The sequence below is a fragment of the Lonchura striata genome, chromosome 3 (genome assembly GCF_050655825.1).
Source record: "Lonchura striata isolate lonStrDom1 chromosome 3, ASM5065582v1, whole genome shotgun sequence".
Taxonomy (NCBI): domain Eukaryota; kingdom Metazoa; phylum Chordata; class Aves; order Passeriformes; family Estrildidae; genus Lonchura; species Lonchura striata.
This window is the reverse complement of record NC_140705.1, coordinates 55,738,975-55,860,147: the sequence shown is the minus strand read 5'-3', so window position 1 is coordinate 55,860,147 and position 121,173 is coordinate 55,738,975. Positions and strand designations below refer to the sequence as shown.

The window sequence follows — 121,173 nt, the reverse complement described above, 5'->3', positions numbered from 1 at the left end:
GCAGACATTGTGATAGAACAGCAACGCTTTACACAGACTTTCGGTTTATGATTATGCCATATTGTTTTATAATGACCTGAAATTCTATATTGGAGAAGAACACACATTGTTTAAATTATCTTGATGATACAATAACTTTATAGAACTTGCTATAGGCTCATCAGTTCAGATGCAGGTATGATTCATACTAGGCATAAGAAAATTACTCAGGAATATAAGATCACCGTTGATAATAATTATTGTTCATAAGCTCTTTAAACACAGTAAAAAGAGCATGTATTGTTTAAGGTTGCCAACACCAGGGGATTTCCACTTTTCCCAAGGGGATAGAACAGTTTTTACAGTTTCCTCATGCTCGGCTCAACACCAGCAAGCCTACATCTGCAGGTGACAGCTCAGCTGCCAAACCTGAATTGTGTCATTGCACAACCTTCCTTGTTCACCTGTACAGAGTTGAGGTATATGGCTAAGTCCTGGGGTAGTGCAGCTAGGTTAGCTCATAACCAAGAAAGACTGCTGGCCCTCCATATCTGGAAGCTCCATGAACAACTGGGACACCTCAGGAGTGGTGCAGGTCACTCTGGATAAAAGTGATTTTTTGGTGTCCTTCCCTTCTTTATGTTCCATGATATTTTAATAGTTCTGATTGTACTTGAACACCTGCTTGACCAGTAGACATGGCCTGTCAGGATTCTTATTGTAGAACATGGCTTCTTTTCTTTATTATGAGCCTGGCTTAATTAGAAACTGACTGTAATATTCTCTTCATTTGCACCCCTAGTTTCTCTCATCTGAAGCTGTGTCTGTGGAGTACTTTCCAAGGCCACACCTGTAGACCCTGATTTTTGTAGTCATCCTCTTACTCTGTTGTAAAACCTTTACATGCAGAGGCTGTATGCAAACACAGAGTACTAGCTGTAATGTAGTTACAGTATTAGATACAAATAAATCAGTTTCAGCTGCACCACACTGTAGCCAAGAGTTTCCAAAGCATATCTGGAACACAATAATAATATAATTTCAGTAGAATTTAATGAGGCTGTAACTCCAGAGACAGGTAGTGGGCACAACTGTAATCTGAGAATTTAGTTTCCTGAATCCTAAAACAGATTCATGGCCTCAGTGGATGTTCTCCTGAATGTATCTCAAATAAAAGACATGCTTGTTTTTACATTGTTTTCTCTGCTGCATTCATCATATCGCTTTCTCATCCTCATCTGTTCTTTGGCTTTTGCCCTCCTTTTATGAGTTCCTCTCATGCTCCCATATTATACTGGTTCAGAAAAGTTCACTCATAAAAATTTCAGTATTTATTTACCTTGTGCTACTTTCTTATTATAGCATCTCTGAATGTACTGTACATTCCTGATTCCAGAGTAGTACATGGTGCTGGGAACACCCGGGTGACAAACTCCATGCGTGTATCTGGGACTACACGCACACACACACACCATTTTACAGGATTCTTTTCACTTACATACCAACTACCAAACTGTTTTAGCTTTTTCTTCTCTTTGTAATAATTATTTTAAAACTAAATGAATATGATTGCAAATAATGACGGATTATTTCTTGTGTTCATTAGAATAAAGATTCCTTGTGAAATCCTAGCTCACATTATTACAATTGCTCATCTAAAGAATAACCTGAAGTTTTACTTCATGTTTCTCACCCTGATCTACAACTTAAGGTATACCACCTTGTGGCTGGCACTGCAGAAGGACTGCAACTTTAAATTATATTTGACTTTTACCTTACATTACATCTTTTATAACTTTTACCTTTTGTTGCTTTCTGTTGCTTTCTGGCAGAGGTCTGCATCAAAATGGGCATAAATCATATATATATACACATATTATTTTTTTTTAGTGTTAGATTTTTCACTTTTCATCTATTATTAATTTTTTGCTTTCTGTTAGAGCCCCTCTTACTTGTCCCCTTGAAATTCAAGTGGTTTGAAAAAGGTCTCTGATTCACCACTGGCACCACTTCAGTATGATGCCAGTGTCATTTGACTTGTATATGAATAGTCACAGCTTTCACTGGAAAAAGGAGTGTAAGAGCCAGGAAAGAAATGTGCTATCACCTCTCCCAGGCCACCTGCCTGCACTGGAGGAGGTAAGGAATTCCAGGACAAGCTGTTTTTTAAACCTAGAACGGCAAATACATTAAGAAGACATTACTTTGTAAGTGATTCCAAATGTTGGATCAGTTTGTCCTCTGAAGTCATAATATGATGCAGCCACTTTCAAAATCCATCTGCCAGTAAGACTAAGTAATTAACCTCCTCTTTCTTGCTCTCTCATGTATCATCCCTGAAATGCCCTGAGGTCTGTCCCTCCTTCCCCTCTGCTGCAAGGCCCGAGAGGTCACCTGGCACTGGGGCAGGTGCAGGTGTCCCTGCAGTTGGAGACCAAAGGGCCTGAGCTGGCCATGCTGCTGGCCTAAAATAAACCCATGGGATGCAGAAGCTGCATCTCCTGACAGGTGCCTTCATCCACGTGCATCAGCACTAGTGCTGTGGCAGCCAGTTATTTTGCAATTAATTCCCTGCCAGCCTCCTTAACCCTGTCTCTTTCATATACCTTGGTGAGCCGACGGGGATTTAAACAGTATTTGACTTGGAGGTACTACAAGGTAAATGCACAAGCCATCAAAGGCATATTTTATAATCATGGCTTGACATGATTGATTCTTTTCTTTGGCATTTGACTGGAAGAAAAAAAGATAAAAAAATTATTTTAAAAGCCTTATGATTTCAAGCATGCAGAATGTCCCAGCCTTCTATCATTGTGAATCCATTTTCCCATGTCGAAGAGGGAAAGTTTACTCAGGAGCAATAAACAGGTCCCGTGGGACTGCAGCGTGCTACTACAGTCATGCACAAAGTGAGTCGGCCAGGAAAGGGATGTCAGCCAAGAGGCTTCAGTCCCACACTTCAAAGGACAACACTCATGGGCAACAGCTTTATTTTCCTTTTCAAAATGCTCTGACGAGCACTTTGCTGCATTGCTAATGATACTGTTGAAAGACAATGTCCTGTGCACATGGAAATATAAAAGGATGATTCTTGTCTTATTGACATCTGCTATAGTATCCCAGAAAGGTGGACTGCATCACAGAACAAATTGACAATAACCATACAACCAACCTCATTACCAGGCCTAGTAGGTAGTGGATGAGAATCAAGTTAGTGGGATACTGTTTCCTGAAAAATGGGTCATTGCTTCTCCATGCCTCATTGTTTTGACCTATTTATAGTTTTTTTAAACACTCAAGCACTTAGGGAAAAGCCTTCCTGGAGAAATCTATTTGGAGTGGTTGACCTCCAGATGAGATAGGTCTTATTTAGCTGGGCAAACATCAGGAACAACCATGGAGATTAATAGTGGTTGGGAAGGGCACCTACAGGCACGACATGACAAATGTTCCAGACCAGCCCTACTGCCACCCCCAAACCAAGGTAACAGTGCACTTTTGAGCTCTTTCAGGGCATTGGCTCTGACTGGATAAGCCCTCTGAAATGCTGCCCTGCCTCTTGAGGCTTTTGCTAATCCCATCCCAAGACAGCATGTGAAAGAGTATTTTCCCACTCCATATGTAGCAGTGTGTAAGTAGGTTCAAGAGCCTGAGAGACAAAGCCAACCCTCCACTAGTATGGTGCTCAGGTTGAGGTGAATTCACTGAGGCTGGGAGGTAGGATAGGATACTAACACAAAGCCTACATTTCCTAGTTCAAAGCATTCAGTAAAGTCCTCCTGCAGTGGAGAGGGCTGCAATGGATTAGATCTTGATTGATAAAGTGTCAGCCTCATGGGTAGACAGAACCTGGAATTAGCACCCATAGGGCTGTACAGCCTCATGGGTAATCTCAGCATCTATTGTTGTGGGTGCCTACCGAAAAAACTTAGGTCTGAGGGCTTATCTTCATCACGTTTATGCAGGATTTAGCTATAGAGATATTTTCTTTATCTTTTCCCCACCAGTTGACAGGTATAAGCTGCTGCTCAAAAAATAAATATTTTATCTGTTGCTCCTTACCTTGCCACTATGACTGCAAAACCTTATTCAACTCACCAGTGCCTGCATTTTTTCATCAGAGACTTTATGATATGCCATCAGATTTTCCACTGCATTATTTTGAAATCAGACTGTGTTGTTTTCAAGAAAAACAATTTCAAATGGGAGAATTCATTACTATGAACCCATTTCTAACTTGATCAAATGTTAAAAAGCTGACAAGCTTCAGAGTGCAATTTTCTTCACTGAGTAAGGTTCCCGATTTCCTATTATTGTTGGGATTTAGAGTTTGTAGTTGCAGAAAGTTCAGTGCTGGTGTGTATTCAGCTGCTACTCTCATGGCCGTACCATGACTGCCTCTCATCTTGCCCCAACACTTCTCCTCACTTTGACTACAGACAACTTCCTTCTCAGAATCCAAAAAGGAAATAAAATCAGCAGGGGAAGGTTGAGCAGCTAAGTTAAACCCATCTCCAGACTGTTGCTATGTTCTGACTGTTTAATACCAAGGAAACTTGCTAGGAACAAATGCACACTGATGTCTCACCTGTTCAGCTGGTCTCTTTGTATCAGCCAGGAAGGTTGCTGTGCTCCCTGGGAGAAGACTGGCTCTTCTGGCAAGAGGACAAGTGACTCAGGAATGAGTCACTGGCGCAGGAGAACCTGCTGGCAGGAAGACACTGTCCTCAGTAGTGGCAAAAGTCCTCTCTGCAGCTCATTCATGGGGACCTGCAGGAAGTCAGCCTGTGCCCAGGTGCCACAGCGTGACAGTCTGATGGCACAGACCTGCTGAAGGGAAGGAAGGCCCAAGGAGATGTAGCATGGCAACAAATCCTCTCAGAGCTGGCTACAAAGGTGCCCTTCCTGCTCTTGTTTCAGCTCAGAGGGGCCAACAACTGTGCAAGACTACTGGCCTTATCCTTGAGATAATTTTTCTTATTCTGCTTTGTTTGCCACAGCAAACATCCATCACAACAAGTGGGAGACAGCTGCTGCCTGGCGTCCCTGAGCAGCCTTGTGGCTGGGCCATGGAGATGAGGTATGCTGTCGCAGCAGTCGGGGTGCCAATGCACCACCCTTGCCTCTGCTACAAGAGGCACCCCAGCACCGTCCCTTCATGAAGTGGATCAAATGGTCCTGGGCTCATTATCTGATGACCCAGACAAATATGTTTACAATGGTTGGTATTTAATAATAACCCAAGGAGCTAATGTGTACAGTTTAAAGAATAAAACATTATTCTTCAAAAGACTTTCAGACTTTGGTTGTTCCTAACATGGACTGTTCCAGGTAGGTCCTTCTCCTCTGAGGTCCACCAAGTCTTCCATCTTAACATTCTTCATGGATTTGATACTTCTCTGCTCTCTTGTCTGCCATCTATAAAATATTCAATGGCAATGATTACATTAGAAACTGGCAATAATTTGAGGAGAGCTAAAGATAAATTCTGCACAAGGATGTAAGATCAGGAATGATGAATATTTTCACTGCAGACTGGATAACTAGCAATGGCATAAACAAAATTATTTTCCTGATGTCATGTGAGGAATACTTGAGAAACTACTGGAGAAAGAAGAAGTAGTTAGGCAAGTGACAACTGCAGACGTGCTTTTCTGCTTGGGATGCTGAGGATCACACTCACATGGTTAATATATGGTCCCAAAGGAGGAAAGATTAAAGATAGCCACTCTGTTGATCAGAGATGCCATCAGCTGATCTGAGGCCACAGTAGCTCATGTGAATCCCTGTGTTCTGGCTTTGTGATACCAGCACATCCCTCTGTGTGCTGAGAGTTGTCCCTTTGGCGTGTCACGTGTCTCTGTGCTGACTGCTCCCCAGGCTGGTGGCACACATGGGCCATTCTGTAGCACTGCCTGGGGCAGGCAGGGGGACATCTCTGGTGTTGCTATGGTGTGGCAGAGTGATTCTTCACAGAAACCTCTTTGTTTTGCCTCCTAGCACTCTAAGTACTCTGCTTTCTGTCTAAGTTGATGTGACAAAAAAAAAAATGTTCTCCCTGGCAAAGAAAATTCTAATTGCAGGTGTGAAAAACTAAAATTATTGTGATATCCCCTTAGAGAGATGTCACCAGCCTCAGTGATATTTCATAAGAATTGAGTGTGACCTGCTGACCTTAGAGATCAAGGGGTTGATTTGAGCCTTTGCCAAACAAGCTTAATGGTCTTTTTCAGTGAAAGATGTGGAGGACACGGGAAATCCAGCATACACAATTTATCTTTATTTTAGGTAAAATGGATGATGGACACAGAAGCACACTAAGATGCTGAAAGTGCACTGTTTGTCTATAGCATCAAAAAATGGATGACAAAACTGGCTGATGGGAGTGATACAGCAGGCAGTCAGCAGTGCTGGTAAATCAGAACAGACTTGCACCAAGCATGGTTACCCTGAGATTAACACATGCTACAATGACCAAGATTATTCTGCCTGGTTATTAGCAAGCTAGGAAAATAATATCATAGAGTTGTAGAATAACTTAGGTTGGAAAACACCTTCAAAGTCATTGAGTCCAATCATAAATTTAGCACTACCAAGTGCACCAAACTTGAAGCTGGTACAAGAGACATTAGGTGCAGCAGCATACAAATAAGATATTACTGGATCACAGTTTTAAAGGAAGAACATATATGAAATTATATGTTTGGTAAGAAGTGGACAAGAAATCTAAATAGCTGTTACTACAGGGTCTTCCACCTGTGATAAGGCTCAGGCAGTAGTCTGTGAAAAGCTTCAGGTTAGATCTGCAAGAAAACTTAGATATCAGACAGGCACTGCTGGCTGTTAAATCTGAAATAACACCTCTGCAGAATCTGTCTATTGGCTGCTCATAGTCTTGAAAATAAATACATGAAGGTCCTAAATGCTTCCATCACTAATATCACTTGTCTCTCCATGCATACTCTATATACAACAAAGTGGTGGATAAAAGGTTTCCAACCTGCTTTCAGATGGGTTTGCACCTGTAGCTGTCACACCACAGTGCTGTGCAGAAATACCAGCCCAGAAACCTGAAGCTGTGAAAGCTTGCTGGGCTGATGCTGCCAGCAGACAGAGCAGTCAGGGCAAACGTCTGCACTGCAATGACTCCCAGGCTCGCTTAGCTGCAGTCTGCTCCAAGAACAGTGACTGGCTGTCCTGAGTGTCTGCTGGGGGGCTGAAAAGAGCTGATGAAGGGCTGGTTTCTGCAGGGCCAGGCAGCTGGGTCCCCATCTCAGGTCACCCTGAAGGGCTGTCCCTTCTTGCCTATGAGATTTGAGCTGATAAGAATTTTCTGGAAATGACTATCAGATTAGGCTGAAAGCTAAACACAGAAGCTAATTCCACCTGTTGATAAATTGCTCAATGCTGAAAGCATTCACTTATTAGGATGACCAGTATTTGAGTCCTGACTTGGTGAAAAGGATTCTTGACCTTATCCAGCCTCCCAACAATTTCTTCAGGCAGAGATTGACCATGTGCTCTGTGTCGAGGTTCACTGGGTCTCTTGTGCAAAGCACACAGCCTCCCTGGTGTAATTAAACATGTATTGTTCCTGAGAGAGAACTAAAAATTTAATGTTTGCAATATAAAGTGAATTTAAAGAAGTTCTGGGTCTGCTCCAGTACCTCCTTCAAAGTCTTAATACTGCATGTGCATATAAAAACTACTCAAGTTGAAGGTAATGTAGGCACTCCTGCCCTACATGGATAGTAGAGAAAACCTTTATCAGACTTCTGTTCCCATGTTACTCTGAATACCTTGGGCTGGGAGATGGCATGAAGGTTATTTTCAAACCCTTAATTATGGATTTCCCAACTTAATTCTTTTGCAATTTATCATATGAAGGAAAAGAAAAATGATCTTGTGACTGAGGCAGAGGGCTGGCATTCATGAGCTTGGGACTTTATTCATCTGTTCCCTGGGTTTCCTGCTTGGCCCTGGGCAAACTGCAATGTGCCCATGCCAACATTTCCTCCTCTGTAATGTACAGATAAGGGTGCCTACTTCACAGGGTTTGTTTTAAGCTAAATTGATCATAATACTCTCATGTTTTCAGGATTTTTTCCTGGAGATTTGCACTTGTATTGGAAGTACAAAGAATTATTGTAATCATTATTGCAGACAATAATGATTAATGCACTTCAGTTTGGAATGTATGCTTCTCACATGTTTGTTTACAGCTTTAGAGCACAATAAATAATTCTGTAGATACAATCTCTTAATCTTGTTCCCTAGCCCTCTGCTCACCCTGCATGAACCTGCAGTTACACTGGCAGTCCTAGACCAGAGCTTCAGGGTCTGCTTGGCCTACCACATTCCCTCATGGAGTTTATTATCAGTAGGATCATCTCTAAGTGTAGCCTACCTCATCACAGTATTACCCTGCTATGGTTCCCCAGGCAACAATATTTGAGGAGAAAGACAGGAGTATATCTCTCCTACAGGTCAGCAGTGGACTGCATAGTTCCACAGGCAATGTCTTTGCTCCACAGGGCTCATGAAAATCCTACATTAATTGTGGCGATTATAATTTCATGCTCCTGTGAGTGTGAATACTATTTGCCTTACCATATTCCTGTGTCTGCATGTAGTGATGGTCCCTTCTTCTCCCATTATACCCCTTCCATAATTTTAGGCTTCTCAGCTGTTACTCTGGGATCCATTTTAAACAGTGATGACGCCCACACTGGTTCATGCCCTCAGTAAGATGATGGTGGATCTGGTGATACTTGTTGCAAGTTTAGCACTGAGACCACAAATCAGGGAGTGTGTCTTGATGTCATCCCAGAGCTGACATCCATGAATCAGATCAGCATGTTCTGGCCAGCTCAATACACCAGCTCACCTTTCAAGTTGCTTCATAAAGGGATTAAATTTCTTCTTCTCTTATGTAGCAATAAGGGAGCAAAGAAGACTCCTTTTTAAGAGCTAGTTTCAGAAGGTCTGTCCTGCATCAAAGCAGCTGAGTTATCTTGATTGACTTACCTTGGCTCAGAGCAATGATTTGAGGTGACAGTTTCTTGGAGGAGCTGTACCATGTCCTTTAGTTTCATGTATGCAAAATTTTCTGCTAAGAGCACCTTCCCATCTGGGATTCATGGGGCTCCTTTATAGTCCTGTGAATATTTAGCAGCTCTATTCTCCTTGTCCCTTGATGGTTGTCTGCGTGAGGACACTTAGAGGTGGAATATTCTAAATAATTGTAAATTCAAGGAAACAATCCCCTTCTCAAAAAACTTCTCAGGGGTAAAAATAATTACAGAAGTGAAAATGTGGGGGAAAATGAAATATCTAGTCAAATAAATGAAACTTTGTTTATTTAATATCAAGAAATATCTTGCCTGTTAGCAAGTGGAAATGGCATACTGCCTATGCCATAGGTCTATATCTAGGTATGTTTAATTATTTTTTCTCTGCATGAGGACAAATACAGGCATTAGTAAATGTATAGTGCAATGTAAGGTACTTACAGGTAAATTTTCTTTCTGGCATATATCTGAAAAAAATCAAGTGTTGCAAATAGAAGGCATCAATGTCATTTATTTTTAAATGATGATTTTAATTTTTTTTAATTTTTTTTAATTTTTAAAAGGAAGTCCACAGAATCACTAGGGTTGGAAGGGATCTCTGGAGATCATCTAGTCCTATCCCTGTCAAGACAGAATCACCTAGAGCTGCTGACACAGGAATGTGTCCAGGTTTCGAGTGTGTCCAGGGAGGGAGACTCCATGACCTTCCTGGGAAGCCTGTTCTGGTGCTCTGCTACCCTCAATGTAAAGAAGTTCTTCTCATGAGATGAAACTTCTTGTGTTTTAGTTTATGGCCATTGCACCTTGTCCTGTTGCTGTGGACCACTGCAAAGAGTCTGGCACCATCCTCTTGGCACCTGCCTTTGAGATATTTTTATGTATTTATGATATCCCCTCTCAGTCCTCTCTTCTCCAGACTAAACAGGGCCAGTTCTTGCAGTGTTTCCTCACAAGAGAGAAGCTCCAGATGTCTCATCATCTTCCTGGCTCTCCACTGGACCCCCTCCAGTTACATCTTTTCTTTCTTGTGCTGAAGAGCCTAGAATTGGACAGAACTCTCCAGATGTGCCCTCACTAGGGCTGAGTGGAGGGGTACCTCTACTCAGACAGGTTTTCACCTCCCTCAGCCTGCTGATCACGCTCTTCCCGATCCATCCCAGGATAACATTGGCCCTCCTGGCCACAAGGCACTGCTGCTCATGGTCAACTGGTCATCCACCAAGACTGCCAGGTTCTTCTCCACAGAGCTGCTCTCTTGGAGGTCAGCTCCCAGTCCATGCAGGTACCTGGCTCAGGATCCTACGCTTGCCCTTGTTGAACCTCATTAAGTTTCTGTCCACCTAATTTTCCACCTGTCAAGGTCCAGCTGAATGGCAGCACAGGTGTGTTGGCCACTGCCCTAATATCATCACCAAACTTGCTGAGGGTAAATTCCATCCCTTAGTCCAGGTCATTGGTAAACAAGTTGAATAAGACTGGACCCGCTGTTGATCCCTGGGGAATGCCCCAGACTACAGGCCTCCATCTGGATTCTACTGTGCTGATCACAGCCTTTGAGCTCTGCCATTCAGCCAGTTCTTGTTACAGCCTTAGTGTTCACAAAGAGACAATGCTATAATGAATACATAAAAGAAATACATGCCTAGAAAATTGTCTGGAAAAGGATATATCTGTATATGCACTCCAGTGAGGTTAGATCAGTCTTAAGGTCTGAGAGTAATACTGGTGTTATACCAGATTTTCTAGTAGTCTTATGTGCCTACTCAGTACTTTATCATGATAGGCAAAATGCTGTAGCTGAAGGCAAAATTAGGTATTGAATATACAAACACAATAAAATTAAACACTTTATGCAAGAAGATAATCTTAGTAATGCCTTCATAATAAAGGTGTTTTCCTTGTAACTTCTCTAAACAAAATGGGATCTGAAAACTCTCACCTTGATTTTTGCTGTGCTCTTTTATGAATTTCATCTGCAGTAGTGAATACTTAAAACATGTTTCCCAATCTTTCTACTCTCCCATTCAATGGGAAAATCTGCATTGCATCAATATTTTATTCTACTTTTTCTCCAGATTTCTCTTTTTGTAGCAGATCTTCAGAAGAAAAAACACCTCAAAACAAGTGATTTTTGCTCTGCTCCTTTATGAATTTCATCTGCAGTAGTGAATACTTGAAACATATTTCCCAATCTTTCTACTCTCCCATTCAATGGGAAAATCTGCATTGCATCAATATTTTATTCTACTTTTTCTCCAGATTTCTCTTTTTGTAGCAGATCTTCAGAAGAAAAAACACCTCAAAACAAGTGTGTAATATGTGCTTCACATCTCAGCTGCTATTATTGTATAAATGATTTTATTTAGAGACAGCTTGGCAGCATGTGACACTCCATCATCAAAACCTAGCAAGCCTCAATGATGTGTTTAGTGCCATCTCAGCATCTTTGTCTATAACAATTTGTCACGTCCTTCAAATAAGCAGAAGTCAGATTTTGAGAACTTGCACCTATTAAATGCAGAGCTCTGCAGAGGGGAAGAGATTTTATCTTTTTGACCAAAAAACCCACTGTAGAAGAAGATTTTGAGAATGAGCAATGCAAGGAAAACTGGCCAAAATAGCAATGTTCCAAATTTGGTAATAGGAGCAATAACAATACAATGAACTTCTACTTGTATTTACATAAATTAATTTATTAATTTAATTATGCTATTATGCCCACAAATTTGTATCAAATCCAACAACATAAACCCAAACTCAGCTTAATAAAGACACAATAACACAGCAAGATCTCACTGTGTAATGATTCTAAGGCCTTGATGGGTAGCCAAATGAACTCGCTGTCCTTTCCCTTGTCCTTGGCTGACTGTTGTTTGTTGTTCTGCTTTAACTGAAGCAATTTTTTTTTCTCCACTGTGAATGCTTACATTAATATTTCTTGGTGTCTCCCCTGTAGTGTGGGTTTTTACCTAAAACAGAGCATGGTGTGTGACCTAAGCACTAGAAAAGCCAGGCCTGAACTTTGCAGGAACTTAATGTGCATTTCCAGGAGACAGTTTCCTCTGCTGCTGTCATGGAAAGTTTATGGACACTCAAGGTCTAAGGTGGCACTTTGATATGCTGTTTTTGCAACATATGTTCAACCACCAACTGATTTTTAAAATATATAAAGTTCAAGCAGGCTTTGAGCTCATAGTAAACAAAAGGTCATTGACCTGTGCTTTGATGGATATGGTTACTGTCTGTTTTTTTTTGTGGTAGCAGGCCCCTCTGGCAGTCACATGGTTGTTCAGACCTCTTTTCATCATTTGGGATTCAGGATACATATGGGCTAAGCTGCATTGGTAACCCTACTACTTTTTTCTGGTGGCAGCCCTGATAAAAACCATTGAAGTAGTGTGTTGCTTGCATGTTTAACACATGGGACTTTTCAGAGAATAATATTGTCCTAAAGAAGAGCTGCACAGATAATACTATCTGTGGTGTGGTGGATCAGGTGCAGAGCTCTCTGCAGCTTTACATTTAGCCGTGGGACCACGGGAGGAAGGCCAACACTTAACAACACTTCCTCACTCAGATCTGCAATCCCTGAGACTGAAGTAGAACTATAGGCTCACACTTACATTGGGTTTTCATAGACTTATAAGATAGTTCAGGTTGGAAGAGACCTTTAAAGATCATCTGGTACAACCCTCCCTTTTGCTGGCCTCCTGTCTTTGTTTCTCTTGCCTCATTAGGCTGTGAGCTCTTGCAGGTGGAGGGCACCTTTGCTCAGTGTTTGTACAGCACATCAGGATCCCAGTCCCACTGATTCCTTCAGGTGATGCTAAAATAGTAATGAATAGATTCACTGCATGTGCCCTGCATGTGAGCCATAGTCTTTAGTCTTTCTCAGCTAGGTAAGACATGGTGCTTTTCCTGCTCCCTAAGTGGATAAACACTCTAAGGTGCACAGAGTAAATTAATTTCAGATGCAAGTAATATTCAAGGTTCTCCATTGGCTTGTATGTGCTTTTTGTTTTATTAATCTCTGTCCTCTTCAATTTGGCTAAATAGAGATAATGAAGAAAGAAGTGAGAAAAGGTGTAGCTGAGCTGGTAAAACAGGCTTTCCTGTGGCAAGCAGGCTCTTCTTGTCTGGTAAGCAGGACTTAAGGACTTGAATCTCTGATCTCTTGTGTCTTGTGACACTGGTAAGACTAAGGCAAATACCTTCCTTTAAGCTGGCAATTTTTTCTATACACTTTGCATTCAGGCAAATACTGATTCAAAGAGCCAAGCCATAATCATCATAAATGAATATTCATAAGAGAAAATAATGAGTGAAATGACAAGATAAAGGGGGAAAATATATTCACCTACATGGCTCTTTCCTATCTCAGCTGAAAGACTTGCTTTTGCAATAATGTTATTTAATAATCCCAGACAATGTTTAGCATTTCTAACCCATGTTTAAGTAGCTGGTCTCCACACATTTTTAACACATGATGCAAAAGGACTGCATGAAGTCATCACTGTGTGTAGCATAAGTACACTCTTCTATGGAAATCATGTCATCAGAAGTGTTGTTTTCATAGAAGGAAGAATAATTTATGTTGGAAAGATCTTTAAGATCATCAAGTCCAACTGTAATTTTGCTGGTAACTGATAAAAAGATTTTACCTTCTTGAAGACTGTAGATGGACACCTTCAAAAAAGCCTGAAAAAGCCTGAAAATTAGTTATATAAAAAGGTTATGGTAGAAAGGCAGCCAACAATTTCATCGTTTGCCTTGTTTTTCTTTTCTGGCAAGAAAAAGGGCCTGGGAAAACTCTCCTGGGCTGAAATTGCAGCTGTGTCACAGAAATGACACGAGCACAGGAAATAGTTGCCTTATAGCTGCTCACTGGGGTCCCAGATGACTTCAGTGCGGTTCACTCTAGCTCATGTGTGTGCATGAGGAGCAGCAGAGTAATGTTCCCAAAACCAGTGCTCCTTGAATCAGCAAAGGGTTTCTCTGCCCCATTCAGGCTTTCTGTGATGAGGGTAATTGGAGAACTGTATGGTTTTACAGGGGATCCTATACCACTGCTTTACTTACTCCACAGAAATGTATCTAACATGAGGGACACTTCTATTGTTTTTGTCAAAGAGAAATATGAAATACTTATGTCCCTTTCCAGTTAATTAGGTAATTATGTAGTTGTGTACCAAAAGAGCTTCAAGTGATTAAGCTGTTGAAAGAGGTAACTTCGATTATCGGAAGCCTCCAGGGACAATATTACAGCCACAGTACTAATAAATAATTGCCATCATAATAACACAGAGGCATGCTACTTCTTAGTTGTCCCGATGACTGCATAACTTGACAAGAGGAATACCATTGCTGACAGATAAGAAAACACTTGATATTTTACTAGGTCAAATTTAAATTCCTCTTTTAGAAAAGGTTTTGTAAACAAAGCAATTCTTTTCTCAGGTGTGACAAATTTGTGTGGTTCCTGCTAGGAAAATAAATTACTTGGGAATCGAGATGTATAAAGTCACAGAAAACAAAGTAACAAAAGCATTTTAAACAAAAAATTGCGTAGGATCTACGTGCCAAAACTCCTGTCAGAGCTGGTAAGAGCACAAGTCAATGATGTGCAGGTTTCATAACTTTAAAGTTAATTGTTAAGACTAAAAGGAAAATAAGCACATAAAAGACAGTAATAAAATAGGACTAATATCCATAAAGATCAGAAGATATGCTTGCCTTCATCTATTTTGCTTTTCTTTGGAATTTAAGTTGCTAAGTTAGTTTATTTCCATAAAATTATTATCTAAAATCAAATGCTGTCCGTTTTTTTTTCTGTTATCCCTTCTTTTTTTGTAATTTACTGGTGTTGCATTTAAATCCAAATGTCTCCATTTAAACAGCTGCAAATATGTGGCATAAAATAACCCAGGAATCCTACTGGACAGTTTTATGAGGCACTTTGGATAAATGTAAAGCAGACATATCTATTTTGCAAAAGACTTTGATGAAATTTTTGTTTAAGAGTTGTGTGAGTACCAAGCTAACTATTGACATTTTTGTATTTTGTCTTTTCATTGCTAAATTTTGTAGGTTTTGGTGCTTTTTTCCCCACAGCTTCAATTTCTGTTTGGTAGTATGAATTCATCCTCCTGTCAGCATCCTATCACAGAATCACTGTGTTGGAAGAGGCCTTTAAGATCATCGAGTCCAGCCACACCCTAATACCTCAACTAAACCATGGCACTGAGTGCCACATCCAGGGATGGTGATTCCACCACTTCCCTGGGCAGGCAATTCCAGTACTTTATCACTCTTTCATTAAAAAACTGTTTCCTAACATCCAACGTATATTTCCCTTGGTGCAGCTGAAGACTATGTCCTATAGAGAAGGAGGAACTGAATGAAGAGTGGAGAAAACTGCAGGGTTCTCCTATCACTCTGAAATTCACTTACTCCTGACTTTTTTTCTATAGTGATATATAGGAATTCTAATTAAAATTTCTGTCACTGCTAGACAGAAAAATAATAAACATTTGTAAAGGTCTTTCCTGGTTCTAAACTTTTTCACATAATTACTTTTTATTTCAAGGTGCCCTAGATTTACAGATGAGAAAGATGACAGAGTGACAAATGGTGTCTTGTCAGACACCTCACTTAGTGTCCGTGAAGGTACTTCACAAGCAGCTTTATCTTTGTTTTTTTCGTTCAAATAATTATCTTAATGGACCTGGTTGTCTGGTAAAAGTAAGGCAGCTAATGATGTGTGGACAGAAAGGAAAATGTAGGTAATATACTAGAAAATGTAGAAGATGGCAGATCACTCACTTCTTCAAACATACAAACAGAAATGCTGCACCCCATAAACACTATATAACTATGGAGAGATAGTTTAACACAAAAATAAACCCTTTAACCCTGCTAGCTGCAGCAAATGGTGGGTGTTTGGTTGGGAATGGATTAAAGAGGTGTGTAAACATATTTTTTTCATTCAGGCACTGGTGTTTTTTTCTTGACAGCCCGTTAGGATAATGTAAGAGACGCACATAGAATGAGGGCACCCTTTGCATTCATCTTCAGAGCTGGGCAGAGAGAAGCTCTGCGTTGCCCTCCTTCCCTCGCCTCCATGATTTCTGCAGAGTGCAAGTACATCCTGGTTTGTGGCTCCTCGAGGAAAACCTTGTTGGTGCATGCTCAGAGCAGCACATCACTACACACAAAATCAAATGCTGGCTGTGGCTGAAGTCTTGCTCCTGGTCCAGTGACTCCACTGGAGATAAAACATGTGAAGAGGAAAAAAGCCCTGTGCTGGCAGGAGTTGGGAAAGCTGCTCTTGGCTGTCCATAAATGCAGAGGGTAGTTCTGCTGAGCTTGCAGGACAGCTTTTGCAGCAGAGAATGTTACACATACAATTTTTCAGGACCCAGTTGAAGTCAGGACTGATTCTCCCTGTCCTATTTTTAAAACAGAAATACACAGTTAATTTCAATGTACATGCACAGGCTAACTGCTGGGTTTGGTAACCCAGCTCATTCAGATATTCCCTTCACCTGAACATATGCCCACAACTGTGGTGTGCAGAGGGAAGAAGAATGGTCTTTTCCCACCATGCATGATATCAGAGGTAGAATGCACATTTAACAGCACAATTCAGATCTCTCACACAAAATACTGTCAGTTGGGCTAAGGCCAGATCCATAGCCTTCACTTAGTGGCTTATAAAATAATAAATCAGTAATAAACCTGAACAGATCCTTTGATCTCTTTGATACTTGGCCTGCTTCCACTGCACCCCAAGCAGGATCGTTTTCTTTCTTGCTCCAAGCAGGTGGCAGTGTGGTGGAACTTGATCCCTTTGTTCTGTGGAAGCCTTCTTCTCAAGTACCAGCCTCCTCCTATGTCTTTCTGGGATTCACTATACACACATTAGGTAAAAAGATTTTATACTGCTTTGCCTAATTCCATATGGAAACTGAAAGGAATGTTGAATGGCCATTAATATGGTCATATTTATGTGCCTATACAGTGGCTTCTACCTGAGGGCTTTTACTCCCATGGTAATTCCAGTTAGAAAGAAATTCCATCTCTAATCTAAATAGTCACACCAGTAAAATATTTAAAGCACAAAGCGGGCCTGGGTGGGTGTGCCACTCACTGTAGTCAATGCCAGTAAGATAGGAAGGGTTGGTGCTATTTTAAACACAACCATTGCACTTTTCCTGCAACACCCCTGTGTGTACATCTAGCATGGTATGCACTTAGCTCAAAAATGGGCAGTGAGGAAGCTGACAAATTTTGTATGTGTTTGAACTTTCATAACCCTCTCACCTGATGTGCTACAATCTCTGCAACAGCAAAAGATTTCTTTCTTCCTGTGACCTAAATAAATAAGTTCTCATTGCTTTTTCTAGAGTAAAAAAATGAGAAAACACTTCTTTACTTTTCACTTTTTCTGGCTGATCCACTGGACATCAATAACTCACTAGATCAATTGCATTACTTTTTAAATTATTTCTCATTATTTTTCCTTAGTTCACTCACACTGTCCTCCAGTCCTTATTTTCACCCAGATTTGTCAACCTTCCCCTTCAGAGGCTAGTCTTGTTTCAGATCTTCCCTTAGTTTTGTGCTTTTTCAGACATGTCCATTCCTGGGGACCAGCATGGAGATTTTTGTCTCCTACTAATCTCACTCTGGAGAAAGACATGTGGCAGAACACAGGAGTCATGATTTTTGTATGCTTTCATCCTCTGGGCTTGCTTAATCTGTTTTCTCCCCCCATCACCCACTTTCCCCCTTTTTATGCTGTTTTTGTGGAATGCCTGACTGTTTCTGCAGGAGAAGCCAGACTGGTGCTCACTCTCTTGACACCCCTCTGGGAAGCCAGGCTTCTACAAACCCTTCCTGACCCAGGTGCCACATGACTTCAGCCCATGCTTCTTGACAGCAGCAATAAAGTAAATTATCCTTTCCATCCAGGTATCTTCATCTGCTGTCCAAACACAAGCAAAGCTTTAAAGCACTTTGTGGCATATTAGTACAGACAAAGTGTCCAAGACTATGCAGTGAATAACTAGGTAGAAAAGGTGAAGAATTTATGTCACTAGTTACTCATTTTTCCCCTCTTCTGAGCCCCTTCTTCTGTGCCTGCTTTCTAGGAATGCTGTGAGGATAATGCTTCAACCATTACATAATGCTTTGGGGTCATCACTCAAAAAAGTCACAAGTGACAGCAGGAGTCCAGACCTCTGTCCTCAACTGTTTTAGTTCACAGCATGAAGAACCTCCTGTAGAGGTTCTGCTAACCTCAGCCCTGGTGACACACTTGCACTACCCTCTTCTCACAAGCAGAAAAAATAGTTTTGTCTGAGTGTGCTTGTATGTTCTGACACCTCCCATGCACAATATATGTTGTGCCATTACTTAATGACAAGAGCTTGAAGAAACATGAGAATTAGAGAAGTGGCTACCAGACAGTAAAACTGGAATTTCTCAGTCTATATTTGTGCAGGGGAACAAGTGCCCTGCCACAGAGAAATAGTGAGCAATTACCAGTTCCAATTTGTGGTAGGAATTTTATTTGAATGAGGATTTAATCCATGGTTTATATATCTGACTTCAGAAGAATTGCTATTATGTCTTGTCCTGAGGTGGCTAATGAGCCTTTTCTCCACTGACGGGTCTATGTAGATCTTGTCATCAAGAACTGTAATATTATTTTGGTACCAACAGGGAAATAACTCCTAGTGCTTAGCAGTATTTCTGAAGTGAAATCAAAAGCAGAAAGCTGTTCTGTTTTATTCCTCTTCTCCTTTTGGGAGGGAAGTCACAGCAGCTCACTGTGGCTTAGTCAGTAAATCCCCAGCTGGGATTTGAAACTCATGACATCAGAGAACAAAGCATCTTTGCTGTGCTAATGTAGGCAGCAGTGATGTGTCATCGGCTACCACGCACATGTTAGTGTATCATGAGCGTTCAGTTCTGTTTCATCCACAAGGAGCAACCTTATACTTTGGTACTATGTAAACACTGTGTCTATTCACAGTCTCTCTCCTTGGGTAATGGTTCTCACATACAAAGTAGCAGCATGCAAAAGTCATTCTGCTGATGAATGAATTACTTTGATCAGAGCATTTTGTTAGTGTTCTTTAGTTTTTCTAGTGTTCTTTATTTTTAGGTAGATAAAAGAAGCTTCTTTTGTACAAGAGAAACAAGGCCAAGGGAGAAAAAATATGATTTGTATAAAGTGTCAACAGGAACTCATCTAAGCTTTGGGGTTCCTGGAAAGCAGAAGGTAAAGAGAAGCATCCAGAATACTCCTCTATGCTATAACTGTTTTTTTGAATGCCAAAAAATAGAGCAGACACACAGAAATTGCTGCCTAAATAATGTCACCAGTAAGCTTAGCTCTATCTTCCTTTCTTAAAGAATGCCCAGCTGCTACAAACTCAAAAATAACAGCCTTTAGTTAACAGTATCAAGAAGTCCAGCTATTGCTTGGTACCTCCATATGCTAAATACTACAATGTGGTTTCTATGGAATTCTATGTGCGACTCCCTGGCTCCAGCTATTCCACAGGACCTGTGTGTTTGCACAGACCTGTCCTGTGCAGCTTCCTGTGACGAGGTGAGGTCTTATCCTTTCTGGCAGTGGGGGCAAACATCTGTGCCCTGTTCCCAGGCAGTGACGGATGCTGCACAGGAAAGTTCCAGTGCATTGCAGAGCACCTCCATCCACCAGAGCTGCAGAGTTCCACACGTGTGGAAAATGCCATCCTGTGCTGTGGCTTCACCTAGGCATGGATAACTTGCCCGGAGGTCACCTGCCAGGCTCTCCTGGCACAGCCACCCTCAGACACCTGTGACCAGTTTCCACCTTACCCCAGCAGCGTGGGGGTAGTGCCATGTCTTGGGCTCAGCCATGGATGGGCAAAGCCACATGTGCTGGGCCTCAAGTGACCAACTGCTGCTTACAGGTATTTCTGCTCTCTGTGGAAATGTGCTTACAAGTTTTTTGAAGGTGAATATGTCGGTGTGTTTTCATAGTCTAGTGTACATATGGTTTATATTTCCTGTGTTATTTCTTCACGTGAGTTATCTCATTTCTACTCCCCTTCCCTCTTTCTATTGCCTTTGATAATTCAAAACAGGCTATAGTTAAAAAGTGAATTATGCACTTCTAAAAGCCTTCTTACATTTTTATTACAGTTCCGAGTATTCCTGTTTTTACTCCAGCTCTCCAGGAATGTAACTAACTACTTGAGAAATTTTTAAAAGTTGTGTCATAGTCATTATTCCAAGACTCTTCACCGCTAAAATAGCAATTTTGAGCATGAAGATGTAAGTAACTGGCATTACTGGTATTGGATCATGGCAAGAAGGAATCATCCTCCTCAAAGGTATAAATGAGACCTAGGAAGAGAAGACAAACACCCAAAAATATTAGAATGTTACCTATTGACTCATTTGGGAAATAGGAACAGAGATGCTGCTCCCTCACAGCACAGGTGAGGAAGCAAATCTGTTTATTAATTTCAGAAACATTATTACAGCATATAATGACATACGAGGGCAAACTGTAATTTTTCATCTTCTGTGCATTCCAAATTATTGCCATTATAGCCTCTTTCCTTGAATACTTTACACATCTCACTGAAATTTCTCTTTCACAATTCTAAACCATTATTTGACAATGCTTTTGTACTAAAGTATTTGAATATGTACATTCACTGTTTCCATTAAGAATCAATACCAGACATTGCTATATGAAACCCTAGGACTGTGTTAAGAATTTTAATGCTCCAAACCATTACTGTAGACATTGTAGAGAAACTTATATTAAGTCCCATTGTGGATAACTGAGGACTGGACTGTTTCTGGAAAACAGCAACAAATAAACTTTAAGAATGCAGACATTTAGTATTGACAAAGAATACCACAATTAGCAGAAATGGATTGGGTAGTGTGCTGTGCAATTAAATGCTAGCCAAGAAAAATCATCTTGGGGAAAGAAAAGCCTTTTCTAGCTGAATTTTTGTGAAAAATTTGAAAAGGGATTTTAATTAAAAGATTTATGTAGTAGAAGTACAATCCTAGTGACACTTAATATCAGTGACAGTCATCAGAGGACTTTTTACAGATGCCATATGTCAATCTCTTCAGCCTTTTGTGCTTAAGTTTCTACCTGTTGTTTTGAACCTGCACTAACATGACAAAGCAATGGTTTACAACAAAAACAATTTATTTTATTTTAAATAACCTCAAGTAGTACAAAAATCTATTCACAGAAACTAAAAAGCTTATAATTTTGTGCTCTATCTGCACTACACAGGTTTCACATTTAACAGTAACTCAGGATTTTCAAAGTGACACAATTATCAGAGATGGGTTTTGTGGTATCTTGCCTAATGATAGCATGATAATCTATTCAAGAGCTAGAAATGGCCCCAAAGAAACTATTACAGTGCAATAATGTACTGGAAAAGACATAATCATAACCCATAGAACTGGGAAGAAGCCTTCAAACAGAAGTGTTTTAACAGTGATTGTTCCCAGCAGAACTATGAAGCCTGTCTGGCTATACTGTGTTGAAGAGGAGTCTGTGAGGCACAAATATTCATGAACTTGGCTGGCAGCTGAGCAGCAGACTTCTGAGCTCCTGAGGGAACTTGAGAAGCACAAACTGCAAAAAATCACCCAGAGAGAAATTAAAGGATGAGTTACAAGCACTAATAGCCTATGGGTTGAAAGAATTCTGTATATCCAAGTAAATGCCTTCACCCCAAACCCAGACACAGTGGGGTGCTCTTCTGTGGTTTAGACTTGCTTACTTCAGCAAGCAGTAGGGACAATCAATACCATATTCATTTGGGAAAAAAAAAATTAAAAAGCATATATCAGGAAAAGACATTTTTCATAACTAAATGCAGTTTTCATCTGACTTGGTCTCCATCAGTTGTTGCATGCTAAAGCACTGAGTAGTCCTAAATTTTGAGCAAGCCACAGACTGAGTAGCACAGTGGTTTTATTAGCACTGACACCAGAGATGATATCCTGAGACCACAACCACCACTGAACTTCCTGGGAAGCCAACATCAGGCAGAGATCCCACTGTAGGTATGCCAATAAACTGTTTCCATTTGGCATTACTGCACAGCACAGGGTGCGAGCAAATCGGCCTTCCTGAAATCCACAATTTTTTTCTAGTTCTGCTTAGTAAACTACACATGCCTAGAGAAATTCTCAGCCAATTAGTCAATGCTTCTGAAAGTTGCAGATGAGACTATATGGTACCAAATTTGCGAAGAGCTAAATTTGCTGTGTCCAATTAATGCCAGCAGCAACAAATAACAGGTAGTGGTTTTTAAGAAGTTGCTTAGTGATGCCCAGGATCAGCACTGGCTGAATGAAAGGGATTTTGGAGAATTCTGAGAAATATGACAAGCTGCTCAAAATGAATATTTTTCTACAGGACTTCTGAATTTGGAAGGGTGTAAAATTTTGTTCAGCAGGTCTCAAAATGAACCAATGCAATGATATCTTGATGGTTTCTTAGGATGAAATGTTTCTGTCCACAGGGTTTCTGCTAGACAGATATAAAAGAGCAAGATGTTTATGTGTGTAAGGAAATAAATATTTCATAAGGGAACAATATCTAGTAACTTACATGGCCTCATTTCTCACTGTCTCAGAGGGCAATGACACACAGGAATTCCTATAAAAGCAAGTTGGAAAAGATATGTCAGATTTGAATGTGATTTACATCCTCCACAGAACTCAGTGCAGATAAGTATTTTGCTTGAAAACCTTAAAAAATTGTTGAGATAAGAAGCACATTAGGCAGTGTTGATGCAGAGAAAATGAAAGCTCTGAAAAGGCAAGTTCAGGTCAGAGCCAAGTGCTGAGCCCCTCCACAACCACGAGAGGCAGGAGTGAGTTTTCCAAGCTAAAAAAAAAAAAAAACCCAAACCCAAACCAAACACCAATAACAACAACAACAAAACCCCAAACCAACCATGCTTATGTACATAAAAGAGCACAGGAATTTTCCATGGGGGTGGGGAGCAACAATAGAGAAGTGATGACCTTGGGATGGCGCCTGGAGCCTGAACAGCTTGGCTATTGTATGGAAACAGCTGACTTCTGCACAGGAAGCAATCATTGCTGATTAGGGACTCCAAACCCCTATCTCTATTTTTTTCTGTCCCTTTTTTTTTTTTTTTTTTTTTTTGTGCACAAGGCAAAGCTCCCGAGGGCTGCCCAGAGACTCACTAAACCCCCCCTGGCCTGCTACAGCCGGGTGCGTGCGTCACGGGCGGCGGGGAGGCAGCAGCCAGGGACCCTGAGGGGCCCTGCTGTTCCTGAGCTCTGGCTGCCAGGGAACACGGGATTCAAGGGCACAGGGTCAACCTAGAAGGCACTTCTGGGGACACAGTCACTGATATTCTGCAGTGGACCTGGGATGTGGCCTTCTGTTTCTTGTTGGTTCTGTAGGCTTGTTCCCAGGTATCCCTGTTTAAAGAAGAAATTTTCATGATTAGTGCTTTAATGTGTATTCCCTCTGCAGGTTTTATCAATGAGTTAAATGCTAAATTAATGCTAGATGCAATGTTGTCAATTTGAGGATGAGCCCCTTAGAAGCTCACTGTGTTGAAAAGCTTCAGCCTTTACTGGCTCAGGAATAGGCACGCGGAGAACAAAATGAAGCACAAAAACAACCTCCTGGAGAGCTGAAGAAAAATTGTAGGTTTAACTGAATACCATGAGTTTTGTTAAACCGATGTATGCTGAATGCACAGAGGAAAAGAGATAACCACAAACACTGCAGCCAGCTGGGAGGAGGTCAGTAGGGAGGTGCTTGCAATTCTCATTGACTCATCTAGGAAAGCCAGCTCTAAAGATATGGGGATCACTGAGTGGGGATGTAGGTGGAAGGACAGAAAGGGGAAGGACACTGAAAAGCCCATTAAAATTCTTCCCCTCATCTTCTTCCAGTGCAGCAACCAGGGATGAAAAGAAGAGGGGACAGAAAAGCAGCAGATCTTCATTTATTTGCTGGAGGAGCCACAGAGGAAAGTGAGCCTTTCTCTGTAAGCTGCCTCAGTCTCTGCCTCTTCCTAGGAGCTCATCCTGCTGTCACTGTGCTACACACCCCCACACCCCACCCTATCCCCTCCCCAGGTGTTTCAGCTCATGCCCCATGAGGAACACAAGTATCATGAAGAATTTAAGCAACTCCAGACTTAACCAACAGCAGAGCTAGGTTTTTTCAGATTTTAATGATGGATTTGTGTGTCTGTGGAGGCAGTTAAGAACTTAAGCTGCTTTAGGCTTATAATATTTAGACTGTAGTTATATTGACATACTTTATTTAATGACACCCACATTTGATATTATGGTGCTTATTCACTGCCTGCCCAGTCCTGGGCAACCAAGAGCTGATGTGACTATCCTGTCCCACGGCATTGCTTTACAGATCTGCTGCTAGCTGGTAGTTTCAGATGCTTTGGCAAATTGCTAAAGATGCAACACTGTGAAAAAGCAGTTGAGTTCCATGTTGATGAAATATGTTACTTAGTCAATGAATTTTACATTAAGTGATTCATACCTGCTTTCAGCTAAAGGAAAGGAGAGGCCAAGGGATGATAGCCCCTGTGTGATAGGATGATTTTAAGGTACCATTTAGCCAAGTCTGTAGGAAATACCAGTGGAACCAGAGATCACAATATCATGTTTACTCTTTTGCTACTCTGACATTCTAGACTTTTGGTTAATAAACTGGTCTCATTTGTGATCATTGTATGGTTTAATTTCCACCATGCTTGAATATCACATTCAGTGAAAGCAAGTAGAAGCAGCTGTTTAGTCTGGCAAGTTTGTGGGAGGATGGCTAAAGCTGGAAATGCATAAAGAACACTGCTAAGACTGATATAAGATGCTATATTCCTCCATCACCTTTTAAATGTTTGCCAGGAAATCTCACTTTACTCTGCTAACTTTCTCTGTTTCAGGTACACTCCTAAGTCAGTGTAAGTCTTTTAGGTAGTCACTTCTATAAGAATAGATTTGGGATTTAGACAGATGTCTTTCAGAGATGCACTGAGAATAATGAAAAATACAATGAGCCTAAGTTAATTAATCAGAAGAATTATTATATTAAGTATGTCTGAGATCTTCATCCTTCCAAGACAGAGCGCTTTCTTTCAACACAGAGCATCTGGAAAACCCCAAAAAATGGTTAGGCATGTTTGGGAATGACATGGCTGCTTTCTAAACAGTGCTAATCTTGAAGACACATTTTACTTTAAATATGCAGTCACATTAAGACAGTCTTTACCATATGGTATTCTTTACCAGTCTGCTCCTTTGATTTCTGAAGTGTGGGAACAATATACTTCAGCAGTGCCTAATTTCTAAAACAATGTCCTAATCTCATAAATTTAGCAAATCAAAGGTTTGGTTTTTATTATGTTCTATTCATCACAACACTAATACCATTTCTAGCATGGGTGCCTTTCAGGTGAAAGATTTCAAGGCTGGAATTTATTTCACCTAGTTTTAATTGTCTATATTTATGGGAATAGCCTCAATTTAAGACAGGAACCCTCTTCAGTCAACTCATACCAAGAAGAAAATTCATCCTTTCCCAGTTCAGGTCTACCAATTGACCCCAAACCTCCCTGTCTGAGGCATTAAAGATCCTAATGGTACCCAAATGTCAGCCATGAAAAATCATGTTGAATAGAAGTCACTGTGGGGATAATAATTTGCATGTATTTATGGGTAGTGGCCATTGTACTTGTTTGTTCATCAGACACTCAGCTCTTAGGATACTTTCTATATGGTGTTCTTGGATGGGCATTATATGCTTACACACCATTACTCACAGCAACAGTCTGACATGACTGGAGTCTTTCAGCATCATTGTAATCCTCAGTATTATTATAAAAATTAATTCTTACTGGCCATAATTTCTCCTAACATTGAAGCAAAAATTTCCTTTGGTCACTGAGCTGAATTGCTTTTCCCTTACTACAGTAAAAATTCAATAAATCTTTTGATTTTTCTAATATGTATCCTGATGCCCTTTGTTTAGCATACCCTGAACTGTCTTGGTAGAAAATTACAAAACTTTATATAACACTTAATTTTCCCCTTTTCTCATTTTCTTTCTTGTTGTTTTCATTTGTGTGAGCTTTCTTTCACTCTGCCCTTGCCTTTAAATTCTGATCCAGTGACTCTTCTCCAGCAGTACTGTGGGGCAGGCAGGCTGCCCTTCAGCCTCCTTGCCCTGCCTGGTGTGTCACCCCAAGGCTCTGAGCCCACCCTGGGAGCCTCACGATGTCTAGATTGAGACAGACAAGGAATCAATATAAAAAGAGACATCCTTCTCCCTTTCAGACTGGATGGCATGTGGTCATTAGAGGCAGATGGAAGTAAGGAGGCTTTTTCTGAGTGCCTGAATAATTGGCACAGAGGGGATCTGCCAGTAGTATTTCTAGACATGACAATTTAAAAATAGATTTTGCAACCAAAGTGGACTGTGAGAGGCTGATTCTACTTTTTTTGTAATAATTTCCTCCTCCCACACAACATAGCATCCATCCCTGCATGCCCTCAATTACTTTTTGGTTGGATGTTTTCCTCTCTTTATGAGCCTTTCAAGATGGCTAAGTAGTGGAGCTATCTCCAGCTTCCAAAACCTGCAGTTCATGATCCATGCCTTGGGCTCAGGCCTAAGACTCAGTGATTTGTGAGACAGCAACTATTTCTATTTTCTTCTTACCAGCTTCATCCCCCTGCCACTTGAGACTTCCTGAAATACTTCTGGTAGGGAGATGTCAATTAAGTACAGAACATTTCTGTCTCTTTCCATTGAACCTTATAACAGAAAAGGGGACTTCTCCACAGGATTTACATACATTTATGGATCCACATTTATTCCTCAGAAATAGCTACATTTTATCCTTATGCTCCCATGTTCAGTTATGCACTGGTCCACAAGGCAGACTCGAAAGGTACTCATTTGCACTAGCAGCCAGTTTAGGCTTAATTACAAGACTCCATGAACAACCAGAAATCCTGCAAAGCCACAGCCTGGAGACTGGTCAGTAGCCATATGACAAGAAAAGTACTGTTGGGTTGAGTTGCTTTCACAGTGTTGTAGCTGACTGCTGAAGTGACCCTCTCTTAGTGGCAGTGTCCTTCTCAACTGCATCTCTTGTACCACCCAATCTGCCAACCATGGTGGAATACCACTCAGTGTTCTAGCCCCCGCAGTTCACTCTCAGTTACACTATTGCACTTCAGGGCTGTTTAGCATCATAAGTGTAGGTGGCCTTTCCCTTTCCCTTTCCCTTTCCTTTTCCCTTTCCCTTTCCCTTTCCCTTTCCCTTTCCCTTTCCCTTTCCCTTTCCCTTTCCCTTTCCCTTTCCCTTTCCCTTTCCCTTTCCCTTTCCCTTTCCTTTCCTCGTTTTCCCTCTGAACAACAGAGCACTTTGCATCACCACAGCCAGATATGAAATGCTTTTAAACCCTTCTATAATGAGAGCTCTATTATTCTGGAGAGGGAAGGAGAGAGAGGAGGTAATTCCACATGTCATCCACTTCCAGTAGAGGCTCCTGAGGATGCTGCTATTACTAATGTCTACTGCTTTCCGCAGCCCAGAATAATGCCCACCCTCCAGTACAATTTGTGCCTGCTTTAAGGTGCTGCCATCCGTCCCTCTGGAACAAACACAGGAAATGCATCAGGAGGCCTCGGCTGCAGATGGAAAGCACATCACCGAGCGGCACTTCCACTGCGAGATCTCCTAGATGAAAGTCTATTTCAATGAGCATTGTGTTTCAAGGTCCACTTCCTCCAAATCTGGAAAGCTTAAGAAGGGAACATCCCACTTGTGTCTGACGACACAAAGGGCTGCTGTGGCTTGGGAGATGTTATCGGCCTTCCCGTGCCACGGTAGCAGCCTTCCAGTGGCGTCTCCCAAGAATTACTCATTGTTCCCAGGAAGGCTTGACTCCTCTGGGTGGGATCTCATGGCATCCAGTTCAGATGGAAGTAGGTGTTGCTGGGAGGCCAGCCAGACTTATGAAAAAAATCTTTGGCTATGGGGGAGTTACACTGGGGGACCAAGCTAACAAAGTCCTTAGCGATCACAGAAGTGGGTACTGATTAGTGAAATGCGTCCCTTTTTATTGGTTATAGTTAGTAAGTACCATTTAGAGCAATCAGATGTGAGCCTTGGCTCCTGGGCTGAGCTTTAGAAACTGAGATGTCTTTGTCCTTTTGTTTTTTTTTCAGGTACTCAGGCACTATTGATTTCTACATACTCTTCCTGTAGTAGTCAACTTGGAGCTCAGTTGTCACAACCACCTTAAATGAGGAAATAAAGAGTGCTCCATGCTTTTAGAGAGCAGCACTTGAAATCCAGGGCTTCTGTGAGACACACATGACCCTTGAAAAGCTTTAATTGGGTTCAGTTTGCAGAAACCTCTTGCAAGGTGGATGCATGCTCACATTATCTTAATGTCTTGTCTCTAAAATTAGAGTGAAGGTAAAAAAAGCAACTTCCCTGGAAGACTTCCTAGAACTGGTGCTTCTGGTGCCAACTGAAGATATTGGGAACAACCACTCTTCTCACAATGATTTGGCTTTGTCTTCCAGACTGCACCTTGAAGCACAAAAGAGGAAAAGGAAAAATGACCTGAACATTTCCAGAATTTAGCAAATTTTTTATTTGCAGTCTGGCAGGCTCACATTTGAACTGAGGAATTTACTCTTTTTATTTTCTCATCTCTCTCCTGTCATGTCAGTAAATTCATCTCTGGTTTCTCTTCCTTATCTCTTTTATTTTTTTAGGAGGTCAGTAGAAGATAAACTGCAAAGCAAAAACATCTGCTGGCAGTGATTTCTTACATATAAATGAAAAAGATTGAAAACATATGTCTTGGAGAGGTGCAGGAAAGGCAGCAGAGAGTAAGAGATACAGCCTTTCTAGAAAGAAAACTTTTAGTCTGCTTTGCAAGCAATGGAAATTCCTATTTTAGAAATTGTGCTACAGGCTAATAACACACAACATTGTTGGCTATGGCACATGGAAAAAAAGAAAAAAAAAAAACTTTTGTAATTCTGTCTCTCTTGCCAGATGAATGACATGAAGCCAGTCAAGCACATCGGGGGAAATGTTAATTTTTCACAGACACAGTCTAAGAACATTCAGCTAATACTGGTCATGCATATCTATGCCTTTTACCCATGCCATAGAGGTATATGATGTTGTTTGGTAAAACGTGAACTTTTGAGTTTTCCATCAATGGCAGACCTGCAAGCTCCACTTAGTTAGCATCCCAGCAATCAGCATGTAGGAAGCTTGGTGGACTAAGGACAGAAGTTCATTGCATAGTTTTCCTAAAATAAAGTTGTTTTGTGTAGCATATGCTACAACTCCATGGCAACGGAGCCAGAGAAAATGGTGACTGAATGGTGACAATGATGTTGAATTACCTTCTGATAACCTCACTCACCCTGTTTCTGGACCAAGTGTCATGCTAGTCAGCTGCTGATGGCATATTGCCACCACTCTCCCTCCTCCAGACTGAAGCCGAGAAGTTTTGAAAGAACTGCTGACAAATAAGGCTAAATGTACGCCTGGAATAACTTTTTAGTTTAGTGGTTACCCAGGAGTGGATTTGGTGAGTGGCTGTGTTTAAACCACTTTCTCAAAGATGCGTTGTTGTTTCTCTGGAGGCAGGAGAGAGCCCACGAGCACAGTAATCAGTGCAGGTACAACCTCTGTGGCTCCTGGAGTATGCTATACAGCTCATGGAGAGAGAGAGAATGATAACTCTCAACAGCTGACATGATGGCAGAAGAATGAACAAAAAAGAAATCATTACATATGCATAGAACTGTGAAATTCAATGTATCCCTGCATGAAATCCCCAGTTCATTTACAGCCTGAGCTGAAAATATTTGGCACAAAAGAGAAAAGAATAAATCCGTAACTGTTTTTCCATGTTACAGATCAATTTATGGTAATTCCTAATGCATGGGTAATTCCTAATGCATGTCAGAGCAGCCTGTAGAATGTCAATGAGCACTATTTCCTTGGGCCATGATGGATCAATTCAGGAGTTAAGGTTCTACAGGGCTTGAGGCAAGTCTGTGTGTACTCAGTAGCAGTTGGATACACCATGAGATAGATATAAAAGTCCAACAACATACTCTGCTCAGCTGTGCAACTATAGAGCTGTTTCTGGGCATCTCCAAAGATGGAGACTCCCATTTTACAAGGAGTCATACGGAAAAGACAAGAAGTATTTAGTACAAGTTGCTTCTGGGGAGATTCCAACTGGACATGAGGTAGAATTTTTCACAACAAGAGCAAACAATCAGCCATTGGAATAAACTCCCTAGAGAAGCTGTGAACCCCAGCATTGGTCTCTTTTAGGATTTGGCTGGACAGTGTGCTGGACCATTTTGTATAGACTGTGCTTTTGCGAAGAAAACTTGGATCAGATGATCCTTGAGGTCCCTTCCAACCTATTATTCTGTGATGTCTCTCAGTGATGGGAATTGCTGCTCACTGCTACAGGTGGTAGCTGGCTGGAGACTTACAAAATTGTATTTAAGTGCCCCAAAATAGAAGTTGGATAAAAGCTAAATATCTAAACTTTGCATGCCTGTCACTGCCTAACTCCCACCAATTTGTGAGCTGTAGAGTGATGTGCTTAGGAGACTCTTGATCAGTGCCTATGTGTTCAGGCACTGATACTTTTAGCTGGCAATGGAACAAAGCTTTATGCCTGGTGACAAAGATGAGACTAAAGTAAAGGGAGTTAAAAATAAAACCAACATGCTTGGAAGGAGTGTCAGGAAGGGGTCTCCCCAGTTAATCAGAGTAGAAAGCCCTTCATCTTCTAGAAAAACATGATGATCTTTATTGTGTAGCACCCAGGCCTTCTGGAAGTACTGCCAGGAGATATTAGCTACTCACTTTAGACTTATTGATACTGAGGGAGTGACAGCTCTTCTGCACAAAAGCAAAGAGCTCCTCTGGAAGCAGTACAACTCTTCCGTGAGATGGTGATAAATACAGATATCTTCTGGACTGGACTGGGCTAGAGGGCTGCCAGCGAAAGTGACCTGCTGAGAAAATTTATGTTGTTTTATCACTTTCCTAATCTGCAAGTTGAAAGTGACTTCAAGGCAATTCCAGACTGAGCAGGTCTGACAATAGAAACAGACAGACATGGCACAAGTCATTAGCAGAATTGGAAAACAAATACTAAAACAAGTTAGCATGATAGATACTCATTTCTTGGCTGCGTAGTCCTTTTCTTCCCCACCCAAAACCATGTCACTGAAGACAAGAATATTTCTTAGACTTTTCTCATTCAGTATTTCTGATGTTAAATAAAAATTTTAAAAAAAGAAAATTGGGAATTTTATCTGACTACCTACCTCTTTCCTGGCTGTTCCCTTTTTTGGAGATATATGTTTCAAAGGATACAGTAGCTGTGATATTGCATGCATTGCCCTTGCCTACACGCCACTTCAGTCACCAGCTGGCATCTACCACTGAGGTTGTTTAAATTTGCTGAGCATTAAAAATATTTGTAATCTTAAAGAGATGCATCAGATCCAAGGAACACATTAGAGTGGTGACTCCCCTTAGTTAATGCTATCCATTTCTGCCTGCAAGCTGCATTTTCACATCATTTTCCAGACAGTTTCTGCAGTAAGGAGAAAAATATTGAACAGTTTGTCCTTGATGTTCCATTAAGACAAATACAGGTTAAAGAATGCATGAGCCTGGCTTTTCTGCTCTGATAAAAAAGCTATTAGCACAAGAAGGAAAAGAAAACTGCAGGCTTCCTTTTGCTTCTCAGCTGATGTACCTTAGTTGGCTCCAATCTACGACCCTGGCCAATGACTCTTGGCCACATGCAATGGACATGTCAGGATCTGTCAGTACAGATGAGCAGGAGATCTGGCACACAATCATTCTTCTCATTTGACCAATAAATTTCCCACCAGTTCTATTTGCTCAGCTTTGCTTCCAGATACCTTGCAGCAATCATGATACCATAACTTACCTGAGAGCAAACTTTACACCTTGTTCCAAGAGTTTGAGTGTCTGTTGTTTCCTACATGAAACCGTGGGAGGTCAAGGCTTTCAGTGGTATTTTTAGAATCTCGTGGTGTTGGAAAGTCCAGTAGTCCCAACCACTACAATCAGCCTAAGGTTAATGTGTAAAAATCACGCCCTCTTGGTGCCAGATTTTACAACAACAAAGTACTATATTTAGATTTGCAGGAGATAAGGATAATTCAGCCCGATACTTGAAGGCACAAGGTCATCAGCAGTGCGAGCTGGAAAGAAATGCTTCATGCCATGTGTAGCAATGTCTGATTGGGTAAGGACAGCACGCTTTGTCTGTAATTCCATTTCATCACCACGTGCCACTTATTACTACATGGGCTGAATACCAGATAGGGTTGACTAAAAACTTCACCCACTGGGCCAAATCTATGTTCCGAAATGAATTTTTGACTTATGACTAATTGAATCAAATCTACTCGTTACCTCTGAAAGCCTTCTCAATTTTTTTATTTCTATAATAAATTTGCCATAAAGCTCCTATCTTCTTCTTTGATGAACATAAAAACTTAAGACCTCATCATCTTGTATTTCTGTAACACAAATTTGCTATTTCTGGCATGATCTAACACCAGAACTCCCTCTTAGAGCAAATCTCACTTTTCTCTGTAAATTCCCCTTCTAAAGACTAGATCTTCATTCAAGGTTCTAGGCAACAGAAGAGAGCAGCTTAGCTGAGCATTAAATGCAAAAGTCCTAGTCTTGGTTCTGAGCCAGCCCATCACCTAATTTCTGCCTCATTTCCATAATTGGTAAATGAAACTGGCAACAGTTCTTAGACTTAGTGATGATCAGAGAATAGTAAGTACCATCTTACAGTGCAAGTTTAAGGCTGGGGTCACAGAATCACACAGAATTACAGAATTAACTAGGCTGGAAAAGATCTTTGATATCATCAAGTCTACGTGGCTGTGACTATACCACAGACTGAAAAAAGTGGCTCCTGGACACAAAGGTAGCAGAATGTCCTCCATCCACCCACTGCTCCACCTGTATTTCCAGAGCAGACTGGCTACATGCATATGTTGCAGCAGTTGGCCCTGAGTTTGTTTAAGTCACATGAGTTATGTCTCAGGCATTAAGACATAATGGGTAAATTTTTAGTGGGGTAATTTTTTTTAGTTCAAAATTATCTAAATAATGACAGGATTGCTTTGCATCCCACCCAACTGGTGTTTTTTTGTTCTGACACTGAGGACATGCATGCTATGGCTTGAGGCTAGAGGCCATGAACTACTGCAGAGGACAAAGTCTACTGCATAACTATGTAAGTCAGAGGAGACAACTCAAGAGCATCCAGTAAAACTTTTGAGAGTGCCCTGCTGAGTGACCTGTCACTCAAACTACTCTAAGAAATCTTGTTGCAGTGATCCAAACTGGACTGAGGTAACACTTAAATGATGTAGACACTTGTATGTGTAGTGCTCAGCTGGATCTCTTTCATTTAGAATAGGTCTCTCACATACAGCAGTGTGACAAGGATGTAAAGCTAAAGCAAAGGCTTACAGCAGGAGCCTCTCTAGGCTTGCAGTCACAGTGAAATGGCAGGAAAAACCCTCCAAACCCCACTCACCTTTGAAGTATCTCTCTGTTTGCACAAGAAGGTAGACTTTCTCAGAAGAATGTCTAGAGAAAACCCTGGCATCTTCTTCCCCATTTCTCTTGAGACCTGCCTTGCACTGCAGAGGGGAAAAACAGAAGCCAGATACTTGCCTGTGACACAGATGCTGCAGTGGGGTGGTATTGACCAGGGTGATATTCTGCTGGGTTACTCACCACTACAACAGAGTGGCATCAAAAAACTGAATTGAGAATAGCTCAATACTTCTGCAGTTGCTTTCCCTTTCTCCCTCCCTGTTTACCTCACCTTTGCCTCAGACTCTTCCACAAAGAGCTGCCAGCTCTGAAGCTCAGGTAGGTAGATATGCAGTCCTTTTAGCCTGGTTATGCTGAGCTGCCAGAAAGATTTGCCCTGCTCTCCTTGGCATTGGTTACTACTTACACCAAGGGCTGTTGATACAAGACTGGGGACCAGGCACATAAAAGGTTGGAGCAGAGGGTCAAAACCTGAGGTTCCTTTGTCCTTGATCTGCCTCAGACATCAAATGGAGTGATATGCTGGTTCTGATTTATGTGTAGATCAACAGGAAATACTCACACCACCCCTTTGAGCCTCCTCCACTTCCCCAGTCTTCTCTGCAGAGGCTCTGGGTGTATTAATTCCAGCTGGGCACATAAGTTCAGAGAGCCCCCGTGGAAGGAAAATAGTGAAACAAAAGGAAGAGACAGACACTTTCAGTGCTGTTTTGCTGCAGGAAGCTCAGAGACAGCCGTTCAGACTGCAGAAGCTGCAGGTCACAGAGTGGGCACTTCCTACGAGACAGGAAGCCACAGCTTGCTGTGCATGGGGCGGGATGCAGGCTCCATTCCCTCCTTTGGGCTTTTATTGCTGCAGCCGGCGCCGCCACGGCTCAAAGGCACCAGTGCAAAGGGCCAAGCACCCTGGTGCCACAGGAGCTGCTCTGTGGCTGGGTTATGAGGAGCCACACAATACCAGGAGCACTGGGAGAATGATCACTGAGTACCAGAGGCATGTGGCTGAGTGTGCATGGGTCATGAATGGTGCTCCTATAGCACATTTATTAGGAGAAAAAAGCAGCTATCAGAAAAACTACCCAAAATCTGTCTTCTTGAATGTATTTAATGAGTTATGTCATGCCTTAAATGTCTAGTAAAGTTACCAATGTGAAGGATTATCTGAGAAGTGTATAACTGTTTTTTTTATATAAAATGGATTTTAAAAGAAATTTCAGTGGTGCCTTCCAGCATTAATTTGTAGGTTATATCCTGTATTTATTACTCTTAATGTAATTTATTACTCTTAGTTTTTTACATTTCACAAATGCAAATGGAAGCTCTGCATATTTGCTGTAATTGTAGGCCATGTGGAAACACAACAAACTTAAGGCTTCTCCAAACATAAATGAATTACAGACTAAGGAATCACAGAATCACAGTATATTCTGAGTTGGAAGGGACCCACAAGGATCAACAAATCCCAGTCTTAAGTGAACAGCCCATATGGGGACTGAACTCCTGTGTGTGAGAGAGGCAGACAGAGACACAAACAGAGGAAGTTAATAAGCAGAGGAGGAAAATCTAGCTCCTGGCAGAAAATACATGCAAATATAAATGTGTACATATGCTTACACAAGTTTATATTCTGTTTCTACTGTCTTTGTTGAAGGGAAATATCTAGAAGACATGAAGAGGGCAATCTATGACTCTAACATCTATGACATCTATGAGTCCCAACACTCAGAAAGAATCAATGCACCTTGAAGACTTTTCTACTCTGTGCTGGCCAGTAAGAGTCCTTTGCCATCTGCACATCACACCAGAAGGGCCCTAACTTTTAGGACTGATAGAGGGTGGCATGATATACATGAGCTTGTTTTGCTGTTTGTGCAACCATCCATGAGGAAAAACTGCCAGAGATTTTCTTCTCACAGAAGTGCCAAGATGACAATTTGGCTCCATATATCACAACTAATTTTGGTTCAAGTGATATCATCAGTTGCAATATTGTGATTAAATCTGTCAAGACACTGACATTCATAAATACAATTAATACTCAGAAACCTGGCCTTAATTTTCTATAGCAAAATTATTATGCTGTCTTCAGCTCAGGAACCAGATGTGATATAATGTTTCTAATTTAGACTTTTGAATAGTCTTCCCAAGACCAAATATGCTAGCATTTCAAATAGTTAAAAGTGCAAAGCTAAAACATGCAAATTATGTGAAAATATATGAAGAGATCAAACTATGGAAAGACCCCAACCTATCTTATCTTTATGAAAAACCAACAAGTGTGGTGATGCAACACAAAGGGAGAAGTGAATGACCCCTGAAAGCCTCTAGCTTTTCCAATTGTACCAAAATTGTTGAGCTGTTGCACAGCAGATAGAAGTCTGCTTTGATCTTGTGGTTTGTGCTGGGAAGTGTATAACTGTCAGCAATAAAAGAAATGTGACCTAGTGGAGTGCTGAGATTCTTGCACATTGGTAAAAACCCGCTACAAATGGAACAGGCATGATTTTCAGGGCTGTGGGAAGAAGACGAAAACAGCATGGAGAGTTGTGCTGTGAAATTACAGGAAATTTGTTGATTACAGGAGTTATGGAGAGTGATTTTACATGAGGATTCATGTATTCATTTACCTACTGAACTGCGTTTCCAAATGGATGAATACCTACAAAAAACCCTCCCCTTTTTTTCAGTCAAGCTGAGGTGACTGGAGCAGCTCATATTATTTTTCATGTAAGTTCATTCGGTTCTTGTTAAACCCAAGGGGTTACTTCATTACACAGTGAAAGAACATACAGATTGTTCAGAATAGCCTAAATTTGTTTCTAATTTGAGTAGGTTCACTTAAAGAAATAAAAAATCATTTCAGAAAACAGTAATTTAAGGAATTGCTTAGAAAAGGTACCTGCTGACAAGATTACATCTTTTAAGTTGTTAAAAGAGTTCAAATTGGGAAAGATTCAAGTAATTTCTGAATTATCAGAATTTTTCAAGAGCTGTTTTACTTTAAAAAAAAGCCATAAAATCACTCCACTGATTTATTGTATTTGGGAAGGACTACACAAGTACAGCACTCTGTTTTCATCTTACCCTAAGCACTTTGTTTATATATCAGTTTTGTATTTTCTGGAGTTGCAAAGGAGCTGAGGAAATCCAAGTGAATTATTTCACCTACAGAGCATGAAACACACTAGAAAAATTCCTATGGCATATGCAAACTGCTGTCCAGTGTCCAGTCCCTTGTTCTCACTGCTGCCCAGAGCAAGGGGCTCACCTACAGAAAAGCTTTAAAGATCATGACCCTACCTTAAAACAAGTGTGCTGGGCAGATCATGCTACCCTGCCCATGCCCCTTTGCAGCCATTTATACTCGAGTCAAATACATTTCAAATGATCCCTTAAATTCTCTGCTGGTTTGTATAGCCAGACTGCCACAGAGCAGCAGCAGTAAATAGATCAATTTGATTCCAGGCTGCTGGACTCCAAGGAGAGTTGGACAGAGTCCATCCACATGATGCTTGCATTTTAAGCAGGCTTCAATAAACAATGTTCTCTGTTTGCTAAATAGGCTGGATTTCAGCTCAGGTGTTCTGACTGAAGCTTAATCTGAATTCAGCCCCACCTGGAGTGGGAGGGCTTCAGCACAGAGACTGGCTTTTGGCTTGAGTAGAAAATTTCTGCAAGAGATGAGAACTCTGCTCTTCCAAAGCAGTGGCAGTCTGATCCAAAGGTCACTGAGGCTGATGGAAGAGCTCCAGATAAATTTAATAGCCCTAGAACAGGCTGTAATTTATACTTTGTTCTCTTTTTTTTTTTCTTTTTGTAAAATTTTTTGATGTCCACTTTTCTGTATACAGCACTACCTTTCCTGTTTCTTATTTCTTGTTTGCATTTGCCTATTTAAGAGCCCTTCACAGACTGGACAAGAATGAGACAAAGGAGAAATTACTGGAGTTATTAGTCAGTCTGGGGATATTTCTCAAGTCCTATGGTGAAAAAAAATTCCAATTTGTATTTGTTGTTCCATACTTTTAATCTATTGTCATCAAGCTGAAATATTTGCCTTATATTGCTAAATAAAAAGATATTCAGAAAGCTTTGTTGGTTTTTAGTCACTGTTTCATGAACCACTTGAACATGAGAAAAGCTAGCTTGATGTTTGCTTGTATTAAAAATGCAGAACATTTTCTTCCTAGGGACTTTTACATGCTGATTAAATGGATATTTCTCTGTTTTCTTCAAATCATTCCAATGGTTTCTTTGTCATCTAGAATGTCTTTCACTGGACAAAACTAGAAATTTGCCACAGACTTTTAATTTGCAGAAGTGCTGTTTCTAGACCTGATTGATAAAATTAATCAAAGAAAACACAAAAAGCATTAGTCATTTTATCAAAACACAATGAAGAACAGCTAAAATATATTATTGAAAGGTATATTGTATGTTAATATATATTGTATATTATTGAAAATTTAGTGGTAACATGATGTATACCAAACAATTGTAGTACAAATTTTTGACACATTAAGTGAAATGTCAAAAGCAGTAATTCAATTTTGGAGGATTGTATTTTGCTGAGCAAGTGCAGAAGCAGAGGTGTGAGACTGAAAGCATGTGCAGAGATTCTGCTTTCACCCCTTCTCAATGAGACTGTTTGGAGTGTTGGTTGTAGGGTGCAGGAGAACAGTGGGTAGAATGTTGTATGGTGTGGGAAAAATGAGATAGACAGGAATGAAAGGCTTCAGGATTCAGATGGATGTTTTTGTTCCCTGCTAGCAGTTCCTGGTTCCAAACAAACAGTGTGACTTGGCTTAGGTAAGATGGACTGTGCTCTCAGTGACTTTGATCTCTCCTCCTTGAGGTCTTACACAACCTTGAGATGAGGAGAAGGGCTGCTGTTATCAAGGGGAGTTACTCCTTACTAATGATGAAAAAAAAGTAGAATTTGTCAGAATGAGGGGGTTTGCTTCAGTTCCTGAAACAATTCTTTCTTTGTGATGGTTGAAGATATGTGTTTCCAAGAAATTGTTTTTCTTTACATATATAAGAAATCTTTCAGACTGTAGGTCATCTGATACATAACAAAAAGTCAGATGTAGCTTTGACTTTCCTCTGATTGCATTTAAAATTAAGGAATAATTACTTCTATTTGCACAACTCTTTCAAATTCTAAAGGAAATCAGAGTGTTTTCCTAACATAAGGAACCGATCTTGTGGCAAAAGGGCAACCCTTAAGAGGAGGTTTTAAGTTAATTTCTTCAAAAAAAGATATCGGTGCTGTGACTGCCTTTTGTTCTTATTTTCTAATATATATGTATTTTTTAGTTACTTTGAAAAAAAATGGTTTCAAAGGGAAGCAATTTCTAAATATATTTAAAGTTTGTGTCAGTTTAATGGACAGTAAGTTTCTTATTCTTAAGTGCCTCTAAGTGAATACACATGGGTAGTCCTTTCATAGCTAGAACTGCAATCATCCATCAACAGTTGTTCAATGAGGATGGAATAAATCTTTGAGTGTAGCTGTTTAATTTTTAAACTTTTCTTCCCAATCAAATGAAAACATATTTTGAAATCTATGTCTGTTTTCTTGTTATTCCCACTGGCAGTCTTAGCATTGAATAATTCAGCAGACTGAGTAGCCTATGCCAAGTATAACTTCAAATCTCCAGACTTACTAAACTCAATTTCAAGTTTCTCACTTTAAGCAATATATTTAATAAATTATGTATTTTCCCTTCAAATATGCATTTTCCAATGGATTGCAAGTAGCTGAGACACTTGATACTTGATACTGTTCATTTTCATATTAAAGGAAGAAAAAAAGCTGAATAGGGTGTAAATATTCCCCTAACCAAAAGCCTCACTGTTGGTTTTGTTTTTTTGGTTTGGGTTTTTTTTTCATTGAAATCTGACCCTGGGAAAATGTGACCATACAGAAAATTTTTTCTGAGTTCCTGTAATCTGTACTAGATACTGTTGCACAAAGAAAATGAGAGGTAAACATCTAATTAAGTGTATAATCATCTCCTTGTGTAATTTGCAAAAGATATAATTTATTCTAAAATTACTGAGGAAAGTACAGAAGGAGGAATAATCAACACAGCCTGGTAATTAGGTATGTGTCCTCTGGCACGTGGCCTGTCATATTTTAGACTGAAAGAGGATCTGAGCTGCACATTTTTGATGCAGATCTTGACTGATTACGATCTCTTCAAAACTCAGGGTGTTTGGCTTATGGTGTTGGCAGAACCCAGCGGAAAGGGTACAGCTGTGTCCTGCATTGCGATCAGATTCCTACATCTGTAAGCACTTATGGGATTTCAGATTGAATTTTAGCCTTATCATGCTCTCACGGATACATACCACAGAAAGCAATTAAGATGTTGAGAAATTGAAGTGATTGTAAAGCTTCAGGGCTTGTTAAAACTGCTTGTTATCCTCATCAGGAGAAGGAAACATGGGGAAAAATAAAACCATAAAGAGTTACTATGACCTTTTCTGACCTCTCATCTTTTGGTTCTGAAATCTCAGTGTAAGAAAGACATTAAGCTATTAAAGAGCATCCAAAGGAGGGCATAAAAGGCAGTAAAGGGCCTTGAGGGGAAGCTGTATGAGGAGTAGCTGAGGTCACTTGGCCTGTTCAGCCTGGGAAAAGAGGAGACTGAGAGGAGACCTCATTGCAGTTGCAACTTCCTCGTGAGGGGAAGAGGAGGGGCAAGCATTGATCTCTTCTCTGGGGTGACCAGTGACAGGGTCTAAGGAAATGGCCCAAGGGAATGGAGCTGAGCCAGGGGAGGTTTAGGTTGGATATTACAAAAAGTTTTTTCACCCAGAGGGTGGCTGGGCACTGGAAAATGCCCCCCAGGAGAGTGGCCACAGCTCCAGCTTGACAGAGCTCAAGAAGCATTTGGGCAACACTCCTGGGCTTATGGTGTGTCTCCCAGCAATGTTCCTGTGCAGGGCTGGGGGTTGGACTTAATGATCCTTGTCAGTCCCTTCCAACTCGCCCTTGTAGGTGGATCAATTCATTGCCATTCACATCACAAGTGGAAGGAGACAGTGATGTAATCTACAGACACTTTTATCAGACATCTTGCCTTAGTCTTCTCCACTGAGTTTTCTGCTTTAGTCCCTTGCCAAATTAACTTTGAAGGTATAACATGACATTCTAGACCCTACCCAGTGTCTGCAAAAGAATTGTTTTCCATCTTGAAATGCTTTTGGTTTCTATCTTGAAATGTGGTGGGAGTTGAGGGCAACAACATTTTGACATTGTTAAGTAAATAGCACGTTGTTCTTCCTTAGAATAATCCTCAGATAAACAAAGATCTGATAATTATGCTGGGTGCTTGGTGGTCATATCTACAGAATGAGTAGAAATGATAACAGCTGGCTTAGTGTTCTACAAGAGATGCATTCTTTCGCTTATTCTGAGCTCTACTTACCTACATGACACAGCAAGATCACTGACAAGGCAAAATACTACCCTGCATCTTCCTAAATCTCTGATTAGAAATAACCCAGCAAGATTACTAAAACCAACTGTACAGGAGACACCTTTTGATGGGACAAGATATCATTGTCCTGAAAAGTGGGAGAAGAGATTTTGGAATCTGTCTCTTGAGGTAACGTGATTGGAAAGGTGCCTTTGGCAAAGGGGATAAAAGAAGTCTAGAAACAGTAAAAACTAGAGAAACAGTCAGAAGGTCTTCAAGGGGGAAATATTCTCTAGAAACAGAAAGACCAAAGCTGCCTTATATCAGATTTGACAGACTGGCTGGATGTTGCATCTGGAAAATATTGTAGGAATTTGCACAAAAGCTTTAAGTTTTCTTGAAAGCTATTTTTATTTTAGGCACTCACTTTCAGTTAACAATTGCAACTTTGCAACAATTTACAAAGTTGCAAAGTTTGAATTTTGCAAATTGTTGCAACAATTGCAAAGATTGTTGCAAATCTGAAGGAAAAAAAAAAAAAAAGATTAAAACTGTTAATTGTCCTGTGTCTTTATTTATAACGTCCAGGTGCATTTGACAAACACTTTATGGGGGAATGGGAAATAAGTGGCCCTTTATCTTTTCTGAGAAGAGTCACTTGAGGTGACTCAGCTGATTCAGTCCTGTGGTGTTTAATAAAATATGAAAGAAATTTTTCAATCCAGCACAACCATTATAAATTGGTGCTTGTTTGGAACTAGCTGCTATCTTTCTTAAGCCACTTTGTAATATAATAAGACCATCTCTACTCTCTTGAGAAATATGTTTCTAAGATCATATAAACTGAAAAAAAAAAAATACTGCATGAACCTCATTTTGGAGGAGAAAAACCTATGTCTGGAATAAAAAAATATTTTCATAACGTCAAGATGGACAATATTCAGAAATTGAAAAAGACAATAGAAGAAGAAGAAGTGAAAAAAAGGGATCAGAAGCCATTGAGGTTTTTACTGCCTACATATAGTGACATGAGTCTTCACAAGTCTGTCTCTCTCTGGATTTTTAATCTATTTGTTATTGAAGCTGAAATAACTACTAAAGCTTCCAAAAGAAGTGGCTGGTACACAGCTCTGAATGGATCCTCCCCTAATGGGCCCCTGATGCAAGTCACTACCTCTGCAGGGCAGGTGCCTGGGTGTGGAGTTGTGTTATTTGTATGTTTTATTATCCCTGTATTATGTATTGGTTTATTCCTTTGTACCCCCGTGTGCAACTTGGTTTATCCCCAGTTTTCCCGCCTTGTCCTCCCTTCCCGCCTTCCCAGTATCTATCCATCACCCTGAAAGAGGCATTTTACCCCCCCCGGGTGCCTTGTCTGTCACTCGGTGCCCCTTCCCATCCATCCAGAAGCTTCTACTCAGGGCACCGGGTGATTGGGCGAGGACCTGGGGCTCCCCCCATATCCTTCCCCCATTGGACCCCACCATATCCCCCCATCCCGGAGCCACCCCCTATCCCTATCCCCATTGGTCGTTGGATACCCCTCCCTTACAGTTTATAAGCCAGTGCAAGCACCTTGTGCTTGTTCCTGTTGGCTGGCATCGTTCTAGGATATTTGGCCCCGTTGGGCTACAATAAACTCGGACTTAGCCCCCAGCAGGATCCGCTCTTCATTTACCACCGCGAGGCTTGCTAGCGCTGCCCAGAACCCACAAAGGCACTCTCCAAACCCCAGCTGGGAGCGGCGGAGGGTGCCTCCATCGCCCGCCCTCGCCCCACAAGAGCTAGCCGGGGCTGAGACAAAGGGAACCGGGGCGGGAGCGCGGCACCTGGGAGTCTTCTGAAATATCATTTAAAATGTTATCTGCTCTACTCTTTACCAATATGTGGTTTTTATTGGTTTCAGAACTAGCTGTCACATAAAAGAAAATACAAATTTTTTTCTCCAGGTTGTTCTACTGCTCAGATAGACTACTAAATACACATTTTAGTTACCATACCTGATGCATGAAACAATATATGAAAAGCCAAGTAGTATTACAGGGTAAATAAAATCCCATTAATCCTCATCTCTGGATTGTTAGTGCATTGTACTGGGCTGGCTTTGAGATTAAATAGAGCTCTTTCAGTTAAGCAAACAAGCTGCAGCTAAAGAATCCACTGCAACTAAGTCAACACTAATTACTTGATCATAAAATGTTAAAAAGGAAATAGACATGGTGAAAAGGGAAAAAAAGGTAAGCAAAGAATATGCTGATCTTCTGCATTTCTCTCTTGCATACCTCCAGAGCAACATGCTCCATCAAGGAAACTACTGCCATGTAGAGCAGAAGCCTCTGTAATGCATCCAATCACTTACTTGAATGGTCACCTTTCAAATTCAGAGTGCAGCCTAGCTAATCAATGGAGATTGCTATATACAATTAGCTCTCAGGACTTGGTGCATGCTGCTATGAAGTCTGAATGTGTAGGCACAGATGAACTACACTCACTTTTATATTTCCCCAAGGAGAGGATTTGAGGAAAGCTTTAAAACCCTCTCCATTATCTCTGCTACCACTCAGCTGAGCACCAGAAGCCAACTTGCATCTCCCTCCCCCACCCCAGGGCAGCACTGCACCTTCTTTCCAGCAGCTTCAGAGCCACTGGGAAATTGCAGCAGTGAGGAAAGCCTCTGCTTCCCCTGGCTGCAGGACGTGAGCCAGGATGCACTCCCTGATCTAGAAGGTCTGGCATGGAGGCATGATCTCACTGGGAAGAAGCAGTTCCCTCCTGTCTCCCCTTTATGGGAGCTGTGCCTGTTGCTGGAGCAGCCTGAGCCCCCCAGCAGTCATTCTGGGATACCAGCACTGTGTCAGAGTGGGCAAGTGACAGGATGAGCACATTGAGACTTCCCTGAGGCAATAAAACACACAACATGAGCAACCATCACCAGCCCCTGAGACTCCAGAGTCTCCCCATCCAGAGAGTCATACCCCCTTCCAAACTCTGAGAATGGAAACCTAGGGGTGTGGAAGAAGCTAGAGAGTGCACAACAGCCTGATTAAAGAGTCACCACTGAGCTTTAGTTAATATGTAAATATATATATACATAAGTTTCATATACATAAGTTATTGGTGCAAGAAAGATGTGTAAACAGTTAAAATCCAGTTGAAAGAGAAAGAAAGAGTTATAATCTGACCCTCTTGTCTCCATAGCTTTAATGAAATAAGGAAAGAAGGGGAAAGGTGGAGGACTGTGGCAGAAGTGGGTGGAGAAGTCTTAACCTGCAGAAGTGCCATGTAGTGTGAAAACTAACCTAGAAGATACAGGATTGTGTGACAGAAATTAGAAATGCCTGTTTTTAACTCACAAACAAATTGAAAGAAATAACTATAAAGGCAGAGAAAGGTAGGAGAAAAGAAGAGGGCCAGCAGGAGGATTTCAGAAGGAGGCAAGAAAAGAGGGCATGTCCCCAAGCCAGGGATAAGGAGCAGTGTGCCCAGCATGTGTGGGAAGCAGCACATGCATGGGGGACAGATACTGCAAAGGGAAAATCTGCTCCTGAGGCCAAGTGCTGGAGATATGAGCAGACCTGTTGACAGGCAATTGAAGGGGAGCCAGTGCTTATCTTCCCCACTTAGACTACTGTGACTTTGCCTGTTACACTTTTACTTCCTTTTTGAATGTTTGCATCTGTTTGTTTTCTCCTTCTGGGTGCCAAGTGTATAGTGACATTTTACACAACACTGTTTGCCACTAGGAAAATGCCTGAGAAGCCTTGCACAGAGCCCATGCTCAGTCCTGGCATGTCCATAGGGGCTGACACCTGAGTCATGCCTAATCTGGGACTCTTTCAGCCCAGGACAGTCACTTTTCTCCATGAAAGCATAATAATGTCAAGTTTCATGGTGATATGGCTGCTTGAAATTTTTAAGAGTTTCATAAAACAATTGGATAAAAACCAAGAAAGAAGACTGTTCAGTTCACTGAAAGTCTGTTACTTTTTATGCTAACTGGATGACTCAAAAATTACTTCAAAATTAATGAAAATTGTAGCAATTTTTCAAAATTACTGATTTCACTTGCAACTCATCCAGATGTGCTAAGAATACAAAATTGCATGGGGACCATTCTGCAGTGGTGAGCTGTATGAAACATAAATTGTTGCCATAGTCCTTCCTCTTACACTATGAATTAGACACAAATAATAGCTGAAAAAAACCTAAAAAGCAGACAGCACAGCAGTGCCTTCTTTCTCATCTTGGACTGTCTTAATTTTTGACTTCACACTTTGAAGGAATTTTTATGCTACTCTAGATCTGCTATGATGCAGAAAGCTGTAGCTGAACTGTCCTGAAACTCCCTCTGAACTCTCAGGTCAAACCTCAGAAGGTTTGGAGCAGCCAAAAGCTTGGAGTGGGAGGGCGGCAGGGGGGTGAAAAGAAATGGGGAAAGAGAGTGTTTATAATGTGCAGCATCCTGCTTCAGCAGATACAAAACTATAATATTTGGTACAATTTAGAATTGAACAATTGAACAATTTGGTAATTGTTCTTCAGTTTCTAGCTTGTGAGGACAAGAAAAGCTCACTTTTAGCTGTCTTTCTTGTGGTGGAATGAGCACAAGAGGAGGGTTTTTTGAATTCCCTGCACTTTCTTCAGCCATTTCCCCCTCCACACTCCACCACAGTTCTGCTCCAGTCCTCCTGGCTCAGCAGTGGGGTGAGATAAAAGGTTTACCTTGCAGTGAGCAGAAGCTTGTCTGCTTATTGCCTGTGGGCCAGGCTTTGTGTCATGAACTTGCATGTTACTGCAATGGACAAATAAAAGCCAAGATATTCAAGTATATGATTGAAGAAGGGACTTACGTAGCAGTAAAGTACACATTAGAAGAGGAAGTACTTGGATAAATATTTAAGTAAAGTTCAGAACTCTTGCTTACCTTCTGTCAAATCCTGAAAGTACCTGAGCTCCTGGACAGGCTTGCTAATCTAGTTTTCTATGGAAAAAGTCAATGAGACTGAATTTTTACTACCATTTCACCTCATCATAACTTTTGAACCCTTGGGAGAATTCACATCATGCCTGGAAGATGACTGAAGCCCCAAAGATAGTTTTGTTCCTATGGGTTTTGGGAAAAGTTGAAGACAATGTAATATTCAATCCTAATAGGAAGCCAGAGTCAAGAGGCTTAGATATTCAAAACATCTGCAATGATTTGGTAGTTATCACCAGTTCATGTGGGAATCCCAACTCTACACTACAGGCCCTGCTCAGCTAAATCCCACCCTATGTGTTCCACCACATCCTCTGGTGATGATCCAGTCTCCAAATATTTTCAGAGTATACCTTGCACACCAGCAGATTAACAAACTCCTTTCTAGGACAGCTGTGATGTTTATCAAGAAATATGGCCAAATGGGGACCAGTGCCATAGCCCACCTTTAATCAATCACACTAGCTTAATATCACCACCTTTGCCCAACAAGTGATGGACAAGCAGGGATGCATTTTTGGAAGAGGTCTGTTTTCTAGACTTTCCCATTAGTTGGTTTTAAGTGGCAGTTTTTTGCACAAAGGTCAGTGAAACTAACTCCTCGGAGGCTGTAGGAAACTCCCCTCTTTGCTGACTGCCTTGAAGGCCATTTGGAAGCAGCCATTTGTCAGAGACCGAGAGTGATAAAAAACACAGACAGCTAGCACAAAACACAGACAGCAAATAACACAAAGCTGGAGTCATTATAACAGAGTATCGGAAAGCAACATCTTAGCTGAGTATCATAGTCCCACTGTTTCTATGGCTTAATGTCAGCTGAAGAGAAGGTTCTTGGTGATGTAGAAGTGATCAATGCCCATTTCTGTTAATATTCTTGGTAGAAAGGTCAGGCAGAACTCTTGAAGCCTGGCCTTGAAATTTTTACAGTGATGTTCTGGCAAGTGGCAACTTCATTACTAACCAGTATTGTTTTATTAACTGTTGTGTTATTACACAGACACACAACATACATGATGCATTTATATATACATATGTTTAGCATAGAAACAGACAGCTTTAAATATAAACTTTTCTGTGTTTTTTGTTGGTTTTTTTTATAAATGGAAACATTAATTACATATATTCAGACTCTCTCTGTTGCTCTGACGTTAAGGTCACAGACAGCTTCAAAAATGTGCAAAGTACATTAAGAATTTTCCCAGACAGATTAGGTATATGCTTAAGTTTTATAAACCTACTCCTAACCCTCTTTTTCAAATCTCCTTTTCCAGGAACTCAATTACAGCATGAACAATAGTTCGATTATAACTGCTGTAATACAATGACCTGTGTAACACCCTGGAAAGGTCCTCCTGCACACACTGGTGTTACACTTTCTTATGTAAGCAGGTGCCCACCCCAGATACACTGGAAAAGGATTAAGTATTGCTTAAGACAAATAGTTTATTTGCAAAGGGTGTAATAGAGATAAACAGTGTCTCAACAGAACTGAAACTTGTCAAGCATGACTTGAAGTCAGTTTTCTTTTCATGCTATTTTTGTATTCTTGTACCTCTGAATTCCCTCCGACACAGTAAGCTATGTCTATGCTGCTGGAGAGGGAGGCACAGAAAGGCTACAGAAGCATGGCTAGTCACCTTAGGAGCCTGATAAACCAGCCTGTCTGAACTCTGTGCTACCATGAGTGCTTTTCAGTTGTTTTGTAGGTTAAAGAACTTCAATGCAAAGCTGACTCCGAAATCTTTTGATTGTGTCACTATCTGTGCTGTCAGCACAACCACACATACAGTCCAGACAGTCCAGATTTTGTTCCTAAATGGAGCAGGATTGATCCTCTGAGTCTATGGTTAAGAGATGAAAGCAGATACCATGTCACAGCAATACATGAAGATTACATTAGATGTGTACAATTAAATAGTAGAAAACTTGCCATGGGAAAATAATAATGAAAAAATGTTATGTTTTATGCATGTTGCTTATCTAGTAGTGCATATTTGGATTTTGCATGCTGTTTCCCAAGAGAGTGTCATGCATCAGTGTGGCATAGCTCTCCACACCTCCAAGATCAAATTTTCTCATATGTATATACTACATGTAAATTTTGACACAACTGTCACAGTGTCATTTGATTCAGCCATTCTGATGACCTGAAAAAGTACAAACAAAGGAGGACATGTAAAATTAGTTGTAGTCTCAGCACAACCTAGTTTCATTAACTCTTAATTGTTCTGGAACCACAGCAACAATATTACACGGCCTACCTTAGAGATTGTCTGCCTGCATAATCTGGTGATCTGATGTACTGATGTTGTAAAATTTGTGGTATTTTTGTTTTGTGCTGATTCTCATTGGTTGCTGGACCATATAATTGTGGATGTTCTTTTTGCAGTTGACTAGGATATCATATAATCATGCAATGATTTGGCTTGGAAGGGACCTTAAAGGCCATCTAGTTCCAAACCCCCTGCCACTAGACCATGTTGCTCAAAGCCCCATTCTTGAGCACTTCCTGGTGCCTCACCACTCACATATTAAAGAAATCTCCCCATCTGCCATGGTAAACTCTCTTCACTGCTTCTCTACCTCTGTGAATAATTTTTTCCGAAGTCTCTCATGAGTATTTGGGGCGGCAGTGACTGCTAACAAACCTACTCATCTATATATTGGTTTGCAAAGGATTATGCTCATTCTGTGAAAAAAACAAACATTCCTAATTTTTTTTTTAGCCCCACTATGGCAAAATATGGCTCACAGAATATCAAAAGTGCCTTGCAAAATTATTTTGACAGAATGTTTCATTTTGACTCCTTGTTCATACACAAGTTCATCAGATGCTGTACAAGTATGTTTATGAAATCTTAGAGAAAGGGTCAAACAGTTATTTACATTCCTGTGAAATGTTTTGATTGCCTTAAATGACTACTTCCTAACACAGTAATTTTCTAACAGAAAGTTTTCAGCAACTTTTACTCTTGGTTCCCAAACATTCTTTATCCATGCCTGTTGAACTTTTTTCTCCTATACTTCTTTGGAAATTGCATTATTTTTTCTTTATCTAGTGCTTGGTTACAATTTAGGATGTTTTTCTAATTAACATGGTTTATCAAATCAAATCAAATTAAATATTGTAAAAAAATGTTCTTCAAGCTTGCCTGTACCATAGGATTTCTAATCCTCTTAATTAATGAGTGCACTGCACTTTCTTTCTCTAAACCTCTCTCATCTTTTGTTTGGAAGCAAGGCAATAGTGCTTTTTTTTCAAGGATTAGAAATTCATCTCATAAGTGCGTATACTCGTCAGTTAATTACCTGCTGATGCCAATAAGAGCCAGTTCTAGCAGTATTTGGTAAGAAAGTTGCATATTAGAGTGAACAGGGAAAAAGAAAGTATACTCCTGCTGTTCTGTGGTCTTTGATTTGTCCAACCTTTGCTTTCAAGTATTTTCCAAAAAACAAGTCATGGTTACATAAAAACCAGACTTGGCTCATTGCTAAATAGTTTGGAGTTTGTTTTTTTGTTTCCTGCTTTTGCCCTGTAATTTATAATTGAATTGAAGGAAGGTTTGCCAAACAGCAGTCACATGGAGAAGATTAGCATGCTTTAGCTGATCTTTGGGTCTAGCAAGTTCTCAGAGATGTTGAACTGTCTGTGCAAGCGTGACTAAGAACAATAAAACTTGCATTGCTGTAACTCCTCCCCCAAAAAGGGGCATACAGCGTGGCTCTGTCATTCCCTGTGAGGACTTTCCTCCTTACAAGTTGCTGAATTTCAGCCCTAAAGTGGCCCATAGTCTCCTGGCACAACATCACATAGTGCTGGGAAGTAAGGGGTGAATTGGGAGGTAGCTGGCTCACCTTCCACAGGGCACTGAGATTTCCCTGTGACCTGCTGCACTGGATGCATGGGACCAGTGAGAAGCTCCTGATGCTCTGCTGGCACCACCAAGCTTCATCAGCTGCAGCAGGACACAAGGAGACAGGAGTTTGTCTCTATGGCTGTTGTCAGAAATGAAACACATGGAAATTTCTTAATGCCAGTTACTTCTGGGCAAAGTACAACCATGTTAGGAGCAGGGAAGAAAAGCCTCTCTCAGTCCTCAAAGAAATAATTCATTGTCCCACTCATGAAGGCACGTAAGAACCACCCTTCCTTCCTAAGTTTTCCAATCTGAATGAATTTAGAATAAAACTTATTCAAGAATCCTTACCTCCTCCACAACTTTATGCAGCTTTGTTCCTTCTTTTTGTTTAGCTATCATTTATGTTGTGTTCTCTTACACTTGGCTTTTGAGAGTGATGACACTGAAATGTTTGGAGCCCACAGATCTACAAGGAATTGTTTTGCCAGAAAGTGCATTCAGGGAGAATGGAAACTATTAGTGAAGTTGGATCTAATGTAAGCAGTTTGCACTTGAATCAATCAGCTGAAGTCAAAGAGTTGTGTTACACACAAAAAAAAATTGAAACATATTTGTGGGTACTTTTTCCAAGAATTACAGCTTCTGGTTTTGAAACAGATCTGATTTTACTGGTTAAAGTATCTCCTCCCCAAAAAAACCCTTAAATATTTTATTTTCAATTGATTAGTGTTTTAACTTAGGAGAAAATTATATTAGGCAGCTATATCATTAAAAAAAAAAAAAAAAATCCAGTGTGAACAGCCTGAACCACTTGGGATTTTTCAGCCTTAGCTTGTCTTCCTGGAGAAATACAAGCTTACATGAGTGCTCTGTATAACTGTGTGCTCCTAGATTAAGCAACATCAACTTATTTTTTGTGATCACTGTCTGACTTGAAGTTGTCTTGTCTGGACTGCAGGTATGCTGCAAAGCTATTTAACTTTCTGCAAATTTCATAAATAATGGGAGATGAGAAAGAGAAAGAGAATGAGAGAGTTAGGCTCATTACAACATTAGATCGATCAGAAAGGAGGAGTAGGCATCATTATTACCTCAACAGAAACCCTATTTTGGATAGCTGCACAGATTTAATAAGTCAGAAAAGATGAGAGCTGTAAGATCTGCCCTTCATGAGCTGCCATGACTCTTGCTGCAATGTGGCATCCATACTTTAATACCATTTATACCCTTTGCATGCTCCTCACCTGCTTTTGGTACAAGATACTAAACAATGTGCTTTTCTTCCTCCTGCACAGCCTGTGAATATCACTCCATGGAGTATTGCAATTTGCAGATGATGGAAAGCATGCCGTTAGGAACAGGAGCTGAGATAGATCCTTGATTCCCCTGTACCGATGCTCCCAAAATAATTTACTGTGCTTCCCTGGTTAGATTTTATTATTTCAAGCTGGTTCAGCTACTAGGAGGAAAGGATGATTTGCTTGTATGAGTTGATGAAAAGACAGAAATGAACATAATTATTTTAAAATGTCAGTCATCTTCAAGGCAAAATCCAGAGGAACGAAGACAGCTTTTGATGACTTTGCCAGAATCCTGGTCTTCAAACAGCTCTGGAGTCCACGTCATACACAAAATCCTCCATGTCAAGCAAGAGTTGAGGGTATTGTTTTGACTGCATAAAAAGAAAAAGTAACCACATGGCATTCCATACTTGCATGGAAGTGTGGCCACATGTTTGCTTTCGTGATGGAAAACTGTTTTCCTAATCAGCACAACCATTTCCATCATGGAACCATTGTGCTATTTTCCATTCAAAGGAATCAAGTCACACTGACTCTTTTCTAACAGCTTAAAGATCACCAGAAACAATGAAGAGAATTGACCTTATGTAATCCTAAACTGATGCCTGGGATTGAACTCTTGCCCAGTGCTCCCATGCCAGCTTTGGCAAAATAAGCCCTTTCAGGAAGCTACACTATCCAGATAAAGTTTTGAGGCAGGTGACAGTGACTCAAGAAGGGGGAGGGAGAGGAGCCACTAGAAATTTTTGGATGTGTCTTTTGCAGCTCTTGGGTGATACATGATTTATTATTATTATTTTCTATTTATTCATTGTTTAAACAAATGGACAAAATAATCTTCCTTTAATTTGGGTAACATTAGGCAGGAAGAATAATTCTTTATATCATGTTCAGTGGAAATATGTTCACAAATAAACTGTGCTCTTTAGTCTTGGGCTGTTACCATGTTTCAAATTGTTTGTTGGCATGGATTAACCAACAGAACTACACTCATAAACCCTTCTCTGTCCTAGTGGCAGGTAGATTTAGCTTTGTCAATAGGAAGGAATCTTTAATAAAGCTTTCTGGCTCTCCTGTGTTTGCTAAAATTTATTCTTATGTCCATGTTCCTAATCAGGTATTGAGAATTCTGTGAAGGGAGGGGTTTGGATTGAGTCAAATACCAGTGAACTTCCGTATTGTGCAGATGGAGACATCCCCATCACATTCCTTCACCAGAAAATAGTGAACTGCAACCATATGCAGTTTGACTGTCACTCAAAAAAATTTTATTTGTGAGTAGAGCTGGATACCTTGTGGAAAAAGCATTTTCCATATCTATGAAAATGGAATAATTTCTCAGCTTAATGTGGTCTATCACTACTTTTTTTCTATTATCATAATTCCTGCAGAACATCTAAGCTTTTATTTGGATGGAATTGCCACTATTTAGGCTGTAGTTATTGTATCTACTAATGTGGACTTTCACTGTGTTCGCTGCTGTACAAGCAGAATAGAAGGACAATGAATTTACAGCCTGTTGTGTTGGGTTTGCATGGCCAAGCTTTGGTAGCAGGGGGGCTACAGGGGTGGCTTCTGTGGGAAGCTGCCGGAAGCTTCCTCCTCCATGTCCAGCAGAGCCAGTGCCAGACAGCTCCAAGACAGACAAGCTGCTGGCCAAAGCCAGGCCAATCAGAAATTGTGGGGACACCTCTGGGATAAAAGATCTAAGAAGTAAGAAAAGGTTGGCAGATGTAATTGCTGCCAGTGAAGAGCAGAGAGAATATGGGAGAGGAGCAGCTGCTCAGACCCCAAGGTCAGTGAAGAAGGAAGGGGAGCTGTGATTTCTGTGTAGTCTGTGGTGCAGACAGACCATGGTTAGGCAGCTGTGCCCCCTGCAGCCCATGGAGGACCACAGGGATGCAGAAATGCACCTGCAGCCCCTGGAGGAGTCCATGCTGGAGCAGGTGGATTCCTGAGAGGAGGTCATGAACCCATGGGAGGTCTGTGCTGGAGCAGGGTTCTGGCAGGGGCCTGCAGACCCATGGAGAAATGATTCACAAAAGGATACCTACAGTAAACAATGGTTTTATTTTTGTGAAATTGATATGCAATAAAAAGTTAAAGAAACTGAATTTAAAAATTAGATCATCTATTTAAGCATCTAGCCATTAGTGACAGCTTGTGGTTACAACGAAGGTGCTGCCTCTGCAGCATCACAATAATGTGATGAAAATGAAGTTCTACTTCTGAATTGCCTCCTCCCTACTCTTGTCACTCCAGAAAACACCCTTTCAATGTCTTTAATTTCCATGCTAACTCCAGAAAATGGCATGATTTTTCTTCTTGTTATATATTACTTGAATCTAAAATAAGTGTGACTATTATTTCAGAAAACAGGGAATAACTGCGTATAAAAATGAATTTACACACATGTATATTCACAAGTTACTGAACTTTGCTCATTTCCCTTCATTGTCCAGTTTGAGGTGTGTATTCAGATGCTTCTATCCCAACTGAGAAAAAAAGTGAGTCCACCTTAGCTTTCTTCTGTTCTTCATCAGGTTTTGCAGCTCCTCTAGTTTACATAAATCACTGTGAAATATGAGAAGCCCAAAAAGACAACAAGTGAAACATTCTGGTGAGTGTTTCATATGCACTCTGATAAGCAATGTGGCTGGCAGGAAAAGAGACAGAGTCTTGGCAGTGCTCAGATGGTCTGAAGGAGAAAAAGCCTGGCTCAGACAGGAATTCCTACAAGATCACCTGGACCCTGCAGAAGAGTAGGGAGAAGTGACTCTTGCTCCAGGCCAGCTCTTTGTCCTACTCCTTGGAGTAAACTGTATTGTAGGAGATGGTGTGAACATGTGAAGCATTTGGAGGGCAGTAGTTAACAGCTACTGCACTCTACAGAGAGGATATCTTTATCACAAACATGGTGTGTGCAATATGAGCCCCCCCTCAGTTCTGTCCCTTGCACAAGATAAACAGGCTGCTGGTGTGTGCTCCAATATGTCAGCAGTCATCAGCATCTTAAACATACCTGTCTGCCTGCTGCAGGATATCAGCAGAAGAGCATCTCATCATGTTCTTCTCTCTAAGAATCAACACTTTTCCCTAAATTTCAGAGTAAAGAAACTATTCTGGTGGTGACACCTGACTTTCTAGATAACAGGGGCTTAAAACTGGGCTATGGAAAATAGTAACTAATCAAAATGGTTAGCTTCATGGTAAAGCAAAGGCACAGATGTCAAGAAAAAAAAGATTTATCATTTTGTTTTCACATGGAAAACAATGGAAAACAATCTGCCTAAGCTTGCCATATGATTTTTATTGGAGATATTCTGTGTTTATATATATGTGTCTGTATGTATATACATGTGTAAACTGTTATATCAGATTCTGACCTGCTTCATAAAACAAGGATATCTGAAAATACATCTGCCACTCATTAATTTCCCTTTTCCTTATATATCTAAAAATTTAGAACTGGCTTGTTCTGAATATTCAGAGATTTCATCTTCGATATTAACAAAAGTAACTTAAAAGATCCAAAATGTTATGCTTTGTCTAGCTTGCATTTCACTTCATAATACAAGCATACACAGCCTCAAGGATAACCTATCTAACCAAGCTAGATGGTTCTTGAATAATGACAGTTGTCATGTAGCAATTTTCTACTTTGGTGAGTATAATTTTAAGTACTTTTGAAAAAATGCAATTTATTTATTTAAATATCTATTTCAGTTTACTTTTAGTGGGATTTATGGCCATTTTCCCTTTTTCTCTAGTGGAAGCAACCCTTCCTTTGATAATAGATATAAAACCAGTGGGAGATGTGAGTAAAAATTATGCCATTTACAAACTAATTTGAAAAAATACCACTTCTTTCTGCTGTGAAATCTGTAACAATAGGTAAATATGTCATTCTTATCTATTGACAGTATTTGGTACTTTTTTCATGCCTATTATGGTTTTGATATTTAAATAAAAATGGCTGCTAATCTCAGCTGTCGATATATCCATGCCTTCTATGAGCAAGCAAAACAACACAGCTGATAAAATACAATAAAATGAGCTATCTGAAAGGAATAATATTTTTTGGGAATGAATCTACTTCCATTCAGTTTAGATAAATCTCAGCATAACTAAAAGCCTAGTCTGTATAACATGTGGCAGAGGGTAGAATATTAATATATTTGTAAGATGTTAACAAATACTGCATCTGTCATGAGTAGAGGCTGTAAAAAATGTCCTCTTCATTTTGTCTGTGCTTGAAGTGTCTTACATTTAAAACAAGGAACCCTGTTATCTCCCCAAAGTTTGGCTGCTGCAGCCCTGAAATGGAACTTTTGCTAATACATTTGATACTGTCATGATGAAACTCAGCCTATAATCTGCCAAGAATAAAGGTTGCCAGCTCAATCTTCTGATAAGTATGGCTGATTTGCCTCAATACAGCAGTGGAAAATATGCAAATTCACAGGGTGACTAATTGCCCCTTGGGAAAACATAAGCAACTGGTCTGAACTCCCCTGTAATTAAAACCATCTAGATAATGTAAACAATTGTCTTGTAAGTATTTTGCACTGGAAACTTTGTGCAACTACTTATTCTGTGGCCTGGCTTTGTATTTGCCAAGCTCCTCAATGCATTTTAAGCTCATTAAGGCTTAGCTCCTGCCAAGGACTTTCTGTCTAAAGTCATCCAGTGCTCACAGGTGGCAGTTCTGGTCGGAGGCTGGAATTATAACCCTGTCGAGTATGCATAGCTGAGGGGGCAGCACTTCACATGTCTGTGGTCCCCAGCACCAGTACAAGTGTTAGCAAGAGAGGGGCAGCAGGACTTTTCAGAGGCACCTGAAACTCCAGGTGAAATCACTGAGAACTGGAGATGTAATACAGGGGGAAAATCAGCATGTGGAGTGTTGGGGGCTTGGTATGCATAAACATGAAAGCAAGGGAACCAGCTGTAATTAAAGTCAGCTGCTTGTTACTTTGTTTTGTTAAAGCTCCTGTGTTGTTTTCTTGCCCCATTTTTATCCAACATGTTGTTCCAAAAATGTCAGCAAAATGGTTAATCAAAAGACTCTTAGCCTCAGTTAGACTTCTGATCTAGAGTAATAAACTCTCTGATTAAGTACTTCTATTGCATGAAACAACAGAGGTGATTTTTTCTGGTTTTGTTTGTTTGTTTTTGTTTTTTTTTTTTTTTTGTCAAGTGGGCTCAGTGGTTCTGGGAAAATTGCTTTTACTACAGATAGTCACTGGTCATAGTATTTCTCTGTGGGATGTATTCTGAATATATGTTCTAGATATTTACTACTGGGCACTGAAACATGAAAATTCAGGTGGTTTCCTTCCACCTTCCCCTCCCAATAGGAGAATAAAACACACTGTTATCTGTAGAGACTCTGGGATCTACTGATGGTGACTTGCTGAATTTATTCCATAGATTTGTGTTCATAAATAACAGTGCACTTGGAAGGGGATTTGGCTTGTGTGGAATGAGAGATACTAGATGAGGAAGAAAAAATGCGACATTCAAGAATCACATATTTCAAGCCCTGAATAAGGCAAGAGCCAGTGTAGGGGCATCTGTGCCTTCTACCAGAGACTGGTCAAAAGAGAGCAGTGAATAGAAATTTCAATTGCATGGGATTTCAGCCAGGTCAATATTCAATAATGAATTTGAATCTTTATAGCAGGCAAACAGTTGGGCTGAGAGATACTGTCTTGTGTGGTGATTCAGTCCTGAGTCTGAATGCAGCTGAGCTGTGGAGCTTCAATTTGCCTGATACATGAAGTAAATGCAGTTTCCAGAAATCACTGGATGCTGGTCCAGAAGATTAGTCCTTTGTTTACTCACAGAAAATGTACAGGAGAGGCCAGCACAAAGATTTCCTTGTGCATTATGCTGGGGCATTTCCTTCAAAAAAATAAAAAAAACAACAAGAAAAAACACCAAACGTGCTAGCAAACTCAGAGTAGATATCTCCCAGGGGGAAAAAAAAAAGGCTGGGGAAGATCAGAATCTGAAATTTACATTAGCTCTCAGCCTTCTTAAACAAGATCTCTACAAAGCTATTCAGAAAATGTAAAATGTTGTGGGCTGGGAGCTGCTCTTTCGTTGAGGCTCAGCTGTCAAAATTAATTGCTATTTACTAGTATCCTCCTACATCTGTATCTCCAAAACATTTGATGGAGCCTAGTGCTGTTGCAAAATGGGCCTGAGGAGCACTACAGGGACATTTTTTTCCTATTCTAACAGTTTATGTTGCTATTTCTTCAGACTCAGTGTTAGGACTAGCTTGGAGTGCATAGGCACAGAAAATAAAGTAGCCTCTTGCCACAACCAACCCAAGATGTGACAAAGATCCTCTTATCACATCCTATAAATGGGAGAACCTCTCAACATAAGTCCATCATAGCTGGGGCTTTGCTGTCTTTTTTTTTTTTTTTTTTTTTTTGATGGGTTCCTGTTGGGGATCTGTGAGTGCTGCAAGAGAGCTGGAGAAGGACTTTGTACGAGGGCATGTGTGATAGGACAGGAGGAGTGCTACAAACTGAAAAGAGTACATTTAGACTTGATGTTAGGAAGAAATTCTTTACCCAGAGGGTAGTAAACAGGTGGAACAGGTTGCCCAGAGAAGTTGTGGATGTTCTGTTTCTGAAAGCACTCAAGGCCAGGTTGGATGGGGCTTTGAGCAACCTGTCTAGACAGGTGTCCTGCCCACGGCGGGAGGGCTGGAACTAGGTGGTCTTTAAGGTACTTCCCAACCCAAACTGCTCTGTGATTCTCTGGTATGTGAATCTTGATCTTCCTGCATTGCCTGCCTCTCAGGAATTTTAATTTATAGATATTCCTGCTGCATGCATTCTTCAAGGCAAGAGCTAAATATTTGATTTTTCAGCTTGGTAAAAGCTATTTTTTTGGCAAAATTTATGAAACAGGGGTAGCTCCAACCCCAAGGCAAAGGACAGAACATAGACAGAACAGGACTGTACAGTGTCAGATGGTGAATAAACCCATATCCCTCCTGCCTCTCTCAAAATGTGTGGGGGACACTAAAGTCCTTTCAATTCCGTGTCTACATCTGTTCTTAAAAACATAAAGAGTAAAACTAAATGAAGAGAAATGGTGACAATTTGGGCTACCAGAAGTAAGTATAAAGGGTGTTTCCTAATATTAGGTGCTTTTCCAGTCCAGAGCACAGAGAAAAGATGAAATGTCTCAGAAGAAATCAAGTTTCTGTCCCTCTGTGTCTCCTGCTGGTTGCCAAATGTTATGGAAGTCTGCCTGAGGCTCACTTACACTAAAGCTATTATCTATCTAAATCTGGGGCAGCTGAAGTTGAATTCATGCGTTCATTAGAGCTATTCTGGCAATAGAAAATGAAAGATTCTGAGGCTATATTACATCAGAGACAAGTACTTTTCATTCTCACAGTGCTCCTGGGGCTATACCAACATGGCAGGTTGCCCATCTCATGTTAAATTGAACCAAAAACTGCTGCATACTATGACAACAAAATGACTCCCAGTACTCAGATTCTTCCACTTAAACCACCTGGCTTATTTTCTCTGTGCTCTCTGCCTGTAGAAGGCCATAATGTCAAGAAATAGCAGAATTCCTCTGCTGCAGGAATTCTACTGGATTGCTGGCTATGACCTAGGGACCTGAACAAAGCACCTGATAAATTTCACCTCAATTCCAGTTTTAGGGGTGGTCACACAACTAATGCAGAAACAGTTAAATTGCTGTTAAGTTGCCAAAACATAATTCAATATCATCCTTCAAAAGTGATGTTTCGCACAGCCAGAAAACTATACATTCATCTTCTCAGATGCATTTTCCCAAATAAAAAGGAACAATGTTACTGAATATTTGTAATGCAAGGTTGGGGGATTTTTGTTTTGTTTTGTTTTTGTGAGTTTTTTGTTTGTTTTCCTCTTAATTTTATTTATTTGCCACTTGTTGCTATCATGTTTTGAAATAGATTCTTCATCATTTGCATTGCCATGAAATTTGAAAACCCAAGAAAAAGATCAAGTCTCCTTAGTGTCAAGCAATATAACTGAGGGGAAAAAAGTGTCAGTGTGGGTTTACAAAGTAAATGAAAACTGAGAGGCAAAAAATGGCTACATCCAAAATAATAGGTCCGGTAACCCAGTACTGACCAGCATATCTTGGACAATTGCCTCAGCACATCAGCAGCTTAGCTTTTGCCAAATTTCTGAAAACAGTGATTGTACATGGGAATCTGAAGAACAGATTTTTGTGATTGGTTATAGAGGATTTCCTAGTGCTGAAAACCTAATGCAAAGGGTAGCATGAAATAAAAAATTGAAGTTCTCATTTCTACTCCAAGGCAAAACACAGAGGAAGGAGCTGATTAGTCAGTGCTGACAGACATTGAGAAGGAAAGATAAAGAGTCAGATAGTGGGAAAAACTGGAGAGAGATGAAATGGAAGAGAGAGGTTGATTATTACAGCCTAGAGAATATGGGAGAAGAAAAGAGCAGCAGGAAAGACTATCAGGAAGGCCAAGGTGTGTAGCATAGCCAGAAGCTGAAGGCGTCAGGTCACATTGAGTACAACAGTGCCAGATCACTATAGATTAGAAGCTGGGTCTCAGGAAACAATACAGGAGAGTAACAGGGATGAGATTATGAAGGTGTTAAGGGCACCAGATATATGTGGAGTGTGAGGCTGGAGAGAAGTCAGGGCTGGTAGCAAGGTGAAGAAGGGACAGGCCAGGCAAAAGCTGGGTGAGGGGTATGGAATTTGCATTTAGCTTGACACGAGAGAGGGAGAGACTGAATTGGAAAGGATAAAGCACATCAGCCCCAGAAGCATGATCCCAAAGGGGAAAGGAGAAGGAGAGATAAAAGAGAGAAGAAATATATGCTGGGAACACTATTGTGTAAAATGAGAATGATAATTGGCAGTTAGGAAAGAAAGAGGAACATGCTTAATATCCCTGAGTGAACAGATCTGAGAAATCTGATAGAACATTCTACAACAGTAGAATGCAGTAATTTCCTGTGTTTTCCTATTTATAGGAATGACCCAGATAAAATTGCAGTGCTCCTCATCTTACTTTTCTAGTAAAATATTGACATCTATTTTGTGTGTGAAGAGGATGTGCATGAGTAAGAAAAATATTTCAAACAAGGAAATGGCATTAGTTGATCCAGTCCTTCTGCTTCTCCAGATAATTGGTATTTCAGAGGCTGTGCCTATGAAAGAAATAGGCTTTTGTTTGGTGCAGGAGTATTATATTGAATAGTGCTCGGAAAATATCTTCTCTCACAGGAGCAACTGGCACAATAACTCCTAAGAATTTCATATTTGTATGTGAACTAAACCTCTGCACCTGAATGATCACTACACAGCTCCAGTTTTCCTCTGCATTAAATCAACTGCCCTAAGTAGACTTATCCTACCATAGTACTGCACCAGTGAAAGACAGATTCCCACCTTTTAATTGCATGCACCTCCTAAATGCTCCTAGTGGAGCATTTCCTATTGTATGAACTTGTGCCATTTGGAATTTTAAAGAGATTTCTGGGAATAGTAAATTTATATAGGGTTTTTGCTTTCTAAAACAAACAAACAATTCTCCAGGCATCAGAAAAACTGTGCTAGAGAAGAGGAAAAAGTTGAATGGGCAGATTTACATCTGCATTTTTTCCAGAGTTTGGTTTTGGCTCATTATAGGCAAAATGTAGCCAAAAAAATGGAATGCAAATGAACACCACTAATATGCAAACTTACCCTTGTCCAAAAAACCAAAAATCCAAGGTGGATCCCTCAAGTCACTGTGCATTCATGTTTTCAGACAGAGAATTTAGTCATCAAATGTGCTGTTAGTGGAGCATGTTTAAAACTGCTGCTCTTTTGGAACCCTGGAGAAATGTGAAAGCATGGCAAGATCTCTCTACAACTGTGACTCAATATATCACAAACTTCACCAGAGAGGACCCCTTTGAAGATCAGCAGACAACTGAATCTTCTGCTGCTCTTATTTAGTCTGGCATGTCTTGTCTGAGACTGAGAAAGGAGATGACAGTTTTCTGAGATAAACCCTAACCTGAGGCTACCCATTCATTCAGCTGTTTTGGGAAGCCATTTGTTACAAACCTACTTTCTATATACATGGAGCTTGCCTTTCATATTCTTCTTCCTTCAGAGGTAGTTTTATAAGTTTCCTCTTAATATTATCAGGCTTTTGGGTGAGCTGAGACAGATGAACACCATTGAGGAGAGGGGACACTATCCTGTGTTTTTAAATTCTGCCATGACTTCTTTGTGGTTTATTACCATGTCTGAATACTTGATTAATGCTAGACAAAGAGGAATGCAGAGTCGACTGGTGCCAAATCAAGAACTGAAACCACACCAACATCATGCACAGTCATGTGATTTAAAACCACATAATTTTAAATAATAGTCATGCTCAGTTTTTATTACTTTTTATTTTTTAATCAATTGAGGGTTCTTACACTTTGGACTTTACAGTGGTGTGTCTAAAATCTCTTAGCTTTGACTTAAATGAAAATTGAGATTTCTCAGTACTCATTAAACTTCTGAGGAAGCCTTTAGGGATAATGAATTGTAAGGCTGACTCTGAAGTCAGCAGAACTGGTTACGACACATGAATGCCCTAGAGATCCAGCCTAAATTAGAGCAAAGTTCTGCTCCCAGCTGTAGTGGTATGATCACAGAGTAGCAGACATAAAGATTTACTCCCCAAAGGATAAAAACATACATATACTGAAATGAGAAAATACATCTGTCCAGGGTTTTTTCTGTATTGCTAATTAAAAACAAACAAACAAAAAAAAAACTAGAGAAACTGAAATAAATAATACTATTTTGTAAAAGCACAGACTATTTTCCAATTAAAAATGGGCTGAGATATTAGCCAATTATGTTGTCTAGATGGATATTACAAGCTTAAATGTATCCTTGAGCCAACAGTTGTTACAGCCATCTACTCAGGGTATGCTCATCCCAGGAAATTTAGTGTAGTGAAGAGACCCAAACCAGTAAGTTCCACAGATTGTGCAGCCCAGAACTCATTTACTGGAGGATATTCTGTGCCAGCACTTGGCTGACATGGCTTTTAAGCTTGTTTTCTGCATAGTAAAAGACCTGGCACTTCTGGATGTTGACTAGGCAACATTCATATCTTGGATTTTTCTGTATCTCCCATACTGTGACTGCTTCACAACTTGCACATTCAAAGAAAATTCATCTAATAGTTTTTGCTTGCTATCCTTCACTTCTGGTGACTGGCTCAGCAGAAGTTGTAGGTCATGGGTTCATATACCTCTTTAACCTCCTTAGGAAAACCAGACACAGTGGGAAGCAACCTTTCCAATATTTATGAGTAGATGGCATGGATAGCTCATTTGCAAAGGGTGCAGCAAACAAATAAAACATCTGATGCCTTTTGCTTTCACTTTGCATAATCCTAGTTGCATGTTTAATGAAAAAATGTGCTACTGTATATGATGTGCGTGTGTATGTGTATAATATTTTGGTTGATTTTTGATTTTATTGCTGTCAAAGGCTTTAAAATTGGATATAATTATGTAATGTGAGGAATAATGCTGTGTCCTACATGAAAATTATTACTGCCCACCACAATATGATACAAAATAATAATTAATATAATATAATATAGCAATAATATAATGCAATACAATACAATGCAATACTGACTCACAGCTGATGCACTGTTGCTTGTTAACTGAGAAACCTCTCCAGAACAAGTCAGATAGAACAGAAATAAAAGCAGCAAAATATAGCTGTGAGTAACATGGAAGGTGAACAGTCATTAGAGAGTAAGTAGAGCTATAAGTGGTTTTTAAAAGCCCCAAGGACTCATGGCTTCCAGTTGTCAGAGCTGAAAACATGGATTGAACAGGACATGCAGAGTCAGCTGAAGGCAGGGTTGGGTGTTAATCCCTTGCAGAGGGGCTGCCAGCTTCAGACTCTCTTCTAAGTCTTCAAATACATACCTCAGTCAAGCTACATAAATCAGACCTCTCTGGGCTTACTGTCCAGCCAGCAGGTGAACTTATTTTTCCTTTTCTTCTTTCTGAAAGTTGCAATTGGACATATTAGCCAGTCAAAAGGATAAAGTCTTTGTGTCTTTCCTATAGATTTTATTTTTGTTTTCTAAGGAGTTGCCAGACACTTCTAGCTTTGTCAGGGTAGGTGAATTACAGAGGAAATTCCTTTTACCCCTTCTCTTCTATTCCTGCCCCTCAAAACAAGAAATAAAATTATTCCTCTTAAGGTAATACCAGACAAACCAGACCAAATTGTTTTACTGCAGTGGTTCAATGTACATTGCTCTGCACAGAAATTGCCTGGTTTATGGTGCTGTTTGCCTTACATTGAGGGAAAGAATATAGATTTCAGAGTATTGTCTTACAAAAACATAAATTTATATGGCAGAGCTAAACTGTAAGCAGCCTGCTACAAGCCATATATGAACTCCGTGACAGTTCATAATACAGTTATAAATACGAAAGGGATAGAAAAGGCCTCACCTGACCCCTGACTGGTTTTTGCAAGTGTTATTTTGCATTCTCACAAGTCAAGTGAAAATTCCCAAACGCTGGCTGCTGTCCAGTGATCTTTCCCCATGGCCTGGCTCGCCACCTTGGCAGCATTAGAGGCGCAGCGGTGCGTTGCAATTGGTGGTTTTTCTGAGCCCGTGCAGATGGCCAGTGTCACCAGGGAGCTTTGCTGGGGATGGCAGCCGCTTCCAGCCTTGCTCCAAGGCTCTTGGCAGCACAGGCTACACGTGCCTGCTGCGCCCTATGCCTGAGCCCAGACAGCCAGACAGCCAGCCAGACACGCACCAGACAAACTGGGTGCTGAAGGAATGGTGTCACCCAAGGCTGTGCCACCTCATCTGGGTGGCAAAATCCTCGGGTTAGGGGTCAGAGAGCTCGCTTCTTGTTTCAACGTGATCACCTGAACCTGCTTCAAAGTTGTCTGCAGCACAGCATCAGGTGTGCAGGCATCTGAAAAACATACCTCAGGGAGTCCACAAGATCTCTTGCAGGGGCACACACCTGATAGTACTGACACTTCTTGTCTCTTAATTACTCCCTAGTAGAGTTACCATGGACTTTGAGGGACATATTCATCCTTTGGAAAAGTCACTAGGGAGCCACTGAGCAAAGACGTCCTTGAGATAATCTGAGTATTATCCTACTGTGACAACCCTCAGAGCACAGAGGCCAGCAGGGAGGTGTCTGCACAGGCCACTACTGCAACTCAGAGAAGAAAAAAGGGCTAGAGACCACCATCTGAAGTACATCTTTTGTCATCTCTCATTTCCCCCCCCCGCCCCCAACTCTCCTCTGGAATAATTTCTACTTATTTGGAGATGTAGTGTGAATCCCAGCTTGTGGCTGCTTTGTTCCCTTCTCATGAGCCCTGGGGAAACAGTGTGACCTTTTCTGTGACTTCAGTCTCCCAAACTCAAAGCAGGATGGATTTTTTTGTGATTTTATGTGATTTTTTTGTGACTGCACTACACAGAGAAGATGAGAAATGCTCTGAATGTGAGGTTGGAAAGGATTCCTCCCTTGAATATGTATTGTGGAATGAAAAAAGCCTCCTCAGTGACTCAAGAGTGGCTTCCTTGACCACAGCAAGAGGAGAACACAACTGTTTTGGGCTTTCCTGAGAAACTTCTGTTACCACAGCAGCCAGGACTTCCTGTGTCACAGGAAGAAAGGGTACTAAAATTTGTCATTAAGGTCATGATAATAATGCAAGCCAGAAGTTTTTAACATCTTGGGGTTCATCATTGAGTAAACAAGAAGAAATGAGTCACCAGTAGCTCAAACTCTATGAAAAGACAAAAAAATTCCAGCCTCAAAAATTAATAAAAGCTTTTCCTTGTGCTCTGTAATCCTGTGTCAGATACGAGGCTCTGTAGGACTCCATGTAACTGCAGCTTGTGAGTGACAGAACTAAGGACTTGATTAAACCTGCAACAAGATAAAGGAGAAGGAGAAATTGATAGGATATTTTGATAGACATGTGGCAACTGTGTCCTCTCCTTCAGTTTGGAAAGTATTTTAGTCTGCCTGTGAAGCAAACAAGGCAGTAGATCTGAGATAAAAAAAACTCTTCCTGCTTTTTCAAATTCAAAACTTGTTAATATTTAGGAAAATAGAAGGGAAAATTAATGTGTACCTAGAATAGCCATTCTTTTTAATGGTAAATAATAAATAAAGCAGTGTATTGTTTAGGATTAGGAGTCAAAGTGCGTGTGTACTGGCATAGAGATAATTTCTGAGAATATCAAAAGAAGCCTTTTCTCACACCCGTGAACTTTCAGAAGGGAGCAGAGAGCACACATCTCCCTGCCCTCACTGTCAGGCAGTAGCCAGTAACAGTGCCATGTTTCACTTTACATTGAAGCAACACCCCAAGAAAATTCTTCACCAGGCAGCCAGGAAGAAATACATCTTGGTTTTGTCTGGCCATATTACACACACAGTTAATCACTGTAACTCCCATCACAATTAAAAACTCCAATTTAGATCCTAGGAAGACACTGTCTTGCTATTTTAACAACCCAATTATTTTTACAGTAGCTGTAACACCAAGATTTGGCTTCCAAACTCTTCTCTGTAGGTCAGAGAGATCTCCACAAGGGCAGGGACTGTTGCTGCTGGCTGTGCAGGTGCCAGCAGTGGCACCTGCTAGACACCAATGCCATTTTCTGGCTGCTCCTGCAGGCAGGTGACTGAGAAATGAGCAGTTCAGCTGGGGACATGCTGCTGCAAGCTGTAGTCACTGCTTTCCAGACACCAGTTCATTACAATTCTTATCTAAAAGTGCTACCCTGCTCTACATCAGCAGGGTAGTCTAGGTTCAAGTGTGACTACAAAGCCCACATGATGCCTGGGTGCTGGGTGCAGCTGCAGTCCCCCTGTCCCTCTCCCAGTGGGTGTTTGGTCAGTGAAAAAGCCTCAGCATGAGCCCAGTCAGCGTTTCTGGAGACAGATGGTCTTGGGACCAGAGAAAACTTTCTCACCTAACTTGCTGACTCAGGATGCTTCAAGGCAATGATCTCATGTCCCTTTCCTCTCATACTTTCTCCCCTTTCAGGAAGCAGCTGTTTATTGCTTGTTTGTTGGCAACTTGGTTACATTGCTGGTTATGAAATCAAGGGCATCAGCAGCAGTTATGCTCTGTCATTTCTGTGCTGACCTTCAAAATATTCTCAGCTAAAGGGCCATCTGCGATTGTAGTCTGATGATGCAGTCAGGGATAGCATTTCTATTCCATAAGAATTCACAGCAATTTGACATTTATTTTCATTCTGGACTGGAATGAAAACTCAACACACTCAGACTTTCCCTGTCATTGAAATTCTTAGTACTGCCTCAAGGAAAATCTTTTTTTATCCATAACACTGATAAGGTAACAGCATTTGATAAGGTAACAGTATTTGCCTTCAGTAATGCTGCAAATTTGAAGTATAATGTTGGGAAAAATTTATGAAATATTAATATGTTTCATTTAGTGATGCATTTAGATATATAGACTTCACAATGAAATGCAAAAGTGTATCTAAATGAGGAATTCAAAATATTTTGAGTGCATCAAGCATATTTGGGAAAATATGGACAGCAGATTTGAACCTGGTTTTGAAAATGTAGTGGTATTTAACATATTTTTGAGGCATCATATTTTTGACAAAAGATATTTTTCTGTCTTCTTTCCAAAATTTTTGGCTTGTTCTAATAATCAAATGCTGTCCTGGTTTAGTTAGATTGTCTTACCCTGCTCCTTAGTACAAGAGTTCTAGCTTCCCTTCAGCTGTGTATCCTTCATTTTCTTGTAGATTTTGTGACTGTTTCTGGGTGTGTGATGGTGACCGACAGTCTTTTGCTGGACTCCTCATTTGAGCTCCATGACTGACTTTTACAGCTCCCTGATGCAATATGCTGCCAAATCTCTACCCAGAAAGATCTCCTAAGTTGTCCATGTCCAGGCTGTTTGAAAGGTCTGTGTGAGCACTGACTCATTGGCTTGTCCACATCCCCTTGCCTTGAGTAGCAGCAGTTCTGCTGCTTCTCTCTTTCCCACTGCTGTCAATGATGGCATTTAAAAAATAAATTGGAGCTGCTCTGTCAAGATATACTTTTGGCTACTAAGTGAGGAATATATCTGACTTCAGACCCTTTCTTCAGGAAAAAACTTATTAGGTCAGCATTCAGCATTAACCTGCACTCTTCCCTAATTAAATTCTGTTTCATGCTTCAAATATGATTTTCTTACTTCATGATATTTAACAGCATGGGCTTCTATGACACCAGAGAATGCTTGCCTCTCCTTGTGATAGACAAATGTTGCAGTGAGAGGACTTGGACATGCCTTTTACAAGTAAAAACATTCAATGGCCTAGTGATAAGAGAAAAAAATAGAAATGTCATGACAGTTTCTCTCTGATAGCATCCAGACTGGCTGTCTTTCTGGAAATCCCAGTAGGTTTGTCAATTCCATTGGACTTTGGGGAAGAAATGTATAAGGCATGGTTAAAGAAGTTGATTTTGGGAAGTGATTCTGGGGCATTAGCACTGCCAGCTTTCTGGATCATGGTTAAACCTTACAAGAGTCCCCAAAACCTTAGGTGAGTGCTCAGACTGCTGGACAGGTATATTTTGGTAAATTAGTGATGAAAGGGGTTTAAGAAACATTCAGATATGTGAACTTCTGCTCCTTCTGCTGCAGGGTACCAGATTTCATGTTTTCATGCACGATGTCTCATGGTGGGCCTCATGTTGTTTGTACCTTTGTGTTTGACAAATTGTTTTAAAAAGAGAGCAAAGATGCTTGGACCTTTTTTTGCCATGGAGGTACTGTTACGGTGTCAAGTAGGATAGACCACTACACTGATGTCAACAATATTCAAAAGAAGGAAAACCTGAGACTAGTTCAAGGTTGTGGCAGACCTCTCAGATAAACTTATCCAAGCATGAAAGGTTTTCATTCAAGGTAGGATATGAAAGTAATAAAAGGCTAAAAACAAATCCAAGAGCAGATTTAGGCATAGTGAATGAAGTGAGCATCTTTGCATTTGTCTGGTACTTAAAGCCTTTTTGAATGTGTTTGTGTATTTTGCACTAAAATGCCAATGAATAAAGGTAGGGCATGTCTTTCAAGAGATCTCACTGAGATACAGTTATGTTCTTCCAGTCTGCCATCACTCTCAAGAATTGTGATCTTCCTCTTGGTCTGACAGCACCTAATCTTAGCCAGGAGACACCTCACAGTTATCAAGCCTCCCTCCATGAACCATCTTCTGAGGATGTGGCAGGTAACACTGTGTTCTCAGTCTGGAGAAACCTGATGACACACAGGTGTTTGCTTTTTAGGTAAGTGCTTAATCATAAGCATTTAGCACAAGTAGGAGCAATAACATCTCATCCAGGATCAGCAACAGGTAGGGCCTATGAAAAAAAGAACGAGAAGTCTGTCTGTGCTTGAATGGGTGGCTCAGGTGCCTTAAGTTTTGAAACTTTCTCCTTGACGTACTGTTCAGAGTGAACCAGAGGAAAGCATCTCAACCCCTGTGTGATAGCACTTCAGACAAACCCCACTCTTTGATCTTTGCCTCTCAGCTGTCTTATGGGCTCCAGTGTTGTGTGTCCAATCTCCCCACCTCCTGCAGCACTGTGAGAATAAGTGGTGCTTACAAGGCTGTGAATTCTGCTCTCACAGCCAAGACATTTGACACTTGAGTATAACAATGTGTGGTAGCACCATGCCTATAAAATCTTTAGTTCATGGAAGTAGAAAAATAGCCTCTGGAAAAAAAATGCTACATAAAACAGGTGTGAGAGTGGTAACAAATTTTTTCCTTGATGACTTGTACATCTCAAACTATCATTTCAATTAAGACAAAAATACCACAAGTATTTGGGCAGAGTTCTAAATGGAAGTCACCTGTAAACTCATCATAACCCAAGAAATAATCCTGAGACCCCAAACCTAGACTATCTACTTCCAAGCATAAAGTTTTCCTCCAGAATTAGGAATGATGGAAATTCAAAAGAACCAATGTGGTCATCTTTTGACGCCTTCTAAGCTGTAAACTCTTTCTGACATGAGTTATCTCTTTTGATACTTTGGTACAAAGCTGGCAAAACAGAATCTGTAGAACAGAATTTTAAAATGTTTACTGCCTCTGAAGACAAATTCTATGTATGGGAGTCATAATTTACAGAGTGGACCTTGAACACTTCATCAGCTGGTGTCACCACAAATATTGAAGGGTTTTCCTGCTGGTGTCATTTTTAACAACACCTCTTTCCCCCCCCCCCCTCCCCCCCCCCCTTTCTTGTTTCTTTCTCCTTTGAGATGCTTCATTTTGCACGTTTCTCATTGTCAAATGTTTTTGAATTGCTTCTGGCAGAAACATTTTACAAGTAGGGAGGATGCCCCAGGCTTCTTCCCGGAAAATAGGAGACTCTGTGTGTGGGGAGGCTGACGCCAGCTATGCAAACCTTGTAGCTTTGCATTTTAAAAAAGGGTTTTTTTGAGTAAACAATGAAATCCATTATTTACAGGCTGTATTGTAAACATCTGTGGCAGAGAAGTCTTCTTATTGTATGCCTGTAATGTGTAATGACAAGGGCAAACCCAGCACAGGAAGAAGGAAGGACCAACCCACTTAACAGAATGAGACTTATTTGAATTCATGTTAAAGCCACCAACAAACAATCAATGGTTTAGCTGACGCAGAACATAAGCAAATAAGAAATATTAGGATACCTACGTGACATTCTGGCTCCATCAAAACAAGCAGGATGTTTGAAACTCGCATTAGAGGTCAAGGCTCAGTTTCTAATCTTTTTCCTAAAAAAGCCCAAAATCAAAACAACTATGCTTGGCTTATATTGTAAAAAGAGTGTTAAAACTGTGGCTTTCTGACTGATTGTGGTACTTAACACACATTTTTTAGACACTTTGATAACTATAGAAAAAGTGTGAATATTGTGCTGCCTCTAAAAAAGGAAATAAAACTATTCCTTTATGGACCTTGGCAAAGGACGTTTCCACATTGTTACTGTCTGGCTAAGCTCTTGGCCTTAGGTCATCTGTTGTTTCAACTAGTCATTATTGCTTTTGACTTCAGTTGTTGCCATTGCCTTGGAACTGCACTGAAAAGAGATTGTCCACCATTCTTTGCTATGTTGTACAAAGGCAGTCTTCCAGGAAAACCCCACAGCGTCTCTGCTGTGTAGCTCGTCCCAGCTCTGAGGCTCCAAAGAATGTTGGGGAAAATCTTTGCTGCCATTTTTTTACAGCAGACTGAATTAGTACCTTTTTTTTCCTCCCTAAAATGCTCCCTACTGCAGCTGTTGAAAACAGTTAGAATTAGAATTCAGATTTGGTTCTCTCCTTTCTTTACAAATTTTGGTTTTGCATGGTTAGTCAGATACAATAATCTGTTTTTACATTCTTGTATCATCAAACCTTTTCCAAATTTATGTTGCCTGTTTTAGCCAATCCATTTGCAGTCAAAGGCATAGAGTGCATCCCTTCTGCCATAGCCTTGTCTTTGTTCACACTCTCTTGAGGCTGCCCAGATCACCAGATGCTTTTCACTTTTCACAGGCTTTAGACAATGCAGATCTTGGTGGAACTGGAGCTACTTTTACCAGCACAAGATGTAAAAACCTGAGTGTGCTTCTGCAAAACTCAATCCCAACTAATGTTTTGAAGCTAGTGTTAGCTAAAAAAGGTTACATTTCCCCATGCTCTAAAGAAACAAGTTACTTAGTGTAGAATAAATGCTATTTCTTACATGCTAATATCTTGCCTGCCTGTAGGAAGCTTGTAGGAGGCAGTGGGAGGTTAGTCTTCAAAAATACTTCAGACTACTCAACTTTACCTCAGTCAGAAAAATGTTAGCGGTACTCTCTATATCAGCAGTTTATTAAGCAGTGCACGATCACTGGCTAAAGCCACTGTTATAAACAGTTGTACTTAAAAAAAACTAAGACAGGAATTTTCCTTCTTCTCATTGTCTAAAAATTTTCATTTAAAGCTCATCAGTTACAAACTTGCAAACATCAGTGAATACATGTGAACAAGCTAATAATCATGTTTCTATGTAAAATTCTTTTTATTTACATCTTTCAGCCAGTAGGAAGTCTTATATGAGACATCAGCCAGAATGTTGCAAAAATGAAGAGGATTTTATTACTCATAGTAAGCCGTACTGTGACTTATGAAGAATTACTCTGTATAGTACTCTAAAGGTAGGACTAACACAAGAGCTTGTGAAATATGTTTGCCAAATTTCTAATTATTTTTTTCCCTTTCTTGCTGATTTTTTTAAGTAAAGATACTTAACAGAGTGGTGTGATTTACCAAACACAAATTATTGCAAGGACAACTACGTATGGCACAAGTGAGCAACACACTTGCACTATTCATTGGACTGTGACACTTCTGTCATACCAGGAGTAGCATTGCCTGGAGCTGTTAGCCAAGAACAATCTCTTCAGCAAAAAGGAATTTCTAGTGGCTAACAGGAAAATTATTTCAACTGTACAAGCTAAAAACTTGGGTCAAGACATAGAGAAGCTGGAGATAATTTGCCCATTTATTCCTTCCTGTAACAATGCAAGAGTGTTCCTTACACAGCAATTTATGCAGTGCAGATTTTATACAATCTAGCCTGATTTTAAACAGGCTAGTTTGCAGTTTTCCACACTCTTTTCTTGGTATGCTGTTCACAGTCTAACATACTGTAATAAATAATTGTTGCTTTTCAACCTGTGGTTTACTTTTAGATGTAAATCATGATTGTCAATACAACCCAATTATTCTGTCTCCTCTCACCTTATAGAACCCCTGGGATCTTCTGGGACAACAGCAATGAAACCATCTCATTCGTGCTAGACAGGCTGTCTGGATGTAACATTTTCAACTAGACCAGAAATCAGTGTTGGCAAATATGAAGGAAAAGAGAACAGGAAAAGATAAACTGCTTAAAAAATGCAAGCTAATAACCATATTCTTCAATAGACTGAAATGTTACCTCTGTTACCCAGGGTAGCTTTTGCAGGTTTTTAAGCCAAATTCTGGCTATAGTCAGGTAGGTATTGACTGACCTAAAGCTGTGTCAGTACCAGCAGAAAAGGCCCAACAGGTGACCATGGCAATGTCATCCTCTGCTTTCTTTTGCAGTGTTCACAGCTGTCCAGTGCCTAATCCCAAAGGTCACATTTTCCTAAGAATCTATTTCTAAAATACTGACTTAAAGTGATGGGACAAAAAATGTGGAATGCGTCCTGGACATCCGTAGGAAAGGGAATGGTTTAGAAACTTCTGAACGCCAGCAACTCTGAAACAGTATGCCAGCAAATCTGCAACGCTGAACTTGAAAAACCCAGTCCAAGTTTGTCACATCCTATAAGACCCCTTGTACATTTTCCAATAGAATAAATGTAAAACAAAATTTAACAGATTATATTTTTTTTATCAGAGAAATATTTCTTAAAAGTATTTAACATAGTCAAATGAAGCTCATGTTAATAATGAAAAATTTTAGGTTCCTGTGACAACTTGTATTTAACTGCCTTAATGAAAAAGGATTTTTTAAAATTTTAATTTTTCCAGAGGTATAGTGATTTTTTTCCACTCTTATAGCAGGAATCATTTATATGATAATGGTACATAAAATAGCAAATCTTCAAATATTAACATTAATGCATAACATCATGAACTTTATGTGAAAACCAAGGAACATAATGTTCTTTTGGCACTCTATATCTGTGCATTTCTCACCTTAAAATAAAGGCCACAAGTGGTGATAGTTAAAGGCCTCAGTTTAATCCATAGTTTTCTCCAGCATAGCCAAGTGATCCAGTCTGTTATGGGAACCTAGGACAGGCACTTAATCTAGCCTAACAGTCCTAGAAAGTGAATAAATATAACACCAGCATTGTTAAGAAAAATAAGAATAACATCAGGTTTGTAGTGCAGAAAGGAAAGGAGGATTTTTCTTTAAGTGTTTTGGGATCATTAGAATCACAGAACCAATAAGGTTGGAAAAGGTCTCTAAGATAATCAAGTCCAGCCATTAACCTAATATCTCTATGTCCATGTTTTAATTATATTTGTAAGGAGCACAAGCTTACTGTGCTCTTACATATTATACAGTCACTGCAGTGAAAGAAACTTTGACACAAACTACATCTAGCAGATGAACCAAAGAATTAAATAAGTCTAGGTCATGCTCATTTGGAAGCTGAAAAGTGGGATGAAATGCTCACATTTAGTCCTGAAAGACAGTTTATACAAACCAGAAGTCTGAGTGTGAAATCTAATAAGGGACATTTAAGGACAAAAGCCCATATTATAAAAAAGATGGTGAGCAATGGAATTAGTGCCCTGCTTCACCTTTCACAGAGCTTTCAGCTCGGATCTGATGGAAAATGCCATTCCTACTGTGTTTTGTTACTCTCTAAGGACAGACATTTTTCAGGCCCCTTCTCTGCAGCTGTCTTACATCCTAGCTGTGTGAGTTTCATCCCTTATGTCAGATCCATAATAACATCATTAATAACATTAATTCATTATCCTATGGAAGTAAATTTCAATCCAGTAAAGGCAGCATCGGGAGGCATATGGCAAGAAGCCTGCAGTAAACTAATCTGCTGACAAACCCCTCCTGTCAGTGTTTTGACTTTACCAATGTCTTTTGTTTTTATCCAGTGCTTCAGCATATCACTCCGATTACGTGTGCTTAGAAACGGCAGGCTTCTGTTACATTTTCTCTGAAATTAAATCCCAGTGCTTTCATGCTAGAAGTGAAAATCCCTCCTAGAAATTCTTTCCAGCCTCCGAGTGCCCTTTATGGGTACCCTGCGGCTACAGCCCTGTGGTAACAGACCCCGTGCGTTCAGCTCAGCTGTTCAAACACGTGGATGAGCTGGACAGTTAACACTCTCTCAATCCTTTTACTTGTCCCCTTCAGCTCTTTAGAAACAGCTCTTAATTTTCTCCTCGTTTGTATCAAGGCAAGTTTTAATCAGCATTTCTTCATCACAACGCATAATCTCTGGGAAAAACTCTTATAATTGTTACGGGAGTGAAGCAAACAAGCAAGCAAATGTTGACCGCCTCATGTAATCCAAAAGTTTAGTGTCACTCTGCTGGAACAGAGCTGCCTGAAAGACAGAGGGAAGAGCAGGGTTTTTGTTCTTTAAGTTACAATATTCGAATATCTCAAGGGACAGACATAGTCTCTTTGGAGCAAATATATGCCTTTTGCATTTTGAGCCCATCTGCAAATGATTCAGAATGTATTTCAAAACTCAAAATTTTTAAAGCTTTCTTCATTCTCCAACTGTACAATATAAAGAATTTTTCAATGGTATCCTAGTGAAAAATGTGACGCTACACACACAGACTGATCATCCATTTCACTTACTAGTCCTTTGCAAAGGCAAAAGGGGGTGATATTAACAGGACAGTTGAAACTGGACTTGCTCAGAAATAAAAGTTCATGAGAGACAAGAAGGAAAAACACCCCAAAGAATTTTTAATAAACTTTTCTATTCAAAATACCAACCTGAGCAATGAATTCATATTTCAAACATAATGTAGATCATACTTTTCACCTGCCTTTGCACTGCATATCATCACTGTGGTTTTAGTGCATCATCTGCTTCCTGGAGCTTCATGAACTAGAAAGATGTGCTATCATAACAAAACTCTGCTGTGACCTGTTTCATCACAGTCACATTTCTCCCCACATGTGGTTGCTTTTTGGTGGTTCATAAAAGCAAATCACCCACACAGAGGTTAAAACTACATAATGTTGTCTGACAAAAGCACAGCATAAAGCCTGGCTATCCATAATATCTGTGTTATTAGAAGCTTTATGTCACTTTTTCCAGTCAGATGGTGCCTGATCTTATGTCTATCCAAGATTATGGCAAGATTCCCATTGCATTAGTGGGTACTGGATTAGCCCAAAACTCACAACAAAAGGAAGCAAAGAAAGGAGACCGCAGGCATAAACACAGTGAGCAGTTTACTCTCAGTGATTCACAGAAGTAGAGGTTCTGCACTTCCTGGAATTAGTATTTTTCCTCAGCCATGTAGGCTGGAGCAGAAGGAGGTGGGTCTGTCATCCAGCTGTACCTTGTGTGCCAAGTGGTTATAACTATTAGGCAGAAATATGGGCTGCAGCCCACGCCCTGAGGTCCTGCACGCCTGTGTCTTCCATGGCATAGATTCAGAGGGAAGGTGGGTAGGTGTAATTCCACAACATATGTGAAATCTTGCAGCTAGGCCACCTCCTGGAGATGATTGAAAGGGAATTTCAATTGTAGAGTCCAAGGCCTTGCATTCTTGTAGGAAGGAAGCACATGGATGAAATAGATACCATTGCTAGTTTTGGAGTCAGGGAGAGGGAGGCTTTGGACACAATTCACAAGCCATGTCCCAGATGAGGCCTCAGAGCACACAAAGAGCCTGAAGATCTATTCTGAGCGAGGTATCAGGTTGGGGAGGTGGTTATTGAGAAAAGGCACCTACAAAGTAAGTGTAATCTTGTATGTAGCAAGATGTTAACTTTGCAAATCTGAGACTTGTCTGACCGCTCTCATCCTAGACATCAACATGTTCTAAACTCAGTGTTCTTAGGTGGCTTGGCGCTCCAGGGCAAATCTTTGAATGATTCTCAAAAGACAAACTGTAGACAGATCTTACCCAATGTGGATATATTATGCTCAAGCACACCTCAAATCCCCAAAGCAGCAAGTTTAGTCTTGTGATCCATGAGACTATTCATTAGACAGTTTCCCTCTTCAGACTCATGGGTGCATTTATACAAGATGGAGTATCTTGTCCTAGCAGGAGGTGATACTTAATGCTACATCTCAGACCAGCCTTGTCTTAATAATTTTTATAGGTTCTCCATTCAAAAATGTTATTTTTCCACTGTCTATGGAAACTCTGTGCCTATTTCCTAAGCTTACGATTTCGCCATCATTCTTTGAGTCACCAACTTTCTCTGCATCTTTACTTTGTGAATATATTGCTCAGAGATAGATTTGGCCAGCAAAATGACTGGGGGGGGGGGGGGGAAGACACCTTTTTCCTCTCTTATCAAAATAGCCAAAATGGTAGTTACTGCTGATTGTGATGCTACTAATAGGAATAATGAAAAGATATGCAAAAGAGCAGCATTAGCATAACCAGGTTGGCTACAGATGTAGATATCCCTCACTTCATCCTATGCATAACTGACTGAAAGAGCTCTTAACTAAAGTCTCTTTATTCTTGTGCAAGCCCCTGTGAATATTGCCCAAGCTGCTACTGAAGATACAATCTGAGCACGGTGACTGCTGCATTCCCAAGAACAAAGTTTTAAGATGACAAATTCACATGCTTTTATCTGAAGGCAGAATCCGACTTTCAATATCTTGATCATAGGTGACATATTAAAAAGAAAGCATCAACATAACCTCAATTGCCCATTGTGACTTTGTGTACCTGGCAAGCCAACCTATCACTGGAAATGATTTGATATGGAAATTAGGCTTGAATTCCAAAGGGCCATTGTCACAGTTATTCACACTGACTTCATTGACTATTGCCATAATAAACATCACTCAAGCACCAAGTGCCCCGTCCTGATGGATTGCTTAATTAACTAATAATTGCAGGCCGTTACCAGCTTGACCCTGTAGGGTGTGTGCTGTCTCCCCCTGAAAGTAGCTCTCAAGTAATTACCTGGCTACTAGTAAAGAAACCATCACTACTATTTTTAAAACTTTCTTCAGAAGTTCAGAAAGATTTTTGCAATGCACTTTTTTATTTGTCAAAATAAAATTCCTCCAGTTTTAATAGTAGGTGTACAGAGTGTCTGTGTGTGTGTGTGTGCGTGCGTGTGTGTGTGTGTCTGTGTGTCTGTGTCTGTGTGTCTGTGTGTGTGTTGCCTTACAGCTCTGGGGATGACAGATGTGCAATGCACTTTAGGATAATCTGAAGATTATTTTGTTCCAGTGATCCAACACGAAGTTTGTTTATTTGAAATGTAAACCATACTCTAAGCATTTGCAAAAATATGTATTCCAATAAGTGTTTAAGAGAATTAGAAATGTTCTAATTGAAAGCAAAGTATTGGTCCCACAACACCAAGTCCTTCTGGGAGTGTAATCACTGTAATAGGGTCTGCAGTTCTTTCAGAGCTGGATGAATGGCTGGAAACCAGCATATCTAGAAAGCAAATCAGTCCACAGGTATTGCCCAGATATTCCAAACTCTCTTGGCTGACATACATGCAGTTCCTGTCCAAATATTAGAGAATAATTGAGCACTTACTACCCTGAAGCCAAACCAGGACACAACACTGGACACATTGTTCTTCTTTAGAGTTTCCTCAGTACCCTGTAAAGTTCCAGTCTGTCTGTCCTGGCTCTTCCTGTTCCTGAATCCTGCAGCTCCTCCAGGTCCCAAACAAAGGATGCTCAATGCAAATAAAGAGATAGGCAGATAATGATACCTTCTAAATATTTGCTATGGGTGGGATTTTCCTCACCATGTGATATAGAGGAAAACTAGATAAGGCACAGTCACCTAAACCAAATGTCCCTAGCAGACAGACGCCAGTCAGCAGACAGGCTCTGATTTAAAGTATCAGAACACAGTAAATGTAATCAAAAGGGGATGAGTAAAGGGAAACTTCTGACAATAGTCACTGGATTTGATATCAGATCATGTATCTGGGATCTATTTTTGCTGTTGTAGGAGCTTCATGAAAAGCACTATAGTGCTTTAAGGATCATTCAAGTCATATGTGATTGCTAAGAAGACCCAGGAAGGAGGGACCTGAAGGATGGGAGATTAATGGAAAGATGAAATATGTGGAAGGCTCAAATACCTATCTCAGCATAAGCATAGCTAGTATGAACCCCCTTACCTTTTTAATGGCCCAGAATTGATAGATGTTAAATACTTCTGGAAGCAGTGCCATGTGCTGGTTTTGTTTTGCATCATTAAAGGAAGTTTGCATTCTAATTCCTTCATCTGTGGTGGTGTCACAAACCACTGAAAGTCTAAGAGCAAATTATGCAAAGTGGAGGTATGACACAGCTTCCTGATCTGGTCATTTTGTGCTTCTAAGATACACATACATTTAAGTACCATGTCTGAGGAACACCTCAGGCTGGAATGTCATCCTCAACTTGCTTAATTAGTCAATTGAAGTCATTCCATGTGTTTGACCCCACACTTCCTAAAGAGTTCCCACCATTGATCAGAAGGAGGTAGTCACAGACACAGGAAGTAATCATGTTACCAAAACAAACCCTGCTTATAATTTGATAGTTTCAGGGGTTATTTATGCCACACAGCACTGGAAAATAATAGCAAAAGCACATTGATGAACATATTCAAGCCATAAATATTTTTAATTATCAGTTTAAAATAGATTTATTGTGTCTTCGTACTATTTCATGCCACATGCCACACAGAGCTAACTTCCTGAAGTTGATTATGCTGTCATTTTTTTCTCCTTGGGACTGAGTTAGAGCAAATCAAAATAACTAGAGAAGTCAATCTTCTTCAATCGGTGTGCAATCTAATGAGTGGTTAACAACTGAAGAGCATCTATTGTCTGGGTCCTACTGCACTCCAGGAACTGTATTGAAAACACTCTCTTAACAAGATGATGCTGAATTTTCCCATGTAATTGCCTAATTTGTCTGGGTTGCTACTACACAGACCAATACTATAGAAGCTGATGTATAGCCTCATTTCCCCGTATGACTTTCACCCTTTGTAGTCTGCATTTAATACAATTAATGGTCAAGCAACAGAACCCTGTTGGCTTTCTGAGCCAAAAAATAATGAGCTTTTGTCTTGTTTTCACCCTTGTTAGGACTGTGCCTTCTTGGAAGTGCTTCTCCTTTTAGCACTTAGGCACCATAGGGTTAATCATAGAGTCAGTGGCAAATCTGATTTTAGGTTTGATGTGACCACAGCTCTGCTAACAACTCAATTAGCAGCCACTGTGGAAAGAATAAATCATGAGTAAAAACAATTGTTGCTTGCTTGGCTTTGTACTAATTACTTTTCTGCCAAGAGCAGGTAGCAACCTGCACTTGAACATGGCTGGCAGTTCAACGCCCTCCAGCCCACAGTGACTGGGAAGCTGTTTGTCTCCAGCATAGGATGATTCCCTGGGAAAACAGTTTGTGGCTTCATGCTCTAGAGCTGCTTCCAAGGGCTGAGTGGTCACTGGAGCTACGTCAGTAGGCAGGAAGCAGGGAAGCCAAAACACCCCAGGAGTAATTCAAATGGCTACGCAGAGGCATCTGAGGTCATCTATGACCTTGCCACTTCACCTTCCACTGCTGCTTCAGAAGGGTCTGCTTTGGACATGAGTCATAGATGTCTACTTGGTACTTTAAGGCCTGGATACCTGGATTGCTCTGCTCGTATTGTGATTGCCCCAAAGGGGCAGAATTGTTTTCCTCACTGTCCTTTATCTTGTATCTGTGTTCTTCCAAAAAATAAACCTAGCCAAACACAAGGATCACAATCCTGGTCCTTGTACCCTGGCATCTTCATTGCCTTCCAGAAACTACCAGAGAGGTTCCAAAGCTTGATGAGATTATTCTCATCTTCACCACAAAACCCTTGTTACCTACTTGGGTATTGCAACATTGTCTTTATATTTGCTCATTATACTCAACAGAGCAGAAACAGCTGTCTCTGTTTTTTAAGATGTACCTGACATATGATTGGAAATTGAAATAGTGAACAAATAAAACTTTTCAATTCTGTGAAAAAGTTTGCTTGGCCAACATGGAGTATGAGAGCATAGCATTTTTGCACAAGAACATTTCAATGCCAATGAAAATTTTCCATTTCATAGGAAGAAAGAAGCAAAAAAAAAAGGTTGATTCAAAGTGAAATTGAGAAAGAAAATCATTTTCATTTCAGCTCAAAATGTCAATTTATTATTTAAAGGACATGTTGTAACAGCATTCCTTCAGTCCAGACAAAACAGTTCTCCCTGTTTCTCTTCTGGTTTCTCCATTTTGCGTATCTCTGTCATTTGTCAAAAACCCAAATACTTTAAGAAAACAACAACTGTCTAAAATTTATTAGGTAGCTTAGGGAGACATTCTGGATTTTGTTCACATTCCACTTTAACAGTGACTGAAACTGATGGGAATATAACCAGTAATCTCAACAAGAACAAGATCACGTCCTTTCGATGGAAATGTCATGACCTTCTTCCATAAACGTGCTCATGTAGAATTTGTTTTCTTTCAGACTGTGTATGCATATGAAGCCCATTCCAAGAAAGAGAGTGGGTAGGAGAGTTTCCTTTTCTTTTCAGTAAAGGATCATCTAAGGAATCTCTCTGTAAACCAATGTGGAATGGGATTCACTTGATTTTCCAGGCTCCTGTAGCCTGAAATCTCGACTACAGTAGCAATGTTCTCAGCACTAACAAGTACAGAGAAAATAAAGGTGTCAGTTTTGCAGTCTATGTCGAGGAGCAAAAAACAAGCTTGCATCTAAGGCATTCAAGGATTAAGGACATTGTTTGTGTGTAATGTTTTTTTTTTACAAATTCAGAAATCCTTTTTAAATTACTTTAAAAAATAAATTTGCCAGTTTTGATGATGTGACAAGCCTTAACAAGCCATTCTAAGCATTTTTGAAAAAACCTGGATCTAGTTGCTGCATTACAGGTAAACAGTTAAATATCCTGCATGAGAGAAACAGAAAGGTTGCTGCCACTTACCTGCCCTCCTTTCACAGTAGAGAACCATGACAGGGAGATGTTCCTGTTTGTGCAAGTGCCTGCTACATACACACAGCACCACTGGAACTCCAAAGTTCCAGTGACCTCAATAACTTGCTTTCTGAGTGGAAAAGGTGCTTGAGATGTTACATCTGATATTTCTGTGTGTAAACAAGGTAGCTTTAGGCACTTTCTGGAGTTTAAGAGTTGTGCTTTGCTTTCAGCATGGCTATGGTGTAAAAGTCAAAGAAGAAGGGTATATAAGGTGCTCAAGTAGGTAGAAGTAAACCAGGACCTTAGAGAATACCTAATTTTTAAATTTAATAAGTCCAACTAACTGAAAGGTGAATCACATAGAATCATTTAGCTTGGAAAAGACTTCTAAGATTGTAAAGTCCAACCTTTGATTGATTATCACCTGGTCAACTAGACCATAGCACTAAATACCACATCCTGCCAGTTCTTAAACACCTCCAGGGCTAGTGAATCCACCACCACCCTGGGAAGCCTGTTCCAACACTTAACAACCCTTCCTTTCCATGAGGAAATTCTTTCTGATGTCCAACCTGAACCTCCCCTTGCACAGCTTGAGGCTATGGGAAAAGAGGCCAACCCCTTCCTTGCTACACCACCTTTCAGGAAGTTGTGTAAAGAATAAGGTCTCCCCTGAACCTTCTTTTCTTGAGAATAAACAGTCATTCAGCAATTCCTATCTAGATCATTCATCAGCTTTGTTTCCCTTTTCTGAATATGCTCCAGGACCTCAATGCCCTCCTTGAGGAAAGGGGCCAAGAACTGGACTGAAGGAGAGGACAATCTGTTACAGGTTTCCATGTGTATGATTCTTCATGACCTCATGTGCTCCAGTTCTTACAGGTGTTACCTGAATGATGACTCACAAATGATGAGTCTCTTCACTTCTGACCTTTTGCCTACTGCCCAGTCTCATATTTCTGGTTGTCAAGCAACATTAACTACAGATGTCCAGTAACAGAACCAAAATATTCTACTTTTTTCTCCACAGCAGACCTGAAATGCATTTTCCTCTCTAATTACATTTCTAGGTACTTTACATCATGTATTCTCATAGCTCCAGGCAGACTGCTTGCTTGTGATCTTGATTGTCCTGTCTGGTTCACCATTCATTTTCTCATGGTGGGTGCTTCCCTGCACTTTCTCATGAAGGAAGCCTCTTTCATTTTACTGTTCAAATACTTTAAATTGTTTTTATTACACATACACACAAACACATACACACACACAGTCATACACAGATGCCATGCAACAGGTAACTTATTTGTAGTGAAACTGCTATTCTTGTCTTTGCACTTGTCTGAATTAGAGTGCAAAGGCCTTCAGGCAAGTTCGAGTGCAGGAACTTGTTGCAAATTCAAAGTTCCACGGTAACAACTCTACTTTCTTGGACTGAGAAAATGTATTTGCTGCTGAAACACAAGACTTTCTTCCCCTTGATTCAATATTTCGTATGTTCCTGTTTTCTCAGACATTACAGGTGTTTAGAGATGAGAAGTTTTCCCTTGAATCTAGTTCTTACATGTAAGTTTCAGAAGAAAAATAATAGATTTCTTTAGGGTACGGAAGTGTTTGGTTCTATGCCTCATTTAGCAGCATGGGCAAGTCTGTAACCTGTGTTGTTCTATGAACAATAATACATTAGTCACAGAAGACATCAGCAGTTTCTTAAGGCAACACATTTCCTTGGACTTCTAACATTAGCCCCTCCCTGTGCATTTTGTAGCTATTTCCTCTTCCTTTACAGGGTGATTGACCCTTTGTACATTTTAGGTATTCTCATTAAGGGCATTATTGAACCCATATCTTTATAATGTTAGAACAAAAGACTTCCCAAGACATTCCAACTGTTCTGGCATGGAGCATGTGACACAAAGTAATTCTGCACTCTCTGCTTGAGGACGCTGTGCACCGTGCAAATGTCCTGCTGGCAGTTTTCAGAATAAGGTAGCAAATTACCACTTCAAATCAACGTCATTCATTTTAACTGAGACTGATAGACATTCTTAAATGCCAAATCCAGAGAACTGTTCCAAGTCCTGGTGCATTCTATTTGCACTCTGTTCTCGCCAGCATAGGTGGCTCATGTGCTGATGCAGACAGTGCCCACTGCTGCAAGGTATCTCCCTGCATTATCACAGGGTAAGTTTGAGTCTAAGTGGAAAAAGAGAGATTGCAGAACTACTGAAAATCAGCCTGGCATTATTTAATGTGAAAGGGGGGCCATGCCTAGAATAGTTTTTATTGACTTGAAGCCCGCGCTAAATACCTCTCCTCTAAGGATTTCATCAGCTCAAGCCTGATTCACCATGCACAGTAACAGCAAAAAGAGCTCTCCTAAACACACCCACAGAGCAATAGCCATTTAGGGATGTGTGTGTGTGTGTGTGTGTGTGTGTGTGTGTGTGTGTGTGTGTGTGCGCACGCGCATGTGTGTGTGGAGAGAGTATAAAACAACTTAGAAAAACTGAGTATGTGGAAATAGCTTTCAAAAACAAAATTATTTACCATCATGGTCTACCTTCTGCCTTTTCTGTTGTACTGTTGTGTAGCTGTTAGATCAGCAAAGACAATGATCAAGTAGACAATTATATGTCTACTACATCTGGAGAACAATCAAAATTATTTACTTATGGCAGAAACTAAATCAAAATAAATCAGGAATTAATCTGTGCACTGCACTTCCCATTTCTCATTCTCTTGTCCTGGCTACAAATACTGTAAACAGAGTGTAAATAGCAATAATACATATTTATAGCAATAATAACACTGATTAAAATATGGAACAAAATGTTCATGGGTGCCAAATCAGGTCATCCCTATGTCCACAGAAAAATAGTTTATTGAAGACAAAGGAAGAAATACTCTTTCCTCAAAGACCATTTGTGTCTACTCCTTAAAGCATGAGAAAAATACTTCATCAGTGAGTGTGCTAAGCAAGTGGATCACCTACACTTGACAGTGGTACATAAGGACCAAGTAGGAACATCCTATTTGGTAGAACCTGTACTTGATGCTTGTCCAAAGGCTTGTCCTTTGTAAAGATGAGACTGTGCATGTCTCTATTTCCATCTTTGCCTACCTCAGGAATGCGTGTTTTGAATGAGTGTCCCCCCACATTCTGCATGCTGTCATATTGCAAATCATCTTGGGTTGCATGAACTTGTCTCCTGGAGATGCACCCTGGCTGCCTATGGATGGCCTCTCCCTGGGACCAAACCAGAGACAGTATCTAGTGAAAACTTGCAGATGTTTGGTCCTACTTTTGACTGCTATTTGAGTCGAGAACAAGACTAAGTGATTTGCTCTCTGGAAGCTCCTGTTCTCCTCAATTGCCTGTGCAGGCAACTGAAGTTGCCTAACTCAGATAAAGATTATTGACTTGACGTACATATAAAGCCAGGAAAGATAAATCCCACCCTAGGCATCTAATTCAAGGCAAAATTAAATGCTCTTCATTCTTTTAAACACAGTCACACAGCAGAGAGGCTTAATATATCTTCCTGTCCCTTATGGTTGTCTGACTCCTCTGATCTCTCATAGCAAAAAAAAACCCAATTAAATCACCTCTCTAAAAGGTGGGGAATGGCAAGTTTCACATTTAAAACAGCTGGATATTTTTTGCATCAGGAAGTGACAATGAGTAATATTCATACTGCAAACAGCTGGCATTTCTCACATGCCACCAGCCCCAGCCTTTGGCCAGTTTGCACCATGACACAGATCTGTGGACTCGAGGCTTTTTTATCAGCAGCAGGCCAAAGCACAGCACCGTTGTAAACCACCCTGCCATAAAGAGCACATAGGATAGTCCAGGCTTACAATGGTTAAGAACATTCCATGAGAGTGCAGGCAAGGCCATCAAGGAAAGACACACTATCTGGCTCCACAGGCTCTTTGGGGCAGTCAAGGCTGGCAGAGGCATGGCCAGTCAGGCACACTGGCTCCTGTTCCTAGTCTTGCCTCTGCAACAGCTTTACTTTGTTTACCTCCACAAGTTGTTCACTGTTCTGACTGTTTTATACCATATTATTTAAAATTTTCTCTGTCACTGATATGCAGGGAGGATTATATCTATCAAAAGTAACAGGCAAGGCCACAGCTACTTGCTAGGCTTTTTTTTGAACATATACTCCTCAGATCAGTCAACTTGCAATTTACTTGCTCTGTTACTGGAATTTCTCTTCTTTGCCACCTCCCTCTATGCTACTTTTATACCGTTGCTCAGCATTTATGGTCATAACATCTAACTATGCATAGAAAAAAAGAGGAAAAGGAGAAAAAAGGAAAGCAGCTACAATGCTTAAAATCTGACAACTTTGTCACAAGTGAATTGACCTTAAAAAATGTGTCATTGTTTGAACTTGCTCTAGTCATGAGAACATCAGTTCTGTAAAAGGACTCTTGGTCAAAATGATAGTCAAGATTTCATGCTATTTGCCATGTTAAAGTACTAATATTTGTATCATATCAACTTCTCATGTTCTCCACTGCACTTTGGTTCACAGCCCATGCAACAAGCAAAGCGTAGAGTTCACTTCCAATGCTGAGTTCAAGGCTCTGATATACTCTAACTTTATAACCAAACTAAGGAATATTTTTCTTGTTGAACTTGTGGACTTTCCATGTATTGATGAAATCTGTGTCATGGCACAAATGTGTTCAGTGGTTGGAATTGTTTAAGTGTCTTACACGCATCACTTGCGAATGATAATTTTGCCTCTTAAAGCTATTTCCACATACTCAGTTTTTCTGCTGACCCCAGCCACAACTAGCAGCTAAGTTCAAAAAATATATGGAGGGGAGACAGGGGTCATTTGTCTCACTTCTTCATAGGAAAAGTAATTATTTCACAGAGCCCAGCAATCCTCCTCCTTTGCTCAGGAGAGTCAGACATTGAGAATGAGTTAGGCTATTTTCTAGAAGGGGAGTGGTCATTCTGGTTTTGTGTGTCAGCTTCCTCACATGAACAGATAACCTCTTTTATAGAGCAGCTTTCTTCTTTGCTGCAGAGCTGCCACATGACGTGTATTATTGGTCACCTTTCTCTCTTTTTATATTTTTCCTTCCACTGTGTTTCCTGGCTTTTTTCTCCACCTTGAAAAGCATAAATGGGAGTACTGCAATGCTTTATCCTAGGGAAAACTGAATTGTCCTGTGGTAAAGGCTAAGGTTGCAACACTGAGGAGGTTTATTATCTGGCATCTGGCAGGGCAAAGACAGAGTGGTAGGGAGTGAGCAGAGATAAATGACAAAGCAAGGGAGAAGTGGGAACACCTCCCACTGGAGCATTTACTGTCCTTGAAGATCTCCAGTCACTACAGTCTGGCAGACATTGCAGCCTGGAAATGCCAAAAACTCTTCTCCTCTGGGACATTGGCTCCCCATTAGCCAAAGCCCACCTGGACTATAATTCTACATCTTTCAGTGAAGTACACTATAAAAACTCAGCTATATGTTTTCCTGGGTTAGATAGTGCCCTGTTAATAATGCTCGGAAACTAATGTTACAATTTTTCTGGGAAGAGTCAGGGATATGAAGAATGCTTTAGCTTTCAGCTGACCCAAAACTATGCAACTTGCTATTACTTCACACTGGCTCGAGGCACACAATCTAATTCACAGCTGTTCACAAGCAGAAACAAAGCAAATTAAAAGCAAGCAGTAATGAACAAGATGATTGGTGTAACATTCCATATTATTTTCTCTCATTACTTGTGTACCCCCCAGAGTTTATAGTACCAAAGATAACTAAATATTTTCAAATACTTCTGGTCACTAAATCTGTGTTTAAAAAACATAATTTTGATAGAATACTGCACAACTTTGCTGTAACTAGCCTCTATGAACTCTAGAACTTGTTTCTTCTTTTTTTCAGTTTTAGGTATTTGTTTTCTGGCTGCTCATCTGACCACGGAGTAAATTCAGCTTGTATTTTGATGGTTCATCTGTGGTGTGGATTTTTGGCAGTATGAGAATTACGTAAGAGGTTGTTTTTCCAGTACTGAAACAAGCATGGCACCTGCTGAGGCATCCATGCCAGGGGGGAGTGCACTGCTCATCAGCAGCAATTCTTGGATAAAAAATGGGTAAGAAAAGAAGCCATGGCTTTTGCGATGACATTTGCTTTAACTGATCAGCAGAATTTGAACCTGTGACCTTCAGTGTCATAACACAGACTACTTAAGTAATGTTATTAACTGGCAGAGGGAAGGTGTTACACTTTAAGGAGACTGACAAAGTCCACGCTTGTTCTATAAACCTATCAAACCAGAATATTGGGACATCATAAAAAGACACTGACAAATTCATTAAAATGCTGCCTTATGTTTAGACAATAAGAGTTTTAATGTGTCTCAGGTTTGAGGAGGAAGAATGAGGTTTTCTACTGGGGAATAAAGGATCCTTTTTTCTTCATATGGTTCCATTGCTGAAGGAAAAGAGTGCCAGGCAGGAAGGAATCTTTGACTGAGTCTGAGGGAAAGTCTGCATTATGTAAGACTTTCAGGGAATGTGGAATTCCCACAAGAACAGGATTCAGGCTCCCTCCTATACTGATGACCGGCTACAATCCTCTGGTCAATATAATGAAAGACAAGCAGGGAAGTGCTCAAGAAAAGCACAAAATTGCATTGATGATTTGTTCTCTTTCTCTTAAGATAGGAGACTAAGACTTTCTGCAACTGCAGGCTGTAGACATCAAAGGGAAAAACCCCAACTGATTACTTTTATCAAACTTCGGCAATGTTTATTTAAATCCACTTCAGGAATCAATTTGTAGTGCTGCAAAGTCCCAGGAGATTTTATTCCATGAGGAATTACAGCAGAGGCAATGGAGATTAAAAAGAGGTTGCATTCCATTTCAGTTATCATTAATGAACAACGGTTCTCAAATGTGTTCTCTGATAAAGGCTTTTCTGGCCAGAACAGGGCTCAAAAGGGAAGCAGAGAACATGGCTCTCTTAGGTACATTGCAGCTCTCTGCACAGTGGGGATTGAATTGAAGGAAATGCACAACCTAGCCAGCTCATGATAACAGTTTCCACCTAATCCCCAGCCAACCATCCCAAGCCTCCAAGCCCTCACAGGGGAGTTTGGAAGCTGACTGATAGGTTTGCAGGAACTGCCTCCTGTATCTTTCTGAACAGTTTAGAGGGATTCTTGCTGCTGTTTCCCCAACGGGGCTCTTTAGCTTTTCCTTTAATTGTTTGGCAGTTTGTTTAAAAATAAAAACAACAATAAAACAAACCCAAACTAAAAGCAGAACATGTCCAAAAGACAGCATTGCACCTGCAGTCAAGGTGGATTAACATTGGAAGATACAGGCAAGTATGTCAATTGAAAGTTCTCAAGAAAACAGTTCATGAACCACAACAGCTGAAAACAAATGCAGAACAACACAGCCATATAAAGAAGAAGGTTGGCTGGCATCATTGCCAGAAAACCGTCCTCATTGATGGAGTCTGCCAACAACAGGTGATATAAGAGCTGGCAGTGAATGAAGCTGTGAATGTGATGTCTGGCAGTATTTTTTGAGAGATGTTCACAGCACAGCAGCTGGAGACATACATATTACCATTAAAAAGAGGTGGCTGAGGGTAAACCTGAGCAGTCTGACTCCTGTGTCCAACAGGAAATATTTCCTGTGTGTTTTGCTTCATCTGTCTTGAGTTGGATTGAGCATTACAACTCATGTATAACGAGCTTTATTTGCTTGCTCTATCTCTCAGTGTCCCCACAGAAGGGTGACATGAAGTAAAGTGGGGTTAACAAAATGTTCTTATGTTCCAAGTGATTGCAGTGCATGGTCAGCCATGTAAGTGTGAATGCATGGCCACGTGCACTAAGAGCTGTAGCAGCTGCAGGGTGACAGCACAACACTCTCTGCCATCCCTGGTGTGACCTGCAGGTGGGCAGCTGCTCAGGGACGTGGAGGATGGCACAGCTGCTCACGGCTAAGAGAGTCTCACTCCGTGGTCCCCTGACAGCAGTAACTCAGCTGTGTTGCAAAGACACATCCTCAGCCTTGGGCAAACTCCATCCCTTCCTGTTGCCTGGTGTGCCCAGCTGCCTGAAACCTTGGAGCTGTGGGTCCTCTGCCAGGACACTGTTCAGACTACCATATCTACATCTGACTGGATGAGGCCATTGTCATCCTTTCTGCTTCTTGACACGTGCCCTATCTTGTTCAGTGTTTGGCAGCTTTGCTGGCTGTTCCTGACTACCCTGTCCCATGAACAGCACTGGGGAAAAGCTGCCCTTCACAGCAGACCCATGCAGCATGGAGAGAGCCTGGCTCCAGCCAAACTGCCTGGCGTGTTCCATTAGGAGGGCTGAGAGGATCTGGGGGCGGTGCGCAAACATGTCTTAAATGAATGTTTGAACCTTTGTCACACTTGCTGTTCCAGAAGAAGGAAAAGGGCACTGAAATGAAATTCAGGCATTGTCAGACTGTTTCTCCTCAAGCAGGGTTTTTACTCTCAGTATGGTATGTAATTCTGGCCTTATTGTCCAACAGAATTGAAAAGGAAACAAATATTTAGAAGGCTGTAGGGGAAGTAGAGAATGTCTTGAGAATTAAATGGACTGAAGGATAAGAACTTTCCATCAGTGAGTAAGCCAACATATCCCCTTAAGTTTAATGCTTAAAAAGCTGATGGATTTTATGAAATGAGATCAGGGCTTCTCCTTTGTTTAAAAAAGGACATTCACATACTGAAAAAACAGCAAAGGACACACTAATGTGCATTGCTTGGCAAGAGCAGCAGACAAGCCAGGCAGATAAGGGTGTGCTGCAATTCAAATGCCAGCCTGGGTAAAGTTCAGCAGCTGGGCAGGAAAAAGAAGACCATGGACAAATACTTGCCAAGCACATGCTCAATGACTGCTACATGTCTTCCACAGCAAAATCATGTATTCCTATGCCCCTTCCCTGGAAGCTGCCATGGCTGAACAAGGTGCTGTTGCTATGAGGCTCCAGTGTGTCGTGTGTAACCGCATTTTGTATCTGCAAAATGGCCCATTACTCTACAATGATACATTTCTAGATTACAAATAATTTAGATAACACAGTAATTAGGACCACATAAATATATAATCTAGGCAGAATATGAATTCTTTCTAGATGAGAAATTTCCCTTTGGACTGAGCCACGTTGCCAGTTTGCTGGAGCTGGAACACCTCATGGGTGCATGTTTGTTTCTCTGCCCTTCTGAAGGACCTTCAGTCCTCTCATCTGTTGAATTAGCATCTTTCAGTGGCACACAGTTCACTTTGAAATGTAGCTGATAAGTAATCAGGAAAAAGCATATTCTGCAGACAGAATACTATCTGAGGAGTTTGAGAGACCTTCACCTAAAAAAATTCAAATCCATGACACACTTTCAGGTAGTCCAGGATTTTTCTTTTATTTTCTTTTTTTACTTTTGCTTGTCATGCCAAGATCTCATCAATCTAATCTGTCTTTGTAAAATAATTTAGTTTGGAATACAGCAAGAGGGACATGTGAACTGTCTGTAAACACTTCAAACAGCATCAAGGATTTCTTTTCTGAAAGGCAATCTCATTGTACCTGGTGTAGGTACGCAAGCTGCTGATAAAAGTCCTCCAAAAAACCCATCTACCAGGGAGAAAAATGTTTTCTAACATTCTAGCAAGAAACCCACTCTTGCACCTACTTCAGAAATTCCTATGCATCATTGCAGAAGAATTTACACACTATAAAAACATTCTAAAGCCAGCTGAAATGAAGAATAAGATGGAGAATAAAGACAGAGATTCCTTTATGATGTCTGTCTGCAAAACAATGCTCAGGACTAACCTAGAATCCAGTATGTGCTACAGGCCATGTGATCTCTGAGAGGTTATGAGAGAACTGAAGGAGTTCCTACTTGGGTGATGGGACTGAGCAAAGACTCAGAAAAAATCTTTCATATGTCAGAGAAATCTAAAATATTTGATTAATTGACCCTAGAACAGAGAATAATAAGAAGTGACCTAATACAAGTCTATAGAAAAATGAAAGATCTACAGATGATAGGGAGTATCCCTGCTCATGCATTAGCAAGGGAAAATTCAATAGATGGAGAGGCAGCAAACTTAAAACTGACAAAGGGCATATTTTTTTCTCACCAAGCACAACTGGGCTGTGGAATCAAAATAGTCAAGAACCTGCCAAAACCGAAAAAGGAATACTTATTTTAATAAATGTCAGGAATATATTTTGCGGGCATTGTGTTGCACCTACTGCTTAACACAGATAAAAAAGTCTACAAAGATATATTACAAACACCATGCTCTACTTTGCATGAATATGTTTATAGTCTTTGGGATTTAATAACTTTATAGTAATTTGCATTGTTATGAGGAAGAAATTTCTTTTGATGAGGATAGGAAAACAAGGCTAAGGAGAGTACTCATGCACACTTAGTGGCATAGCACAAGCTCTTCTCTGGATCTTGATATTCTGTCCATACACTACAATTCTCTTAGAGAGGTGCCACTTCTTCAAAAATGGTTTTGTTCCTGACTGCTTAATGAAAAAAAAAAATGCAGAAAAAGGGGGCATTCACTCTGCAGCAAAAAAAAAAAAAAAAAAAAAAGGAAAGCAAGCAAGCAAGCAAGACAGGCAATGATGACCTTGGAAAACATTCTTGTGCCTTCTTTTTTCCCCCTTATCTTTTTAATTGAATGCGTAACACTAAATTATGATCTTTCACTTGATCAGTGGACTGTAGCATTTTGATGGCACATTCAGATAGCAGGGTCTGTCACACAGTATAGGGAAAAAATGTTATTATCTGACTTTTACAGATTAGAGGCTAAGGCACATAGATTTATTGAACAGCTGAAGCCTGTGCTTGAGCCAAGAGCTGAACCTGGATCTCTAGAGCCACATTAACCATAAGAGCGACAATCATAACCTTAAACTGTGTTGTCAAATTGTGTCTCAAACTGTGATGACAAAACAATAGCAGCTAAATAGAAGACTTAATTCCAGGTCTCCAAAGAGCAATATTAAGGTATCATTTTCTATATTACTCCAGTAGGGCCCACAGACCCTGCCTTTGGCTGAGGACTCTGTTCTGTTGGACACTATATAAACTTAGCAAAAGAGATGCCTGGGCAACCAAATGACAAAGTACAAGCAGGGAACAAGGGCCATTTCAGATTTAACCCTATACATTAATGATCTTTTTTTCCTTAGTAGCTATGTGAGCTACATAGCTACATAACTAAAGATTGTAGTCTTTATACAGATAACTTCATTAGTATATTATTCCTTATTTTGATTTTACACCCTACTTGAAATCCTACTTGTAAGTTTGAAATTCCTTTCCCTGCTCTCTGGCATTTCAAACTTCACACTATAAAAAAAGAATGAATCATGTTTTACTTGTGTGTGAACAAAAAATTGTCAAGCCTTTTTTCAAGTAGAGCTTGCCCTCAACTCTTCTTCTACGAAGGCATGTAGTGATTGGACAAGAGATAATGGTTTCAAAAAGGTTTAGATCAGACATTATGAAGAAATTCTTTACTTTGAGAGTGGTGAGGCACTGGAACACTTTGCCCAGAGAAGCTGTGGAAGCCCCATCGCTGGAAGTGCTCAAGCTCCATGATGGAGCTCTGAGTAATCTGGTCTATTGAAAGGTGTCCCAGTCCAAGCAGGGAGATTGGAACTAGATGATCCTTAAAGTCTCTTCCAATCCAGACCACTCTATGATTCCATGATTGCAGTTTTTTGTCCTGTGGTCTAAAGACCAGGGAGTAGTGTAGCGTCTTCTGTAAATGTGGTGTGCTTCTCTTTGTTAAAACTAAGACTGAGTCATAAAGGCAATGCTTGAATAATTTTACTGTCATGATATTTTGTCCAGTTTGGGGGGAAAAAGGGTCCTTTAATGAAGATCTAGAAAAGATTGCTGCAGATTTTAGATGGTGTTTGTGCTTTAACAGACAGCCCTTAGCTGAAAATTAGATGAAAGCATTGCATTTTCTTAGTCTGACTGCTTTTGTATACTATAACATACTGTCCTCAGCCTCAGAACAGCAGGTACTTTCCACCCCCAGCCCCCATGCAGCCCAGCTAATGGAGAAATTGCTCCTGGGTGGGTGAAAAATTTAAGTGAGGTCATTGCAGGTTCTTGCAGAGTGATACACTACCAGCAACACATAATGAAAATTCATCTCATGTTGTGAAACGTATTGAACTGCTAAAATAAACAAAGTGCTGGCAGGGAATGTTCTTTGAGGTTATCTTTAGATTGAATCTGCTTGGACTTTTGACACCTACTCAGCAATGTTTCTTGGCACACAAGAAACATCTTATCAAAATGCTGAAAATTTTTAGTCAGTAACTAATTTATTCCCTCATAAATGTTTTTATTTCCCAAATTCTCTCCTCCTTTCTTATTTAGAGTTTGTATTCTTAGCAATAATAATGTAATAACAGGAAGTGGAGGAGATACAACTTGTGACCTTGAGAAGGACATACCTCTCTCAGGGTAAATGTTTTTCATATTGATACTCTATCACTAAATTTTACACCTTCACTATGTTAATTTCACTTGTTACTATGGTAATGTTATATGCATTTCTTTTATACAGGTTAGACCTCTAGTTTTGCCAAGTGATGGGCAAATTGATCATTTTTAAGGAACAGTATACTTATGCATGATATGTATATACCATACATTAGTATGGTATTTAAGCACTCAGTGTTTGGAAGCTAAAAGTAGTGTAAGAAACAAGCCAAAACTAAAACCAAGCCAAAACAGAGGTGGTACATACAAACAGGTGACACATCCCACATGTACAAGGGACCCAAATAAAGTCCTCTGTGTGGGAGCAAGTAATTAGCACACATATAAATGAGGCTGTGTAAATGTATGCCTACAAATAGTACTATAAGCTCAGCTGCAAACTGATGACTTCTTCCAGAACATAGATTTATTACCTACTTCATCATAAACACTCTGTATTAGTAATTGCAATTCAGCACCCTCACAAAATGCAATCATACATTCTTTGCAAATCTCCTAACTGTCTCACCTTAGGATCTTGCTTCTGCAAGCATTTACTTCATGTATTCTTTAAAGTCTAACACTGACCCTCCCTACCCAGTCCTTGAACTACTTAAAGACGAAACAACAGAAAACTTAATTCTAAACAAAAGATAGTACAATTCAAGTACACAAAATATTTTGAAAGTAAAAAGAAAACAGAGATATATCTTTTCTGGCTGCAAAATCCCAGCAGGAAAGCTAAGTTAGGGCTTTAACAGAACAGCCAAAATATTTGTACTTCAATCTGAAGGTGTGAACATGCAGTTATATTTCCAAGGACGAAAGCAAATCTGTAAATTTTGAGCTCCTGGGACCTCTAAAAAAAAGTCAGAAAATTCTTCTTAAGTGTTCTTTCTGCTAAACAAGAGTAAATCAAGGACATTATTAAAGTTTTAAAGGAAAGCATTTATTTTCTATAACTGGTAAGCTTACTGTCATAGAGGAAATCTGCTCCAGAAAAGATTTAACAGGAGTCAGGAGCATACTTCTTGCTGTGAATAACTAAAACACCAGACTTCACCTAAAAAGTAACAATGTTTTACCTCTCATTGTATGCCACACATTAATTTTGCAGCCTTCCCATGCTGCAGAATTAGAGAGGTACAAATCCCTTTGGTGCAACAGGCTTGAAGCAACAAAGACAAGTCTTAAAAATAAGTGAACATCTTTATGTGAGGCTTCATTCTCTAGCCCAGCCAGCTTCATAGCAATCAGGTATTGTACATAAACCTTATTCTCCCCAGACAGGTTTTGCTGCAGTTTGTAGCCAGGTGGAGAGATACTGCACTACAACCGAGTAGAAGAGGAAATGAAAGAAAATACCACACTCACAGGAATTTTTATTGAATTCCACTCTATATTCCCTGTCCTTAGTGTTATTTCCAGACCTAATCTCATCAGGAGAGACTTTGGCCAGAGAATCCCTCAAGACAAGTAGATTTTGACCTCTGTCTTCAGAGTAATGGTGCAATGAACCCTCTTCTGTGTAGAGGGCATTGCCTTTTTTGCTAGGGTTTGGCTCATGTAGTTTTCAACACAGGAATAAAATCTCAAACTTTTTCTCACATTAGCATATGGGGCATTGAGATTTTAAAAACAAAGCTGAAAATGTTCTCTGTGTAAAAACAGTCCTTGCCAGAAGGGGTTTACTGAGCAGCATAAGAATACATATAATACAAATAAGAATTTTTATTTTATCATAATTTTCCTCTCTCCACCTCTCTACTGCATTGTGGTCAGGTTCCTAACAACTGTTCTTGTTGTTTTGCTCCTGTTCTTCTGTATTTTCCTCTTGCTGTAATAGATTTTCCCCCATTCCTGTTTCCTTCCCTAACAGAGCAGGGACTTGCTGGCATTTTACTTTGTATGAAACTTCCAATTATACCTTTATATAAAGGTTCCTCTTTAGCAGGGAGAGGGAAGTCAACTTTCCTTGTTATAGCTTCCATTAATTGTGCTTCAGCAGGTCACAGGAAAGCTCAAGATGTGGACAATTTGATTCTGTAAACCACCAATAATGGAGATAAAACCTTCTGGAGTATCCTAGATTGAAGTGATTACAGCAGTAAAATACCATATTTGCAAGAAAAATGGTATAATAATAACTTGGTGGGGTTTTACATTACTGCTGTAACTTAGAGATGAGCACTCAGGTGCATCAAGAGATTTAATAGTGCATGTGTAGGTGGCAAATTATCCATAAAGAACCTACTCATTGTGGATAATGCTCATTTGATATTTTCAAAGATAATGTAAGCCTTTGTGCACATGTCATCTCATGCCCCATCCTCATGACACCTAGCAGGAATGCTGAAAGTACAGCGTGCTGGCCACTTCTCTGAGCATAAGCATTCTTCGTCCTGCAAGCAGTATGAGCTCCTATGGAGTCAGGGAACAGAGTTTTGATTAAAGGCACAATGACACAGAATAAGATAAATTTCACATCAAGGGCCTGCACGAGCTTACCATACAACATTTCTTTGCTCCACATTAAACTTTTTACTGGAATCACTTTGGTGTCTGATGAATCAGAACCTTGGAAAGATAGACTTGTCATCCAGCCTCTCTACCTGTAAATGTTTGGTACAAAGTTATGAGATATCTCTTAATGCAGCATCTGGATTCTTGCACTCCCTGCTCCATCCACCAGACACCCAAAATGGTCTCACTCCTGCTATCTCTGTTCTTAGGAACATTAGCTTGTTTCATGTTAAGCAAAAGAATTGTGACAGAAAGGGTTAAAAAAAGAAATATGTAAAATCTGTCATGATTATTCCAGTGTGGCTGTTTTTCTAGCAGCACTTCTTAAAAGTTATCCATGTAATGGAATATTAGAGATTTTGCTTTTCATCAGCGGCTGGGTAGTGATTTGTATTAATAGAAAATTAACAGCCATGACCTCACATGAAAGGTAAATCTCCCCCTGCCCTTCTCAAACATCCCCAAGCCTCAGATAAGATTGTACTCATCCCTTCACTGATTTGAGAAGTATAGAGTATATTCTCAGAACATAAAGATATTTAGAAAATTTTTTAGAAACCATTTGTCTATTTTTAAGTAGCAGAATTAAAAATCTGTCAATAAACCACCCTTCGTAGTACAAAAAGCTATTTTTTATGCTTAAAAGAAAGACAATTATAAACACTTTTTGAAAATTTGTAACCTGTTGTCTGGTTTTGTAAGCATTTTAACTCTGAACATTTTATACATGGAAAAGCAAATTCATACTTCTGAATAGTCATGCAACATTCTGGAAAACAGTCAAGACATTTTGTTTGACCTTTTCTATTTCTTTCTTTGTGGTGGGCAACCTGATCCATAACTACCATGTCCTTGAAAGCATAAGAGGATCCTTAGGGAAAAACTCCCATAAGTTCAAAATCCTTGTTTGCAACATGCACAGCAAAACCAATATAGTGAGTAACTAAATATAACGAACTTCAGAGATTTGCCAAGCTCTTTGTGTGAGGTGTTTGGCAGGCTTTATCCTTGATCTCCTGCTAGGGACCTTGGTATGTTTATTGATCTTTGTCACCCAGAGGTCAAATTACATCTACAGGGAGCTGCACCTTCCAGCCACTCAGAAATTGCAGCTGAGGAAACGCAGCAGGACACAGTCCCTCAGCTGTATGTGCCACCAAGAGCTCATGAGCTCCAGGCTCCTGGCCACCAGCTGGACAACTCCCAAGTGAAAATTGAGCTATTCTTCAAATGGGCTGCTATGGGAATCTTTTCTTTCCATGTGTGCCTCTATTATAATCAGACAATAGTGTTAAACCTGGCAGTTGCTTCTTTCTCTGAAGTATTGGGACTGGCCAAAAATCAGGGTTTTTTTCATGTATCACTCATAGCTGCATGTTCTAGCTGCCAGAAAACAGCCCTGAAAATCCCTCTCAGAAAACCTATCATTTTCCTGTCATTGTCCCCCTGTCAGAAGTGACTTTCAGAGAGCTCAGCTTTGACCACAGGAGCCATGCAGGTCAGCCCAAGTAATGGGCACTTCTGGATGGGGATAGGCTGAGGCAAAGGCCACTTCTCCTCTTTGGAAAAAATCTTTAATGGTAAGTGCTTCAGAAAAGATGTAAAAATGGTGATCCAGGATGTGAAACAATCTTTTAATGAGAAAGTGAAGGGCATCTGCATGTATTTTTTGAACAAGGCTTTAATAATCTATTTTATACTGGTGGGAGTTTTGCTTGTGTATGCAGATATGCAAAGCAGGACCAAGTGCTCACATAGTCCAAAAATACAAACCAATGCATATATTAATTTGCTGCATCATTAATAGTCAAACATCCATTTGTTAACAGGCTAAATTGCAATCATCATCTTTTGAGCATTATTTTAAAGGAGTTTCATAATTCAGAAATTTCACATCTTACTAAGTCATTGAGAATTTCTTCAAAATGAAAAAGTAGACAAAACATTGCTTTTTTGTTCTAAAAAGACCTTTTTTTAGTTACTTAAATGTACTTTGGCAATTTTACAATGGGAAAGCTTTGAGGTTTTTAATTGTTCCTATTTCATTGGCATTTTTTTATTACACCTCTAGCTGGACTTTATTTGTTTACAGTAATCACTTTTAAAACACTACCTTGGGATGCAAATGTTCTTTTCTATTCTCTGCATGGTCAAATGCCTTTTGTATCCTAAACTTTTTGGAGGTAGTCTTATGACTAAATAGATTTAAAGAAATTGTATGCACCTGGCTGTATATAATGAGATAATTGAATGGTGTTGGTGATGTAAACTCAGAAGGGAAGAGATAATGTGCATAAGAGCATTATATTTTTTATCTATATATATAAAATATACATGACTGGCTGTGTTTTATTTCACCTGCAAACAAGTAAGCACAGCAGGAGATAGATCTTGCCCAGCCCCTGAGCTGAATGCCTTGGCAGGCTTAGTTTGCAAAGTATGCAGTGCTCCTGCACTGGCTGTGCTGCTCACACGCTGCCAGGAGTGACACGCCACCCCTCAAAGGACAATTTATTGGAAACCCTGGGGCCCCTCCTGGCCTACTTGACCTGCAGAAAAAAAGGCTTTTGAGAAAAGGAGTTGCCTCTTTTGATAGTCCCCTGCATCCCTATTCTCAGAGCTGAAGTCTCTGAGAAAAGGCAAACCCAGCATCTCCTGCAGGCTCTGATCCAGAGTACATTTCTGCTCTGCACCATGGGGGTGGGCTGAGAGGGGCTGAGCAGCAATCACCTCTTCAATAGAAGTGAACACATGGGGTAGGTCAGATGTGTGATGAACCAACCACAGCCTTCATCTCAAGGCTGAGCCAAATTTGGAAAATTTGGAAAATACTTAAAAATATGCCGCTTAGAGGAAAAAAAATCTTATTCTGGGAAGTTTCTTTTCCTCTGCCTCAGTGCTTTCTGAACCAAAATGACAAATTGATTTTGGATTTTCTTTGTTTCATTTTAAGGAAGAACAGAACAAAAAAAAACCCCAAAAACAAACAAACAAAAAAACCCCAAACCAAACCAAAACCAAAACAAAACAAAAAAAACAAACAAACAAACAAAAACAAACAAACAAACAAAAAAAAACAACAACAAAAAAAACCCAAAGTGAACAAGACACTGACTTCCCTTGGGAGATTTTTTTTTTTAGTTCTTCAGGTCAGTGTGGCCTTGTGGTTAGGTGACATTTCACTAAAAATCCAGACTTTAGACTTGCATCTATTTGAAATGAAACTGCAAATCCAGCCACTACTGATGAGAGCTGTAATGCTGATTGTTCTAATTCTATCTGAATCCTCTATGGGAATGACATCACTGAGTACCTAAAAGACCTGACATCATCAAAAAAATTGCATTCTACTTGTACTGTAAAAAATAGATCATAATTATTTCTGTAGTCTCTAAAGAGAAATTGATTTTTTGTGCCTTCTGTGAATGCTGCAATGCTATTTTAGTGTAATGCTTTTATGTCTATGGCAGCCAATTGCTTTGACCCTGAAGTCTTCCTAGCAGTACTGCTGACTTGCTGAATCATATTCACATTCAGTTCATTCATGTCCTCTTGCCACAGAATAATATGCTAAATATAAAACTTGCCATAATAGCAATATAAAAATGCCACAAGATAACACAAAAGTAAATAAAAGGGAAAAAATGGAAAATAATAAAATAATAAAAAAAGACCTATCAAGTTCAAGTAAATCTGAATGGCAGTTAGTCACACAGTTTGAAGTATTGCTCTTTATCCCCAAAGGGTTCATATGAGATGTTTATCTGGCTTCCTTCTGGTGTTTCAGTGATGGCAAGAACACTAAAGTCAGAGAACACTAAAGTCTGATTCTTGCATCATCTTATATTATTCCCACAGGATGTTAAAACTTCAGAATGGTATAAAACAGTTATGAAGTGGTAAACGTTCCTGAATTTCTCCTAATTCCACTGTTAGAGATGTTATGCGGCATGCCTGTGACTAGATCACAAAGATGTCCAGAGGCCCTATATGTGTTATAACATTAAAGTTCTTGAAGTATTAGAAATTCTGTTTCCTGAAAGGGAAAAACATCTAAAAGCCTTCCAATGGAGTAATTTGGACTTAATGGACCTAATGCCTGATTAGAAGCTCACACACATCAATGCAGATTCATCTCTCTTTCCTTTCCTTTCCATTCTCAATGCATCTGCTACCCTGGCCTCCTGCTGTTTCTTCAGCATCCAACACGCTTGATATCTGGGGTCACACAACCCCAGAGGAGATTTCACCCGCCTCAATTTAACACCAAAGGCACCCCTCAACCATGCCTTGATTTGTTGTCCCTGGATTCACCTGACTTCTGACCAAGTGAACCTGTACACGCATTCCTGCCTTGCGTTCAGAGGAACACTACTGGGATTTCAAGAGATATCCATGTACTACATTCTTCCATCTGTCACCTGAGGGAGTCACCCTGACCTGTTTAGAGAACATTGAATACAGCAGAGATCTGACCGTTTGCTGACCTCCACCCAGGTGGAGATTAATCCTCTCTGAATCAAAGGATGCATAATCAGAGCATAGCTCATAATCTTCAGTTAGCTCCTTTAAAAAAAGCAGTTCAGAGGAAGGTCCTGCCCTGCCTGTTGAAAGCAGGATTCCGTGCAGCCAGTGCACTCTGGAGGCAGCCAACCTTCAGTCCCCAGCTGCCCCTCAAAGAAGCAGGGGCTGAAGGCTCTCCTTCTCCTGGCAAGTTGCAGCCCCCACCACTCTCTGGTCTGGCAATGAGGCAGTGAGGTGGAAAGGCAGCCAGGGAAAAGAGTTGGGAGTATTGAGGTACACCCTGATTTCCATAGTCCCAAATTCCCACCCTGCATCCCTTCCCTTCTGTACCTTTTTTCCTGAGTTGCTTGACCTTCTCCATATGGAGAGTCTGAGTACCTAAACAAGGACTTTGAACACCTTCTAAACCCTTTGGGGTTTGTGACACCAAAATCTTGTTGAGTGACTAGGCATCAGTTTAGGTGCACTTTTCTGCCAATGACAGCTACAAGCAGGCTCCTGCACAACGTGGTCCCACCACCTTGCTGTCCACTGGCAGAAATATGAAGTGCAAAATTCATCATGGACTGTAAGACCAGCTTGAGTATGCTTGGATATCTCCCTGTCCCAGCAATGAGAATTTTCTTAAAGCCTTGCACTGATCAGATCTTCAAACCATGATGGACATCTCATTGCTTTTTATTTCTTCCTGCTGTGTAGTCCATCCAGAAGCAGTATTTACTAATTATACTGAAATTAATACAACCTGGAAGTAGAGAAGCGTGAAACTCAGAGGCAGAAATAAAGAGGAGAGCCAGCCACAACTGCAGCAGAGGCTTTTTTGGTTTCCAAAGTATTTTGGTCATGAAGACCCTAAATGAATCTTTATTGACATATTATACAGTTGAAAGAGGACTGCTAGGTAATAACAAGTAAATTTAAAATCTGTATTCAAAGCCTGAATTTCACTTTTAAGAAACATCATTGGAAGATAAAAATTGGTCTGTATACCAGCCAAAAGTGCTTTATCTCATTAACTCCATTATTAGCCTTACTTTCTTCTGGATGGTGGACTCCTCCAGGATGCTTAGATTCCTCCTGGCAATGTCCATAGTGACACATTTACCCCAACAGCTGCCTCACTTCAGTGACTTGACCACACTAGGGCATGTACCAGTCTTACAAACCCCATGAAACACCTAAAAGCCCCTGCCAGGCACAGCAGGATCATGAGGTAAGGCCTCTCCACTACAGTCCTGAGCATCTTAATAAGGGAGGAAATTAGGGAGTTACAGCTTATTTACAAATGAACTGGAAAGTGTGAGTGTGAGGTGCAGTCATCTTCCCCCTCATGAGCTGCTCAGTTTCCTGGAGTGTAGTTATGAGAGAATAACTTTGTGTGCATATACTGTTGAGTAGGCTTGGGTACACAGCCAGCTACTTAGGCATGCAATGTCAGGTCAAAATTTCAGTCAGATTCTTGCCAAAAGCAGCACTTTTACTTGATCATTTGTAAACAGGGACTTACAGCCATCCAGATCCTACTGTATCTGAAAAAATGCCTTACAGGCTCACAAGCTGTGTGACATGGCCTGCACTGCTCCTGCTTTTGAAACTGGTGGGTGGAATGGCAGTCTGCCACTTCTCAATGCTCAGCAATCAAAATAGTATATAAAACTTCCCCAGATGTCTGACACTAGACTGCATTCAAGAGTATAGCATAAAACAATTGATTTTGTGATGTTGCTCCATATCAGCTTCTGATGTTCTAAAAAATTACACCATGTCTAGCTTCAGAACAATTTTTAAAAATCTTACATAGTTTCCAGGCACTGCTGCTATCAGCTTCCATGAAATTTAGGATTATGACTTTCTCTTGCATGTCTCATGTTCCAAGATGAAAGATACATTTCTGGACAGTTATGTTCCATATCTGACCTGAGGAGTACAAGAATATTTTTATTTTCATAAGAGAAAGAAATAGTAGGAAAGGTAGAAAGGAGTGCAACACATTAATCTAGGATTTACTGTTACAGCCAGTAAGCAGTGTTATTTTAGGAAGCTCTTCAGAAACAGGATTCCCTTAGCCTGTTAAGTCATCGAAAATAAAGCATTAGCCAAGTCCTCTCTCGATATGGCGGTCACACTGGGCAATCCTCTTCTCTGCACACACATGGGAGCAGTGACCCTGACCTGCAATGAAAGCCATCTCAATGTTTGGGGGCATAACTGGGTATAAATGACTCACTAATCCTTTAATATTTCCGTTCACAATGAGGATCAAGTCTAAACGACAATGACATGATCCTTTTTCGAAATAAAAGGGATGAGTCTTTCTTGTCTGCGCCTCACTGACCTTGTTACTGTTCTTATATTCTAAATAGGATGGTGACTGTGGCTAAGCAAAGCAGGGAATAGCAACTCTTCAATTTGTTCCAGATGTGTCTGATGAGACAATTCCTCTCACCACATGATCTTGCCTCTGTAATAGTGAGTGTCGGCATATTGATCAGCTGAGGTGGCTGAAGTAAAATCAGGTTTCCACCACACATGGAAAATCTGACCATGAGGTTTGCAGAGGAACTGGGCTGGGCCCTGCAGGGCATAATCAGAGCTGAGTTATCTCTGCAAACGCAGCACTCTCCCCCATCCCAAGCAGGGGTGTGTGGCTGACATCCGCTCGCTGTGGGAGAATGGAAACATGCTAGTTTGCCTGCATTGCTGAGGAAAATAAAACAGATGAAGCTGTGGCATAGGTCCTGTCAATAACAATGCTGTGAGAGTCTTAGTCTGCCTGAGCTGCCTCACCACAGTCCCACATAAGTAACAGATGAGTGTGAAGGGAAAAGAGATCCTGGTCATCTAATAGAGATGACCGCACAGATGAAATCAAACAGACCCACACTGGGATTTAACAATGTTACCAAAGCAACCTGCAGCCTGTAAACATCTGAAAACAAATGTACGGGGAATTCATGCTGACTTCTGCCAATCTGTCAAGAAACCCTGGAGGAGGAGAGCCTGTCTGGAGGAGACCAGCAGGGTGGCAGGCATCATCTTCGCTGGCAACAATCCACAGGGCAGGGCTCTTTCCGAACTGCCAAAGAATGTGCCGATTCAGGGACACCCCTCAGCCCCATCATCCTGCCCACTGGTGGGGTGCTGTGGGGCAGCAGTCTCAGAAAAAGTCTAAGAACACCATGGTACTACTTCTATAAGCAGTGATTATGCCTTGACTGCATGAAGATGAGATTAGCTCTATCTCTCTACTCTGCTATTAGTGCATGTGACACCAGGCCTGAAGCATACTGTAGCAATGTGTTAAGACTCCATAAGTACTTCACTGAATGACTCAGACATAGCTGGTGTATATTCGGTGCATTTCAGAAGGGAGGCTCATCCCTTCGGAGGTTTATCAGTTGCCATTTTTAGTTTATGATGTAGGAATTCAAGGGCAGTCTGTCATCAGACCACAAAGACAATCTCCTTCCACTTTTTAGGTAAAGAAAGGTTGAGGTTTTTCTTTCTAAATGTAATTGGTTTTATTACCAATTAGCATGTTCCTGTTTGTCAGACTTTTAATTGAAGTTCTAAGATATATTTACACAAAGTCATGCTACCACCCCTAATTTGATGGCCTATTAATACTACTAAGGATACTATTATTTTGCCAATTCAATATGACTCTATAGAGCTTGTGACTTGGAGCTACTTCATCAGTTCTACACCTTAGTCATCTCAACACTGCTTGAAGCTCACAGCTAAGATCTTGCTGGACATCACTGAGTTAGTTAATGTTCAGAGCCAGAATTAAGAGATATTTGACATTACAAAATATTCCAAAGTATTCATTCTTAATAGGAGTAAATAAACATAAAATAATAAAGACAATAAAGTATAATACTTTTCCATTGCAATCCGTATTTATACAGCAACTTTTAATCTAAAGACTAGCCCTAGAATGCAGAGTGCTATGACTTAACAATTAAGAATTGCTCTTCCCACAACCTCAGCATAGTGACTCACCTGTGCAGTGGAGAAACAGACCTTTAACAGCATGCCAGAGTGCTCTGTTTGAATGTAAACTACAGTGTCTCTGAAAATGTGGAGGAATACAAAGACAAAGGGAAGCTAATAACCCTAAATAGAATTTGTCCAGGAAATTATGCTGACTCACTTGCCCATTGAAGAAGACAATTATATTTTCTTCTTCTAACTTTTCTTGCAAAAGATTGAAACATAGTGTTTTAGAAGACATTGTCTACTTTTAATTGTCATTATATGCCTTTATTGATCACAAAGTTTACATTTGAAAGGACTGTCCAACACAGGGCAAAATACAAAGCAAAAATAAACCCTGAAGTATCCATTTCTGTTGTGCCCATACCTTCTGTCTCAAGACTGTACTCCCACTCGATGCAATGGCAAAAACAGCTCTGATGACAATGCTGTCATGTTGAGCACTGAGGTTCCACTTCCCATAGTATTCTGCTGTTGGGAGAAGGGGCTGCTAGAATATGTCAGGGATGTGCACAAACTACAGGTGACAATACCAAACACCAAGGTAATTGTGTCACAATTCTTCTTTCAAAAGCCATGAACTGCCTGGAAATACACCTTATGTAAATTTCAAAGCTGTTTTCAATACAGCACTGTTTCCATGCACCTGTACACTTTGGCTTAAATCTTCCAAGCACTGTCATTGCAAGATGATTTTTATGAACAGTAATTCAATAGCTGGATGGCTAATACAACATTTTGATCTCTAACAGAGTCCACGCCAATCCTGAAAATAGCAGCCTGAAAACACTTTGTTTTGATGCCTGTCTCTGAATCAACTAAGTGATCCAGTTCATTTGTTTCAAGCAGCTTGGCCACTGGGCTGTGAAGCTCTGGCTCTAACATCTGACACACATGAGATGTTTTAAAGGGAAATCCTTTTAATGTGCCAGCATTTATGCAAGTGAATTCACCTTGCAATATAATCACTTTTAATTTGAAATAATTGCGTGCAAGTAGAAGGAATTGTTCCATTGAACAAATGAAGAAATCTTAGCACTTTATACAGTGTTTCCTTTAAGATGATCAACAGAGTAATTGAAATTCAGTTATTTGAATTTGTATTCCCAGGTATATTCTTATTTTAGCATAGAAGATTTTATAGACAGAGACACTAAGATCATTTAAGGCAGGAAGACTACTAATCTTAGATTTAGTACCCCATTTAGATTACCAGAGAGGAAATGGCTCATCCTTGCTTGTGAGGCTCTAGAAATAGCCCAGAACTGATGTAACTAGTGCTTAAAAATAAAGGTGTTTGCATTGATAGTAGACAAATCAAGTTATTGCAAAGAAAGTGGGAACCCCCGAGGCACATGCTGGCATGGCAGAGGCATTCCCTCCACACAGGCTGAAAAGGACACTCTATGGGGTGCAGCTTGACTGCTGAAAAACAATAAATTTAAGAGTACATACTAGATAAATAAAAATTGCATCAATAGGAGACCACTTCTGTGAAAAATTTCAGGAGGGAATTATACTGAAATGAGTTCCTTGCACACTCACTGCAGAGAGGCTGTTTACTATTACACACCTCTCTCTCAAAGCATCTTCCCCATTGCCAGAAAAGTCAGGTATTCACATCATGTCCTCTCACGTCATTTTTAATCTGTGATTTAGTTAAGCCAAATATTTAATTACAGTTTTCAATATAAAAGCAATTAGCAGGCTTCCTATGTATAAACCATAATTATGATGCAGCTTAGTAATAGAAGAATGACTAATAAACAACATTTTGTTGAAATTCTGTTTAGATAATTTCGTGATATGTTTTAAACTGCTGATTTATTTTTGACTCACCAGTCTTGGCTAAAAACAAATTAAATCCTCCCATATCTTGTATTTTTGGTTGTAATTTTTATTGCCTTGCAAATGCCAGTGTGTCACTTTGCTACCCTGTGACATCACAACAGAGCAGCTTGTGGTGATGGCATCACATGCCTACACCAGAACAATGCAAATAAAAGTCTTGTTACCAAGAAAAGAGTTTCCAGGGTATTAAAATATAATTGCAGGTTTCAGGACATGGACCTGCCCCAGTAAAATCAGGCCGATCTTATGAAAGCTGATGTTTCAGCCAAGGCACTTATTTGTAGCCGGATCCTTCATAAAACCAGAACAAGATAAACAGGAAACACTCTCTATGTCATCTAAATAATAAGCATCTTCACCAGACTTCTATTCATGTAGGGATCATCTTGCAATTATTTATTTATGATTATGGGGTTCAGGTTAGAGGTAAGAACCACTTTGTTGACAACTGAGAGGCAAGAGTTTATGAAGTAAAATGAGGCAGAAGGGATTGAGCTGCTGGAGGATGGGATGGATGGAGGGAGAAGCAGGGGAGTGCTGAGGGAGTGGCAGCTGAGGTGCAGGACCTAGGAGCTGGGAATGCCTGTGGCTTCTTGTGTCATTGAAATAGTGCAGTGAAGAAGCAGGCAAGGAATTCAGCTCTGCATAATTTTCTTTGTATCTGGTAACATCTCAGAAAACTCTCCTCTTGGAAGCAATTTCAAAAAATGCTTACAGCAATATCTTAAGGCAATTACAAATACAAGCTTATGAAGGAGATAGCATGCACACAATATTTCAAAAATCAGAGATAAGAAAATGCTGACTATCTTAATTTCTGCCTCCAGAAATCAGCTTCCCCAGTCACTGCACATCTGTCCAATCTGCTGTGTCCTACCCCCATTTCCATATTCACTTTTTACCAAGGGATAGGAAAGACATGGATCAGCCATTTTGTTCCCTTCCCTTCTTAAAGGAGGAAAGTTTCACTTGATTCAGGAATTATTCAATGGCATCCATGCAAGCAGAGAGACTGGAGTTTGATGGAGGCTGGTGCTATATTCCAAGCTTCTCCATGTTTCTGTCGCTCCACCCCTACCTCCCTCTCTCCCAAAACTCAGGCATCCCCAGCAGAGAGGGGGAAATGCTCTCCAACAAGATAATGAAATACACAAGATCATCACTCTGCCTTTATCATCGTAGGCTTCAACACCTATGGATATATAGCCTGGTTAGGGTAGTCCATGGTCATCTTTTCATACCTAGTTTTCCATAGTCTCACAGCTGCCATTACAGTGTGGAATTCTCGTGGAGTTATGGACTAAGCCTGGCCTTATGTCTGGTACTGATGCTGTAAAATAAGAAACTTCCAACTTCTTTTCTTCTCAGGTGCTTTTGTTCATCACCTTCACAGAAGGGAGCTATTCAAAACTGGAGGTAAAATTAAGTAGGTATGGGCAGAAGAAACATTTGTGCACCAAGTGCCCTTTCATGTAAAGCTTCCTGCATTTGTGTGGTATTGTTGGGTGGAGGCTCTGTCTGCTGCAGCAGAAAGCAGCCATTTCTTTGGAAAAGGTATGCTGGAACAGAGTAGTGGATAATTTTATTGCCATAACATTATTTTCACTTTAATGCTTTAAATAATCTGTAAGACTGCTAGGAATTATAAATAAATAACAGAAATTACCCTGCACAGAAGTGGTTAGAGTATGTCCATGCCTGGTAGTAGACTCAAGTAAGCTTCATTTTGTTTGGAAGCAAGACCAAATATCCTGGAAAAAGACAGCTCATATTTGCTTTGTGGAACAGGGCTCCTTTCACAGTTTGAGCCAAATCTCACTGAAACCCCAGGAACCTTTACACTTGGTTTAACTGGGCTCTGTGTCAGGGAAATCGGCATAATTGTCTAATAAAAGACCTAGCTTGATTAGGAATCCCTCTTAAGTTTACTGGGAAGAGGATAAGTCATAGAATCTGGATGTGTGCTGTAGAACAAATCAACCTTTATACCTTCGGGGCTAAGTAGAAGGCTGACTTTTCTTGATTTGCTGTTTCCTAAAGAGTTATAGAAATACAAACTAGAAACAAAGACTCCAAATGAGAAAAATAGGATTTGCTTTTGAAAACTCTTAGCTTGTAGGAAAGTTGAATAAACTAGTGTATTAAGCAGTGGCAGGCTGTTAGCTAGCCAGATAATCTGACAAGAAACATTTCCACTTTGGAAGTGTGTATCCAAATTCAAGTGAACGGAACATATGGGGACTATGACAGACTGAATACTGTCAACTGGGAGAGCACACTCAATTGAAAACTCCAGGAATTGGGAACTAAGAAAAGCTGCACACCTTAATTTTGTGTTTAATGAAGAGTGATCTGCTGTCTAATCACTAATTTTGGGAAAGCCTGCAACCTCTTCAGGTAAACAGGAGTATTGATGTGTGGCCACAAACTGCTTCCACTGATATTAATGGCAAGACATTTAATTATTTCAGTAGGAAATTAATTATTTCAGAGGAAAGGATCAGTTCCTTAGATGAAGGCATGCATGCAAATGAAGCAGCGTCAGCAGGAGAGAAACCCTGTAGTGTGGAAACAGCTAATTGTAAATGCAAGTCCATAAGATATTCCGTGTTTATGTTTGCAAGAATACAGAAAAGACATGAAAAACAAGCCTTTTATCCAAGGAAAATGGATATTAATTCAGTTCCTCAGCTAAGCCACCTGTGTAAATAATACCATCCCAAGGCAATTACAACAGAGAACTCCATAGTTAATAGGGTAATGCTGATTAACACCTGACCACTTCACTGGGATAGAAGAACAGATTTGGCAGATCTGCAAAATGAAATTATGCCACCTAAAAAGCCATTATTTCACACTCAGTGCTTCTACAAGAACATTCTGGATTTGAATAATTTTGCTTAGGAAAAGCGGAATATGTAACTATTTTTGTGAGGTTTGAAACAAAGTTTTGATTTGGTAAATCTAAATATTCCATGAATGCAATTTTTAAACAAACTTTATTTATAACCATTTTATAAAGACCAAGTATTTTTGTTGTAAACCAAGCTAATTTTTTTAACCAGAAAAATATTTTGACACAAGTGGTACTTGAGTAGTTTAAAAACATTCTTCTAATGCTTTTCCAAAGTAGAAGTTTAATTAAATCAACTGACACTCATGAGTAACTTTGATATCTACTTTTTTTTAATGTTCAGTAAAAGAGTTCTCATCAGAACACCCCTGTTCCAACAAATCCTATGACAATAAGTTTTGACAAAGTTTTGAGAAAATCAGTTATATCACAGTCCTCACTGACGCAGTTTATATCGCCCAAAATCTTGCAGGTGGTTTTTGGTTCTTCTGTAAAAGTGGACCTTAGAAACCTGTAGGAAAGTCAGACAATCTCCTTTTTTTCCCCCTTTTTCCCTTCTCTCCTTCTTTTTTTTTTTTTTTTTTTTTTTTTCTGTAAGGGTAGAAGGTTTCCTTGTCTAGCAACTTTTAGTCTACAGCAAACATGCTTCATTAATGTTTGCATTCAGCTCTGGTTGTTCCACTTTAAGAGGGAAATGAACACCATGTGTTGATCACTAATACTAAAAAAAAAAAAAATCCAGGATCTAAAAAACTAACCAAGAGGCCTATTCTTATCCTATTGCTAGGAAGACTAGAGATTTGTGGGACCAGAATACTTTCTATCTCATATTAAGGTCTGTAACTAGACTGACAGGAGTTAAAGTAATGAGAACCCTTTAGATACTTTTAGCATCAGGCACATATATATTACCCACCTATCCTCAGACTAGACCTCAGTTTAAGGTTAACTGGAATTTTATGACAAGTTGATTTAAAAGAAGAAGAAACCAAACCCAAACCATGAGGTAACTGGCAACAGCTGAGCAGGGCAGCAGCCTGTCACAGCCAGCCAGCTCAGGGCATTCCTTAAAGCAGCCTATTCACAGTCAGGCAAAACACAGACAGGTTTTATTTACAGCTTCCCAGCACCATCCAGACCAGCAGCTAATTGAGAATGTACTATTTTCATGCTTGATCTTTGCTGAGCTATAAATGATGAGCACCGAAGAAGTATTTTCCCTCACATGCTTAAGCAGTGCAACTTGTACTTGAACACATGAAATTTCCAAACAGTCACTGACAATGGCCAAAAGCTCATTAAAGATAATGGAGTCATCATGAAATGATTTTTGAGTGACCTAAGAAAACATTTTATGTAAGAGACTTTGTGGATTGAGGAGGAAGGATGTAAGCAATCCCTTTTAAGTGCAGGTTTGGAACTAGGTGTAGGATATTAGGCCTAAAGTTTGGAAACTGTGGTCCCTTCATTTTGTTCCAATCCCAGCTTTGCTGGGTAAGTCAGAGAAAGGCTGGCAAGCAGCTGTGTGAGAGACTACCTCACGGGAGATAAGGAACACTGAATACTTCTATTACCTTGGTTTCCTCACTACTTAGAATTAAATTGCAGTGCAGGAGTCTACCCCAGCTTTTCCATGTGCTGACTTCTTGCAGGACTCTTCTGTTAATTAGGTTTGCAGAGCAGGATAGAAGAGAGAATTTACAGAAGGCTCTGGATATGGAGATTGAGGAATTTGAATTTGGTCTGCAGGAGAAAGGAGAGGAAAATATGAGTTAGAAAATATTTTGCTAGGAAGATTGCTAAGCAGAGCCACATAAGACTGCCAGTTGAAGATAAAAAGACAAACACACTTAAAGTAAAATTGGCATGTAAGCAACTCAGTATAGGAAGAGAGAATTATTTTTCTTCATATTAGGAGAATTTTTGGGGCAAGAATCATGTTTTTTACCATTTCCTATTTAGGTGGGTAAAACTCTGTTGTCTGTTCTATTTACATACTTATTTTTCATGTTGTTAAGATTAAACTGGAAGTGGAGGTCTGCTGTCCTAGACTTCATGTGGCTGAGGAGGACAGCTCACCCTGAATTGCTTACAGTCAAAACAGAAATGAGAAACAAAAAAATAGAATATAGTGATAAAACAGAGATCCATACCAGTATGGAACCCATGTTTTCACTGGGGACTGGAACATGATAAGTGAAAGGAGAAGACAAAGCATAGGAAGGAGAGAGACAAGGGCAGGCAGGACAGGCAGTGGAATCATCAGAGGCAATTCTAGGGGAGACTAGAGATGAAGAGCCTTGGATAAGGATTGTGCATCTCAGCAAACAACTGCTTGGCACCAGCTAGTCAAAGCTGTAGATCATCGGTGTCCATGAGGCTCATCTCATGTCTTCTGTGGCTCTTGGCACAAGTGACCAGTCATGTCCCTGAAGGCCACACAACTGGGAAGACAAGAATCTCCAGACCTGCTGACAGATATAATTTTTCACCTGCTCGTTTCTAAATATGGAAATAATTGGAAACATTTCTGTCTGTGTATCTTATTCTGCAAAAAAGGGGGTGTTGGATTAGAAAAAATGGTGTGGAAATCCCTAGCAAGTTCTTGAAATGGTTTCAGCAAGGGAAAAAAGAAAAGAATGTGTTTATCTAAGTTCAAGTATTTTACTTTGAAGTTTTTCAACAAATATTACCTGGATTTATTTTTAAATTAATTGAATTAAATTGTACCTTCATTTTATTGGGCCTTAAATATTTTTTTTAAATATTGACTAAGCCAGAAAAGTCACTAGTGTCCTAAATGCAACATAAGCCTAGTGTTATTTTACATTAAATATAGAATGCAATGAAAAGTTTGTGGCTGTCCTCAGTAAAGCAGTCAGTATTTACCATTAATGCTATTATTAAAAATGCTTTATATATTACACTGCTCTTTATTTCTTTTTTAGTGTGATCCAGACATATGTACACCTGATTAGTTGATCCAGAAAAGTCTGCTTGCTCATCACCAGCAATGCTTACTTACCCTGCTCTCAAAACAAAACAGAACTTTCAGTTTTTCAGTGGCTAGACCTTTCCACTCAAACACTGGAGAAAACAGAACTGGCTACATGTTATTCTGCAGATTAGCCATTTCGAGGTGAAAGATAAAGGAGCACTGGAGATCATCTCTAGTTATGGAAATTAACTTTCCAGAAGAGTTTTTGCATAGAAAATGAGAGGTTCCTATGAAACATCTCAGAGTCCTCCATTTCAATGGTCTCCCACAAGCAAAGGTGCAGCTTTAGGGAGTCATTTCCAGATTTGGTGTAAACTTAACGGTGAAAGATATTTGCGCCCAGGAATGAAATGGAAGCAGAGTTTAGCACAGAGTACATCCTTTAAGAAAGCCTGGCCAACAAGCCAGCAACAGCAGTGCCAGTCCAGCTGTAAGCCATCCCAACCCACAGCCAAACTATACAGGGCCTAAACTGCGCTCTGAACTTGGCACAGCAAATAAGCAATCTAACGGGCAAAGAACTTGCACACTAAATTTAGATGTGCTGCCACAGTGAGAACAACCATCATAGTCGTTATGGACTAAGGGAATGTGAAAATCACAGCCTTTACCTCAAAAGGTAATTGCTTGGCTATGATGCAAGTAATGTTTTGTTGATGCATCATTCATTTTAAAGGTAGTGTTAAATAAACGAGGGCTTCATCACAATAGAAGCAAACTTTACTGATGCATGGGAAGAGGGCACAACACCTCTGTAAGTAAGTCTTCAGGAGCTCTTCCACTACAGTCAGCTTAGGGACGGGTAGAAGAGGTCACCCAGGCCCAGGTGAAGAGTGTGATGTAACATTGAACAAGCACAAGAAGCACTTACTTACAGCTGCAGTCTGGAGAGCTACAGGAAGTCTTTCATGCCTGTAGAAAGAATGTGAATGTGATTTGTAGTTCATCAGGAAGCCAATGAAGGGTTTAAAGGGAAGAGAGGCTTGAATAAAAAATGCCTTTTTTTTTGGCAAACCAAGAGGGAACAATGAAGAAGACCATAGCAGAAACCACTGCAGTAGTCATCCAACTACCCATGCATTCCTGCACCACATCCAGAATGGGTTCCTCACACAGTCTAATCAGGGAGGCTCCATGGAAAATGCTCCTTTTCAAATATGGGTCTAGAGAACAAGCTTGGCTCTGGCTGTGCTTGCCACAGAAAGAGGGCAAACAGAACTAATAAAACCTGTTTTGACTTCTGCAGGAATTTTAACTGATTTTGCCAATATTCTTTGCATGAGAGGAGTTCAATAAAGTGACAAAAAGAGATTGATGCTGCCCAAGCTCCAAACACACTTCCCTCATGACTTTTCGTAATTGCTGCTTGAGAGGTATGCACACACTTCTGCCCATCCACTTTCAGAGTACTGAAGTCTTTAGTATAAAATGCACATGAAGGTGAAAAATGGTTGGAGAAAACAAACAAATTATGTACAGATTCATTCAAGGTTGTCTACAAATGCAAATGTTTTTTGCATCTGGTTCTGCTGTTTTAACTCTACTTGGAATTAACGGTGAGGAATAGTCAATGCCAGGACCTGTATTCCTTCATCCATTGTCAGATTTCTAAAAGAAGTCAGAAGCTTGTCCTCAAGAACAGGAAAGAAAAGGGCTCCTTTCTTGCACTGACTGAAAAGGGAAAGACGGGACACTAGTCAAGAAACAAGAGAGGATACAATAGCTAAGACACTAGACACTTAAATTTTAAATACAAGAGAGGCACGGTGTCTTGAAAAAAAAACAATTTTCTTCTATGTTTCAGAAGGAGAAATATTTTATCCCTGACACAGTGCTGCTTTTCTTTTTTCTCTTTTTTCTCTTTTTTCTCTTTTTTTTTCTCTTTTTTCTCTTTTTTCTCTTTTTTCTCTTTTTTCTCTGTTATATATCTACAGTGTTAAAACTTAGGCTTCTTCCTTTTTCTCCAGGAGAAAAACTTCTAGTTTTTCATAATAGAGATGAAAAAGTATCCAAAATTAACAAATCTGGAATGAACAGAAGTTCTAATAATATAACTGGGCTCATTAGAGGAATAAATGATCTAAAGAACATCTAATGACACTCAAAACCACATCTGCAGCTTTTTATTCATATATCTGCTAGGCTGAGAGAGGAAACACAATTAGTGCAGAATCTGAGCCCCATGAAAAACAAAAGGAATTTTTTTCATTGCCTTTTGTGAAAATTGGATTCAATACTTTGTGCTCATAACAAAACATCCAGTTTGTTAGAATATCAGCTAGGCAAAAACCCCACAATAGGAACATATGTACATTTGCTAAAACTGAAAGGCCTTTCCCATTTCATTTCAGGCCCTTTCCCATTTCATTCTAAATAATCTTATTTAACAAGGAATTATAATTCTCCAGGTATGCACCATGTTGCAAGCATTGGCCATGAACTAAAAGTCTTTGAGGACAGACAAGAGGGAAGACAATCTAAGCGAATGACAGACTTCCTCATTTATCAGGAATCAGAAGAAACATTTCTTTAAGCATCTACAGATTGGACTTTGTGTCTATGTAACCAATTATCTGAGTGCAGTTGCTATACACAAGGTCATGACAGTATTAAATAAGTGCTGTGGTACCACACCCAGGTGATAACCCTGGCATCTAAATGTCTGGAAATAATCTGCTGCTTATCAGAGCTTTGAGCAGAGCAGGACACTGACCTGAAGGAGGGGGTGGGGACCTGCATGATGTCTCCTCTGACCCCATGGAAGACACGTTTGCTGCCCCAGGCAGTGCCACTTGGAATTGAGCCATGAGTTCTGTTGTCTCTAAACCTTCCTTGTAAATCTATGAGATTTGTCATTCTAGGCAGGAAAAAAATTATTTTCTATTTTGCTTTTATCAAACCTGAGTTTTGTTACCCTGTGACAACTAGCATTTTTGCAAAACTCAATTTGCAAACAAGTAGGTTGGGTTGTATTATGACAATGTGCATTTTCCCAGGTTATCTCAGCAAAGGAAGGTATGGAATGCACTTCTTTAAAGCTGGAAATGTTTGGGTTGAATATACAAAGTGTCTAAATCTGGAAGAGCATCTCTGTGATACACTGAAGTGCAGCCCAAAAATCTGCAGTGTGGTGGTGGTGATATTTTCTAAACATTATTGAATGCAGTAATAGTCCAGTAAAGTTCTCATTTAGTGTGTGAATTTTAAGATTTTGGAAAGGAATGCCCTAGTTTATGGTTGCAGGCCTTTCCAAAAGGACATCTGCTTCCACTTATTCCACAGTCTCTGCTTCCAACCTGAGTATTATAGAACAGTTATGGAAAGAGGGGATGTTCAGATCACAGTTCTTAACTGAATCCCTTTCAGGATATAATGCAGAATTCCATATTAATTTAGAGTGAATCAGTAGTAATTTATATAGTGTTTTGTATGGTTTTCTGGCAGTCATATGGATCATTTATTCTTATTTCCAGTCTGATAAGAAAAGTAGTTTAACGAGATCTTGTCCTCAGATGAACCAAGTGTAGTCATGTACCTTTCATGGTTTGAATAATATATGCCACTAAAGACAAGGGGAGAAATTTTTAGGGTATTAATGGTTTATATTGATGCACTCTACTGTCTTGGCATGTTGAGATCTACAGCACAAAATAAGCTCTGTCATTCACATACCGACTATTACTTAAAAACTCTTCAAGATAAACAAATCTGAGAAATCATAGGACTACTTTTTTGTTAGGCGAAATATTTACTTCCTCTTTTTTAAATTTGTTCTCCTGAATGGTCTATCTCTAGAGCAATATCTCTGTAAGTGAACACTTGATGGAGAAGTGAGGATTGTTTGAGAGAGTTCCAGAAGTTTTGCAGATTTTCTGCAAAATTTTGCTGTTGAGAAGACATAAATCTGCACTTCTTAATCATGACAGGTTTGCAGGAGGTTTGAAAAGGCATCTATAGCAAATGTACTGTTTTCTGTCATGTATTTTCCCTCCCAGTGATCTAAGAGGAGGCACTGAATGCCTTGTGAGAATTTTCCTGAATTTCTGCTACTCATATCCTTTATGATTTTTCCAGATTAAATAAAACTAGTACTCATTTTGACCTTATGAGTGGATTTCTCAAGCACTGACAGAGTTGTATGTGCTCATCTCAATGCATCTCATTAAGCAGAAATCATTGAAGTAATTTTAGTGATACTCCTGTATGATGAGCAGATACTCTATTTGAAAGTGGACCTTCCAAATTCATGCTGAACCCAGACCCCCGAGAGCAATGATGTGCTTACCTTCATGAAACTGAGGATTAGAGTCTAGGGGCTTATCCTGGCAAGCATTTTAGCCATAAGCCAAAGAAGTGGATGAAAACAGAGAGTGACTTTCTTTTCCACTTTTAGAAATAAGTCTTTGAGTTGAGGAGAGAAGCACATTGGAATCCGCTTCTAAGACATTCCTCTGCATAACTTAAGGATTTATCTCACTTTCATGCATTTCATTATGTTCTCAAGAAAGCATAGCATTGGCTCTTGCTTTGTGCTCCTTGGGAGCCCATGGCTTTATTTTTTTTCAAGTCCAGTGATCTGTCTATTTCTACCTGAGGCTTCTGATGTGCTTCTGATAAGCTACAATTACAGATGAACTGGTAAAACACAAATTCAAGGGCATTGCTGAAATGCTGGGCTCAGCATCCCTTACTCCTCCCTTTCTATCACTACCTTTGTTTTTCTACATTAAGAACATAAAAACATCTGGGAAAAAAATTCACAGACCCATGCTATTCTCTGTCTACTTATCTGGAGCTCATAAGCAAATCTGACATGTATATGAGAAAAAGTAATCCTGTCCACTCTCACATTCAATTTCTTGTTACCACATCTGCTGCCTTTTACTGCACCTGCCCACGTGCAGCATGCACTAAACCAGGTCCCATGGGTGGTATGGACTAAAGCTTACTTACAGAATCAGAAAGGGATCCAATCTCTCCCTCCCCACTCCATCTTTCTATCAAGCTGGGCATGGATCCATAGAGATTTTTCTGGCATATAATGGGAGCTAGTAGTTTGCAATCAAAGGGCAGAGGTGGATAGAGAGGGAAGAATGATTCTTCCAGCTATCTGCCAATGTCAGGATCCTGGGAGGGCCCAGTCACAAGTCCCTCACCATGGGGCCTCGTTCCTGCTTACCAAACCTCTGCAATTCTTTTTCTCACAAAACTGAAACACTGCTTGGTTTCTGGATGTAGCTGTGTGTATATGCCTATGTATTGAATAAGCATGTGTAGGAGACCCAGTATTTCAACAAGGCAAACATTTGTGACCTCTACCTGGTGAGAAGTTAATTCCAGTATCCCAACAGGGTTGTTTGAAACAGAGTCATTGCTGCAATATGAGGGACACTGCCAACTGCTTTGAAGGAGGGGCTTTCCCCAAGAAAGCTGGGGTCATTGTGATACTGAACAGTACAGTGATGCAGATCTGTAACACAAACATGAGGGTTCTTGCCCTTTCCTCCCTGCTTTGCACACACATTCCCTGTCATATGATGCTGCAATCTTGTGACTACAGAGCCTTTCTTCTCCCCCACATCCAAACTCAGGTTTCACCTGTCTCTGTAACCTCTACCTCCACCAGGTCATGAAGGCTGAAAAAAATGCAGGTTGAGCTACAGTGGTAGTCATAAATCAGCTCACTTATATAATAATATAAAATGGGAGCCCTGCAGAGCTCAGGTCAGTCTGTCTCCCAAGAGAATAGGGCACCCATCTGGTTACATGTCATTGTCACCTTTGGTGACTTTTCATACAAAGCTCAGCATTTAGCTGATTTCTGGTAACTCCAGTTTTAATCCATGTGCAGGCAGTTCCTTCTAGGGGTAGACACAAACATGATTGTGAAGGCCTGCCCAATGAGCTTGGCTTCTCAAAACCTGAAAGCAAAGTATACCTGCATGCAACAACAGGACTGAAAAAGTTCAGATGATGCTGGCTGATTGTTTTCAGCTAAGTGATCCCAAGCAGGTGTCCTGGCAGCACTTACTCTTGCCCTTCTAAGTCAGCAAAAGAAGACAGAAAGAGCTTGAAGTACTTAGACCCCTGAAATGTGTTTCTGCTACAGGCAGGAATTATCAAGAGATCAAGATATCAGTTCAGTGACATGAAATTCATGCAATGTTCTTGCTGCTACTCTCTGGATGGGCTGACACACCATGTGAACAGGCAGACACCTCTTCAGACGTTGTTGATATACACACATATGTGTATATACATCTATCTAAACTCTGTATTAAATGCAAACAGAACTCAGCAAATCACTTGCACTAAGTGCTTTTCAGTGAGTATTATTGTCATCTTCTGTACACAGCTTACCTATTAATGCCTTTGCCATGTTTCCCAGATTCTTCAGTATTTCGACAAATGATGTGTAATCAACAATGAAAATGTGCTACTACTTTGGAGCTGCTTGGACAAGCTTTCCAATCATCCTCTGAATCAAAAAAAAAAAGAGGCAGACAAATTGCCAAGACTCCAGACAGTATGGTTGCCTGCAGAAGGAGAAAATGCTTTAATGGGGAAGGCAGAGAGTGGTTTAAACTGATGCTCATTGAAGCCATTTCCCTATGCTATCTTCTGCTTGCTTTCTCAAATCCAGAATCAGACAGTGAAGCTTGAGACATGAGGAATCAAATAGTGACATTCATTCCTTGTTGCCAGGTGGGCTGGGGGAAAACTGAAGTGTGAGAAACTGATTATTGTAAGAAAGAGGAAAAGCCATTTATTAATTTATGAAAAAATCAAACAATGACTACTTAAGAAAAAATATGCATTGGTTCCTTAGGTCTATTTTCAAGAGCAAAGCCACTCCCTGTACCCTTTAAAAACATTTAGGTCATTGCCTCATCTGAAGTGCAAGAGCTTCTTGAAGCAGTTTCCACAACAATCTCATTCTCTGATCACAATGTCAGCTACATTTACAAAACTCAAGTGGTTGTAGAAACTACCTGAATGTACAGTGAGATTATGCATTATTAATCCATGCTACTGAAATGACCTAGGTCAGTTTGTAATATGTGCAGAATCTCACCTTGCAGAGAATAGAAAGAAAAATTGGCAGTGTTTATGGAAAGAGAAACAATCCCCAGATGTTTCTCTACAGCTGTCACTGCTAGCTGGGGAATTTTTTGTACAGTCCTCAGTTTACTTCCCCAAAGCTTGCCGTGGACTTTCATACTTTTGTAGCAACATAGACTTTCATCCAACCTTACACCACATTTCTCCAACCCCAGGCATAGTCCACAGCCCACCTCTAATTAATTAACCCCTTTTCCACACAGATCTACGGCCCATTTTGTCCCAGTCCATGAACAACCATACAGGTCAACTCTCTTACCCATGGAATTCATCCTCAGCATATTTTCCCTTCAATGTGTGTGCTCAACTCAACAGAGCTCTGCTCCCCAAGTCCCACCTCCTTCACAGCCCACTTGCCAGCCATGTAATTGCTAGAGCAACTGCTAAGTGCTGGGTTCTTGGGATCTGTGTACTGATGGCACATTTTTGAAGATCATGATTCCTAGATGTTTGGTTTTCGTGTTGCCAATTAAACACACCTCTGGTGAGTGTTCTGGGGCTGCTTGAACAAAGGATTGAGGAACATGCCTGAGTTAGGAGATGTGATGGTATTAAAGGCAACAGAGCTATTCACTGTCAAAAATAAATACTCTCATAAATAAACATTTGTGCCACTGCTTGGCCAGAATGCGGCTGATTTCATTCAAAAATCAGCCTTACAGATTAAGCCCTTGGTGTCTGAACTTTTCTCCTGCTGTTTTTAATAGAAAATGTCCTCATTTAGAAACAGATCTTTCCCATGCACACCACAGGGGAGAGTAATTACATGTGATAGAAGTCATGACATCTAAGAGGAGATATAAGGTATCTGAATTCCTTGCCTTCCTTATAGACTCATTCTTAGATCATTGCTGGTTTAATTAACTTTTAAAGTTTAATTATCCTGTGGACTATAGTTCTGATTAAATGATCTGATGAACAAAACCTAGCCTTTAAGTCAGCATAGAAAAACTATTTTTAATAAAAGATGGAGAAATTGCTCAATTTAACTACATGTTTCTAAATCCCTGGAGTCTGCTTTCACTACCTGATTTCATTAAATGCCAGAGCTACTCACAGTAAAACAGGTCACATGCACAGAGTGAAGGGAGATTCATGACTCTCTTGATTCTTCCTGCAGTACCTCTATCATCATACTCCCTCCCTCTATAGTCAGGCTGGCAGTAACAGCCAGGTCTCAAAGACTGACCATAAGACTCGGGAAGTAGATGATGAATGTCTTGCTTTTTCTCTGGCTTCTCTTCCCCTTTCCCAAGTGCCCAGTATCACAAACACCTGCAGAGCCACACCCTGCTGCTGAGATCCCTTTCACCAGTTGCAGCTGCTCAGTGGGTCGCAGATCAGGTTGACCAGCTGCCTAGAGTTTAGGGAGCTGGGATGTGTAGGAGAGGCTTGAGCACCTGGGAATTTGACATTGGTGTGACTTGCTTCAAATTTGCTATGCAGGGGGGTGTGCAAACCAGGACAGTTTGTCCAGACACAGACAGAAGGGTCAAGGAAAAAGAATATGGCAGGACAGAAAAGCAGGCTGCTACATGCACTTGAGCCTTCTGT

The 121,173-nt window shown here is 40.2% G+C and overlaps 1 long non-coding RNA gene across 6 annotated transcripts; it reads right to left on the bottom strand.

The window, feature by feature from the left end:
- Positions 1-57,790: 57,790 nt before the first annotated feature.
- Positions 57,791-120,654, bottom strand: LOC146767905 (uncharacterized). Of its 6 annotated transcripts, none has more exons than XR_014953767.1 (5): positions 119,879-120,651; positions 118,858-119,033; positions 113,369-113,409; positions 111,074-111,242; positions 57,791-63,465 (listed from the first exon to the last, which is right to left on the bottom strand). It is a non-coding gene; the product is annotated as an uncharacterized LOC146767905 (long non-coding RNA). The 6 variants fall into 6 exon arrangements; XR_014953765.1 differs by lacking the exon at positions 57,791-63,465 and adding an exon at positions 92,445-110,010; XR_014953766.1 differs by lacking the exon at positions 57,791-63,465 and adding an exon at positions 114,078-114,168 and having other exon boundaries at positions 110,055-111,242; positions 119,879-120,652.
- Positions 120,655-121,173: the final 519 nt, after the last annotated feature.